Genomic DNA, 138,970 nt, shown 5'->3' with positions numbered 1-138,970 from the left:
GGTTATCTATACTGTCATAGACACCAGGTGTGTGTTGGTTATCTATACTGTCATAGACACCATGTGTGGGTTGGTTATCTATACTGTCATAGACACCATGTGTGGGCTGGTTATCTACACTGTCATAGACACCACCATGTGTGGGCTGGTTATCTATACTGTCATAGACACCACCATGTGTGGGCTGGTTATCTACACTGTCATATACACCATGTGTGGGTTGGTTATCTATACTGTCATAGACACCATGTGTGGGTTGGTTATCTGTACTGTCATAGACACCACCACCATGTGTGGGTTGGTTATCTACACTGTCATATACACCATGTGTGGGTTGGTTATCTGTTCTGTCATAGACACCATGTGTGGGTTGGTTCTCTGTACTGTCATAGACACCACCATGTGTGGGCTGGTTATCTACACTGTCATATACACCATGTGTGGTTTGGTTATCTATACTGTCACAGACACCATTTGTGGGTTGGTTATCTGTACTGTCATAGACACCACCACCATGTGTGGGTTGGTTATCTATACTGTCATAGACACCATATGTGGGTTGGTTATCTATACTGTCATAGACACCATGTGTGGGTTGGTTCTCTGTACTGTCATAGACACCACCATGTGTGGGCTGGTTATCTACACTGTCATATACACCATGTGTGGTTTGGTTATCTATACTGTCACAGACACCATTTGTGGGTTGGTTATCTGTACTGTCATAGACACCATATGTGGGTTGGTTATCTATACTGTCATAGACACCATGTGTGGGTTGGTTATCTATACTGTCATAGACACCATGTATGGGTTGGTTATCTGTACTGTCATAGACACCACCACCATGTGTGGGTTGGTTATCTATACTGTCATATACACCGTGTGTGGGTTGGTTATCTGTACTCTCATAGACACCATGTGTGGGTTGGTTATCTGTACTGTCATAGACACCACCATGTGTGGGTTGGTTATCTTTACTGTCATAGACACCACCATGTGTGGGCTGGTTATCTACACTGTCATATACACCATGTTGTGGGCTGGTTATCTATACTGTCATAGACACCACCACCATGTGTGGGTTGGTTATCTATACTGTCATATACACCATGTGTGGGTTGGTTATCTATACTGTCATAGACACCATGTGTGGGTTAGTTATCTGTACTGTCATAGACACCACCATGTGTGGGTTGGTTATCTATACTGTCATAGACACCACCATGTGTGGGTTGGTTATCTATACTGTCATAGACACCACCATGTGTGGGCTGGTTATCTACACTGTCATATACACCATGTTGTGGGCTGGTTATCTATACTGTCATAGACACCACCACCATGTGTGGGCTGGTTATCTATACTGTCATATACACCATGTGTGGGTTGGTTATCTATACTGTCATAGACACCACCATGTGTGGGCTGGTTATCTATACTGTCATAGACACCACCATGTGTGGGTTGGTTATCTATACTGTCATAGACACCATGTGTGGGTTGGTTATCTATACTGTCATAGACACCATGTGTGGGTTGGTTATCTGTACTGTCATAGACACCATGTGTGGGTTGGTTATCTGTACTGTCATAGACACCACCATGTGTGGGTTGGTTATCTTTACTGTCATAGACACCATGTGTGGGTTGGTTATCTTTACTGTCATAGACACCATGTGTGGGTTGGTTATCTATACTGTCATAGACACCATGTGTGGGTTGGTTAACTATACTGTCATAGACACCATGTGTGTGTTGGTTATCTATACTGTCATAGACACCACCATGTGTGGGCTGGTTATCTATACTGTCATAGACACCACCATTTGTGGGTTGGTTATCTATACTGTCATATACACCATGTGTGGGTTGGTTATCTATACTGTCATAGACACCATGTGTGGGTTGGTTATCTGTACTGTCATAGACACCATGTGTGGGTTGGTTATCTGTACTGTCATAGACACCACCATGTGTGGGTTGGTTATCTATACTGTCATAGACACCATGTGTGGGTTGGTTATCTATACTGTCATAGACACCACCATGTGTGGGCTGGTTATCTACACTGTCATATACACCATGTGTGGGTTGGTTATCTATACTGTCATAGACACCACCATGTGTGGGTTGGTTATCTATACTGTCATAGACACCACCACCATGTGTGGGCTGGTTATCTATACTGTTATAGACAGCATGTGTGGGCTGGTTATCTACACTGTCATAGACACCACCATGTGTGGGCTGGTTATCTATACTGTCATAGACACCACCATGTGTGGGCTGGTTATCTACACTGTCATATACACCATGTGTGGGTTGGTTATCTATACTGTCATAGACACCATGTGTGGGTTGGTTATCTGTACTGTCATAGACACCACCACCATGTGTGGGTTGGTTATCTACACTGTCATATACACCATGTGTGGGTTGGTTATCTGTACTGTCATAGACACCATGTGTGGGTTGGTTATCTATACTGTCATAGACACCACCACCATGTGTGGGCTGGTTATCTATACTGTCATATACACCATGTGTGGGTTGGTTATCTATACTGTCATAGACACCACCATGTGTGGGCTGGTTATCTATACTGTCATAGACACCACCATGTGTGGGTTGGTTATCTATACTGTCATAGACACCATGTGTGGGTTGGTTATCTATACTGTCATAGACACCATGTGTGGGTTGGTTATCTGTACTGTCATAGACACCATGTGTGGGTTGGTTATCTGTACTGTCATAGACACCACCATGTGTGGGTTGGTTATCTTTACTGTCATAGACACCATGTGTGGGTTGGTTATCTATACTGTCATAGACACCATGTGTGGGTTGGTTAACTATACTGTCATAGACACCATGTGTGTGTTGGTTATCTATACTGTCATAGACACCACCATGTGTGGGCTGGTTATCTATACTGTCATAGACACCACCATGTGTGGGTTGGTTATCTATACTGTCATATACACCATGTGTGGGTTGGTTATCTATACTGTCATAGACACCATGTGTGGGTTGGTTATCTGTACTGTCATAGACACCATGTGTGGGTTGGTTATCTGTACTGTCATAGACACCACCATGTGTGGGTTGGTTATCTATACTGTCATAGACACCATGTGTGGGTTGGTTATCTATACTGTCATAGACACCACCATGTGTGGGCTGGTTATCTACACTGTCATATACACCATGTGTGGGTTGGTTATCTATACTGTCATAGACACCACCATGTGTGGGTTGGTTATCTATACTGTCATAGACACCACCATGTGTGGGATGGTTATCTATACTGTCATAGACACCATGTGTGGGCTGGTTATCTACACTGTCATAGACACCACCATGTGTGGGCTGGTTATCTATACTGTCATAGACACAACCATGTGTGGGCTGGTTATCTACACTGTCATATACACCATGTGTGGGTTGGTTATCTATACTGTCATAGACACCATGTGTGGGTTGGTTATCTGTACTGTCATAGACACCACCACCATGTGTGGGTTGGTTATCTACACTGTCATATACACCATGTGTGGGTTGGTTATCTGTACTGTCATAGACACCATGTGTGGGTTGGTTATCTGTACTGTCATAGACACCACCATGTGTGGGCTGGTTATCTACACTGTCATATACACCATGTGTGGGTTGGTTATCTATACTGTCATAGACACCATGCGTGGGTTGGTTATCTATACTGTCATATACAGCGTGTGTGGGTTGGTTATCTGTACTGTCATAGACACCATGTGTGGGTTGGTTATCTATACTGTCATATACAGCGTGTGTGGGTTGGTTATCTGTACTGTCATAGACACCATGTGTGGGTTGGTTATCTGTACTGTCATAGACACCACCATATGTGGGTTGGTTATCTATACTGTCATAGACACCATGTGTGGGTTGGTTATCTATACTGTCATAGACACCATGTGTGGGTTGGTTATCTACACTGTCATATACACCATGTGTGGGTTGGTTATCTATACTGTCATAGACACCACCATGTGTGGGTTGGTTATCTATACTGTCATATACACCATGTGTGGGTTGGTTATCTATACTGTCATAGACACCACCATGTGTGGGCTGGTTATCTACACTGTCATATACACCATGTTGTGGGCTGGTTATCTATACTGTCATAGACACCACCACCATGTGTGGGCTGGTTATCTATACTGTCATATACACCATGTGTGGGTTGGTTATCTATACTGTCATAGACACCACCATGTGTGGGCTGGTTATCTATACTGTCATAGACACCACCATGTGTGGGTTGGTTATCTATACTGTCATAGACACCATGTGTGGGTTGGTTATCTATACTGTCATAGACACCATGTGTGGGTTGGTTATCTGTACTGTCATAGACACCATGTGTGGGTTGGTTATCTGTACTGTCATAGACACCACCATGTGTGGGTTGTTTATCTTTACTGTCATAGACACCATGTGTGGGTTGGTTATCTATACTGTCATAGACACCATGTGTGGGTTGGTTAACTATACTGTCATAGACACCATGTGTGTGTTGGTTATCTATACTGTCATAGACACCACCATGTGTGGGCTGGTTATCTATACTGTCATAGACACCACCATGTGTGGGTTGGTTATCTATACTGTCATATACACCATGTGTGGGTTGGTTATCTATACTGTCATAGACACCATGTGTGGGTTGGTTATCTATACTGTCATAGACACCATGTGTGGGTTGGTTATCTGTACTGTCATAGACACCACCATGTGTGGGCTGGTTATCTACACTGTCATATACACCATGTGTGGGTTGGTTATCTATTCTGTCATAGACACCACCATGTGTGGGTTGGTTATCTATACTGTCATAGACACCACCACCATGTGTGGGCTGGTTATCTATACTGTCATAGACACCATGTGTGGGCTGGTTATCTACACTGTCATAGACACCACCATGTGTGGGCTGGTTATCTATACTGTCATAGACACCACCATGTGTGGGCTGGTTATCTACACTGTCATATACACCATGTGTGGGTTGGTTATCTATACTGTCATAGACACCATGTGTGGGTTGGTTATCTGTACTGTCATAGACACCACCACCATGTGTGGGTTGGTTATCTACACTGTCATATACACCATGTGTGGGTTGGTTATCTGTACTGTCATAGACACCATGTGTGGGTTGGTTATCTGTACTGTCATAGACACCACCATGTGTGGGCTGGTTATCTACACTGTCATATACACCATGTGTGGGTTGGTTATCTATACTGTCATAGACACCATGTGTGGGTTGGTTATCTATACTGTCATATACAGCGTGTGTGGGTTGGTTATCTGTACTGTCATAGACACCATGTGTGGGTTGGTTATCTATACTGTCATATACAGCGTGTGTGGGTTGGTTATCTGTACTGTCATAGACACCATGTGTGGGTTGGTTATCTGTACTGTCATAGACACCACCATATGTGGGTTGGTTATCTATACTGTCATAGACACCATGTGTGGGTTGGTTATCTATACTGTCATAGACAGCGTGTGTGGGTTGGTTATCTGTACTGTCATAGACACCATGTGTGGGTTGGTTATCTGTACTGTCATAGACACCACCATATGTGGGTTGGTTATCTATACTGTCATAGACACCATGTGTGGGTTGGTTATCTATACTGTCATAGACACCATGTGTGGGTTGGTTATCTATACTGTCATATACACCATGTGTGGGTTGGTTATCTATACTGTCATAGACACTACCATGTGTGGGCTGGTTATCTATACTGTCATAGACACCACCACCATGTGTGGGCTCGTTATCCACCCTGGTATTGTGGTCTCATGGCCTCGTACTGCTCTGATTGTGCCAACCTGTGCCCACATTATGACATCATAGGCTGAACCAACTCTGGTCATTCATTAATGGTTTGTAGTTCAAGATGGCGCCCTATTCTTGGGTTGCATCCCAAGAGTCCCATTGAGTAAGTCATTATAGTGTAGTTTATCAATGTTCCTCAAACTATGTCGGAATCAACAGCAGTGGATGACATTGAACTCAATAGAACTCAATAGATTCAATTGCTCCGTTGTACAAAGATATTGATGACATGAAATTTGATTTATTTTTTTAAACAAAGAAAACAATATTTATCTGACTATTGTGTTTAACACTTTGAATCATGTCTTTACAAGATGTGTTTAAATGAATGTAGTGTATGTGGACACTTGCTCATCGAACATCTCATTCCAAAATCGTATGGAGTAGGTCCCCTTTGCTGCTATAACAGCCTCCACTCTTCTGGGAAGGCTTTCCACTAGATGTAGGAACATTGCTGCTATAACAGCCTCCACTCTTCTGGGAAGGCTTTCCACTAGATGTTGGAACATTGCTGCTATAACAGCCTCCACTCTTCTGGGAAGGCTTTCCACTAGATGTTGGAACATTGCTGCTATAACAGCCTCCACTCTTCTGGGAAGGCTTTCCACTAGATGTTGGAACATTTCTGCTATAACAGCCTCCACTCTTCTGGGAAGGCTTTCCACTAGATGTTGGAACATTGCTGCTATAACAGCCCCCACTCTTCTCGGAAGGCTTTCCACTAGATGTTGGAACATTGCTGCTATAACAGCCCCCACTCTTCTGGGAAGGCTTTCCACTAGATGTTGGAACATTGCTGCTATAACATCCTCCACTCCTCTGGGAAGGCTTTCCACTAGATGTTGGAACATTGCTGCTATAACAGCCTCCACTCCTCTGGGAAGGCTTTCCACTCGATGTTGGAACATTGCTATGGGGATTTGCTTCCATTCAGCCACAAGACTATTGGTGAGGTTGGTCACTGATATTGGGAGTGATGAGGCCTGGCTCGCAGTCGGCGTTCCAATTCATGCCAAAGCTGTTTGGTGGGGTTGAGGTCAAGGCTCTGCAGGCCAGTCAAGTTCTTCCACACCGATCTTGACTAACCTTTTCTGTATGGACATCCCTTGGTGCACGGGGGCATTGTCGTGCTGAAACAGGAAATGGCCTTCCTCAAACTGTTGCCACAAAGTTGGGGGCACAAAACCGTCTAGAATGTCATTGTGTGCTGTAGCGTTAAGATTTCTTTTCACTGGAACTAAGGTGCCCGAAACATGAAAAACAGCCCCAGACCATTATTCCTCCTCCACCAAACTTTACAGTTGGCACTATACATAGGGGCAGGTAGTGTTCTCCTGGCCGAAAACAGATTTGTCCGTCGGACTGCCAGATGGTGAAGCATGATTCATCACTCCAGAGAACTCATTTCCACAGCTCCAGAGTCCAATGACGGGGAGCTTTACACCACTCCAGCCAACGCTTGGCATTGCGCATGGTGATCTTAGGCTTGTATGCGGCTGCTCGGCCATGGAAACCCATTTAATGAAGGTCCCGACTAACAGTTCCTGTGCTGACGTTGCTTCCAGAGGCAGTTTGGAACTCGGTAGTGAGTGTTGCGACCGAGGACAGACGACTGCTCCGAGCTACGAACTTCAGCACTCGACGGTCCCGTTCTGTGAGCTTTTGTGGCCTACCACTTTGCGGCTAAGCCGTTGTTTCCCCTAGACTTTTTCACTTCACAATAGCAGCACTTACAGTTGACCGGGGAAGCTCTATCAGGGCAGAAATTTGACGCATCCTATGACAGTGCCACATTGAATGTCACTGAGCTCTAAAGTAGGGGCCATTCTACTGCCAATGTTTGTCTATGGAGCTGTGTGCTCAATTTTATACAACTGCTAGCAACGGTGTGTCTGAAATAGCTGGAGTGTTGACATACCTTTGGCCATTTAGTGTATCTCCCATTGGTTGTTGGTGATGATTCTGCTATCAAAGATGATCTCCCATTGGTTGTTGGTGATCTAGCTGCTACCAGATATGATCTCCCATTGGTTGTTGGTGATTGAGCTGCTATCAGAGATGATCTCCCATTGGTTGTTGGCGATCGAGCTGCTGTCAGAGATGATCTCCCATTGGTTGTTGGTGACCTAGCTGCTATCAGAGATGATCTCCCATTGGTTGTTGGTGATTGAGCTGCTATCAGAGATGATCTCCCATTGGTTGTTGGCGATCGAGCTGCTGTCAGAGATGATCTCCCATTGGTTGTTGGTGACCTCTAGCTGCTATCAGAGATGATTTGCCATTGGTTGTTGGTGATCTAGCTGCTGTCAGAGATGATCTCCCATTGGTTGTTGGTGATCTAGCTGCTGTCAGAGATGATCTCCCATTGGTTGTTGGTGACCTAGCTGCTATCAGAGATGATCTCCCATTGGTTGTTGGTGACCTAGCTGCTATCAGAGATGATCTCCCATTGGTTGTTGGTGACCTAGCTGCTATCAGATATGATCTCCCATTGGTTGTTGGTGACCTAGCTGCTATCAGAGATGATCTCTCATTGGTTGTTGGTGACCTAGCTGCTATCAGAGATGATCTCCCATTGGTTGTTGGTGACCTAGCTGCTGTCAGAGATTATCTCCCATGGGTTGTTGGTGACCTAGCTGCTATCAGAGATTATCTCCCATTGGTTGTTGGTGACCTAGCTGCTATCAGAGATGATCTCCCATTGGTTGTTGGTGACCTAGCTGCTATCAGATATGATCTCCCATTGGTTGTTGGTGACCTAGCTGCTATCAGAGATGATCTCCCATTGGTTGTTGGTGATCTAGCTGCTGTCAGAGATGATCTCCCATTGGTTGTTGGCGATCGAGCTGCTATCAGAGATGATCTCCCATTGGTTGTTGGTGACCTCTAGCTGCTATCAGATATGATCTCCCATTGGTTGTTGGTGACCTAGCTGCTATCAGAGATGATCTCCCATTGGTTGTTGGTGACCTAGCTGCTGTCAGAGATGATCTCCCATTGGTTGTTGGTGACCTAGCTGCTATCAGAGATGATCTCCCATTGGTTGTTGGTGACCTAGCTGCTATCAGAGATGATCTCCCATTGGTTGTTGGTGACCTAGCTGCTGTCAGAGCTGATCTCCCATTGGTTGTTGGTGACCTAGCTGCTGTCAGAGGTGATCTCCCATTGGTTGTTTTTGACCTAGCTGCTGTCAGAGCTGATCTCCCATTGGTTGTTGGTGACCTAGCTGCTGTCAGAGATGATCTCCCATTGGTTGTTGGTGACCTAGCTGCTGTCAGATCTGATCTCCCATTGGTTGTTGGTGACCTAGCTGCTATCAGAGATGATCTCCCATTGGTTGTTGGTGACCTAGCTGCTGTCAGAGCTGATCTCCCATTGGTTGTTGGTGACCTAGCTGCTGTCAGAGCTGATCTCCCATTGGTTGTTGGTGACCTAGCTGCTGTCAGAGATGATCTCCCATTGGTTGTTGGTGACCTCTAGCTGCTATCAGAGATGATCTCCCATTGGTTGTTGGTGACCTAGCTGCTGTCAGAGCTGATCTCCCATTGGTTGTTGGTGACCTAGCTGCTGTCAGAGCTGATCTCCCATTGGTTGTTGGTGACCTAGCTGCTGTCAGAGATGATCTCCCATTGGTTGTTGGTGACCTCTAGCTGCTATCAGAGATGATCTCCCATTGGTTGTTGGTGACCTAGCTGCTGTCAGAGCTGATCACCCATTGGTTGTTGGTGACCTAGCTGCTGTCAGATTTGATCTCCCATTGGTTGTTGGTGAGCTAGCTGCTATCAGAGATGATCTCCCATTGGTTGTTGGTGACCTAGCTGCTATCAGAGATGATCTCCCATTGGTTGTTGGTGACCTAGCTGCTATCAGAGATGATCTCCCATTGGTTGTTGGTGACCTAGCTGCTATCAGAGATGATCTCCCATTGGTTGTTGGTGACCTAGCTGCTATCAGAGATGATCTCCCATTGGTTGTTGGTGACCTAGCTGCTATCAGAGATGATCTCCCATTGGTTGTTGGTGACCTAGCTGCTGTCAGAGCTGATCTCCCATTGGTTGCTGGTGACCTAGCTGCTGTCAGAGCTGATATCTTCCCCCATGGTGGTCTGTGGCCATGTTCTCAACATTTCAGGCATCTCAAATGGCACCCTATTCCCGATGTTATAGTGCACTACTTTTGACCAGGGCCCATTGGGTAGGACACTATATGGGGGTGCCATTTGGGATGTTGCCCATGGCTGCCTCATACTGTTGTTTCGATCACTCACCTCCTGCTGATTCAGGATTGTATTCATTAGGTATCAAACAGAAGACAACTGGAACAGACGACTTGGACTTGTCCAATAATAACCGACTGGTTTTGTTTTCAGTTGAAAAATGTCCTCAATCATCGCCTGATCTCAATGTTTGTACATAAAATAAGTGATTGTAGGGCCTTTTAAACACATCTACAATGATGACCTGTCTCTCTCTGAGGATGGGTGAGGATTTCAACCATAATGATGACCCTTCTCTCTGGGGATGGGTGATGATTTCAACCATAATGATGACCTGTCTCTCTCTGAGGATGGGTGAGGATTTCAACCATAATGATGACCCTTCTCTCTGGGGATGGGTGAGGATTTCAACCATAATGATGACCCTTCTCTCTGAGGATGGGTGAGGATTTCAACCATAATGATGACCCTTCTCTCTGGGGATGGGTGAGGATTTCAACCATAATGATGACCCTTCTCTCTGAGGATGGGTGAGGATTTCAACCATAATGATGACCCTTCTCTCTGGGGATGGGTGAGGATTTCAACCATAATGATGACCCTTCTCTCTCTGAGGATGGGTGAGGATTTCAACCATAATGATGACCCTTCTCTCTGGGGATGGGTGAGGATTTCAACCATAATGATGACCCTTCTCTCTGAGGATGGGTGAGGATATCAACCATAATGATGACCCTTCTCTCTGAGGATGGGTGAGGATTTCAACCATAATGATGACCCTTCTCTCTGAGGATGGGTGAGGATTTCAACCATAATGATGACCCTTCTCTCTGAGGATTGGTGAGGATTTCAACCATAATGATGACCCTTCTCTCTGAGGATGGGTGAGGATTTCAACCATAATGATGACCCTTCTCTCTGAGGATGGGTGAGGATTTCAACCATAATGATGACCCTTCTCTCTGAGGATTGGTGAGGATTTCAACCATAATGATGACCCTACTCTCTGGGGATGGGTGAGGATTTCAACCATAATGATGACCCTTCTCTCTGAGGATGGGTGAGGATTTCAACCATAATGATGACCCTTCTCTCTCTGAGGATGGGTGAGGATTACAACCATAATGATGACCCTTCTCTCTGAGGATTGGTGAGGATTTCAACCATAATGATGACCCTTCTCTCTGAGGATTGGTGAGGATTTCAACCATAATGATGACCCTACTCTCTGAGGATTGGTGAGGTTTTCAACCATAATGATGACCTGTCTCTCTCTGAGGATGGGTGAGGATTTCAACCATAATGATGACCTGTCTCTCTCTGAGGATGGGTGAGGATTACAACCATAATGATGACCCTACTCTCTGGGGATGGGTGAGGATTACAACCATAATGATGACCCTTCTCTCTGGGGATGGGTGAGGATTTCAACCATAATGATGACCCTACTCTCTGAGGATGGATGAGGATTTCAACCATAATGATGACCTGTCTCTCTCTGAGGATGGGTGAGGATTTCAACCATAATGATGACCCTTCTCTCTGGGGATGGGTGAGGATTTCAACCATAATGATGACCCTTCTCTCTGAGGATGGGTGAGGATTTCAACCATAATGATGACCCGTCTCTCTGAGGATTGGTGAGGATTTCAACCATAATGATGACCCTTCTCTCTGAGGATGGGTGAGGATATCAACCATAATGATGACCCTACTCTCTGATGATGGGTGAGGATTTCAACCATAATGATGACCTGTCTCTCTCTGAGGATGGGTGAGGATTTCAACCATAATGATGACCCTTCTCTCTAAGGATGGGTGAGGATTTCAACCATAATGATGACCCTTCTCTCTGAGGATGGGTGAGGATATCAACCATAATGATGACCCTTCTCTCTGAGGATTGGTGAGGATTTCAACCATAATGATGACCTGTCTCTCTCTGAGGATGGGTGAGGATTTCAACCATAATGATGACCATTCTCTCTGAGGATGGGTGAGGATTTCAACCATAATGATGACCCTTCTCTCTGAGGATGGGTGAGGATATCAACCATAATGATGACCCTTCTCTCTGAGGATTGGTGAGGATTTCAACCATAATGATGACCTGTCTCTCTCTGAGGATGGGTGAGGATTACAACCATAATGATGACCTGTCTCTCTCTGAGGATGGGTGAGGATTTCAACCATAATGATGACCCTTCTCTCTGAGGATTGGTGAGGATTTCAACCATGATGATGACCCTTCTCTCTGAGGATGGGTGAGGATTTCAACCATAATGATGACCCTTCTCTCTGGGGATGGGTGAGGATTTCAACCATAATGATGACCCTTCTCTCTGAGGATGGGTGAGGATTTCAACCATAATGATGACCATTCTCTCTGGGGATGGGTGAGGATTTCAACCATAATGATGACCCTTCTCTCTGGGGATGGGTGATGATTTCAACCATAATGATGACCTGTCTCTCTCTGAGGATGGGTGAGGATTTCAACCATAATGATGACCTATGTCTCTCTGAGGATGGGTGAGGATTTCAACCATGATGATGACCCTTCTCTCTGAGGATGGGTGAGGATTTCAACCATAATGATGACCCGTCTCTCTGGGGATGGGTGAGGATTTCAACCATAATGATGACCCTTCTCTCTGAGGATGGGTGAGGATTACAACCATAATGATGACCCTTCTCTCTGAGGATGGGTGAGGATTTCAACCATAATGATGACCCTTCTCTCTGAGGATGGGTGAGGATTTCAACCATAATGATGACCCTTCTCTCTGAGGATGGGTGAGGATTTCAACCATAATGATGACCCTTCTCTCTGAGGATGGGTGAGGATTACAACCATAATGATGACCCTTCTCTCTGAGGATGGGTGAGGATTTCAACCATAATGATGACCCTTCTCTCTGAGGATGGGTGAGGATTTCAACCATAATGATGACCCTTCTCTCTGAGGATGGGTGAGGATTTCAACCATAATGATGACCCTTCTCTCTGGGGATGGGTGAGGATTTCAACCATAATGATGACCCTTCTCTCTGAGGATGGGTGAGGATTTCAACCATAATGATGACCCTTCTCTCTGGGGATGGGTGAGGATTTCAACCATAATGATGACCCTTCTCTCTGAGGATGGGTGAGGATTTCAACCATAATGATGACACTTCTCTCTGAGGATGGGTGAGGATTTCAACCATAATGATGACCCTTCTCTCTGGGGATGGGTGAGGATTTCAACCATAATGATGACCCTTCTCTCTGAGGATGGGTGAGGATTTCAACCATAATGATGACCCTTCTCTCTGAGGATGGGTGAGGATTTCAACCATAATGAGGACCCTTCTCTCTGAGGATGGGTGAAGATTTCAACCATAATGATGACCTGTCTCTCTCTGAGGATGGGTGAGGATTTCAACCATAATGATGACCCTTCTCTCTGAGGATGGGTGAGGATTTCAACCATAATGATGACCCTTCTCTCTGAGGATGGGTGAGGATTTCAACCATAATGATGACCCTTCTCTCTGAGGATGGGTGAGGATTTCAACCATAATGATGACCCTTCTCTCTGAGGATGGGTGAGGATTTCAACCATAATGATGACCCTTCTCTCTGAGGATGGGTGAGGATTACAACCATAATGATGACCCTTCTCTCTGAGGATGGGTGAGGATTACAACCATAATGATGACCCTTCTCTCTGAGGATGGGTGAGGATTTCAACCATAATGATGACCCTTCTCTCTGAGGATGGGTGAGGATTACAACCATAATGATGACCCTTCTCTCTGAGGATGGGTGAGGATTTCAACCATAATGATGACCCTTCTCTCTGAGGATTGGTGAGGATTTCAACCATAATGATGACCCTACTCTCTGATGATGGGTGAGGATTACAACCATAATGATGACCCTTCTCTCTGAGGATGGGTGAGGATTTCAACCATAATGATGACCCTTCTCTCTGAGGATTGGTGAGGATTTCAACCATAATGATGACCCTACTCTCTGATGATGGGTGAGGATTTCAACCATAATGATGACCTGTCTCTCTCTGAGGATGGGTGAGGATTTCAACCATAATGATGACCTGTCTCTCTCTAAGGATGGGTGAGGATTTCAACCATAATGATGACCTGTCTCTCTCTGAGGATGGGTGAGGATTTCAACCATAATGATGACCTGTCTCTCTCTGAGGATGGGTGAGGATTTCAACCATAATGATGACCTGTCTCTCTCTGAGGATGGGTGAGGATTACAACCATAATGATGACCTGTCTCTCTCTGAGGATGGGTGAGGATTTCAACCATAATGATGACCCGTCTCTCTGGGGATGGGTGAGGATTTCAACCATAATGATGACCCTTCTCTCTGAGGATTGGTGAGGATTTCAACCATAATGATGACCCTTCTCTCTGAGGATGGGTGAGGATTTCAACCATAATGATGACCCTTCTCTCTGAGGATGGGTGAGGATATCAACCATAATGATGACCCGTCTCTCTCTGAGGATGGGTGAGGATTACAACCATAATGATGACCTGTCTCTCTCTGAGGATGGGTGAGGATTTCAACCATAATGATGACCTGTCTCTGAGGATTGGTGAGGATTTCAACCATAATGATGACCCTTCTCTCTGAGGATGGGTGAGGATATCAACCATAATGATGACCCTTCTCTCTGAGGATGGGTGAGGATTTCAACCATAATGATGACCCTACTCTCTGAGGATGGGTGTGGATTTCAACCATAATGATGACCCTTCTCTCTGAGGATGGGTGAGGATTTCAACCATAATGATGACCTGTCTCTCTGAGGATGGGTGAGGATTTCAACCATAATGATGACCCTTCTCTCTGGGGATGGGTGAGGATTTCAACCATAATGATGACCCTTCTCTCTGAGGATGGGTGAGGATTTCAACCATAATGATGACCTGTCTCTCTCTGAGGATGGGTGAGGATTTCAACCATAATGATGACCTGTCTCTATCTAAGGATGGGTGAGGATTTCAACCATAATGATGACCTGTCTCTCTGAGGATTGGTGAGGATTTCAACCATAATGATGACCCGTCTCTCTGAGGATGGGTGAGGATTTCAACCATAATGATGACCCGTCTCTCTGAGGATGGGTGAGGATTTCAACCATAATGATGACCCTTCTCTCTGAGGATGGGTGAGGATTTCAACCATAATGATGACCCTTCTCTCTGAGGATGGGTGAGGATTTCAACCATAATGATGACCCTTCTCTCTGAGGATGGGTGAGGATTTCAACCATAATGATGACCCTTCTCTCTGAGGATGGGTGAGGATATCAACCATAATGATGACCCTTCTCTCTGAGGATTGGTGAGGATTTCAACCATAATGATGACCTGTCTCTCTCTGAAGATGGGTGAGGATTTCAACCATAATGATGACCTGTCTCTCTCTAAGGATGGGTGAGGATTTCAACCATAATGATGACCTGTCTCTCTGAGGATTGGTGAGGATTTCAACCATAATGATGACCCGTCTCTCTGAAGATGGGTGAGGATTTCAACCATAATGATGACCCTTCTCTCTGAGGATGGGTGAGGATTTCAACCATAATGATGACCCTTCTCTCTGAGGATGGGTGAGGATATCAACCATAATGATGACCCTTCTCTCTGAGGATGGGTGAGGATATCAACCATAATGATGACCCTTCTCTCTGAGGATGGGTGAGGATATCAACCATAATGATGACCCGTCTCTCTGAGGATGGGTGAGGATATCAACCATAATGATGACCCTTCTCTCTGAGGATGGGTGAGGATTTCAACCATAATGATGACCCGTCTCTCTGAGGATGGGTGAGGATTTCAACCATAATGATGACCCTTCTCTCTGAGGATGGGTGAGGATTTCAACCATAATGATGACCCTTCTCTCTGAGGATGGGTGAGGATTTCAACCATAATGATGACCCTTCTCTCTGAGGATGGGTGAGGATTTCAACCATGGTAAAAAAAATGCACAATACTCTTGACCTCCTGAGGTCTGCTGTCACTCCGTATCGGATTCTGCAGTCCTGAACTTAGAGTAGTTCCCTTTCTGATCACAAAACAATCGCTAGTTGATGTGATGTTATGAAGGAAGTGGTGCTTCGATGTTTAAAGGGTTTCCGTCATATGTTCTATTTTTTTGTTTTTGTTTTTCTTCCCGAAAATCTTGAAACTGAAATGTTGTATCCAGGTTATATTCAACTAGAAGACATCCGAAATGTGTGGAATGTAGAAGTTTACTACCATTAATGTCGGCCTAAGCCAAGTTGGCTTCTTTTCTGTCATCTATATTTTTTATTATTATTCACTTTTGATACTGTGAAAACCTTTTCATTCAGAAAGATCAAAACATCGCAGTTTTGACAAAATAAAGTGTGGTGTTTTGCTTTCTGAGTGGTTTTTGCCCAAAGACTAAGGTCTCATGATATGATGTGAAACGGCTAGCTTAGTTAGCGGTGGTTCACGCTAAATTGTGTTTCAATCGGTGACGTCACTTGCTCTGAGACCTTGAAGTAGTAGTTCCCCTTGCTCTGCAAGGGCCACGGCTATTGTGGAGCGATGGGTAACGACGCTTCGTGGGTGACTGTTGTTGATGTGTGCAGAGGGTCCCTAGTTCGCGCCCGGGTATGGGCGAGGGGACGGTCTAAAGTTATACTGTTACAGATGTATCATGTAAAAAATAAATTCCTTTCAGAATTGCCTAATATCAATAAAGGTTATTTCCAACCAAAGTAATCATGTTAAAGCCCAGACGAGCAGAGGATGGCAGACAGGGATGGGCCAAACTTGGTCTGGCTGACACGAGCGCTCCAAGTCTTCCCGACAGTGTGTAGTCACGAAGGTTGCTCCCCAGACTTCTTACTCCAGCCATATAGAATGATTGAGGCCTCTGGAGAACATAAGGCTGTTTTTTGAGGGCTTCTACCATTTTAAAGTAGTCCACTGAGTGTGGACTTCCAACTTTTTTGGTTGATCCCATGACCTTTATTAAATGAGTTACCTCAGCAGTCAGTTAACATGACCTTTATGAAATAATGATGCCTTTGTGTTTTTTTATTATTACATCAATTCTTATTTTCAGTGTTTATCCAAAAACCCTACAAAAACGCCATTCATTTTCCTCATAGCCTTTGTCCAACGAAACATGGCGGAGTTAATACCTACCCTAATAGGAACTACGGTCTATAGGGACGCCACAGATAGAACAATGAGCCAGATGGATAAATCTGAAGCATCCGGATGGCGTCTCCACTCATCCCCAAATATGGTAATGAGAGGAAGCCCAGTGGCCAGCAGTGGGAGAAGATGGATTTTGGCCGAAATTCTGCTCATTTTTGAAACATTTGATCTCGATGCAGTTTTCTGTTCCCCAAACTAGAATATGTTACGAACACAGTGGACTAAGTTTTGTATACTTTACCCTTTGCCAAAGTTTCAACAAATGTGCGTTGTTTAGGCGTGGCAGGGAGAATATAGTTATTGCACACGCGCACTTCAATCTCATGGACATTAACATAGAGCAGCCGGAAGAATTCAGTTTTGAGTTGTCAGGCAAGGCCAGACCAAAGACAGTACAGTATGAATGTAGGTTAAAACTTGTTCTCCAATAGAAATCCCCAATCACACTTGTAGGTGATGTCATGGCGACCTTCATAGTTAAAGGTTAAATAAATTGTTTAAATAAAAATCAGGGTCCAAAGATTATAGATATACTGACAAGATACATGTCTCTTCGCCCTAACAATGGGAGTCGTTGTCCACGAAGCGGCACGGCGGGCAGTCTAGTGGTGGATACGTATCATTCTTGTAAACTTATTTTGAATATTCGATCACGGTTGTGATGTCCACCGCCTGTATTCAATGTAGAGAAGCTACGTTTACTATCCTCGTGACATGCATAGTCTGGAGATATAACGCTTTTTATTATACCAAAGTTGCCAGAATGTCATCATACTTTTTTATAAGTATACTCGTAACAACTTAAGCATTACGAAACGTCTATTCGACCAAATAAACCTCACGTAGCAAATAAGCCATTACATTTTTTGTTGTTGACCAAATTCGACACTCATTGACCTCCAGACAAAAACGACATGCTGGATGGAGGGAAACAGATTGTCCGCGAGTTTTCTTCCTCTGTCGGACGTGCAGTCCCGTCATAACGAAGGTACTCCTTCAATATAAAGTTGTTGAAAATGTGCCAGTTTCACGACGTTGGAGTAATACCATTGTTCACCTATTTAAGACATTTGCTCAAATCTAGGTTGTGTCTTTTATGTTTTGAGAAAATGAGCAACTAAGGAATTATTTATTTTCACTCCTCTCATTGACTTCTCAAACCCCCTGGGGTTTGGTCTGTTCCCGGAAGTCTCGCGATATTGCGCCTCTGGATTTAGATTTTCCAAAACGTCTTTCACGCTGGTTCGAAATGTAATTTCCTGCTCGCCGTACAGAAACAATCGAACTACGTCTTTAGTGTTTTCTTACAGCGCCAAACGTGGGGTATATTTTTCATGTATTTTGGGGAAATAAAGTTGTCCAAAAACAGCATTTAATAGGCTACAGTAGTAACCCATAACATAACACAATACAATGGAGACAGAACACCGGACTAAAAAGGTACGTGGTGTTCAATTCTATGGAAAACAAACCTAGCTAGCATTGTTAGCACACGAGCAGGCTAGCAAAGATCCCGTTGTAACTGACCCATTCATAGACGCGAGGCTTCTTTAAAACACATTTTATTTGTCACTTACACATGGTTAGCAGGCAGATGTTAATTCGACTGTAGCGAAATGTTTTAGTAGCCAAATATACCAATAATTAACCCACCCTATTCATCTGTGATGTAGCTTTGTATTTTGTTTGCAAAGTGGAAAATCGTTTTGTTAGGCAGGCGAATAAACCACTTCACTTTTCCTTGTTGTAAAACATTTTGGGGGGTTTGTTTCCACAGAGATCCTATGGGGAGGAGGAGAAGTCCGGATCAGATCATCCATCTGAAGAGGATGACTATGTCCCATACGTACCTGTCAAAATCAGAAAGCATCAAATGGTAAACACACAGTTTTTTAATTTTAATTTGACCTTTATTTAACCAGGCAAGTCAGTTAAGAACACATTCTGGATGTCAGAAGGTGAATTCACCAATTTGTAAGTTGCTCTGGATAAGAGCGTCTGCTAAATGACTTAAATGTAAATGTAATTCTTATTTTCAATGACGGCCTGGGAACAACTGCTTGTTCAGGGGCAGAACGACACAACGACTTACCTTGTCAGCTCGGGGGTTTGAACTCACAACCTTCTGGTTACTAGTCCAACGCTCTAACCACTAGGCTACCCTGCCGCCCCACAGTCTCCCTCTCCCTTTCTTATTCATCCCCTGGAAGTGTCAGATTGTGTGTGTGTGTGTGTGTGTGTGTGTGTGTGTGTATGTATATGTATATGTGAGCCTGCAGCTGACAGACATGGATTAGCTTTGCCTGGGCAGCGTCAGAATGATTTGTACTGAAGATCCACCAAACACAATGACCCATAACTTTCCTCCCTCCATCACTCCTTCCCAATCAACCCTGTCACTCTGTGCCCCCCCTCCCCCCCCCCCAGCAACTGAAGATGCTGCGCCTGCGAGGGAAGGTGGTAGAGGAGGAGCAGAAGGATAGTGGAGGAGAGCAGAGAGATGAGGACGAGGGTCTGGGACCACGCTCTAATGTCTCCCTGCTGGATCAACACCAGGTTCTCAAGGAAAAGGCCGAAGGTAAGTGGTACAGTGGCCGTTTTGAAATTGTAATAATTTCACAGTTAGAATTGGAATGATCATTGTTCAGTGTGGTGAATGATGTTGTTTTTTTGTCCATATGGGTAGTAGAAAACAGAAGGTCAAACCAGTTATGGATTCTAAAATGTATAATGATCTTGAGTTGTCTTTTTGCTTAAATGCTCAAATGTGTCTGTTTCTGTCCACAGCTCGTAAAGAGTCAGCCAAGGAGAAGCAGCTGAAAGAAGAACAGAAGATTCTGCAGAGTGTGGCAGAGGGAAGAGGTATGAGATGTTACTGTACACACTGACCCTGTAGAGGGAAGAGATGTTACTGTACACACTGACCCTGTAGAGGGAAGAGATGCTACTGTATACACTGACCCTGTAGAGGGAAGAGATGTTACTATACACACTGACCCTGTAGAGGGAAGAGATGTTACTATACACACTGACCCTGTAGAGGGAAGAGATGTTACTGTACACACTGACCCTGTAGAGGGAAGAGATGTTACTGTATACACTGACCCTGTAGAGGGAAGATATGTTACTATACACACTGACCCTGTAGAGGGAAGAGATGTTACTGTATACACTGACCCTGTAGAGGGAAGAGATGTTACTGTATACACTGACCCTGTAGAGGTAAGAGATGTTACTATACACACTGACCCTGTAGAGGTAAGAGATGTTACTATACACACTGACCCTGTAGAGGGAAGAGATGTTACTATACACACTGACCCTGTAGAGGTAAGAGATGTTACTATACACACTGACCCTGTAGAGGGAAGAGATGTTACTATACACACTGACCCTGTAGAGGTAAGAGATGTTACTGTATACACTGACCCTGTAGAGGTATGAGATGTTACTGTATACACTGACCCTGTAGAGGTATGAGATGTTACTGTACACACTGACCCTGTAGAGGGAAGAGATGCTACTGTATACACTGACCCTGTAGAGGGAAGAGATGCTACTGTATACACTGACCCTGTAGAGGGAAGAGATGCTACTATACACACTGACCCTATAGAGGGAAGAGATGCTACTGTATACACTGACCCTGTAGAGGGAAGAGATGCTACTGTATACACTGACCCTGTAGAGGGAAGAGATGCTACTATACACACTGACCCTGTAGAGGGAAGAGATGTTACTGTACACACTGACCCTATCACTGTCAATGGGCCACTGGTGTTCTAGTTCAGATTCACTTCAAGAGTGGACAACACGGGCCGTGTTGCAGGCTTTTATTCCAGTCCAGCTCTAATCGGTCGTTTCTCTTTCAGCTCTCATGTCGGTGAAGGAAATGGCCAAAGGCATCATCTATGACGATCCCATCAAAACAAGGTGTGAGTCCAGGTTCTAGAGGGTGACTGATAAGGGGTTACTGTGTGGTAAATGACACCATTTTGACAGTTCCCGACCACACACCAGAATAAGCTAAATCTGATGTGTTTCTGTGCTTGTTATTTGATGTGTTTCATGTCATGCTGAGTTAATATAGCATAACCTAACATGTGTAAGTTCAGTTGGTTTGGCTCTGCGGTACATCCAGTAGCAATACATTCTATACCGAACTAAAATAGAAACGCAACATGGATTAATTTCTAAGATTTTTAGTGAGTTACAGTTCATATGAGGAAATCAGTCAATTGAATTACGTTAATTAGGCCCTAATCTATGGATTTCACATGACTGGAGAGGGGCACAGACATGGGTGGACCTGTGAGGGCATAGGTCCACCCACTGGGGAGCCAGGCCCAGCCAATCAGAATTCGTTTTTCTACACAAAAGGAGTTTTTTTACTAACAGAAATAGTCTTTAGCACCTCTCCCTCGCCCCTCTGACGATCCCATATGTGAAGAACCCGGATGTGGAGGTCCTGGACTGGGGTGGATACATGTGGTCTGTGGTTATGAGGCCGGTTGGACGTACTGCCAAATTCTCTAAACGATGTTGGAGGCGGCTTATGGTAGAGAAATAAACATTCAATTATCTGGAAGCAGCTCTGTTGGACATTCCTGCAGTCATCATGCCAATTGCACAATCTGTCAAAACTTGAGCCATCAGCAGCATTCTGTTGTGTGACACAACTGCACATTTTAAATTGGCCTTTTATTGTCCCCAGCACAAGGTGCACCTGTGTGATGATCATGATGTTCAATCAGCTTCTATGATATGCCACACCTGTCAGGTGGATGTTAACAAATTTGTGCAGAAAATTTGAGAGAAATGAGCTTTATCTGCATGTGGAACATTTCTAGAATCTTTTATTTCAGTTCATGGAACATGGGATCAACACTTTACAAGTTGTGTTTATATTTCTGTTCAGTGTAAAATCTGCAGTAAAGATAACGTTAATGCTGTTGTTTTATATAGTTGGTTGGCTCCGCGGTACATCCTGAACATGCCCCCTGCGAGACACGACCGCGTCAGGAAGAAGTACCACATCCTGGTCGACGGTGACGGTATCCCTCCGCCGATCAAGAGTTTCAGGGAGATGAAGTTCCCACAGGGTGAGAGACACCAGACACACACACACACACTAAGTTCCCACAGGGTGAGAGACACCAGACACACACACACACTAAGTTCCCACAGGATGAGAGACACCAGACACACACACACACTAAGTTCCCACAGGGTGAGAGACACCAGACACACACACACACTAAGTTCCCACAGGGTGAGAGACACCAGACACACACACACGCACTAAGTTCCCACAGGGTGAGAGACACCAGACACACACACACACTAAGTTCCCACAGGGTGAGAGACACCAGACACACACACACACTAAGTTCCCACAGGGTGAGAGACACCAGACACACACACACGCACTAAGTTCCCACAGGGTGAGAGACACCAGACACACACACACAGACACTAAGTTCCCACAGGGTGAGAGACACAAGACACACACACACAGACACTAAGTTCCCACAGGGTGAGAGACACTAGACACACACACACAGACACTAAGTTCCCACAGGGTGAGAGACACTAGACACACACAGACACACACACACTAAGTTCCCACAGGGTGAGAGACACCAGACACACACACACTAAGTTCCCACAGGGTGAGAGACACCAGACACACACACACTAAGTTCCCACAGAGTGAGAGACACTAGACACACACAGACACACACACACTAAGTTCCCACAGGGTGAGAGACACCAGACACACACACACTAAGTTCCCACAGGGTGAGAGACACCAGACACACACACACTAAGTTCCCACAGGGTGAGAGACACTAGACACACACAGACACACACACACTAAGTTCCCACAGGGTGAGAGACACTAGACACACACAGACACACACACACTAAGTTCCCACAGGGTGAGAGACACTAGACACACACAGACACACACACACTAAGTTCCCACAGGGTGAGAGACACTAGACACACACAGACACACACACACTAAGTTCCCACAGAGGGAGAGACACCAGACACACACACACACTAAGTTCCCACAGGGTGAGAGACACCAGACACACACACACACTAAGTTCCCACATGATGAGAGACACCAGACACACACACTAAGTTCCCACATGATGAGAGACACCAGACACACACACTAAGTTCCCACAGGGTGAGAGACACCAGACACACACACACACTAAGTTCCCACAGGGTGAGAGACACCAGACACACACACACACTAAGTTCCCACAGGGTGAGAGACACCAGACACACACACTAAGTTCCCACAGGGTGAGAGACACCAGACACACACACACACACACTAAGTTCCCACAGGGTGAGAGACACCAGACACACACACTAAGTTCCCACAGGGTGAGAGACACCAGACACACACACACTAAGTTCCCACAGGGTGAGACACCAGACACACACACTAAGTTCCCACAGGGTGAGAGACACCAGACACACACACACACTAAGTTCCCACAGGGTGAGAGACACCAGACACACACACTAAGTTCCCACAGGGTGAGAGACACCAGACACACACACTAAGTTCCCACAGGGTGAGAGACACCAGACACACACACTAAGTTCCCACAGGGTGAGAGACACCAGACACACACACACACTAAGTTCCCACAGGGTGAGAGACACCAGACACACACACACACTAAGTTCCCACAGGGTGAGAGACACCAGACACACACACACACTAAGTTCCCACAGGGTGAGAGACACCAGACACACACACACACTAAGTTCCCACAGGGTGAGAGACACCAGACACACACACACACTAAGTTCCCACAGGGTGAGAGACACCAGACACACACACACACTAAGTTCCCACAGGGTGAGAGACACCAGACACACACACACACTAAGTTCCCACAGGGTGAGAGACACCAGACACACACGGACACGTTCAAACTTTCATTAAAAGCATTATTATTTTCCATTTTGTTTTGCACCCTTTTTGTTAATAAAGTGGTGATATGTTTTTGTAGTGGTTAAAAATGGTTGACTCGTCACTCAGTCCCCAACCCTCTTTCACCATGTGTTTGCAGCCATCTTGAAAGGTCTGAAAAAGAAGGGAATTGTTCACCCTACACCCATTCAAATCCAGGGAATTCCAACCATGTAAGTACAGCAGTTAACCACTGATGAAGTTCCTTAAGATGGCAACATGATTTCTGGCCATACGATGATATACGATGTTTAACTGGTTCTCATTGGTTGTCTTCGCTTCTCTCTCCGTTACTGTAAAGCTCTAAAACAATTCTAGTTAAACGGGCTATATCAATACGATGTGATTGGTTGGTTGATTATATCAATATGATGTGGTTGGTTGGTTGGTTATATCAATATGATGTGATTGGTTGGTTGGTTATATCAATATGATGTGATTGGTTGGTTGGTTATATCAATACGATGTGGTTGGTTGGTTGGTTATATCAATACGATGTGGTTGGTTGGTTGGTTATATCAATATGATGTGATTGGTTGGTTGGTTATATCAATATGATGTGGTTGGTTGGTTATATCAATACGATGTGACTGGTTGGTTGATTATATCAATATGATGTGGTTGGTTGGTTGGTTATATCAATATGATGTGATTGGTTGGTTGGTTATATCAATATGATGTGATTGGTTGGTTGGTTATATCAATATGATGTGATTGGTTGGTTGGTTATATCAATACGATGTGGTTGGTTGGTTGGTTATATCAATACGATGTGGTTGGTTGGTTGGTTATATCAATATGATGTGATTGGTTGGTTGGTTATATCAATATGATGTGGTTGGTTGGTTATATCAATATGATGTGATTGGTTGGTTGGTTATATCAATATCATGTGATTGGTTGGTTGGTTATATCAATATGATGTGATTGGTTGGTTGGTTGTATCAATATGATGTGATTGGTTGGTTGGTTGGTTGTATCAATATGATGTGATTGGTTGGTTGGTTGTATCAATATGATGTGATTGGTTGGTTGGTTGTATCAATATGATGTGATTGGTTGGTTGGTTGTATCAATATGATGTGATTGGTTGGTTGGTTGTATCAATATGATATGATTGGTTGGTTGGTTATATCAAAATTATGTGGTTGGTTGGTTATATCAAAATGATGTGATTGGTTGGTTATATCAATATGATGTGATTGGTTGGTTGGTTATATCAATATGATGTGATTGGTTGGTTGGTTATATCAATATGATGTGGTTGGTTGGTTGGTTATATCAATATGATGTGATTGGTTGGTTGGTTATATCAATACGATGTGATTGGTTGGTTGGTTATATCAATACGATGTGACTGGTTGGTTGGTTATATCAATACGATGTGATTGGTTGGTTGGTTATATCAATACGATGTGATTGGTTGGTTGGTTATATCAATGCGATGTGATTGGTTGGTTATATCAATGCGATGTGATTGGTTGGTTGGTTGGTTATATCAATACGATGTGATTGGTTGGTTGGTTATATCAATACGATGTGATTGGTTGGTTGGTTATATCAATACGATGTGATTGGTTGGTTGGTTATATCAATGCGATGTGATTGGTTGGTTATATCAATGCGATGTGATTGGTTGGTTGGTTATATCAATACGATGTGATTGGTTGGTTGGTTGGTTATATCAATACGATGTGATTGGTTGGTTGGTTATATCAATACGATGTGATTGGTTGGTTGGTTATATCAATACGATATGATTGGTTGGTTTCCTCTATCTCTGTGTGTTCAGTCTCTCAGGCCGGGATATGATCGGTATCGCCTTCACAGGTTCAGGGAAGACTCTGGTGTTCACCCTCCCCATCATCATGTTCTCTCTGGAGCAAGAGAAGAAACTGCCCTTCTGTAAGAGTGAAGGGCCCTACGGTCTCATCATCTGTCCCTCGGTAAGTCCTTCACACTGTAATGTCATGATAGAGGTTAGAGACGAACCTTCTGTAAGAGTGAAGGGCCCTACGGTCTCATCATCTGTCCCTCGGTAAGTCCTTCACACTGTAATGTCATGATAGAGGTTAGAGACGAACCTTCTGTAAGAGTGAAGGGGCCCTACGGTCTCATCATCTGTCCCTCAGTAAAAGAAGAAGAGAAGAAACTTGTTGGCTAAACAGACCCACACCATCATAGAATACTACTGTAATGTTTCTGATGTCCCTCTCCCTACAGAGAGAGTTGGCTAAACAGACCCACACCATCATAGAATACTACTGTAATGTTTCTGATGTCCCTCTCCCTACAGAGAGAGTTGGCTAAACAGACCCACACCATCATAGAATACTACTGTAAGCTGCTGGAGGAAGAAGGGGCTCCACATATGAGATCAGTCCTCTGTATAGGAGGCATGTCTGTCAAAGACCAGATGGAGGTGGTCAAACAGTAAGTACTCTGAACCAGTCAGTCAGCCAGTCAACTAGTCAGCCAGTCAACTAGCCAGTCAGCCAGCCAGTCAGCTAGTCAGCCAGCCAGCCAGCCAGTCAGCCAGTCAACTAGTCAGTCAGCTAGTCAGTCAGCCAGCCAGTCAACTAGTCAGCCAGCCAGTCAACTAGTCAGCCAGCCAGTCAACTAGTCAGTCAGCCAGTCAACTAGTCAGCCAGTCAACTAGTCAGTAAGCTAGCCAGTCAGTCAACTAGTCAGTCAGCCAGTCAACTAGTCAGTCAGCTAGTCAGTCAGCCAGCCAGTCAACTAGTCAGCCAGCCAGTCAACTAGTCAGTCTGTATAGGAGGCATGTCTGTCAAAGACCAGATGGAGGTGGTCAAACAGTAAGTACTCTGAACCAGTCAGCTAGTCAGTCAGCTAGTCAACTAGTCAGCCAGCCAGTCAACTAGCCAGCCAGTCAACTAGCCAGTCAGCCAGCCAGTCAGCCAGCCAGTCAGCCAGCCAGCCAGTCAACTAGCCAGTCAGCTGCTAGTCAGCTGCTAGTCAGCCAGTCAACTAGTCAGTCAGCTAGTCAGTCAGCCAGCCAGTCAACTAGTCAGCCAGCCAGTCAACTAGTCAGCCAGTCAACTAGTCAGTAAGCTAGCCAGTCAGTCAACTAGTCAGTCAGCCAGTCAACTAGTCAGTCAGCTAGTCAGTCAGCTAGTCAGCTAGTCAGTCAGCTAGTCAGTCAGCCAGCCAGTCAACTAGTCAGCCAGCCAGTCAACTAGTCAGCCAGCCAGTCAACTAGTCAGCCAGCCAGTCAACTAGTCCGCCAGCCAAGTAGTCAGCCAGCCAGTCAAGTAGTCAGCCAGCCAGTCAACTAGTCCGCCAGTCAAGTAGTCAGCCAGCCAGTCAAGTAGTCAGCCAGCCAGTCAAGTAGTCAGCCGGCCAGTCAAGTAGTCAGCCGGCCAGTCAAGTAGTCAGCCGGCCAGTCAAGTAGTCAGCCGGCCAGTCAAGTAGTCAGCCGGCCAGTCAAGTAGTCAGCCGGCCAGTCAAGTAGTCAGCCAGCCAGTCAAGTAGTCAGCCAGCCAGTCAAGTAGTCAGCCGGCCAGTCAAGTAGTCAGCCGGCCAGTCAAGTAGTCAGCCGGCCAGTCAAGTAGTCAGCCAGCCAGTCAAGTAGTCAGCCAGCCAGTCAACTAGTCAGCCAGTCAAGTAGTCAGCCAGCCAGTCAACTAGTCAGCCTGCCAGTCAACTAGTCAGTCAGCCAGTCAACTAGTCAGCCAGTCAACTAGTCAGCCAGTCAACTAGTCAGTCAGTCAGCCAGTCAAGTAGTCAGCCAGTCAACTAGTCAGCCAGTCAACTAGTCAGCCAGTCAACTAGTCAGTCAGCCAGTCAACTAGCCAGTTTTCATTTCACCTTTATTTAACCAGGTAGGCTATTTGAGAACAAGTTCTCTTTTGCAACTGCGACCTGGCCAAGATAAAGCATAGCAGTGTGAACAGACAACACAGAGTTACACATGGAGTAAACAATTAACAAGTCAATAACACAGTAGGAAAAAAAGGGGAGTCTATATACAATGTGTGCGAAAGGCATGAGGAGGTAGGCGAATAATTACAATATTGCAGGTAACACTGGATTGATAAATAATCATGTACAGGTAGAGATATTGGTGTGCAAAAGAGCAGAAAAGTAAATAAATAAAAACTGTGGGGATGAGGTAGGTGAAAATGGGTGGGCTATTTACCAATAGATTATGTACAGCTGCAGCAATCGGTTAGCTGCTCAGATAGCTGATGTTTGAAGTTGGTGAGGGAGATAAAGGTCTCCAACTTCAGCGATTTTGCAATTCGTTCCAGTCACAGGCAGCAGAGTACTGGAACGAAAGGCGGCCGAATGAGGTGTTGGCTTTAGGGATGATCAGTGAGATACACCTGCTGGAGCGCGTGCTACGGATGGGTGTTGCCATCGTGTCCAGTGAACTGAGATAAGGCGGAGCTTTACCTAGCATGGCCTTGTAGACGACCTGGAGCCAGTGGGTCTTGCGACGAATATGTAGCGAGGGCCAGCCGACTAGAGCATACAAGTCGCAGTGGTGGGTAGTATAAGGTGCTTTAGTGACAAAACGGATGGCACTGTGATAAACTGCATCCAGTTTGCTGAGAAGAGTGTTGGAAGCAATTTTGTAGATGACATCGCCGAAGTCGAGGATCGGTAGGATAGTCAGTTTTACTAGGGTAAGCTTGGCAGCGTGAGTGAAGGAGGCTTTGTTACGGAATAGAAAGCCTACTCTTGATTTGATTTTCGATTGTAGATGTTTGATATGAGTCTGGAAGGAGAGTTTACAGTCTAGCCAGACACCATCCAGGGTGGTGATGCTAGTCGGGCGTGCGGGTGCAGGCAGCGATCGGTTGAAAAGCATGCATTTGGTTTTACTCGCGTTTAAGAGCAGTTGGAGGCCACGGAAGGAGTGTTGTATGGCATTGAAGCTCGTTTGGAGGTTAGATAGCACAGTGTCCAATGACGGGCCGGAAGTATATAGAATGGTGTCGTCTGCGTAGAGGTGGATCAGAGAATCGCCCGCAGCAAGAGCAACATCATTGATATATACAGAGAAAAGAGTCGGCCCGAGAATTGAACCCTGTGGCACCCCCATAGACTGCCAGAGGACCGGACAGCATGCCCTCCGATTTGACACACTGAACTCTGTCTGCAAAGTAATTGGTGAACCAGGCAAGGCAGTCATCCGAAAAACCGAGGCTACTGAGTCTGCCGATAAGAATATGGTGATTGACAGAGTCGAAAGCCTTGGCAAGGTCGTTGAAGACGGCTGCACAGTACTGTCTTTTATCGATGGCGGTTATGATGTCGTTTAGTACCTTGAGTGTGGCTGAGGTGCACCCGTGACCGGCTCGGAAACCAGATTGCATAGCGGAGAAGGTACGGTGGGATTCGAGATGGTCAGTGACCTGTTTGTTGACTTGGCTTTCGAAGACCTTAGATAGGCAAGGCAGAATGGATATAGGTCTGTAACAGTTTGGGTCCAGGGTGTCTCCCCCTTTGAAGAGGGGGATGACTGCGGCAGCTTTCCAATCCTTGGGGATCTCAGACGATATGAAAGAGAGGTTGAACAGGCTGGTAATAGGGGTTGCGACAATGGCGGCGGATAGTTTCAGAAATAGAGGGTCCAGAATGTCAAGCCCAGCTGATTTATAAGGGTCCAGGTTTTGCATATAGCCTCCACATTGACTCTGTACCAGTTGCTAGTCAGCCAGTCAGCTGTGTGATGGCCAGTTTGACCCCTGACCCTGTTGAACTCTGTGTTTTGTAGTGGTGTCCACATGATGGTGGCGACCCCCGGCCGTCTGATGGACCTGTTGCAGAAGAAGATGATCAGTCTGGATATCTGTCGTTATCTGGCTCTCGACGAGGCTGACCGAATGATAGACATGGGCTTCGAAGAAGACATCAGAACTATCTTCTCCTACTTTAAGGTATGGATATAAACTGGTTTGAACCAGTTCTGGACACGAGGGGGCATTTTAACCCCAGATCGCTCCTGAACACATTGCGACATATATCACTGTTTCTGTGTAGTGACAACAAGCGGTATGTTTTCTAACGGAACCAAACAGCAATGCTTTTAACATCACCCTTTATACCTCAATTAACCGGTACCCCCTGTATACAGCCTCCACACTGACTCAGTACCAGTACCCCCTGTATATAGCCTCCACATTGACTCTGTACCGGTACCCCCTGTATATAGCCTCCACATTGACTCTGTACCGGTACCCCCTGTATATAGCCTCCACATTGACTCTGTACCGGTACCCCCTGTATATAGCCTCCACATTGACTCTGTACCGGTACCCCCTGTATATAGCCTCCACATTGACTCTGTACCGGTACCCCCTGTATATAGCCTCCACATTGACTCTGTACCGGTACCCCTGTATATATCCTCCACATTGACTCTGTACCGGTACCCCCTGTATATAGCCTCCACATTGACTCTGTACCGGTACCCCCTGTATATAGCCTCCACATTGACTCTGTACCGGTACCCCCTGTATATAGCCTCCACATTGACTCTGTACCGGTACCCCCTGTATATATCCTCCACATTGACTCTGTACCGGTACCCCTGTATATAGCCTCCACATTGACTCTGTACTGGTACCCCCTGTATATAGCCTCCACATTGACTCTGTACCGGTACCCCCTGTATAAAGCCTCCACATTGACTCTGTACTGGTACCCCCTGTATATAGCCTCCACATTGACTCTGTACCGGTACCCCTGTATATAGCCTCCACATTGACTCTGTACCGGTACCCCCTGTATATAGCCTCCACATTGACTCTGTACCGGTACCCCCTGTATAAAGCCTCCACATTGACTCCGTACCGGTACCCCTGTATATAGTCTCCACATTGACTCTGTACCGGTACCCCCTGTATATAGCCTCCACATTGACTCTGTACCGGTACCCCCTGTATATAGTCTCCACATTGACTCTGTACCGGTACCCCCTGTATATAGTCTCCACATTGACTCTGTACCGTAACACCCTGTATATAGTCTCCACATTGACTCTGTACCGGTACCCCCTATATATAGCCTCCACATTGACTCTGTACCGGTACCCCCTGTATATAGCCTCCACATTGACTCTGTACTGGTACCCCCTGTATACAGCCTCCACATTGACTCTGTACCGGTACCCCCTGTATATAGTCTCCACATTGACTCTGTACTGGTACCCCCTGTAAATAGCCTCCACATTGACTCTGTACCGTAATACCCTGTATATAGCCTCCACATTGACTCTGTACCGGTACCCCCTGTATATAGCCTCCACATTAACTCTGTACCGGTACCCCCTGTATATAGCCTCCACATTGACTCTGTACTGGTACCCCCTGTATACAGCCTCCACATTGACTCTGTACCGGTACCCCTGTATATAGCCTCCACATTGACTCTGTACCGGTACCCCCTGTATATAGCCTCCACATTGACTCTGTACCGGTACCCCCTGTATAAAGCCTCCACATTGACTCCGTACCGGTACCCCTGTATATAGTCTCCACATTGACTCTGTACCGGTACCCCCTGTATATAGCCTCCACATTGACTCTGTACCGGTACCCCCTGTATATAGTCTCCACATTGACTCTGTACCGGTACCCCCTGTATATAGTCTCCACATTGACTCTGTACCGTAACACCCTGTATATAGTCTCCACATTGACTCTGTACCGGTACCCCCTGTATATAGCCTCCACATTGACTCTGTACCGGTACCCCCTGTATATAGCCTCCACATTGACTCTGTACTGGTACCCCCTGTATACAGCCTCCACATTGACTCTGTACCGGTACCCCCTGTATATAGTCTCCACATTGACTCTGTACTGGTACCCCCTGTAAATAGCCTCCACATTGACTCTGTACCGTAATACCCTGTATATAGCCTCCACATTGACTCTGTACCGGTACCCCCTGTATATAGCCTCCACATTAACTCTGTACCGGTACCCCCTGTATATAGCCTCCACATTGACTCTGTACTGGTACCCCCTGTATACAGCCTCCACATTGACTCTGTACCGGTACCCCCTGTATATAGCCTCCACATTGACTGTACCGGTACCCCCTGTATATAGCCTCCACATTGACTCTGTACCGGTACCCCCTGTATATAGTCTCCACATTGACTCTGTACTGGTACCCCCTGTAAATAGCCTCCACATTGACTCTGTACCGTAATACCCTGTATATAGCCTCCACATTGACTCTGTACCGGTACCCCCTGTATATAGCCTCCACATTAACTCTGTACCGGTACCCCCTGTATATAGCCTCCACATTGACTCTGTACTGGTACCCCCTGTATACAGCCTCCACATTGACTCTGTACCGGTACCCCCTGTATATAGCCTCCACATTGACTCTGTACCGGTACCCCCTGTATATAGCCTCCACATTGACTCTGTACCGGTACCCCCTGTATATAGTCTCCACATTGACTCTGTACTGGTACCCCCTGTAAATAGCCTCCACATTGACTCTGTACCGTAATACCCTGTATATAGCCTCCACATTGACTCTGTACCGGTACCCCCTGTATATAGCCTCCACATTAACTCTGTACCGGTACCCCCCCTATATATAGCCTCCACATTGACTCTGTACCGGTACCCCCCTGTATATAGCTTCGCTATTGTTATTTTACTGCTGCTCTTAAAAATATTTGTTACTTTTTATTTTCTATTTACTTAAATATTTTTTACACTGTATAGTCTATCTATACCTGTTGTATTCAGCGCGTGTGAATTTGATTTGCAGGGCCAGAGACAGACTCTTCTCTTTAGTGCCACCATGCCCAAGAAGATCCAGAACTTTGCCAAGAGTGCCCTGGTCAAACCCATCACCATCAACGTGGGTCGGGCCGGCGCTGCCAGCCTGGACGTCATTCAGGTACAACACACCAGCAGGAAAATAACCGTCCCAAATACTGTAGCACCCTCTTCCCTATACAGTGCACTACCTGGTCTATAAAGTAGTCCCCTGCCTGGTCTAAAGTAGTGCCCTGCCTGGTCTAAAGTAGTGCCCTGCCTGGTCTAAAGTAGTGCCCTGCCTGGTCTAAAGTAGTGCACTACCTGGTCTATAAAGTAGTGCCCTGCCTGGTCTAAAGTAGTGCACTACCTGGTCTAAAGTAGTGCACTACCTGGTCTATAAAGTAGTGCCCTGCCTGGTCTAAAGTAGTGCACTACCTGGTCTAAAGTAGTGCCCTGCCTGTTCTAAAGTAGTGCACTACCTGGTCTATAAAGTAGTGCCCTGCCTGGTCTATAAAGTAGTGCCCTGCCTGGTCTAAAGTAGTGCACTACCTGGTCTATAAAGTAGTGCCCTGCCTGGTCTAAAGTAGTGCCCTGCCTGGTCTAAAGTAGTGCCCTGCCTGGTCTAAAGTAGTGCCCTGCCTGGTCTAAAGTAGTGCCCTGCCTGGTCTAAAGTAGTGCACTACCTGGTCTAAAGTAGTGCCCTGCCTGGTCTAAAGTAGTGCACTACCTGGTCTATAAAGTAGTGCCCTGCCTGGTCTAAAGTAGTGCCCCGCCTGGTCTAAAGTAGTGCCCCGCCTGGTCTAAAGTAGTGCCCCGCCTGGTCTAAAGTAGTGCCCCGCCTGGTCTAAAGTAGTGCCCCGCCTGGTCTAAAGTAGTGCCCCGCCTGGTCTAAAGTAGTGCCCCGCCTGGTCTAAAGTAGTGCCCCGCCTGGTCTAAAGTAGTGCCCCGCCTGGTCTAAAGTAGTGCCCCGCCTGGTCTAAAGTAGTGCCCCGCCTGGTCTAAAGTGGTGCCCCGCCTGGTCTAAAGTGGTGCCCCGCCTGGTCTAAAGTGGTGCCCCGCCTGGTCTAAAGTGGTGCCCCGCCTGGTCTAAAGTGGTGCCCCGCCTGGTCTAAAGTGGTGCCCCGCCTGGTCTAAAGTGGTGCCCCGCCTGGTCTAAAGTGGTGCCCCGCCTGGTCTAAAGTGGTGCCCCGCCTGGTCTAAAGTAGTGCCCCGCCTGGTCTATAAAGTAGTGCCCCGCCTGGTCTATAAAGTAGTGCCCCGCCTGGTCTAAAGTGGTGCCCCGCCTGGTCTAAAGTGGTGCCCCGCCTGGTCTAAAGTGGTGCCCCGCCTGGTCTAAAGTGGTGCCCCGCCTGGTCTAAAGTGGTGCCCCGCCTGGTCTAAAGTAGTGCCCCGCCTGGTCTAAAGTAGTGCAGGAATATCGTAAATGAAATAGGTTTTGTGTGCTTTTGCCACTGACTGCAAATTGACTTTTTGATAAATATATAAATATATGACTTAAAATGATTACATTGATAGATATATATATATCTATCAATCTGACTATATATTGTTTTTACATTGTATTGAATTTCAGGAAGTGGAGTATGTGAAGGAAGAGGCGAAGATGGTTTACCTGCTGGAGTGTCTACAGAAGACCCCCCCTCCGGTTAGTAACAGCCCCTCTAGTTAGTAACAACCCCTCTAGTTAGTAACAACCCCTCCTCTGGTTAGTAACAACCCCTCCTCTAGTTAGTAACAACCCCTCTAGTTAGTAACAACCCCTCCTCTAGTTAGTAACAACCCCTCTAGTTAGTAACAACCCCTCCTCTGGTTAGTAACAACCCCTCCTCTAGTTAGTAACAGCCCCTCTAGTTAGTAACAACCCCTCTAGTTAGTAACAACCCCTCCTCTGGTTAGTAACAACCCCTCCTCTAGTTAGTAACAACCCCTCTAGTTAGTAACAACCCCTCCTCTAGTTAGTAACAACCCCTCTAGTTAGTAACAACCCCTCCTCTGGTTAGTAACAACCCCTCCTCTGGTTAGTAACAACCCCTCCTCTGGTTAGTAACAACCCCTCCTCTGGTTAGTAACAGCCCCTCCTCTGGTTAGTAACAACCCCTCTGGTTAGTAACAACCCCTCCTCTGGTTAGTAACAACCCCTCCTCTGGTTAGTAACAACCCCTCCTCTGGTTAGTAACAACCCCTCCTCTAGTTAGTAACAACCCCTCTAGTTAGTAACAACCCCCCCTCTGGTTAGTAACAGCCCCTCTGGTTAGTAACAACCCCTCTAGTTAGTAACAACCTCTCCTCTGGTTAGTAACAACCCCTCTAGTTAGTAACAACCCCTCTGGTTAGTAACAACCCCTCTAGTTAGTAACAGCCCCTCTGGTTAGTAACAGCCCCTCTGGTTAGTAACAGCCCCTCTAGTTAGTAACAACCCCTCTGGTTAGTAACAACCCCTCTGGTTAGTAACAACCCCTCTGGTTAGTAACAACCCCTCCTCTGGTTAGTAACAACCTCTCCTCTGGTTAGTAACAACCTCTCCTCTGGTTAGTAACAACCCCTCCTCTGGTTAGTAACAACCCCTCTAGTTAGTAACAACCCCTCCTCTAGTTAGTAACAACCCCTCCTCTGGTTAGTAACAACCCCTCTAGTTAGTAACAACCCCTCCTCTAGTTAGTAACAACCCCTCCTCTAGTTAGTAACAACCCCTCCTCTGGTTAGTAACAACCCCTCCTCTGGTTAGTAACAACCCCTCCTCTGGTTAGTAACAACCCCTCCTCTGGTTAGTAACAACCCCTCCTCTGGTTAGTAACAACCCCTCCTCTGGTTAGTAACAACCCCTCTGGTTAGTAACAACCCCTCCTCTGGTTAGTAACAACCCCTCCTCTGGTTAGTAACAACCCCTCCTCTGGTTAGTAACAACCCCTCCTCTGGTTAGTAACCACCCCTCCTCTGGTTAGTAACAACCCCTCCTCTGGTTAGTAACAACCCCTCCTCTGGTTAGTAACATCCCCTCCTCTGGTTAGTAACATCCCCTCCTCTGGTTAGTAACAACCCCTCCTCTGGTTAGTAACAACCCCTCCTCTGGTTAGTAACAACCCCTCCTCTGGTTAGTAACAACCCCTCCTCTGGTTAGTAACAACCCCTCCTCTGGTTAGTAACAACCCCTCCTCTGGTTAGTAACAACCCCTCCTCTGGTTAGTAACAACCCCTCCTCTGGTTAGTAACAACCCCTCCTCTGGTTAGTAACAACCCCTCCTCTGGTTAGTAACAACCCCTCCTCTGGTTAGTAACATCCCCTCCTCTGGTTAGTAACAACCCCTCCTCTGGTTAGTAACAACCCCTCCTCTGGTTAGTAACAACCCCTCCTCTGGTTAGTAACAACCCCCCCTCTGGTTAGTAACAACCCCCCCTCTAGTTAGTAACAACCCCTCCTCTAGTTAGTAACAACCCCTCTAGTTAGTAACAACCCCTCTAGTTAGTAACAACCCCTCCTCTGGTTAGTAACAACCCCTCCTCTGGTTAGTAACAACCCCTCCTCTGGTTAGTAACAACCCCTCCTCTGGTTAGTAACAACCCCTCCTCTGGTTAGTAACAACCCTTCCTCTGGTTAGTAACAACCCCTCTAGTTAGTAACAACCCCTCCTCTGGTTAGTAACAACCCCTCTAGTTAGTAACAACCCCTCCTCTGGTTAGTAACAACCCCTCTTCTGGTTAGTAACAACCCCTCCTCTGGTTAGTAACAACCCCTCCTCTAGTTAGTAACAACCCCTCCTCTAGTTAGTAACAACCCCTCCTCTGGTTAGTAACAACCCCTCTAGTTAGTAACAACCCCTCCTCTGGTTAGTAACCCCTCCTCTGGTTAGTAACAACCCCTCCTCTGGTTAGTAACAACCCCTCCTCTAGTTAGTAACAACCCCTCCTCTAGTTAGTAACAACCCCTCCTCTGGTTAGTAACAACCCCTCTAGTTAGTAACAACCCCTCCTCTGGTTAGTAACCCCTCCTCTGGTTAGTAACAACCCCTCCTCTGGTTAGTAACAACCCCTCCTCTGGTTAGTAACAACCCATCTAGTTAGTAACAACCCCTCCTCTGGTTAGTAACAACCCCTCCTCTGGTTAGTAACAACCCCGCCTCCGGTTAGTAACAACCCCTCCTCTGGTTAGTAACAACCCCTCCTCTGGTTAGTAACAACCCCTCTAGTTAGTAACAACCCCTCCTCTGGTTAGTAACAACCCCTCCTCTGGTTAGTAACAACCCCTCCTCTGGTTAGTAACAACCCCTCTAGTTAGTAACAACCCCTCCTCTAGTCAGTAACAACCCCTCCTCTGGTTAGTAACAACCCCTCCTCTGGTTAGTAACAACCCCTCTAGTTAGTAACAACCCCTCCTCTGGTTAGTAACAACCCCTCCTCCGGTTAGTAACAACCCCTCCTCTGGTTAGTAACAACCCCTCCTCTGGTTAGTAACAACCCCTCCTCTGGTTAGTAACAACCCCTCCTCTGGTTAGTAACAACCCCTCCTCTGGTTAGTAACAACCCCTCCTCTGGTTAGTAACAACCCCTCCTCCGGTTAGTAACAACCCCTCCTCTGGTTAGTAACAACCCCTCTGGTTAGTAACAACCCCTCTAGTTAGTAACAACCCCTCTAGTTAGTAACAACCCCTCTAGTTAGTAACAACCCCTCCTCTGGTTAGTAACAACCCCTCCTCCGGTTAGTAACAACCCCTCCTCTGGTTAGTAACAACCCCTCCTCCGGTTAGTAACAACCCCTCCTCTGGTTAGTAACAACCCCTCCTCTGGTTAGTAACAGCCCCTCTGGTTAGTAACAGCCCCTCTGGTTAGTAACAGCCCCTCCTCTGGTTAGTAACAGCCCCTCCTCTGGTTAGTAACAGCCCCTCCTCTGGTTAGTAACAACCCCTCCTCTGGTTAGTAACAACCCCTCCTCTGGTTAGTAACAACCCCTCCTCTGGTTAGTAACAACCCCTCCTCTGGTTAGTAACAACCCCTCCTCCGGTTAGTAACAACCCCTCCTCTGGTTAGTAACAACCCCTCTGGTTAGTAACAACCCCTCTAGTTAGTAACAACCCCTCTAGTTAGTAACAACCCCTCTAGTTAGTAACAACCCCTCCTCTGGTTAGTAACAACCCCTCCTCCGGTTAGTAACAACCCCTCCTCTGGTTAGTAACAACCCCTCCTCCGGTTAGTAACAACCCCTCCTCTGGTTAGTAACAACCCCTCCTCTGGTTAGTAACAGCCCCTCTGGTTAGTAACAGCCCCTCTGGTTAGTAACAGCCCCTCCTCTGGTTAGTAACAGCCCCTCCTCTGGTTAGTAACAGCCCCTCCTCTGGTTAGTAACAACCCCTCCTCTGGTTAGTAACAACCCCTCCTCTGGTTAGTAACAACCCCTCCTCTGGTTAGTAACAACCCCTCCTCTGGTTAGTAACAACCCCTCCTCTGGTTAGTAACAACCCCTCCTCTGGTTAGTAACAACCCCTCTAGTTAGTAACAACCCCTCCTCTGGTTAGTAACAACCCCTCTAGTTAGTAACAACCCCTCCTCTAGTTAGTAACAACCCCTCCTCTGGTTAGTAACAACCCCTCTGGTTAGTAACAACCCCTCTGGTTAGTAACAACCCCTCTGGTTAGTAACAACCCCTCCTCCTGTTAGTAACAACCCCTCTAGTTAGTAACAACCCCTCTAGTTAGTAACAACCCCTCTAGTTAGTAACAACCCCTCCTCCTGTTAGTAACAACCCCTCCTCCTGTTAGTAACAACCCCTCCTCTGGTTAGTAACAGCCCCTCCTCTGGTTAGTAACAGCCCCTCCTCTGGTTAGTAACAGCCCCTCCTCTGGTTAGTAACAGCCCCTCCTCTGGTTACTAACAAACTGGCTCATAACAACCTGACCTCCAGTTACATCTTCGTGTTTTGTAGGGTGTCCCTCTCCGAGTGGGTGAAAACGCTCTTTGGTGATGAATTTTCTCATCCTTATGTAATAAAATAACTTTGACCAAGACACATATGATTCTTCATGTTCTGAATAGTTCAGTGTTGTCCTTCCCTAACATATCATCTAACATTATATACAGAAAGTCTGATTTCGTAACCTAATACATCCGATGATAATTAGCACTGAGATCTGTTGACAGAATGGTGCAGCTTTCTCACACAAGCTTTTGTCTTTGTTGTGGCGGTATCTTTTTTGTGGAGGTTGTCTTTGTTGTGGCTGTTGTCTTTGTTGTGGCTGTTGTCTTTGTTGTGGCTGTTGTCTTTGTTGTGGCGGTTGTGTCGGTTGACTTTATTGTGACGGTTGTCTTTGTTGTGACGGTTGTCTTTGTTGTGGCGGTGGTCTTTGTTGTGGCGGTGGTCTTTGTTGTGGCGGTGGTCTTTGTTGTGGCGGTGGTCTTTGTTGTGGCTGTTGTCTTTGTTGTGGCGGTTGTCTTTGTTGTGGCGGTTGTCTTTGTTGTAATGGTTGTGGAGGTTGTCTTTGTTGTGGCGGTTGTCTTTTTTGTGACGCTTGTGACGGTTGTCTTTGTTGTGACGGTTGTCTATGTTGTGATGGTTGTCTATGTTGTAATGGTTGTGGAGGTTGTCTTTGTTGTGACTGTTTTCTTTGTTGTATCGGTTGTCTTTGTGGCATTTGTCTTTGTTGTGACGGTTGTCTTTGTTGTGGCGGTTGTCTTTGTTGTGGCGGTCGTCTTTGTTGTGACGGTTGTCTTTGTTGTGGTCGTTGTCTTTGTTGTGGCGGTGGTCTTTGTTGTGGCGGTGGTCTTTGTTGTGGCGGTGGTCTTTGTTGTGGCGGTGGTCTTTGTTGTGGCGGTGGTCTTTGTTGTGGTGGTGGTCTTTGTTGTGGCGGTGGTCTTTGTGGCGGTTGCCTTTGTTGTGGCGGTTGTCTTTGTTGTAATGGTTGTGGAGGTTGTCTTTGTTGTGGCGGTTGTCTTTTTTGTGACGCTTGTGTAGGTTGTCTTTGTTGTGACGGTTGTCTTTGTTGGGATGGTTATCTTTGTTGTAATGGTTGTGGTGGTTGTCTTTGTTGTAGTGGTTGTCTTTGTTGTGGCATTTGTCTTTGTTGTGGCGGTTGTCTTTGTTGTGGCGGTTGTCTTTGTTGTAATGGTTGTGGCGGTTGTCTTTGTTGTAATGGTTGTGGCGGTGGTCTTTGTTGTGGCGGTGGTCTTTGTTGTGGCGGTGGTCTTTGTTGTGGCGGTGGTCTTTGTTGTGGCGGTGGTCTTTGTGGCGGTGGTCTTTGTGGCTGTTGTCTTTGTTGTGGCGGTTGTCTTTGTTGTGGCGGTTGTCTTTGTTGTGACGGTTGTCTTTGTTGTGACGGTTGTCTTTGTTGTGGCGGTTGTCTTTGTTGTAATGGTTGTGGCGGTGGTCTTTGTTGTGGCGGTGGTCTTTGTTGTGGCGGTGGTCTTTGTTGTGGCGGTGGTCTTTGTGGCTGTTGTCTTTGTTGTGGCGGTTGTCTTTGTTGTGGCGGTTGTCTTTGTTGTGACGGTTGTCTTTGTTGTGACGGTTGTCTTTGTTGTGGCGGTTGTCTTTGTTGTGGCGGTTGTCTTTTTTGGAACGCTTGTGTAGGTTGTCTTTGTTGTGACGGTTGTCTTTGTTGTAATGGTTGTGGCGGTTGTCTTTGTTGTGGCGGTGGTCTTTGTTGTGGCGGTGGTCTTTGTTGTGGCGGTGGTCTTTGTTGTGGCGGTGGTCTTTGTTGTGGCGGTGGTCTTTGTGGCTGTTGTCTTTGTTGTGGCGGTTGCCTTTGTTGTGGCGGTTGTCTTTGTTGTGGCGGTTGTCTTTGTTGTGGCGGTTGTCTTTGTTGTGACGGTTGTCTTTGTTGTGACGGTTGTCTTTGTTGTGGCGGTTGTCTTTGTTGTAATGGTTGTGGAGGTTGTCTTTGTTGTGGCGGTTGTCTTTTTTGGAACGCTTGTGTAGGTTGTCTTTGTTGTGACGGTTGTCTTTGTTGTAATGGTTGTGGCGGTTGTCTTTGTTGTGGCGGTTGTCTTTGTTGTGACCGTTGTCTTTGTTGTGACGGTTGTCTATGTTGTGGCGGTTGTCTTTGATGTAATGGTTGTGGAGGTTGTCTTTGTTGTGACTGTTGTCTTTGTTGTGGCGGTGGTCTTTGTTGTGGAGGTGGTCTTTGTTGTGGCTGTTGTCTTTGTTGTGGCCGTTGCCTTTGTTGTGGCGGTTGTCTTTGTTGTGGCTGTTGTCTTTGTTGTGGCTGTTGTCTTTGTTGTGGCGGTTGTCTTTGTTGTGGCGGTTGTCTTTGTTGTAATGGTTGTGGAGGTTGTCTTTGTTGTGACTGTTTTCTTTGTTGTAGCGGCTGTCTTTGTTGTGGCATTTGTCTTTGTTGTGGCATTTGTCTTTGTTGTGGCATTTGTCTTTGTTGTGGCGGTTGTCTTTGTTGTGTCGGTTGTCTTTGTTGTTGGGGTTGTGTTTGTTGTGGCTGTTGTCTTTGTTGTGGCAGTTGTCTTTGTTGTAATGGTTGTGGAGGTTGTCTTTGTTGTGACTGTTGTCTTTGTTGTAACTGTTGTCTTTGTTGTGACTGTTGTCTTTGTTGTGGCTGTTGTCTTTGTTGTGGCGGTGGTCTTTGTTGTGGCGGTCTTTGTTGTGGCGGTGGTCTTTGTTGTGGCGGTGGTCTTTGTTGTGGCGGTTGTCTTTGTTGTAATGGTTGTGGAGGTTGTCTTTGTTGTGACTGTTGTCTTTGTTGTGACTGTTTTCTTTGTTGTAGCGGCTGTCTTTGTTGTGGCATTTGTCTTTGTTGTGGCATTTGTCTTTGTTGTTGCATTTGTCTTTGTTGTGGCGGTTGTCTTTGTTGTGGCGGTTGTCTTTGTTGTGTCGGTTGTCTTTGTTGTTGGGGTTGTCTTTGTTGTGGCAGTTGTCTTTGTTGTAATGGTTGTGGAGGTTGTCTTTGTTGTGACTGTTGTCTTTGTTGTAACTGTTGTCTTTGTTGTGACTGTTGTCTTTGTTGTGGCTGTTGTCTTTGTTGTGGCGGTTGTCTTAGTTGTAATGGTTGTGGAGGTTGTCTTTGTTGTGACTGTTGTCTTTGTTGTGACTGTTGTCTTTGTTGTAATGGTTGTGGAGGTTGTCTTTGTTGTGACTGTTGTCTTTGTTGTGGCGGTTGTCTTTGTTGTGGCAGTTGTCTTTGTTGTGGCGGTGGTCTTTGTTGTGGCCGTTGTCTTTGTTGTGGCGGTGGTCTTTGTTGTGGCGGTGGTCTTTGTTGTGGCGGTGGTCTTTGTTGTGGCCGTTGTCTTTGTTGTGGCGGTTGTCTTTGTTGTGGCGGTTGTCTTTGTTGTGGCGGTTGTCTTTGTTGTGGCGGTTGGCTTTGTTGTAATTGTTGTGAAGAGGTTGTCTTTGTTGTGACTGTTGTCTTTGTTGTAATGGTTGTGGAGGTTGTCTTTGTTGTGGCATTTGTCTTTGTTGTGACGGTTGTCTTTGTTGTGACAGTTGTCTTTGTTGTGGTGGTTGTCTTTGTTGTGGCTGTTTTCTTTGTTGTAGCGGCTGTCTTTGTTGTGGCATTTGTCTTTGTTGTGGCTGTTGTCTTTGTTGTGGCTGTTGTCTTTGTTGTAATGGTTGTGGAGGTTGTCTTTGTTGTGACTGTTGTCTTTGTTGTAATGGTTGTGGAGGTTGTCTTTGTTGTGACTTTTTTCTTTGTTGTAGCGGTTGGCGTTTGTCTTTGTTGTGGCATTTGTCTTTGTTGTGGCTGTTGTCTTTGTTGTGGTTGTTGTCTTTGTTGTGTCGGTGGTCTTTGTTGTGGCGGTGGTCTTTGTTGTTGCGGTGGTCTTTGTTGTGGCGGTTGTCTTTGTTGTAATGGTTGTGGAGGTTGTCTTTGTTGTGACTGTTGTCTTTGTTGTGGCGGTGGTCTTTGTTGTGGCTGTTGTCTTTGTTGTGGCCGTTGTCTTTGTTGTGGCGGTTGTCTTTGTTGTGGCGGTTGTCTTTGTTGTGGCGGTTGTCTTTGTTGTGGCGGTTGTCTTTGTTGTAATTGTTGTGGAGGTTGTCTTTGTTGTGGCTGTTGTAATGGTTGTGGAGGTTGTCTTTGTTGTGACTGTTTTCTTTGTTGTAGCGGCTGTCTTTGTTGTGGCATTTGTCTTTGTTGTGGCGGTTGTCTTTGTTGTGGCGGTTGTCTTTGTTGCGGCGGTTGTCTTTGTTGCGGCGGTTGTCTTTGTTGTGGCTGTTGTCTTTGTTGTGGCGGTTGTCTTTGTTGTAATGGTTGTGGAGGTTGTCTTTGTTGTGACTGTTGTCTTTGTTGTGACTGTTGTCTTTGTTGTGACTGTTGTCTTTGTTGTGACTGTTGTCTTTGTTGTAATGGTTGTGGAGGTTGTCTTTGTTGTGACTGTTTTCTTTGTTGTGACTGTTTTCTTTGTTGTAGCGGTTGTCTTTGTTGTGACGGTTGTCTTTGTTGTGACGGTTGTCTTTGTTGTGGCGGTTGTCTTTGTTGTGGCAGTTGTCTTTGTTGTGGCTGTTGTCTTTGTTGTGGCTGTTGTCTTTGTTGTAATGGTTGTGGAGGTTGTCTTTGTTGTGACTGTTGTCTTTGTTGTGGCGGTTGTCATTGTTGTGGCGGTTGTCTTTGTTGTGGCGGTTGTCTTTGTTGTGGCCGTTGTCTTTGTTGTGGCCGTTGTCTTTGTTGTGACGGTTGTCTTTGTTGTGGCAGTTGTCTTTGTTGTGATGGTTGTGGCCGTTGTCTTTGTTGTGGCCGTTGTCTTTGTTGTGGCGGTTGTCATTGTTGTGGCGGTTGTCTTTGTTGTGGCGGTTGTCTTTGTTGTGGCCGTTGTCTTTGTTGTGGCCGTTGTCTTTGTTGTGACGGTTGTCTTTGTTGTGGCGGTGGTCTTTGTTGTGGCCGTTGTCTTTGTTGTGGCGGTTGTCTTTGTTGTGGCGGTTGTCTTTGTTGTGGCGGTTGTCTTTGTTGTGGCCGTTGTCTTTGTTGTGGCCGTTGTCTTTGTTGTAATTGTTGTGGAGGTTGTCTTTGTTGTGGCTGTTGTAATGGTTGTGGAGGTTGTCTTTGTTGTGGCTGTTGTCTTTGTTGTGACGGTTGTGACGGTTGTCTTTGTTGTGGCATTTGTCTTTGTTGTGGCATTTGTCTTTGTTGTGGCATTTGTCTTTGTTGTGGCGGTTGTCTTTGTTGTGACTGTTGTCTTTGTTGTGGCGGTTGTCTTTGTTGTGACTGTTGTCTTTGTTGTGACTGTTGTCTTTGTTGTGGCGGTTGTCTTTGTTGTGGCGGTTGTCTTAGTTGTAATGGTTGTGGCGGTTGTCTTTGTTGTGACTGTTGTCTTTGTTGTGACTGTTTTCTTTGTTGTAGCGGTTGTCTTTGTTGTGACGGTTGTCTTTGTTGTGGCGGTTGTCTTTGTTGTGGCTGTTGTCTTTGTTGTAATGGTTGTGGAGGTTGTCTTTGTTGTGACTGTTGTCTTTGTTGTGGCGGTTGTCTTTGTTGTGGCGGTTGTCTTTGTTGTGGCCGTTGTCTTTGTTGTGGCCGTTGTCTTTGTTGTGGCCGTTGTCTTTGTTGTGACGGTTGTCTTTGTTGTGGCAGTTGTCTTTGTTGTGATGGTTGTGGCCGTTGTCTTTGTTGTGACTGTTGTCTTTGTTGTAATGGTTGTGGCGGTTGTCTTTGTTGTGGAAGTTGTCTTTGTTTTGATGGTTGTGGCCGTTGTCTTTGTTGTAATGGTTGTGGAGGTTGTCTTTGTTGTGACTGTTGTCTTTGTTGTATTGGTTGTGGAGGTTGTCTTTGTTGTGGCCGTTGTCTTTGTTGTGACGGTTGTCTTTGTTGTGATGGTTGTGGCTGTTGTGACTGTTGTCTTTGTTGTAATGGTTGTGGAGGTTGTCTTTGTTGTGACTGTTGTCTTTGTTGTGGCTGTTGTCTTTGTTGTGGCGCTTGTCTTTGTTGTGACGGTTGTGACGGTTGTCTTTGTTGTGGCCGTTGTCTTTGTTGTGACGGTTGTCTTTGTTGTGATGGTTGTGGCTGTTGTGGCTGTTGTCTTTGTTGTGACTGTTGTCTTTGTTGTAATGGTTGTGGAGGTTGTCTTTGTTGTGGCCGTTTTCTTTGTTGTGACGGTTGTCTTTGTTGTGATGGTTGTGGCTGTTGTCTTTGTTGTGACTGTTGTCTTTGTTGTAATGGTTGTTGAGGTTGTCTTTGTTGTGGCGGTTGTCTTTGTTGTGGCAGTTGTCTTTGTTGTGACGGTTGTGACGGTTGTTTTTGTTGTGACAGTTGTCTTTGTTGTGGCAGTTGTCTTTGTTTTGGCAGTTGTCTTTGTTTTGGCAGTTTTCTTTGTTGTGGAAGTTGTCTTTGTTTTGATGGTTGTGGCCGTTGTCTTTGTTGTAATGGTTGTGGAGGTTGTCTTTGTCATGACTGTTGTCTTTGTCATGACTGTTGTCTTTGTCATGACTGTTGTCTTTGTCATGACTGTTGTCTTTGTCATGACTGTTGTCTTTGTCGTGGCAGTCGTATTTGTAGTGGCGGTCGTCTTTGTCGTGGCGGTCGTCTTTGTTGTGACGGTTGTCTTTGTTGGGACGGTTGTCTTTGTTGTAATGGTTGTGGCTTTTGTCTTTGTTGTGGCGTTTGTCTTTGTTGTGGCTAGTTGTCTTTGTTGTGGCTAGTTGTCTTTGTTGTGACGGTTGTCTTTGTTGTGACGGTTGTCTTTGTTGTGGCGTTTGTCTTTGTTCTGACATTGTGGCGGTTATCTTTGTTGTGACGGTTGTCTGTGTAGTGGCGGTTGTCTATGTTGTGACGGTTGTCTTTGTTTTGACGGTTGTCTTTGCTTTGACGGTTGTCTTTGCTGTGACGGTTGTCTATGTTGTGGTGGTTGTCTTCAAAGTTGTTTCCGCGGATCAAAAAAGCTAAGTGACCATAACACTGAATGTGTGATGCTGTGCCTTTCAGGTAGCCTTCATTCTCACATAGCATCCAGCCTAGCTGAGGTGATGCTGTGCCTGTCAGAGCCTTCATTCTCACATAGCATCCAGCCTAGCTGAGGTGATGCTGTGCCTGTCAGAGCCTTCATTCTCACACAGCATCCAGCCTAGCTGAGGTGATGCTGTGCCTGTCAGGTAGCCTTCATTCTCACATAGCCTTCATTCTCACATAGCATCCAGCCTAGCTGAGGTGATGCTGTGCCTGTCAGGTAGCCTTCATTCTCACACAGCATCCAGCCTAGCTGAGGTGATGCTGTGCCTGTTAGATAGCCTTCATTCTCACATAGCATCCAGCCTAGCTGAGGTGATGCTGTGCCTGTCAGGTAGCCTTCATTCTCACACAGCATCCAGCCTAGCTGAGGTGATGCTGTGCCTGTTAGATAGCCTTCATTCTCACATAGCATCCAGCCTAGCTGAGGTGATGCTGTGCCTGTCAGGTAGCCTTCATTCTCACACAGCATCCAGCCTGTGTGTCTAGTTACAGAATTGACCTTTAATCGTTTACTTCTGGTTAGTACTGTGTTTTCACGACATAGTAATGACATAGTAATGACCTATACTAGTTAACTTTCCGTTTCCACGCTGGTTAGTCAGTAGATAGGTCAACCCCAGTACTCTGTAAAGGTAGAGGTCAACCCCAGTACTCTGTAAAGGTAGAGGTCAACCCCAGTACTCTGTAAAGGTAGAGGTCAACCCCAGTACTCTGTAAAGGTAGAGGTCAACCCCAGTACTCTGTAAAGGTAGAGGTCAACCCCAGTACTCTCTAAAGGTAGAGGTCAACCCCAGTACTCTGTAAAGGTAGAGGTCAACCCCAGTACTCTCTAAAGGTAGAGGTCAACCACAGTACTCTCTAAAGGTAGAGGTCAACCACAGTACTCTCTAAAGGTAGAGGTCAACCACAGTACTCTGTAAAGGTAGAGGTCAACCACAGTACTCTGTAAAGGTAGAGGTCAACCCCAGTACTCTGTAAAGGTAGAGGTCAACCCCAGTACTCTGTAAAGGTAGAGGTCAACCCCAGTACTCTGTAAAGGTAGAGGTCAACCACAGTACTCTGTAAAGGTAGAGGTCAACCACAGTACTCTGTAAAGGTAGAGGTCAACCACAGTACTCTGTAAAGGTAGAGGTCAACCACAGTACTCTGTAAAGGTAGAGGTCAACCCCAGTACTCTGTAAAGGTAGAGGTCAACCCCAGTACTCTGTAAAGGTAGAGGTCAACCCCAGTACTCTCTAAAGGTAGAGGTCAACCCCAGTACTCTGTAAAGGTAGAGGTCAACCCCAGTACTCTCTAAAGGTAGAGGTCAACCACAGTACTCTCTAAAGGTAGAGGTCAACCCCAGTACTCTCTAAAGGTAGAGGTCAACCCCAGTACTCTGTAAAGGTAGAGGTCAACCCCAGTACTCTGTAAAGGTAGAGGTCAACCCCAGTACTCTCTAAAGGTAGAGGTCAACCCCAGTACTCTGTAAAGGTAGAGGTCAACCCCAGTACTCTGTAAAGGTAGAGGTCAACCCCAGTACTCTGTAAAGGTAGAGGTCAACCCCAGTACTCTGTAAAGGTAGAGGTCAACCCCAGTACTCTGTAAAGGTAGAGGTCAACCCCAGTACTCTGTAAAGGTAGAGGTCAACCCCAGTACTCTGTAAAGGTAGAGGTCAACCCCAGTACTCTGTAAAGGTAGAGGTCAACCCCAGTACTCTGTAAAGGTAGAGGTCAACCCCAGTACTCTCTAAAGGTAGAGGTCAACCCCAGTACTCTCTAAAGGTAGAGGTCAACCCCAGTACTCTGTAAAGGTAGAGGTCAACCACAGTACTCTGTAAAGGTAGAGGTCAACCCCAGTACTCTGTAAAGGTAGAGGTCAACCCCAGTACTCTGTAAAGGTAGAGGTCAACCACAGTACTCTGTAAAGGTAGAGGTCAACCCCAGTACTCTGTAAAGGTAGAGGTCAACCCCAGTACTCTGTAAAGGTAGAGGTCAACCCCAGTACTCTGTAAAGGTAGAGGTCAACCCCAGTACTCTGTAAAGGTAGAGGTCAACCCCAGTACTCTGTAAAGGTAGAGGTCAACCCCAGTACTCTGTAAAGGTAGAGGTCAACCCCAGTACTCTGTAAAGGTAGAGGTCAACCCCAGTACTCTGTAAAGGTAGAGGTCAACCCCAGTACTCTCTAAAGGTAGAGGTCAACCCCAGTACTCTGTAAAGGTAGAGGTCAACCCCAGTACTCTGTAAAGGTAGAGGTCAACCCCAGTACTCTGTAAAGGTAGAGGTCAACCCCAGTACTCTGTAAAGGTAGAGGTCAACCCCAGTACTCTGTAAAGGTAGAGGTCAACCCCAGTACTCTGTAAAGGTAGAGGTCAACCCCAGTACTCTGTAAAGGTAGAGGTCAACCCCAGTACTCTGTAAAGGTAGAGGTCAACCCCAGTACTCTGTAAAGGTAGAGGTCAACCCCAGTACTCTGTAAAGGTAGAGGTCAACCCCAGTACTCTGTAAAGGTAGAGGTCAACCCCAGTACTCTGTAAAGGTAGAGGTCAACCCCAGTACTCTGTAAAGGTAGAGGTCAACCCCAGTACTCTCTAAAGGTAGAGGTCAACCCCAGTACTCTGTAAAGGTAGAGGTCAACCACAGTACTCTGTAAAGGTAGAGGTCAACCCCAGTACTCTGTAAAGGTAGAGGTCAACCCCAGTACTCTGTAAAGGTAGAGGTCAACCCCAGTACTCTGTAAAGGTAGAGGTCAACCCCAGTACTCTGTAAAGGTAGAGGTCAACCCCAGTACTCTCTAAAGGTAGAGGTCAACCCCAGTACTCTGTAAAGGTAGAGGTCAACCCCAGTACTCTGTAAAGGTAGAGGTCAACCCCAGTACTCTGTAAAGGTAGAGGTCAACCCCAGTACTCTGTAAAGGTAGAGGTCAACCACAGTACTCTGTAAAGGTAGAGGTCAACCCCAGTACTCTGTAAAGGTAGAGGTCAACCCCAGTACTCTGTAAAGGTAGAGGTCAACCCCAGTACTCTGTAAAGGTAGAGGTCAACCCCAGTACTCTGTAAAGGTAGAGGTCAACCCCAGTACTCTGTAAAGGTAGAGGTCAACCCCAGTACTCTGTAAAGGTAGAGGTCAACCCCAGTACTCTCTAAAGGTAGAGGTCAACCCCAGTACTCTGTAAAGGTAGAGGTCAACCCCAGTACTCTGTAAAGGTAGAGGTCAACCCCAGTACTCTGTAAAGGTAAAGAGGTCTGTACTGCCTGTTTGACCTTTAGTTAGTACGGTCTGTTTGACCTTTAGTTAGTACGGTCTGTTTGACCTTTAGTTCTGTTTCCTCTCTGCCCAGGACAAGGCCATGTTAATATACTAAATGTGTGTGTTGTTTATTCAGAAGGTAAGATGGTAGTGTTGTTGTGTGTTTAATCAGATGGTAAGATGGTAGTGTTGTTGTATGTTTAATCAGATGGTAGTGTTGTTGTGTGTTTAATCAGATGGTAAGATGGTAGTGTTGTTGTGTGTTTAATCAGATGGTTCGATGGTAGTGTTGTTGTGTGTTTAATCAGATGGTAAGATGGTAGTGTTGTTGTGTGTTTAATCAGATGGTTCGATGGTAGTGTTGTTGTATGTTTAATCAGATGGTAAGATGGAAGTGTTGTTCTCTGTCACCCAGGTGTTGATGTTTGCTGAGAAGAAAGCAGACGTGGACGCCATTCATGAATATCTCCTGCTGAAAGGAGTGGAGGCTGTGGCTATCCACGGAGGAAAAGGTAAGATCACTAACCCCCCCCCACTTAGTTTTCCGACCTCAACCACCCTGCCCTTAACATGTGCCCTAGTGCTGAAAGGAGTGGAGGAAATGGTGAGAGTAAAACCCCTTCTCTTCCTGCTGGGACTACCTAAATAGGGGTGCTATTTCATTCCCACTGTGCTGTGTGTTTCCAGACCAGGAGGAGCGTACCAAGGCCATTGAAGCCTTTAAGGAAGGGAAGAAGGATGTGTTGGTGGCTACTGATGTCGCGTCTAAAGGTCTGGACTTCCCTGCTATACAGCACGTGGTCAACTATGACATGCCAGAGGAGATAGAGAACTATGGTAAGACTTTACATCTCAATTAATCATCTGGGTTTGTTTTTTTTTACATGACATTTTGGTCATTTAGCAGAACAATCTTATCCGGAACAATTTCATTGGCAGTTACCACAATGTGCTTCAGAGTAACCTGGCCTAGAGGGAGAGAGTAACCTGGCCTAGCCTAGCCTAGAGGGAGAGAGTAACCTGGCCTAGCCTAGCCTAGAGGGAGAGAGTAACCTGGCCTAGCCTAGAGGGAGAGAGTAACCTGGCCTAGCCTAGAGGGAGAGAGTAACCTGGCCTAGCCTAGCCTAGAGGGAGAGAGTAACCTGGCCTAGCCTAGCCTAGAGGGAGAGAGTAACCTGGCCTAGCCTAGAGGGAGAGAGTAACCTGGCCTAGCCTAGAGGGGGAGAGTAACCTGGCCTGGCCTAGAGGGGGAGAGTAACCTGGCCTGGCCTAGAGGGGGAGAGTAACCTGGCCTGGCCTAGAGGGGGAGAGTAACCTGGCCTGGCCTAGAGGGGGAGAGTAACCTGGCCTGGCCTAGAGGGAGAGAGTAACCTGGCCTAGAGTGAGAGTAACCTGGCCTAGAGGGAGAGTAACCTGGCCTAGAGGGAGAGTAACCTGGCCTAGAGGGAGAGAGTAACCTGGCCTAGCCTAGAGGGAGAGTAACCTGGCCTGGCCTAGAGGGAGAGTAACCTGGCCTGGCCTAGAGGGAGAGTAACCTGGCCTAGCCTAGAGGGAGAGTAACCTGGCCTTGCCTAGAGGGAGAGTAACCTGGCCTTGCCTAGAGGGAGAGTAACCTGGCCTAGCCTAGAGGGAGAGAGTAACCTGGCCTAGCCTAGAGGGAGAGAGTAACCTGGCCTAGAGGGAGAGAGTAACCTGGCCTAGAGAGAGAGAGTAACCTGGCCTGGCCTAGAGGGAGAGAGTAACCTGGCCTGGCCTAGAGGGAGAGAGCAACCTGGCATGGCCTAGAGGGAGAGAGTAACCTGGCCTGGCCTAGAGGGAGAGAGTAACCTGGCCTGGCCTAGAGGGAGAGTAACCTGGCCTGGCCTAGAGGGAGAGTGGCCTGGCCTAGAGGGAGAGAGTAACCTGGCCTAGAGGGAGAGTAACCTGGCCTAGAGGGAGAGGGTATAACCTGGTCTAGAGGGAGAGAGTAACCTGGCCTGGCCTAGAGAGATTGTGCATGTTACCCCGTTTCTTCTCATGTTAATCTGCTCATTTCTCCCCTCAAGTGCATGTTATTGGTACCCCTACATCTCATGTATTCCCTCTCTATAATCAGACTCATCCAACGACTGACTGTGTTGTTGTGTGTTCCAGTCCATAGGATTGGTCGAACCGGTCGTTCAGGGAAGACTGGGATCGCCACCACTTTCATCAACAAAGGCTGTGGTAAGAAACAAGCCCCCACTTGATTCAACATTTAGCCGTCATGTTGGTTTCCGTTGCATGTTTTGGTTTCTGTATCCATGTACCATGTTCTGGGGTCTGTACCCATGTACCACGTTCTGGGGTCTGTACCCATGTACCACGTTCTGGGGTCTGTACCCATGTACCATGTTCTGGGGTCTGTATCCAGGGTAGCCTAGTGGTTAGAGCGTTGGACTAGTAAGTTCAAACCCCCGAGCTGACAAGGTACAAATCTGTCGTTCTGCCCCTGAACAGGCAGTTTACCCACTGTTCCTAGGCCGTCATTGAAAATAAGAATTTGTTCTTAACCGACTTGCCTAGTAAAATAAAGGTAAAATAAAATAAAATCATTTTCTGGGGTCTGTATTCTGTTGTATCAGATGCCCCTTAAAACAGATTTGTAGAGAACACCTGTCTAATGCTCTGGGTTGTAATTCCATTAAGATACTTAATTAGCATTTTTTTTTTTTTTTTTTTACAATAATTTGCAACAGAAAATAAAAATGATGCTTGGATAAGTCCAGGTAGTTCCTCGCTATTGCAGTCCTTTTCTTTTGGTTCTTATTGTTCACAACCCTGAAATCTTCCCTCCTGTAGATGAGTCGGTGCTGATGGATCTGAAGGCCCTGCTCATAGAAGCCAAGCAGAAGGTTCCCCCGGTTCTGCAGGTCCTACAGACAGGAGACGAGACCATGCTGGATATCGGAGGTAACGCGCACTATCCTGGTCTCTTTCTGCTACTTACTCTCCCTCCTTCCTTTCTCTCGCTCTCTTTCTCTCTCTCTCTCTCTCTCTCGAGATATATATATACACACACATATACACACACACATATATATATATATACAGTTGAAGTCAGAAGTTTACAAACCCCTTAGCCAAATACCTTTAAACTCAGTTTTTCACAATTGCTGACATTTAATCCTAGTAAAAATTCCCTGTCTTAGGTCAGTTAGGATCACCACTTTATTTTAAGAATGTGAAATGTCAGAATAACAGTAGAGAAAATGATTTATTTCAGCTTTTATTTCTTTCATCACATTCCCAGTGTGTCAGAAGTTTACATACACTCAATTAGTATTTGGTAGCATTGCCTTTAAATTGTTTAACTTGGGTCAAATGTTTTGGGTAGCCTTCCACAAGCTTCCCACAATAAGTTGGGTGAATTTTGGCCCATTCCTCCTGACAGAGCTGGTGTAACTGAGTCAGGTTTGTAGGCCTCCTTGATCACACACGCTTTTTCAGTTCTGCCCACACATTTTCTATAGTGTTGAGGTCAGGGCTTTGTGATGACCACTCCAATACCTTGACTTTGTTGTCCTTAAGCCATTTTGCCACAACTTTGGAAGTATGCTTGGGGTCATTGTCCATTTGGAAGACCCATTTGCTACTAAGCTTTAACTTCCTGACTCATGTCTTGAGATGTTGCTTCAATATATCCACATAATTTTCCATCCTCATTGATGCCATCTATTTTGTGAAGTGCACCAGTCCCTCCTGCAGCAAAGCTCCCCCACAACATGATGCTGCCACCCCCGTGCTTCACGGTTGGGATGGTGTTCTTCGGCTTGCAAGCCTCCCCCTTTTTCCTCCAAACATAACGATGGTCATTATGGCCGTACAGTTATATTTTTGTTTTTTCTATTTTTGTTTCATCAGACCAGAGGACATTTCTCCAAAAAGTACAATTTTCGTCCACATGTGCAGTTGCAAACCGTAGTCTGGCTTTTTTATGGCGGTTTTGGAGCAGTGGCTTCTTCCTTGCTGAGTGGCCTTTCAGGTTATGTTGATATAGGACTCGTTTTACTGTGGATATAGATACTTTTGTACCTGTTTCCTCCAGCATCTTCATAAGGTACTTGTTGTTCTGGGATTGACTTCCACTTTTCGCACCAAAGTACGTTCACCTCTAGAAGACAGAACGCGTCTCCTTCCTGAGCGGTATGACGGCTGCGTGGTCCCATGGTGTTTATACTTGCGTACTATTGTTTGTACAGGTGAACATGGTGCCTTCAGGCATTTGAAAGTTTCTCCAAGGTCTACAATTTTTTTTCGGAGGTCTTGGCTGATTTCTTTTGATTCTCCCATGATGTCAAGCAAAGAGGCACTGAGTTTGAAATACATCCTCCAATTGACTCAAATGATGAAGCTTCTAAAGCCATGGCATAATTTTCTGAAATTTCAAGCTGTTTAAAGGGAACAGTCAACTTAGTGTATGTAAACTTTTGACCCACTGGAATTGTGATACAGTGAAATAATCTCTGTAAACAATTGTTGGAAAAATTACTTGTCATGCACAAAGTAGATGCCCTAACCAACTTACCAAAACAATAGTTTGTTTACAAGAAATTTGTGGAGTGGTTGAAAAACAAGTTTTAATGACTAAGTGGATGTGAACTTCCCGACTTCAACGGTTTGTGTTTCTCTTTCCGTTGATATATTTCTATCGCTTCTGCTGCTTCTCTGTCACTAATTTCTCCTTTTCTATTCACAGAAGTCTCTATTTAAAATGAAAAGCGTATTGCTGTAACTATGATTTTAGTAGGCCAGATGTCTGCCATCTCTTGGTTCCTCCCCCATTCTAACCTAAGGGCTGTTTTTCTTGCTTCCCCAGGAGAGAGAGGCTGTACATTCTGCGGTGGTCTTGGCCATCGTATCACAGACTGTCCCAAACTGGAGGCCATGCAGACCAAACAGGTCACCAATATCGGACGCAAAGACTACCTGGCACACAGCTCCATGGACTTCTGAATGTACATCGCGGAATACTGTCACCTGCTTAATGCTGTGCCTGGTTTGTTTTGCCAGGTACAATGGGGACCGATTGGGATTGTCCCAAGTGCAGGTCAAATACTATTTTCCATATGATTTTGACCCAGCAGGTTGCTATACATGGCTGTGTGAGACTGACATGGCTGTGTGAGACTGACATGGCTGTGTGAGACTGACATGGCTGTGTGAGACTGACATGGCTGTGACGGCCTTGTTTCTCAGAGAATTGAGGAAGTAACATGTATTTGTCTTGTCTCCGGGACCGATAAGATAAAGACAGAATCGCTCTGTATGTATAAAAGGTTGAACTATTTTTGTGCAACTCTCTTATTTCTCTTTATCTGTTTTGTATTATAAATGTAATTACATTTCTCTGCAACGTTAATAAATCAATTTTACGATCCCCATCAGACTTTCCACTGGTGCTCATTTTTATGGTGGAACGATTTAGTAACTTCTGACTGTAGAAATATGTGTTGAAATACCACGGTCTTCGACAGAATCACTTTCAGAAAGGGAAGTGTGAGTGTCTTCCGTAACCATGGTGAACACGATAAGAATTTTTAGATAATTACCAAGAACGAGTTTAATCATCTCGGTAAGATCTGTTTTTTAATTTATCAAATATATTTACTTGTTTATTTTTCGCATGTCTTTCTGGTGATGCATGTGTATAAAAAAAATAATTAAAAAAAGTCAGATGGAGAGAAAAATAGTATCTTTCTCTGGTAAATGACGTGTTGTAGAGGGGGAAGGAAGGGAAGCTTAGACAACTTGCTACTGCTGATCTGCAGGTTCACTATCACCTCAGACTGTTGACTCCTGGAACACAGCTGCAGCGGAGAGACGAGGGACTTGACTGTCAGTTGGTAGTGGTGGATGTAACCCTATTAACACGGACTTGGGGAGGGTGCTGAACTCTGAGGTGCTGGTGGTTAACCTAACTAACAGAAATTAGAACAAAGACTACAGCGTTTTACTAGAGGATAACCTAACTAACAGAAATTAGAACAAAGACTACAGCGTTTTACTAGAGGATAACCTAACTAACAGAAATTAGAACAAAGACTACAGCGTTTTACTAGAGGATAACCTAACTAACAGAAATTAGAACAAAGACTACAGCGTTTTACTAGAGGATAACCTAACTAACAGAAATTAGAACAAAGACTACAGCGTTTTACTAGAGGATAACCTAACTAACAGAAATTAGAACAAAGACTACAGCGTTTTACTAGAGGATAACCTAACAGAAATTAGAACAAAGACTACAGCGTTTTACTAGAGGATAACCTAACTAACAGAAATTAGAACAAAGACTACAGCGTTTTACTAGAGGATAACCTAACAGAAATTAGAACAAAGACTACAGCGTTTTACTAGAGGATAACCTAACAGAAATTAGAACAAAGACTACAGCGTTTTACTAGAGGATAACCTAACTAACAGAAATTAGAACAAAGACTACAGCGTTTTACTAGAGGATAACCTAACAGAAATTAGAACAAAGACTACAGCGTTTTACTAGAGGATAACCTAACAGAAATTAGAACAAAGACTACAGCGTTTTACTAGAGGATAACCTAACAGAAATTAGAACAAAGACTACAGCGTTTTACTAGAGGATAACCTAACTAACAGAAATTAGAACAAAGACTACAGCGTTTTACTAGAGGATAACCTAACAGAAATTAGAACAAAGACTACAGCGTTTTACTAGAGGATAACCTAACTAACAGAAATTAGAACAAAGACTACAGCGTTTTACTAGGGGATAACCTAACTAACAGAAATTAGAACAAAGACTACAGCGTTTTACTAGAGGATAACCTAACAGTAATTAGAACAAGACTACAGCGTTTTACTAGAGGATAACCTAACTAACAGAAATTAGAACAAAGACTACAGCGTTTTACTAGAGGATAACCTAACTAACAGAAATTAGAACAAAGACTACAGCGTTTTACTAGAGGATAACCTAACTAACAGAAATTAGAACAAAGACTACAGCGTTTTACTAGAGGATAACCTAACAGAAATTAGAACAAAGACTACAGCGTTTTACTAGAGGATAACCTAACAGTAATTAGAACAAGACTACAGCGTTTTACTAGAGGATAACCTAACAGTAATTAGAACAAGACTACAGCGTTTTACTAGAGGATAACCTAACAGAAATTAGATCAAAGACTACAGCGTTTTACTAGAGGATAACCTAACAGAAATTAGAACAAAGACTACAGCGTTTTACTAGAGGATAACCTAACAGACTTGAGAGAGGACGTAGGCTACACTCGGGTGAAGGTCAAGAACTGTTTGATTGCCTCACACGGAAGGAGAGGATGGAGGTTGTTTTCAAGGAGGGGATGCTCTACGTGAAGGGAAACAAGTTTGGAAAGGTGAGTGTTTACAAAGATGATGTATAATTTGCAGGACTTTACTCTACTGAGCTAATAGACGATAGTCTTTGCTAATCTTGGAAGACATGTTGAAGGCTATTCTCATCTGATTACAAATTCAAGTGATGTTATGAAAGTTCTTTCCACGCTTAAAAGAACAATTCCGCTGTATCCGTCCACCACAGAAAACGTGGAGGAAGACGTGGATCGTTCTCTACCCCACTAGCATATTCGGCATCGGTCGAGTCGAATTCCACGACATCCTTGACGGAGGCCACACAACCACCAAGTCCAAATCCACCCAGTGTAGGAGGATTGTTCAGCTGTGTGACTGCCTCAGTGTTACCCTGGCCCCAGACGAGAGCTTCCCTCCAGCGCTACCTAACGATGGTATAGTGTTTTTAGTCCAGTACTAGGCTTAATCTGTCCATGAAACCAGTCCTTAATCTGTCTATGAAACCAGTCCTTAATCTATGAAACCAGTCCTTAATCTGTCTATGAAACCAGTCCTTAATCTGTCCATGAAACCAGTCCTTAATCTGTCTATGAAACCGGTCCTTAATCTGTCCATGAAACGAGTCCTTAATCTGTCTATGAAACCGGTCCTTAATCTGTCCATGAAACCGGTCCTTAATCTGTCCATGAAACCGGTCCTTAATCTGTCCATGAAACCGGTCCTTAATCTGTCCATGAAACCAGTCCTTAATCTGTCTATGAAACCGGTCCTTAATCTATGAAACCTGTCCTTAATCTGTCTATGAAACTGGTCCTTAATCTGTCTTTGAAACCAGTCCTTAATCTGTCTATGAAACCAGTCCTTAATCTGTCCATGAAACCAGCCCTTAATCTGTCCATGAAACCAGTCCTTAATCTGTCCATGAAACCAGCCCTTAATCTGTCCATGAAACCAGCCCTTAATCTGTCCATGAAACCAGTCCTTAATCTGTCTTTGAAACCAGTCCTTAATCTGTCTATGAAACCAGTCCTTAATCTGTCTATGAAACCAGCCCTTAATCTGTCTTTGAAACCAGTCCTTAATCTGTCTATGAAACCAGTCCTTAATCTGTCCATGAAACCAGCCCTTAATCTGTCCATGAAACCAGCCCTTAATCTGTCCATGAAACCAGTCCTTAATCTGTCTATGAAACCAGCCCTTAATCTGTCCATGAAACCAGCCCTTAATCTGTCCATGAAACCAGTCCTTAATCTGTCTATGAAACCAGCCCTTAATCTGTCCATGAAACCAGTCCTTAATCTGTCCATGAAACCAGCCCTTAATCTGTCTATGAAACCAGTCCTTAATCTATGAAACCAGTCCTTAATCTGTCTATGAAACCAGTCCTTAATCTGTCTATGAAACCAGTCCTTAATCTGTCTATGAAACCAGTCCTTAATCTGTCTATGAAACCAGTCCTTAATCTGTCCATGAAACCAGTCCTTAATCTGTCTATGAAACCAGTCCTTAATCTGTCTATGAAACCGGTCCTTAATCTGTTAATATCAGTGTTTCAGAACTCTCTGCAATCTGAGAAACAGTTGAACCCCTGATTTATTAAGGCAGTTTATCTGTTTAAATGTTGGATTATTACATTTATTTGCCCGCTTTAGTTCTCTTTCTATCCTAAAATAAACTTGTTGACCTTTGACCTCCAGACTGTAGAGCGTTCGACCTGAACACCACACAAAGAAGATACATCCTGGCCTCAGAGAACTACCATGACTGGGTGGGGGCTCTCTGCCAACTAGCCTTCCAGGTAGGGGCCATATGTGTGTTTTTCTCTTCCCGGTACACATGGAGGGGACTATATAAATAGTGTTTATCTCAATCGGTCCTACCTTCCAGGTACACAGGGAGGAGGGGACTATAAGGGGCTAGTATTCATAGGACAACATTAGAAGGGGCTAGTAGCAAATGCGCCCTATTCCATATAGGGCACCTTGTTCCTTGTACTTCACTCATTTTGAGCAGGAGCCAATAGGGAGCCATTTTCAAGCAAACTCACTGGCAACAATGAGGAAGTAGTCGTGGTGGTAACAGTTGGTCACCTCTTTACTTCTCCTTCTCTTTACTGCTGCTTACACAAACCCTGTCTCTTCTCCCCCGAGCCTGTCTCTTCTCCCCCTAGCCTGTCTCTCCTCCCCCTAGCCTGTTTCTCCTCCCCCTAGCCTGTCTCTCCTCCCCCTAGCCTGTTTCTCCTCCCCCTAGCCTGTTTCTCCTCCCCCTAGCCTGTCTCTCCTCCCCCTAGCCTGTCTCTCCTCCCCCTAGCCTGTTTCTCCTCCCCCTAGCCTGTTTCTCCTCCCCCGTTTCTCCCCCCTCTATCCTGTCTCTTCAACCCCGTCTCTCCCCCTCTAGCCTGTCTCTTCAACCCCGTTTCTCCCCCTCGAGCCTGTCTCTCCCCCCTCTAGCCTCCTCTCAAACCCCGTCTCTCCTCCCCCTAACCTCTTCACAAACCCCTGTCGCTCCTCCCCCCTAGCCTGTCTCTCAAACTCCGTCTCTCCTCCCCCTAACCTCTTCTCAAACCCCCGTCTCTCCTCCCCCTAGCCTGTCTCTCCTCCCCCTAGCCTCCTCTCAAACCCCTGTCTCTCCTCCCCCCTAACCTGTCTCCCTCCCCCTAGCCTGTCCCCCCCCCCCCTAGCCTGTCTCCCCTCCCCCAAGCCTGTCTCCCCTCCCCCAATCCTGTCTCCCTCCCCCTAGCCTGTCTCCCCTCCCCCTAGCCTGTCTTCCTCCCCTAGCCACCTCTCAAACCCTGTCTCCCTTCCCCCTAGCCTGTCTCCCTTCCCCCTAGCCTGTCTCACCTCCCCCTAGCCTGTCTCCCTCCCCTAGCCACCTCTCAAACCCTGTCTCCCTCCCCCTAGCCACCTCTCAAACCCTGTCTCCCCTCCCCCTAGCTTCCTCTCAAAGCCTGTCCCCCCCTTAGCTTCCGCTCAAACCCTGTCTCTCCTCCCCCCTAGCCTGTCGCCCCTCCCCCTAGCTTCCACTCAAACCCTGTCTCCCCTCCCCCTAGCTTCCACTCAAACCCTGTCTCCCCTCCCCCTAGCTTCCTCTCAAACCCTGTCTCCCCCCAAGCTTCCGCTCAAACCCTGTCTCTCCTCTCCCCTAGCCACATCTCTCCTCCCCCTAGCCTGTCTCTTCTCCCCCAAGCCTGTCTCTCCTCCCCCTAGCCTGTCTCCCCTCCCCTGAGCCTGTTTCTCCTCCCCTTAGCCTGTCTATCCAACCCCTTTTCTCCCCCCTAGCCTCCTCTCGAACCCCATCATCTCTGATCCAGGGTCATCTCTGATCCAGGGTCATCTCTGATCTAGGGTCATCTCTGATCCAGGGTCATCTCTGATCTAGGGTCATCTCCTTTCCATGTAATCATATTCATTATGAGTATAAAGAAAAACTGGTTGTAGATCAGAACGGTTACTAATTATCATTTAATCTCACGTTTACAATGCTCTGCCACTTGACAAAGACTTCTGTAAAATCAGAACAATACTCTGTGTGTCTGGGCCTCTCATTCATATATATGAGCATTATGTTTTAGCATCAATAGTGGTATTCTCTAGTATCATATCACCCTCCTTTTCTTCTGCTGCAGAAAGAGCCTGGACACACAGAGACCAGAGAGAAGGAGAGAGGAGGTGGGATGGGGATACCCATGGAGGAGAATGAGCTGTATGCTACCTGGAAGACAGGTACATAGAATACACACCCACACAAACACACACCAACACAAACACACACCAACACACCCACCCAACAACACACCAACACACCCACACAAACACACACCCACCCAACCACACACCAACACACCCACCCAACAACACACCAACACACCCACACAAACACACACCAACACACCCACACACCAACACACCCACCCAAAAACACACCCACCCAACCACACACCAACACACCCACCCAACAACACACCCACCTAACCACACACCAACACACCCACCCAACCACACACCAACACACCCACCCAACAACACACCCACCCAACCACACACCCACCCAACCACACACCAACACACCCACCAAAAAACACACCCACCCAACCACACACCAACACACCCACCCAACCACACACCAACACACCCACCCAACAACACACACACCCACCCAACCACACACCAACACACCCACCCAACAACACACATCCACCCACACACCAACCCACCCATACACACCCACCCAACAGCACACCCACCCAACCACACACAAACCCACCCACCCAACCACACACGAACCCACACCCACCCATAAACCCACACTGACACACCAACACACCCACAAACCCACACCAACACACGCACCCAACCACACACACACCAACACACCCACAACAACCACACACACACACAAACCCACACCCACCCAACCAACCAAACTGACACACCCACTAACACCAACACACCGACCCAACCACACACCAACCCAACCACACACCAACACACCCACCCAACCACACACCCACCCAACCACACACCAACCCAACCACACACCAACACACCAACCCACCCACACACCAGCAAACCCACACACCAACAAACCAACACACCCACACACCAGCAAACCCACCAACCAGCACACAAACACATATACTGTATACACTTTATACAACCGTATGTGGATTTGGCTATTAGAGCCACACCTGTTGCTGACAGGTGTATACAAATGAGCACACAGCCATGCAATCTCCCTAGACAAACATTGGCAGTAGAATGGCCTTACTGAAGAGCTCAGTGACTGTCAATGTGGCACAGTCATAGGATGCAACCTTTCCAACAAGTCAGTTTGCCAAATTTCAAATTTCTGACCTGCTAGAGCTGCACCAGTCAACTATAAGGACTGTTATTGTGAAGTGGAAACATCTAGGAGCAACAACGGCTCAGCCATAAAGTGGTAGACCGCACAAGCTCACAGAACGGGACCACCGAGTGCTGAAGCGCGTAAACATCTCCTATCCTCAGTTGAAACACATACTAAGAGTTTAAAACTGCCTCTGGAAGCGACATCAGCAGGAGGACTCTTTCGTCAGGAGCTTCATGAAATTGGTTTCCAATGTCGAGCAGCCGCACACAAGCCTAAGATGCCCATGCTGGATTGGTGTAAAGCTCACTGTCATTGGACTCTGGAGCAGTGGAAACGCCTTCTCTGGAGTGATGAATCATGACAGATGAATCTGGGTTTGGCAGATGCCAGGAGAACGCTACCTGCCCCAATGCGTAGTGCCAACTGTGAAGTTAGGTGGAGGAGGAATAATGGTCTGGGGCTGTTTTTCATGGTTCGGGCTCTTTAGTTCCAGGGAAGGGAAGTCTTAACACTACAGCATGGTTTGTCGAGATCGGTGTGAAGGAACTTGACTGGGCTGCAAAAGAGTCCTGACCTCAACCTCATCGAACACCTTTGGGATGAATTAGAGCTAGGGCTGACCGTATTACCGCCACACCCCGGATCATTTAGTCTTCTCCAAGCTCTGATGTTGCTGCTGGTCATTAGTAGTCTACTAAACTTGCTAACTGCCTGGTTCTCTCCACTCTATTGTCCCTCCAATCACTCTGACATTAATGCAAATGTAATGGAAAATCTAATCAAACACTTCGTGAGAGCCCATGAGCTCATGTTGCACAACATTTCTATAGGCTATGCAATTGCGGTAGAAAACAGAGTGATGGCCTCTATTAAAAAGAGGAGGTTCCCATCAGCTTTCTATAGGCTAGACCTACTATATTGATTTCTAAACTTTCCTAATATTAAGCACATTGCTTCTCTTTACAACAGGAGGATAGCCTACCTGGCTGGCATGAAAATGAACCATGGGAAAAGCGTCCTCCATTCGCTATTTAAGGAGATAGATGACATGTATTTTTTCCCGCTGTCCCTGTTTTGATACAGGTGCATGACAATGGGTCCATTCTAAATCGAAACAAATGTCACACATATATTGTTTAGTACATGTAAAGACAAGATTAAATCAAGATTAGTCTGATGGGTGACAATATTAGCCTATGATGCCCAGCATAAGAAACAAAGCCTTTCTTTTGCCACTTGTTCGAACCATAGTTTCACACCTCAAGTAGCCTAGCCCATAGGCCTGTATGTTTTAATAAGGTTAGTTTCACACCTCAAGTAGCCGAGCCCATAGGCCTGTATGTTTTAATACGGTTTGTATCACACCTGAAGTAGCCTAGCCCATAGGCCTGTATGTTTTAATAAGGTTAGTTTCACACATCAAGTAGCCTAGCCCATAGGCCTGTATGTTTTGATAAGGTTTGTATCACACCTCAAGTAGCCTAGCCCATAGGCCTGTATGTTTTAATAAAGTTAGTTTCACACATCAAGTAGCCTAGCCCATAGGCCTGTATGTTTTAATAAGGTTAGTTTCACACCTCAAGTAGCCTAGGCCCATAGGCCTGTATGTTTTAATAAAGTTAGTTTCACACATCAAGTAGCCTAGTCCATAGGCCTGTATGTTTTAATAAGGTTAGTTTCACACCTCAAGTAGCCTAGCCCATAGGCCTGTATGTTTTGATAAGGTTTGTATCACACCTCAAGTAGCCTAGCCCATAGGCCTGTATGTTTTAATAAGGTTAGTTTCACACATCAAGTAGCCTAGTCCATAGCCCTGTATGTTTTAATAAGGTTAGTTTCACACCTCAAGTAGCCTAGCCCATAGGCCTGTATGTTTTGATAAGGTTTGTATCACAACTTAAAGTGCCCAAATAACCAATTAAAATGCAGCACATTAATCTGCTTTACAAGGAGTGCAGAAGCCGGACTGGCATATATAAGCACGCTGCACGTTTCGAGTTTTGGGAAGATAATTTTCACCATAAAAATGCACCTTTATAATAAAAGCATTACATGTATAATTGCATTTGTGGTCACTGTTGATAATGGTGTTTACATAACCCCTTTAGGGGTCGCTGCTGATAATGGCGTTCTCTCGCTAATGGAACATTGACGTTTATAGCCTACTGCTGTGTGCACATCGCTGCACTTATGTGAAGAAATAGCCTAATAGTTTATCAACATTTTAAGCTAAAAGTTCTGATCTGTTGCGTCAGCCTCATTGCATATAAAAGGAATAGAATAGGTTGACTTTTGTACTATAGGGGATAGTAGATTGACATAGGCTAGTGCTTTTGCTATTCATTAGGCCTACTCATCTTGTTGACTGACTAAAAGTAAACGTGGACAGTTCTAATATCTTAAATATGAGGAATTGGATAAGGGCACACGCGGTTGCATTCCCGGATGTGTCTGTGTTAACTTGTAGCCGTTGAGAAAGACCCGATCACGTGACGGAGAGCCATGCGAGTGAGAGACGCTTCGCAGCACACTCCGGGAAAAGGGCACAGTGCATCACTCCGTCCGCGAAAGGAAGGAAAGGAAGTGATTTTTTTTTAAGGGGGGGATGCCGCTGTGAAATTCGAGGCATTATCAAGTGCTTGTCAAATTGTGAATGAGAGACTATTGGAGTGTGTACACAAAGCAGAGGTCATGACTTAAGCTACTTTTTTCAAATCATCATTAGTCTCATCCTGCAGCCGTATGTATTAAAAAAAAAATATGTAGAACTAAAGTAACATTAATGACTCTAAAATCGAGCATATCTGAGAACCCGTTTCTGTTGACCGCTCAACACAGAATAGCCGCATGTGCGCACTACCTGGAATCGCGAAGAAAATATTTATTTTAAATTCAGCTTTGTTCAATTGTATTCTTCATACTATAAAATAATGCCACGGAATTCTAAGCAGATCTTGTCTGCTAAATGAACTATTGTAGCCCACAGCCATTTGGCATAGCCAGATCAGGGCCTAAAGGACAACTCAGTATGCTATTATGAAATAGACCACATTTTCTTCATATCATGCTTCTTTAGACCTGTCTAAAATAAATAATGGATTTATTGTGATGGTGTAGGTAGGCTATATTACATGGATTTATTGTGAAGGTGTAGACTATATTACATGGATTTATTAGACTTTTTAAAATGGCTTGTTGGCTGTGTGTGGAAGCCAGAAGATCACCGGTGACAACCACAGCCCTAATTGGAACGTTGACTGTGAGCCAGGCCTCATCACCCCCAACATCAGTGACCGACCTCACTAATGTTTGTGGCTGAATGGAACCAAGTCCCTGCAGCAATGTTCCAACATCTAGTGGAAAGCCTTCCCAGAAGAGTGGAGGATGTTATAGCAGCAATGTTCCAACATCTAGTAGAAAGACTTCCCAGAAGAGTGGAGGCTGTTATAGCAGCAATGTTCCAACATCTAGTGGAAAGCCTTCCCAGAAGAGTGGAGGCTGTTATGGCAGCAATGTTCCAACATCTAGTGGAAAGCCTTCCCAGAAGAGTGGAGGCTGTTATAGCAGCAATGTTCCAACATCTCGTGGAAAGCCTTCCCAGAAGAGTGGAGGCTGTTATAGCAGCAATGTTCCTACATCTAGTGGAAAGCCTTCCCAGAAGAGTGGAGGCTGTTATAGCAGCAATGCTCCAACATCTAGTGGAAAGCCTTCCCAGAAGAGTGAAGGATGTTATAGCAGCAATGTTCCAACATCTCGTGGAAAGCCTTCCCAGAAGAGTGGAGGATGTTATAGCAGCAATGTTCCTACATCTAGTGGAAAGCCTTCCCAGAAGAGTGGAGACTGTTATAGCAGCAATGTTCTGACATCTAGTGGAAAGCCTTCCCAGAAGAGTGGAGGCTGTTATAGCAGCAATGTTCCAACATCTAGTGGAAAGCCTTCCCAGAAGAGTGGAGGCTGTTATAGCAGCAATGTTCCTACATCTAGTGGAAAGCCTTCCCAGAAGAGTGTAGGCTGTTATAGCAGCAATGTTCCTACATCTCGTGGAAAGCCTTCCCAGAAGAGTGGAGGCTGTTATAGCAGCAATGTTCCAACATCTAGTGGAAAGCCTTCCCAGAAGAGTGGAGGCTGTTATAGCAGCAATGTTCCAACATCTAGTGGAAAACCTTCCCAGAAGAGTGGAGGCTGTTATAGCAGCAATGTTCCAACATCTAGTGGAAAGCCTTCCCAGAAGAGTGGAGGATGTTATAGCAGCAATGTTCTTACATCTAGTGGAAAGCCTTCCCAGAAGAGTGGAGGCTGTTATAGCAGCAATGTTCCTACATCTAGTGGAAAGCCTTCCCAGAAGAGTGGAGGCTGTTATAGCAGCAATGTTCCTACATCTAGTGGAACGCCTTCCCAGAAGAGTGGAGGCTGTTATAGCAGCAATGTTCCTACATCTAGTGGAAAGCCTTCCCAGAAGAGTGGAGGTTGTTATAGCAGCAATGTTCCAACATCTCGTGGAAAGCCTTCCCACAAGAGTGGAGGCTGTTATAGCAGCAATGTTCCAACATCTAGTGGAAAACCTTCCCAGAAGAGTGGAGGCTGTTATAGCAGCAATGTTCCAACATCTAGTGGAAAGCCTTCCCAGAAGAGTGAAGGATGTTATAGCAGCAATGTTCCTACATCTAGTGGAAAGCCTTCCCAGAAGAGTGGAGGCTGTTATAGCAGCAATGTTCCTACATCTAGTGGAAAGCCTTCCCAGAAGAGTGGAGGCTATTATAGCAGCAATGTTCCAACATCTAGTGGAAAGCCTTCCCAGAAGAGTGGAGGCTGTTATAGCAGCAATGTTCCTACATCTAGTGGAAAGCCTTCCCAGAAGAGTGGAGGCTGTTATAGCAGCAATGTTCCAACATCTAGTGGAAAGCCTTCCCAGAAGAGTGAAGGATGTTATAGCAGCAATGTTCCTACATCTAGTGGAAAGCCTTCCCAGAAGAGTGGAGGCTGTTATAGCAGCAATGTTCCTACATCTAGTGGAAAGCCTTCCCAGAAGAGTGGAGGCTATTATAGCAGCAATGTTCCAACATCTAGTGGAAAGCCTTCCCAGAAGAGTGGAGGCTGTTTTGGCAGCAATGTTCCTACATCTAGTGGAAAGCCTTCCCAGAAGAGTGGAGGCTGTTATAGCAGCAATGTTCCAACATCTAGTGGAAAGCCTTCCCGGAAGAGTGGAGATTGTTATAGCAGCAATGTTCCAACATCTAGTGGAAAGCCTTCCCAGAAGAGTGGAGGCTGTTATAGCAGCAATGTTCCTACATCTAGTGGAAAGCCTTCCCAGAAGAGTGGAGGCTGTTATAGCAGCAATGTTCCAACATCTAGTGGAAAGCCTTCCCAGAAGAGTGGAGGCTGTTATAGCAGCAATGTTCCAACATCTAGTGGAAAGCCTTCCCAGAAGAGTGGAGGCTGTTATAGCAGCAATGTTCCTACATCTAGTGGAAAGCCTTCCCAGAAGAGTGGAGGATGTTATAGCAGCAAAGGGGGGACCTACTCCATATTAATGCCCATGATTTTGGAATGAAATGTTGGACGTGCATGTGTCCACATCCTGTTGGTCTTGTGTGTAGATACGTTACATCTTGGCAATGCGTTCCGCCCCACTACGTGTTGTTATCACAGTAATCTGTCCTGTAAGCGCTGAGTGTTTCGAAACAGGACACAGTATGGCCCAATGGGGCAGAGAAGGATGACACTGCTGTTTTAGAATAAATAACGCAGAACGATATGGCCTTAAAAAAAAGAGTGGATGATGAATAAATTATAATTAATTAATGTTTTCTAAGGAGCTTTCAAATCAAATTTGATTTGTCACATACACATGGTTAGCAGATGTTAATGCGTGTGTAGCGAAATGCTTGTGCTTCAAGTTAACAATGCAGTAATATCTAACAATTCCCAAACAACTACCTTGTACACACAAGTGTACAGAGATAAAGAATAGGTACATAAAGATATATGAATGAGTGATGGTACAGAGCGGCATAGGCAAGATGCAGTAGATGGTATCGAGTACAGTATATACATATGAGATGAGTATGTAAACAAAGTGGCATAGTTAAAGTGGCTAGTGATACATGTATTACATAAGGATGCAGTAGATGATAGAGTACAGTATATACGTATACATAAGAGATGAATAATGTAGGGTATGTAAACATTGTATTAGGTAGCATTGTTTAAAGTGGCTAGTGATATATTTTACATAATTTCCCATCAATTCCCATTATTAAAGTGGCTGGAGTTGAGTCAGTGTGTTGGCAGCAGCCACTCAATGTTAGTGGTTGCTGTTTAACAGTCTGATGGCCTTGAGATAGAAGCTGTTTTTCAGTCTCTCGGTCCCAGCTTTGATGCACCTGTACTGACCGTCAAGTTTCAAGTCCTAGACTTTGAATTTCGAGTCCTAAACAAGTCATATTGTGCTCTTCACCAAATGTAATACAATTTCATATTTTTTAACAAGAGTAATAGTTAGTATATTACATTTAAGCAAATCATGAACACTTAAAAAAAAAAATCTATATATTTAATTACTTTCCAAATAAACGTTATATTTCCATGGAAATACATGGGTAGCCTCTCTCTCTCTCTCTCTCTCTCTCTCTCTCTCTCTCTCAGCAATAGGCTGGGTCGGGTCGTGTGGGGGGGTGGCATAGAAATACATCACCTACAACAGCCTTTACCGTGTAGAATAGAGAATCGAGTGCAGATCTATATATTGCATTTCTATCTGGAAACCTGTATCTGAATGCGGTGCCTCAGATGAAATAAATAAATAAAAGTTCTTCATTCAACGGAGTAAAAGCTCAAAAGAGCAGAGGACAGCCGAGGGGGGGGGGGATGGTGGGATTTGTGTGAAGCATAAACTCAATCAGAGGTTCAAGCACTCACCGTAATCAGCATTTTAGGAAGAGTACACAACCATTCTCGGAGGCACTCTGCCACAAGTGTGCTCATTTGATCTTGTCCAGCTTCAAACAGTGTGGTGGCGAGGCAATCTGTAAACCTAATCTAGGCAAGCAGTGAGGAGGGCACATAACAATACAGGCTCCAGACATCACAAGCAGTGAGGAGAGCACATAACAGTACAGGCTCCAGACATCACAGCAAAAAGAAACTCGTGAAACAAGACAACAAACAACACACACTCATAAACACTCGGGTGATGGAGATGATGGTGATGGAGATGATGGTGATGGAGATGATGGAGATGATGGTGATGGAGATGATGGTGATGGAGATGATGGTGATGGAGATGATGGTGATGGAGATGATGGTGATGGAGATGATGGTGATGGAGATGATGGTGATGGAGATGATGGTGATGGAGATGATGGTGATGGAGATGATGGTGATGGAGAGCTGTCGGCTCTATTAGCCACGATTTACAGTTCTTTGTGCAGCTTCAAATGCCGAACAAAGTTGGAAATGGTTGCGCCTCCGTTTGTAGTTTTCTTCCCGCATGTTTTGCAATCCGTCGTGTTTATATCCGAAAATAATAATTTTGGGTATCATCTGAATTCCCCCGCTAACGTTCCTCTGCAACTTGATTGGCCGCCGTCCGATTCAAACTGTAATCCGTTAAATGAAGAGTTGATGCTGCACACTTTTTTTTAAACATAATTTTTATTTGGGCTTGGGGAGGGTTGGAGAGGGTTGGAGAGGGTTGGAGAGGGTTGGGGAGGGTTGGAGAGGGTTGGAGAGGGTTGGGGAGGGTTGGAGAGGGTTGGAGAGGGTTGGGGAGGCTTGGGGAGGCTTGGGGAGGGTTGGGGAGGGTTGGAGAGGGTTGGGGATGGTTGGGGAGGCTTGGGGAGGCTTGGGGAGGGTATCAAGTCAGGTTGAGTCATAAGGCTCACGTCCAAGTCAAGTCACGAGTCATTGATGTCAAAGTCGAGTTGCAAGTCATCATATTTGTGACTTGAGTCCACACCTCTATTTTGTGTGTGTCCATTACATGAAATCCAACAACAATCTATTTAAATTACAGGTTGTAGTGCAACAAAATAGGAAAAATGCTGTGGGGGATGAATACTTCTACAAGGTGCTGTATGTACATGTAAGTATGTGGATGGGCGACCCATAAAATACAGTACATACATAGTGATCCATTTATTAAAGTGGCCACTGATTGGGTCTCAACGTAGGCAGCAGCCTCTCTGAGTTAGTGATTTAACAGTCTGTTTAACAGTCTGATGGCCTTCAGATAGAAGCTGTTTTTCAGTCTCTTGGTCCCAGCTTTGATGCACCTGTACTGACCTCGCCTTCTGGATGATAGCGGGGTGAACAGGCAGTGGCTCGGGTGGTTGATGTCCTTGATGATCTTTTTGGCCTTCCTGTGACATTGGGTGCTGCAGGTGTCATGGAGGGCAGGTATTTTATCCCCGGTGATGCGTTGTGCAGACCTCATTACCCTCTGGAGAGCCTTGCGGGTGAGGGCGGTGCAGTTGCCATTGAGAATAAGTGAAGTGGAGATGTTGTTTCCTACCTTCAACACCTGGGGGCGGCCCGTCAGGAAGTCCAGGACCCAGTACCCAGTTGTACAGGGCGGGGTTCAGACCCAGGGCCTCCAGCTTAAAGATGAGCTTGGAGGGTACTATGGTGTTTAAATGTTGAGCTGAAGTCAATGAACAGCATTCTTAAATATGTATTCCTTTTGTCCAGATGGGATAGTGCAGTGTGATGGTGATTGCGACGTCTGTGGACCTGTTATGGCAGTATGCAAACTGAAGTGGGACTAGGGTGGCTGGTAAGGTGGAGGTGATATGGTCCTTGACTAGTTTCTCAAAGCACTTCATGATGACAGAAGTGAGTGCTACGATGTGGTAATCATTAAGTTCAGTTATCTTTGCCTTCTTGGTGGCCATCTTGAAGCATGTGGGGACAGCAGACTGGGATATGGAGTGATTGAATATGTCCGTAAACACACCAGCCAGCTGGTCTGTGCATACTCTGAGGACGTGGCTAGGGACGCCGTCTGTATTATCCTCAACGCGGAAAAAGAAGGTGTTTAGTTTGTCTGGAAGCGTGATATCGGTTTCTGTAACGTGGCTGGATTTCTTCTTCTGTAATTTAGATTTCCTGACACATACGTCTCGTGTCTGAGCCGTTGAATTGCGACTCCACCATGTCCCTGTAGCGGCATTTCACTTGTTTGAATGCCTTGCGGAGGGAATAACTACACTACACCCAGACCTCTTTCCATGATTAATGGTCAGGTATTCTGCCACTGTGTACTCTCTGTTTAGGGCCCAATAGCATTCTAGTTTGCTCTGTTTTTTTGTTAATTAAGAATTCTCTTTTTTGTTTTCTCATGATTTGGTTGGGTCTAATTGTGCTGCTGTCCTGGGGCTCTGTGGGGTGTGTTTGTGTTTGTGATGTCCGTGATTTCCTGTAGACCCTGACACATACGTCTCGTGTCTGAGCCGTTGAATTGCGACTTCACCATGTCCCTGTACCGGCATTTTGCTTGTTTGATTGCCTTGCAGAGGGAATAACTACTGTTTATATTGAGAAATATTTCCAGACCTCTTTCCATGGTGAAATGAGGTGGTTCGCGCTTTCAGTTTTGCGCGATTGCCGCCATGGTTTCCTGGTAAGGGTTTCAATCATCACTGTAGTATTAAACAGCAAAAAAGACTGCTCTTGTATCCCAAATAACACCCTATTCCCGACATAGTGCACAACAATGGCACCCTATTCCCTACATAGTGCACAACAATGGCACCCTATTCCCTACATAGTGCACTACAATGGCACCCTATTCCCTACATAGTGCACTACTATGGCACCCTATTCCCTACATTGTGCACAACAATGGCACCCTATTCCCTACACAGTGCTCTACTTTTGACTAGAGCTCTGTGGCCCGAATAGGGTGCGATTTGGGACGTCCCCATTCTCTGACAGCAGTCCTATACAGGCAGGAGGGAACCACTGCCTTATCCAAATGTCTTTCATTTCAAAGTGTCATTCTGTTGACTTCCCCTCTGACAAGCTGGATACTGCAGAGAATAAGAGTGGTTGTGCAAATCATTTGAATATCCTTGTGACTTCTGTGTTTAATCTATTTGTATGCTTTTTATTCAAAGAAAAAAAAAGTTTTTTTGACTAGTCAGCATGTCAGAGTTTTGTGGAACTAATCCTTACTTGACATACAGTAATAAATATAAACATAAATCTCCATGTATGAATGATGAACCTTAACGAATCATTGTGAGCGTTATGTTAAAATATCTTTCCCCCTCCACTCTGCCTTCTGCTGCTCCTCCCAGCCCAATACCCGGTGACAGTTAAGACAAATGAGGCGTCGAGGAGATGTCAGCTGACAGGAAGTTACCTCCTCTTGCCAGAACGAGATGCCATATTGCTCCAGGACCTCCAGACTGGTGTTACCGTCCACTGCTGGCCCTACCACCTGCTACGACGCTTCGGACAGGTCAAGGTAAAGAGTTAGAGGTCAGGGTGAAAGGTCAGAGGTCAGATCCTCCACTGCTGGCCCTACCACCTGCTACGACGCTTCGGACAGGTCAAGGTAAAGAGTTAGAGGTCAGGGTGAAAGGTCAGAGGTCAGATCCTCTACTGCTGGCCCTACCACCTGCTACGACGCTTCGGACAGGTCAAGGTAAAGAGTTAGAGGTCAGGGTGAAAGGCCAGAGGTCAGATCCTCCACTGCTGGCCCTACCACCTGCTACGACGCTTCGGACAGGTCAAGGTAAAGAGTTAGAGGTCAGGGTGAAAGGTCAGAGGTCAGATCCTCTACTGCTGGCCCTACGACGCTTCGGACAGGTCAATGTAAAGGGTTAGAGGTCAGGGTGTAAGGTCCGAGGTCAGATCCTCTATTGCTGGCCCTACCACCTCCTACGATGTTTTAGACAGGTCACGTAAAAGGTCAGGATTCGTAATTAGTCTGATTATTCAGTGGTAAGGTCTAGTAGATTTCAGCTAGAGTTATGTTGTATCTGTCCTAATCATCAGATTTGTGTTGTATCTATTATAATCATCAGATTTGTGTTGTATCTATTATAACCATCAGAGTTGTGTTGTATCTATTATAATCATCAGAGTTGTGTTGTGTCAATTATAATCATCAGAGTTGTGTTGTATCTATTATAACCATCAGAGTTGTGTTGTATCTATTATAATCATCAGAGTTGTGTTGTGTCAATTATAATCATCAGAGTTGTGTTGTATCTATTATAACCATCAGAGTTGTGTTGTGTTGTATCTATTATAACCATCAGAGTTGTGTTGTATCTATTATAACCATCAGAGTTGTGTTGTATCTATTATAACCATCAGCGTTGTGTTGTGTCAATTATAATCATCAGAGTTGTGTTGTATCTATTATAACCATCAGAGTTGTTTTGTATCTATCATAACCATCAGTGTTGTGTTGTATCTATTATAACCATCAGCGTTGTGTTGTGTTGTATCTATTATAACCATCAGAGTTGTGTTGTATCTATTATAACCATCAGAGTTGTGTTGTGTTGTATCTATTATAATCATCAGTGTTGTGTTGTATCTATTATAATCATCAGAGTTGTGTTGTATCTATCATAACCATCAGAGTTGTGTTGTATCTATTATAACCATCAGAGTTGTGTTGTGTTGTATCTATTATAACCATCAGAGTTGTGTTGTATCTATTATAACCATCAGAGTTGTGTTGTGTTGTATCTATTATAACCATCAGAGTTGTGTTGTGTTGTATCTATTATAACCATCAGAGTTGTGTTGTATCTATTATAATCATCAGAGTTGTGTTGTATCTATTATAATCATCAGAGTTGTGTTGTATCTATTATAATCATCAGAGTTGTGTTGTGTCAATTATAATCATCAGAGTTGTGTTGTATCTATTATAATCATCAGAGTTGTGTTGTGTCAATTATAATCATCAGAGTTGTGTTGTGTCAATTATAATCATCAGAGTTGTGTTGTATCTATTATAATCATCAGAGTTGTGTTGTGTCAATTATAATCATCAGAGTTGTGTTGTATCTATTATAATCATCAGAGTTGTGTTGTGTTGTGTCTATTATAACCATCAGTGTTGTGTTGTATCTATTATAACCATCAGAGTTGTGTTGTATCTATCATAACCATCAGAGATGTGTTGTATCTATTATAACCATCAGAGTTGTGTTGTATCTATCATAACAATCAGTGTTGTGTTGTATCTATTATAACCATCAGCGTTGTGTTGTGTTGTATCTATTATAACCATCAGAGTTGTGTTGTATCTATTATAACCATCAGAGTTGTGTTGTGTTGTATCTATTATAACCATCAGAGTTGTGTTGTATCTATTATAACCATCAGAGTTGTGTTGTGTTGTATCTATCATAACCATCAGAGTTGTGTTGTATCTATTATAACCATCAGAGTTGTGTTCTGTTGTATCTATTATAACCATCATAGTTGTGTTGTGTTGTATCTATTATAACCATCAGAGTTGTGTTGTATCTATTATAACCATCAGAGTTGTGTTGTGTTGTATCTATTATAATCATCAGTGTTGTGTTGTATCTATTATAATCATCAGTGTTGTGTTGTATCTATTATAACCATCAGAGTTGTGTTGTGTTGTATCTATTATAATCATCTGTGTTGTGTTGAATCTATTATAACCATCAGAGTTGACTTGTGTTGTATCTATCATAACCATCAGAGTTGTGTTGTGTTGTATCTATCATAATCATCAGAGTTGTGTTGTATCTATTATAACCATCAGAGTTGTGTTGTATCTATTATAATCATCAGAGTTGTGTTGTATCTATTATAATCATCAGAGTTGTGTTGTATCTATCATAACCACCTGTGTTGTGTTGTATCTATTATAACCATCAGAGTTGTGTTGTATCTATTATAATCATCAGTGTTGTGTTGTATCTATCATAACCATCAGAGTTGTGTTGTATCTATTATAATCATCAGTGTTGTGTTGTATCTATTATAATCATCAGAGTTGTGTTGTATCTATCATAATCATCAGAGTTGTGTTGTGTTGTATCTATCATAATCATCAGTGTTGTGTTGTATCTATCATAATCATCTGTGTTGTGTTGTATCTATTATAACCATCAGATTTGTGTTGTATCTATCATAATCATCTGTGTTGTGTTGTATCTATTATAACCATCAGAGTTGTGTTGTGTTGTATCTATCATAACCATCAGAGTTGTGTTGTGTTATATCTATTATAACCATCAGAGTTGTGTTGTATCTATCATAACCATCAGAGTTGTGTTGTGTTGTATCTATCATAACCATCAGCGTTGTGTTGTGTTGTATCTATCATAACCATCAGCATTGTGTTGTGTTGTATCTATTATAACCATCAGAGATGTGTTGTATCTATTATAACCATCAGAGTTGTGTTGTATCTATCATAACCATCAGAGATGTGTTGTATCTATTATAACCATCAGAGTTGTGTTGTATCTATCATAACCATCAGTGTTGTGTTGTATCTATTATAACCATCAGAGTTGTGTTGTATCTATTATAACCATCAGAGTTGTGTTGTGTTGTATCTATTATAACCATCAGAGTTGTGTTGTGTTGTATCTATCATAACCATCAGAGTTGTGTTGTATCTATTATAACCATCAGAGTTGTGTTGTGTTATATCTATTATAACCATCAGAGTTGTGTTGTGTTGTATCTATTATAACCATCAGAGTTGTGTTGTAATAATAATAATAATAATAATAATAATTGTTGTATCTATCATAACCATCAGAGTTGTGTTGTATCTATCATAACCATCAGAGATGTGTTGTATCTATTATAACCATCAGAGTTGTGTTGTATCTATCATAACAATCAGTGTTGTGTTGTATCTATTATAACCATCAGCGTTGTGTTGTGTTGTATCTATTATAACCATCAGAGTTGTGTTGTATCTATTATAACCATCAGAGTTGTGTTGTGTTGTATCTATTATAACCATCAGAGTTGTGTTGTATCTATTATAACCATCAGAGTTGTGTTGTGTTGTATCTATCATAACCATCAGAGTTGTGTTGTATCTATTATAACCATCAGAGTTGTGTTCTGTTGTATCTATTATAACCATCATAGTTGTGTTGTGTTGTATCTATTATAACCATCAGAGTTGTGTTGTATCTATTATAACCATCAGAGTTGTGTTGTGTTGTATCTATTATAATCATCAGTGTTGTGTTGTATCTATTATAATCATCAGTGTTGTGTTGTATCTATTATAACCATCAGAGTTGTGTTGTGTTGTATCTATTATAATCATCTGTGTTGTGTTGAATCTATTATAACCATCAGAGTTGACTTGTGTTGTATCTATCATAACCATCAGAGTTGTGTTGTGTTGTATCTATCATAATCATCAGAGTTGTGTTGTATCTATTATAACCATCAGAGTTGTGTTGTATCTATTATAATCATCAGAGTTGTGTTGTATCTATTATAATCATCAGAGTTGTGTTGTATCTATCATAACCACCTGTGTTGTGTTGTATCTATTATAACCATCAGAGTTGTGTTGTATCTATTATAATCATCAGTGTTGTGTTGTATCTATCATAACCATCAGAGTTGTGTTGTATCTATTATAATCATCAGTGTTGTGTTGTATCTATTATAATCATCAGAGTTGTGTTGTATCTATCATAATCATCAGAGTTGTGTTGTATCTATCATAATCATCAGTGTTGTGTTGTATCTATCATAATCATCTGTGTTGTGTTGTATCTATTATAACCATCAGATTTGTGTTGTATCTATCATAATCATCTGTGTTGTGTTGTATCTATTATAACCATCAGAGTTGTGTTGTATCTATTATAATCATCAGTGTTGTGTTGTATCTATCATAACCATCAGAGTTGTGTTGTATCTATTATAATCATCAGTGTTGTGTTGTATCTATTATAATCATCAGAGTTGTGTTGTATCTATCATAATCATCAGAGTTGTGTTGTGTTGTATCTATCATAATCATCAGTGTTGTGTTGTATCTATCATAATCATCTGTGTTGTGTTGTATCTATTATAACCATCAGATTTGTGTTGTATCTATCATAATCATCTGTGTTGTGTTGTATCTATTATAACCATCAGAGTTGTGTTGTGTTGTATCTATCATAACCATCAGAGTTGTGTTGTGTTATATCTATTATAACCATCAGAGTTGTGTTGTATCTATCATAACCATCAGAGTTGTGTTGTGTTGTATCTATCATAACCATCAGCGTTGTGTTGTGTTGTATCTATCATAACCATCAGCATTGTGTTGTGTTGTATCTATTATAACCATCAGAGATGTGTTGTATCTATTATAACCATCAGAGTTGTGTTGTATCTATCATAACCATCAGAGATGTGTTGTATCTATTATAACCATCAGAGTTGTGTTGTATCTATCATAACCATCAGTGTTGTGTTGTATCTATTATAACCATCAGAGTTGTGTTGTATCTATTATAACCATCAGAGTTGTGTTGTGTTGTATCTATTATAACCATCAGAGTTGTGTTGTGTTGTATCTATCATAACCATCAGAGTTGTGTTGTATCTATTATAACCATCAGAGTTGTGTTGTGTTATATCTATTATAACCATCAGAGTTGTGTTGTGTTGTATCTATTATAACCATCAGAGTTGTGTTGTAATAATAATAATAATAATAATAATAATTGTTGTATCTATCATAACCATCAGAGTTGTGTTGTATCTATCATAACCATCAGAGATGTGTTGTATCTATTATAACCATCAGAGTTGTGTTGTATCTATCATAACAATCAGTGTTGTGTTGTATCTATTATAACCATCAGCGTTGTGTTGTGTTGTATCTATTATAACCATCAGAGTTGTGTTGTATCTATTATAACCATCAGAGTTGTGTTGTGTTGTATCTATTATAACCATCAGAGTTGTGTTGTATCTATTATAACCATCAGAGTTGTGTTGTGTTGTATCTATCATAACCATCAGAGTTGTGTTGTATCTATTATAACCATCAGAGTTGTGTTCTGTTGTATCTATTATAACCATCATAGTTGTGTTGTGTTGTATCTATTATAACCATCAGAGTTGTGTTGTATCTATTATAACCATCAGAGTTGTGTTGTGTTGTATCTATTATAATCATCAGTGTTGTGTTGTATCTATTATAATCATCAGTGTTGTGTTGTATCTATTATAACCATCAGAGTTGTGTTGTGTTGTATCTATTATAATCATCTGTGTTGTGTTGAATCTATTATAACCATCAGAGTTGACTTGTGTTGTATCTATCATAACCATCAGAGTTGTGTTGTGTTGTATCTATCATAATCATCAGAGTTGTGTTGTATCTATTATAACCATCAGAGTTGTGTTGTATCTATTATAATCATCAGAGTTGTGTTGTATCTATTATAATCATCAGAGTTGTGTTGTATCTATCATAACCACCTGTGTTGTGTTGTATCTATTATAACCATCAGAGTTGTGTTGTATCTATTATAATCATCAGTGTTGTGTTGTATCTATCATAACCATCAGAGTTGTGTTGTATCTATTATAATCATCAGTGTTGTGTTGTATCTATTATAATCATCAGAGTTGTGTTGTATCTATCATAATCATCAGAGTTGTGTTGTATCTATCATAATCATCAGTGTTGTGTTGTATCTATCATAATCATCTGTGTTGTGTTGTATCTATTATAACCATCAGATTTGTGTTGTATCTATCATAATCATCTGTGTTGTGTTGTATCTATTATAACCATCAGAGTTGTGTTGTGTTGTATCTATCATAACCATCAGAGTTGTGTTGTGTTATATCTATTATAACCATCAGAGTTGTGTTGTATCTATCATAACCATCAGAGTTGTGTTGTGTTGTATCTATCATAACCATCAGCGTTGTGTTGTGTTGTATCTATCATAACCATCAGCATTGTGTTGTGTTGTATCTATTATAACCATCAGAGATGTGTTGTATCTATTATAACCATCAGAGTTGTGTTGTATCTATCATAACCATCAGAGATGTGTTGTATCTATTATAACCATCAGAGTTGTGTTGTATCTATCATAACCATCAGTGTTGTGTTGTATCTATTATAACCATCAGAGTTGTGTTGTATCTATTATAACCATCAGAGTTGTGTTGTGTTGTATCTATTATAACCATCAGAGTTGTGTTGTGTTGTATCTATCATAACCATCAGAGTTGTGTTGTATCTATTATAACCATCAGAGTTGTGTTGTGTTATATCTATTATAACCATCAGAGTTGTGTTGTGTTGTATCTATTATAACCATCAGAGTTGTGTTGTAATAATAATAATAATAATAATAATAATTGTTGTATCTATCATAACCATCAGAGTTGTGTTGTATCTATCATAACCATCAGCGTTGTGTTGTATCTATTATAACCATCAGAGTTGTGTTGTGTTGTATCTATTATAATCATCAGTGTTGTGTTGTATCTATTATAATCATCAGAGTTGTGTTGTATCTATCATAACCATCAGAGTTGTGCTGTATCTATTATAACCATCAGAGTTGTGTTGTGTTGTATCTATTATAACCATCAGAGTTGTGTTGTATCTATTATAACCATCAGAGTTGTGTTGTATCTATTATAACCATCAGAGTTGTGTTGTGTTGTATCTATTATAACCATCAGAGTTGTGTTGTATCTATTATAACCATCAGCGTTGTGTTGTGTCAATTATAATCATCAGAGTTGTGTTGTATCTATTATAATCATCAGAGTTGTGTTGTGTCAATTATAATCATCAGAGTTGTGTTGTGTCAATTATAATCATCAGAGTTGTGTTGTGTCTATTATAATCATCAGAGTTGTGTTGTATCTATTATAATCATCAGAGTTGTGTTGTATCTATTATAATCATCAGAGTTGTGTTGTGTCAATTATAATCATCAGAGTTGTGTTGTATCTATTATAACCATCAGAGTTGTGTTGTGTTGTATCTATCATAACCATCAGTGTTGTGTTGTATCTATTATAACCATCAGCGTTGTGTTGTGTTGTATCTATTATAACCATCAGAGTTGTGTTGTATCTATTATAATCATCAGAGTTGTGTTGTATCTATCATAACCATCAGTGTTGTGTTGTATCTATTATAACCATCAGAGTTGTGTTGTATCTATTATAACCATCAGAGTTGTGTTGTGTTGTATCTATCATAACCATCAGCGTTGTGTTGTGTTGTATCTATCATAACCATCAGCATTGTGTTGTGTTGTATCTATTATAACCATCAGAGATGTGTTGTATCTATTATAACCATCAGAGTTGTGTTGTATCTATCATAACCATCAGAGATGTGTTGTATCTATTATAACCATCAGAGTTGTGTTGTATCTATCATAACCATCAGTGTTGTGTTGTATCTATTATAACCATCAGTGTTGTGTTGTATCTATTATAACCATCAGAGTTGTGTTGTATCTATTATAACCATCAGAGTTGTGTTGTGTTGTATCTATTATAACCATCAGAGTTGTGTTGTGTTGTATCTATCATAACCATCAGAGTTGTGTTGTATCTATTATAACCATCAGAGTTGTGTTGTGTTATATCTATTATAACCATCAGAGTTGTGTTGTGTTGTATCTATTATAACCATCAGAGTTGTGTTGTATCTATCATAACCATCAGAGTTGTGTTGTATCTATCATAACCATCAGCGTTGTGTTGTATCTATTATAACCATCAGCGTTGTGTTGTGTTGTATCTATTATAACCATCAGAGTTGTGTTGTATCTATTATAACCATCAGAGTTGTGTTGTGTTGTATCTATTATAACCATCAGAGTTGTGTTGTATCTATCATAACCATCAGAGATGTGTTGTATCTATTATAACCATCAGAGTTGTGTTGTATCTATCATAACCATCAGTGTTGTGTTGTATCTATTATAACCATCAGCGTTGTGTTGTGTTGTATCTATTATAACCATCAGAGTTGTGTTGTATCTATTATAACCATCAGAGTTGTGTTGTGTTGTATCTATTATAACCATCAGAGTTGTGTTGTATCTATTATAACCATCAGAGTTGTGTTGTGTTGTATCTATTATAACCATCAGAGTTGTGTTGTGTTGTATCTATTATAACCATCAGAGTTGTGTTGTATTTATTATAACCATCAGAGTTGTGTTGTGTTGTATCTATTATAACCTTCAGAGTTGTCTTGTGTTGTATCTATCATAACCATCAGAGTTGTGTTGTATCTATTATAACCATCAGAGTTGTGTTGTGTTGTATCTATTATAACCATCAGAGTTGTGTTGTGTTGTATCTATTATAATCATCAGTGTTGTGTTGTATCTATTATAATCATCTGTGTTGTGTTGAATCTATTATAACCATCAGAGTTGAGTTGTGTTGTATCTATCATAACCATCAGAGTTGTGTTGTGTTGTATCTATCATAATCATCAGAGTTGTGTTGTATCTATTATAACCATCAGAGTTGTGTTGTGTCTATCATAACCATCTGTGTTGTGTTGTATCTATTGTAACCATCAGAGTTGTGTTGTATCTATCACAATCATCTGTGTTGTGTTGTATCTATTATAACCATCAGAGTTGTGTTGTATCTATCATAATCATCAGAGTTGTGTTGTGTTGTATCTATCATAATCATCAGTGTTGTGTTGTATCTATCATAATCATCTGTGTTGTGTTGTATCTATTATAACCATCAGATTTGTGTTGTATCTATCATAATCATCTGTGTTGTGTTGTATCTATTATAACCATCAGAGTTGAGTTGTGTTGTATCTATCATAACCATCAGAGTTGTGTTGTATCTATCATAATCATCAGTGTTGTGTTGTATCTATCATAATCATCTGTGTTGTGTTGTATCTATTATAACCATCAGATTTGTGTTGTATCTATCATAATCATCTGTGTTGTGTTGTATCTATTATAACCATCAGAGTTGAGTTGTGTTGTATCTATCATAACCATCAGAGTTGTGTTGTGTTGTATCTATCATAATCATCAGAGTTGTGTTGTATCTATTATAATCATCAGTGTTGTGTTGTATCTATTATAATCATCAGAGTTGTGTTGTATATATCATAATCATCAGAGTTGTGTTGTGTTGTATCTATCATAATCATCAGTGTTGTGTTGTATCTATCATAATCATCTGTGTTGTGTTGTATCTATTATAATCATCAGAGTTGTGTTGTGTTGTATCTATCATAACCATCAGATTTGTGTTGTATCTATCATAATCATCTGTGTTGTGTTGTATCTATTATAACCATCAGAGTTGTGTTGTATTTATTATAACCATCAGAGTTGTGTTGTGTTGTATCTATTATAACCATCAGAGTTGTGTTGTATTTATTATAACCATCAGAGTTGTGTTGTGTTGTATCTATTATAACCATCAGAGTTGTCTTGTGTTGTATCTATCATAACCATCAGAGTTGTGTTGTATCTATTATAATCATCAGTGTTGTGTTGTATCTATTATAACCATCAGAGTTGTGTTGTGTTGTATCTATTATAATCATCTGTGTTGTGTTGAATCTATTATAACCATCAGAGTTGAGTTGTGTTGTATCTATCATAACCATCAGAGTTGTGTTGTGTTGTATCTATCATAATCATCAGAGTTGTGTTGTATCTATCATAATCATCAGAGTTGTGTTGTATCTATTATAATCATCAGAGTTGTGTTGTATCTATCATAATCATCAGAGTTGTGTTGTATCTATTATAATCATCAGAGTTGTGTTGTATCTATTATAATCATCAGTGTTGTGTTGTATCTATTATAACCATCAGAGTTGTGTTGTGTTGTATCTATTATAATCATCAGAGTTGTGTTGTGTCAATTATAATCATCAGAGTTGTGTTGTATCTATCATAATCATCAGTGTTGTGTTGTATCTATTATAACCATCAGAGTTGTGTTGTATCTATCATAATCATCAGAGTTGTGTTGTATCTATTATAACCATCAGAGTTGTGTTGTATCTATTATAATCATCAGAGTTGTGTTGTATCTATTATAATCATCAGTGTTGTGTTGTATCTATTATAATCATCAGAGTTGTGTTGTATCTATCATAATCATCTGTGTTGTGTTGTATCTATCATAATCATCAGAGTTGTGTTGTGTTGTATCTATCATAATCATCAGTGTTGTGTTGTATCTATCATAATCATCTGTGTTGTGTTGTATCTATTATAACCATCAGATTTGTGTTGTATCTATCATAATCATCTGTGTTGTGTTGTATCTATTATAACCATCAGATTTGTGTTGTTTCTATCATAATCATCTGTGTTGTGTTGTATCTATTATAATCATCAGAGTTGTGTTGTATCTATTATAATCATCAGAGTTGTGTTGTATCTATCATAACCATCAGAGTTGTGTTGTATCTATTATAACCATCAGAGTTGTGTTGTATCTATTATAACCATCAGAGTTGTGTTGTATCTATTATAACCATCAGAGTTGTGTTGTGTTGTATCTATTATAACCATCAGAGTTTTGTTGTATCTATTATAACCATCAGCGTTGTGTTGTGTTGTATCTATTATAACCATCAGAGTTGTGTTGTGTTGTATCTATCATAACCATCAGAGTTGTGTTGTATCTATTATAACCATCAGAGTTGTGTTGTGTTGTATCTATTATAACCATCAGAGTTGTGTTGTATCTATTATAACCATCAGTGTAGTGTTGTATCTATCATAACCATCAGAGTTGTGTTGTATCTATTATAATCATCAGTGTTGTGTTGTATCTATTATAATCATCAGTGTTGTGTTGTATCTATCATAACCATCAGAGTTGTGTTGTGTTGTATCTATTATAATCATCAGTGTTGTGTTGTATCTATTATAATCATCAGTGTTGTGTTGTATCTATTATAACCATCAGAGTTGTGTTGTGTTGTATCTATTATAACCATCAGAGTTGTGTTGTATCTATCATAACCATCAGAGTTGTGTTGTATCCATCATAACCATCAGAGTTGTGTTGTGTTGTATCTATCATAATCATCAGAGTTGTGTTGTATCTATTATAACCATCAGAGTTGTGTTGTATCTATTATAATCATCAGAGTTGTGTTGTATCTATTATAACCATCAGAGTTGTGTTGTATCTATTATAACCATCAGTGTTGTGTTGTATCTATCATAACCATCAGAGTTGTGTTGTGTTGTATCTATTATAATCATCAGTGTTGTGTTGTATCTATTATAATCATCAGTGTTGTGTTGTATCTATTATAACCATCTGAGGTGTGTTGTGTTGTATCTATTATAATCATCTGTGTTGTGTTGAATCTATTATAACCATCAGAGTTGAGTTGTGTTGTATCTATCATAACCATCAGAGTTGTGTTGTGTTGTATCTATCATAATCATCAGAGTTGTGTTGTATCTATTATAACCATCAGAGTTGTGTTGTATCTATTATAATCATCAGAGTTGTGTTGTATCTATTATAATCATCAGAGTTGTGTTGTATCCATCATAACCATCTGTGTTGTGTTGTATCTATTATAACCATCAGAGTTGTGTTGTATCTATCATAACCATCAGAGTTGTGTTGTATCTATTATAATCATCAGTGTTGTGTTGTATCTATTATAATCATCAGAGTTGTGTTGTATCTATCATAATCATCAGAGTTGTGTTGTGTTGTATCTATCATAATCATCAGTGTTGTGTTGTATCTATCATAATCATCTGTGTTGTGTTGTATCTATTATAACCATCAGATTTGTGTTGTATCTATTATAATCATCAGAGTTGTGTTGTATCTATCATAATCATCTGTGTTGTGTTGTATCTATTATAACCATCAGAGTTGTGTTGTATCTATCATAACCATCAGAGTTGTGTTGTGTTGTATCTATTATAATCATCAGTGTTGTGTTGTATCTATTATAATCATCAGAGTTGTGTTGTATCTATTATAATCATCAGAGTTGTGTTGTATCTATTATAATCATCAGAGTTGTGTTGTATCTATCATAATCATCAGAGTTGTGTTGTATCTATCATAATCATCAGAGTTGTGTTGTATCTATTATAATCATCAGAGTTGTGTTGTATCTATCATAATCATCTGTGTTGTGTTGTATCTATTATAACCATCAGAGTTGTGTTGTATCTATCATAACCATCAGAGTTGTGTTGTGTTGTATCTATTATAATCATCAGTGTTGTGTTGTATCTATTATAATCATCAGAGTTGTGTTGTATCTATTATAATCATCAGAGTTGTGTTGTATCTATTATAATCATCAGAGTTGTGTTGTATCTATTATAATCATCAGAGTTGTGTTGTATCTATCATAATCATCAGAGTTGTGTTGTATCTATCATAACCATCAGAGTTGTGTTGTATCTATCATAATCATCAGAGTTGTGTTGTATCTATCATAATCATCAGAGTTGTGTTGTATCTATTATAATCATCAGTGTTGTGTTGTATCTATTATAATCATCAGAGTTGTGTTGTATCTATCATAATCATCAGAGTTGTGTTGTGTTGTATCTATTATAATCATCAGAGTTGTGTTGTATCTATTATGATCATCAGAGTTGTGTTGTATCTATCATAATCATCAGAGTTGTGTTGTATCTATTATAACCATCAGAGTTGTGTTGTATCTATTATAATCATCAGAGTTGTGTTGTATCTATTATAATCATCAGTGTTGTGTTGTATCTATTATAATCATCAGAGTTGTGTTGTATCTATCATAATCATCTGTGTTGTGTTGTATCTATCATAATCATCAGAGTTGTGTTGTGTTGTATCTATCATAATCATCAGTGTTGTGTTGTATCTATCATAATCATCTGTGTTGTGTTGTATCTATTATAACCATCAGATTTGTGTTGTATCTATCATAATCATCTGTGTTGTGTTGTATCTATCATAATCATCAGTGTTGTGTTGTATCTATCATAATCATCTGTGTTGTGTTGTATCTATTATAACCATCAGAGTTGTGTTGTATCTATCATAACCATCAGAGTTGTGTTGTGTTGTATCTATTATAATCATCAGTGTTGTGTTGTATCTATTATAATCATCAGAGTTGTGTTGTATCTATTATAATCATCAGAGTTGTGTTGTATCTATTATAATCATCAGAGTTGTGTTGTATCCATCATAACCATCTGTGTTGTGTTGTATCTATTATAACCATCAGAGTTGTGTTGTGTTGTATCTATTATAATCATCAGAGTTGTGTTGTGTCAATTATAATCATCAGAGTTGTGTTGTATCTATCATAATCATCAGTGTTGTGTTGTATCTATTATAACCATCAGAGTTGTGTTGTATCTATCATAATCATCAGAGTTGTGTTGTATCTATTATAACCATCAGAGTTGTGTTGTATCTATTATAATCATCAGAGTTGTGTTGTATCTATTATAATCATCAGTGTTGTGTTGTATCTATTATAATCATCAGAGTTGTGTTGTATCTATCATAATCATCTGTGTTGTGTTGTATCTATCATAATCATCAGAGTTGTGTTGTGTTGTATCTATCATAATCATCAGTGTTGTGTTGTATCTATCATAATCATCTGTGTTGTGTTGTATCTATTATAACCATCAGATTTGTGTTGTATCTATCATAATCATCTGTGTTGTGTTGTATCTATTATAACCATCAGATTTGTGTTGTTTCTATCATAATCATCTGTGTTGTGTTGTATCTATTATAATCATCAGAGTTGTGTTGTATCTATTATAATCATCAGAGTTGTGTTGTATCTATCATAACCATCAGAGTTGTGTTGTATCTATTATAACCATCAGAGTTGTGTTGTATCTATTATAACCATCAGAGTTGTGTTGTATCTATTATAACCATCAGAGTTGTGTTGTGTTGTATCTATTATAACCATCAGAGTTTTGTTGTATCTATTATAACCATCAGCGTTGTGTTGTGTTGTATCTATTATAACCATCAGAGTTGTGTTGTGTTGTATCTATCATAACCATCAGAGTTGTGTTGTATCTATTATAACCATCAGAGTTGTGTTGTGTTGTATCTATTATAACCATCAGAGTTGTGTTGTATCTATTATAACCATCAGTGTAGTGTTGTATCTATCATAACCATCAGAGTTGTGTTGTATCTATTATAATCATCAGTGTTGTGTTGTATCTATTATAATCATCAGTGTTGTGTTGTATCTATCATAACCATCAGAGTTGTGTTGTGTTGTATCTATTATAATCATCAGTGTTGTGTTGTATCTATTATAATCATCAGTGTTGTGTTGTATCTATTATAACCATCAGAGTTGTGTTGTGTTGTATCTATTATAACCATCAGAGTTGTGTTGTATCTATCATAACCATCAGAGTTGTGTTGTATCCATCATAACCATCAGAGTTGTGTTGTGTTGTATCTATCATAATCATCAGAGTTGTGTTGTATCTATTATAACCATCAGAGTTGTGTTGTATCTATTATAATCATCAGAGTTGTGTTGTATCTATTATAACCATCAGAGTTGTGTTGTATCTATTATAACCATCAGTGTTGTGTTGTATCTATCATAACCATCAGAGTTGTGTTGTGTTGTATCTATTATAATCATCAGTGTTGTGTTGTATCTATTATAATCATCAGTGTTGTGTTGTATCTATTATAACCATCTGAGGTGTGTTGTGTTGTATCTATTATAATCATCTGTGTTGTGTTGAATCTATTATAACCATCAGAGTTGAGTTGTGTTGTATCTATCATAACCATCAGAGTTGTGTTGTGTTGTATCTATCATAATCATCAGAGTTGTGTTGTATCTATTATAACCATCAGAGTTGTGTTGTATCTATTATAATCATCAGAGTTGTGTTGTATCTATTATAATCATCAGAGTTGTGTTGTATCCATCATAACCATCTGTGTTGTGTTGTATCTATTATAACCATCAGAGTTGTGTTGTATCTATCATAACCATCAGAGTTGTGTTGTATCTATTATAATCATCAGTGTTGTGTTGTATCTATTATAATCATCAGAGTTGTGTTGTATCTATCATAATCATCAGAGTTGTGTTGTGTTGTATCTATCATAATCATCAGTGTTGTGTTGTATCTATCATAATCATCTGTGTTGTGTTGTATCTATTATAACCATCAGATTTGTGTTGTATCTATTATAATCATCAGAGTTGTGTTGTATCTATCATAATCATCTGTGTTGTGTTGTATCTATTATAACCATCAGAGTTGTGTTGTATCTATCATAACCATCAGAGTTGTGTTGTGTTGTATCTATTATAATCATCAGTGTTGTGTTGTATCTATTATAATCATCAGAGTTGTGTTGTATCTATTATAATCATCAGAGTTGTGTTGTATCTATTATAATCATCAGAGTTGTGTTGTATCTATCATAATCATCAGAGTTGTGTTGTATCTATCATAATCATCAGAGTTGTGTTGTATCTATTATAATCATCAGAGTTGTGTTGTATCTATCATAATCATCTGTGTTGTGTTGTATCTATTATAACCATCAGAGTTGTGTTGTATCTATCATAACCATCAGAGTTGTGTTGTGTTGTATCTATTATAATCATCAGTGTTGTGTTGTATCTATTATAATCATCAGAGTTGTGTTGTATCTATTATAATCATCAGAGTTGTGTTGTATCTATTATAATCATCAGAGTTGTGTTGTATCTATTATAATCATCAGAGTTGTGTTGTATCTATCATAATCATCAGAGTTGTGTTGTATCTATCATAACCATCAGAGTTGTGTTGTATCTATCATAATCATCAGAGTTGTGTTGTATCTATCATAATCATCAGAGTTGTGTTGTATCTATTATAATCATCAGTGTTGTGTTGTATCTATTATAATCATCAGAGTTGTGTTGTATCTATCATAATCATCAGAGTTGTGTTGTGTTGTATCTATTATAATCATCAGAGTTGTGTTGTATCTATTATGATCATCAGAGTTGTGTTGTATCTATCATAATCATCAGAGTTGTGTTGTATCTATTATAACCATCAGAGTTGTGTTGTATCTATTATAATCATCAGAGTTGTGTTGTATCTATTATAATCATCAGTGTTGTGTTGTATCTATTATAATCATCAGAGTTGTGTTGTATCTATCATAATCATCTGTGTTGTGTTGTATCTATCATAATCATCAGAGTTGTGTTGTGTTGTATCTATCATAATCATCAGTGTTGTGTTGTATCTATCATAATCATCTGTGTTGTGTTGTATCTATTATAACCATCAGATTTGTGTTGTATCTATCATAATCATCTGTGTTGTGTTGTATCTATCATAATCATCAGTGTTGTGTTGTATCTATCATAATCATCTGTGTTGTGTTGTATCTATTATAACCATCAGAGTTGTGTTGTATCTATCATAACCATCAGAGTTGTGTTGTGTTGTATCTATTATAATCATCAGTGTTGTGTTGTATCTATTATAATCATCAGAGTTGTGTTGTATCTATTATAATCATCAGAGTTGTGTTGTATCTATTATAATCATCAGAGTTGTGTTGTATCCATCATAACCATCTGTGTTGTGTTGTATCTATTATAACCATCAGAGTTGTGTTGTGTTGTATCTATTATAATCATCAGTGTTGTGTTGTATCTATTATAATCATCAGTGTTGTGTTGTATCTATTATAATCATCAGAGTTGTGTTGTATCTATCATAATCATCAGAGTTGTGTTGTGTTGTATCTATTATAATCATCAGAGTTGTGTTGTATCTATTATGATCATCAGAGTTGTGTTGTATCTATCATAATCATCAGAGTTGTGTTGTATCTATTATAACCATCAGAGTTGTGTTGTATCTATTATAATCATCAGAGTTGTGTTGTATCTATTATAATCATCAGTGTTGTGTTGTATCTATTATAATCATCAGTGTTGTGTTGTATCTATTATAATCATCAGTGTTGTGTTGTATCTATTATAACCATCTGAGGTGTGTTGTGTTGTATCTATTATAATCATCTGTGTTGTGTTGAATCTATTATAACCATCAGAGTTGAGTTGTGTTGTATCTATCATAACCATCAGAGTTGTGTTTTGTTGTATCTATCATAATCATCAGAGTTGTGTTGTATCTATTATAACCATCAGAGTTGTGTTGTATCTATTATAATCATCAGAGTTGTGTTGTATCTATTATAATCATCAGAGTTGTGTTGTATCCATCATAACCATCTGTGTTGTGTTGTATCTATTATAACCATCAGAGTTGTGTTGTATCTATCATAACCATCAGAGTTGTGTTGTATCTATTATAATCATCAGTGTTGTGTTGTATCTATTATAATCATCAGAGTTGTGTTGTATCTATCATAATCATCAGAGTTGTGTTGTGTTGTATCTATCATAATCATCAGTGTTGTGTTGTATCTATCATAATCATCTGTGTTGTGTTGTATCTATTATAACCATCAGATTTGTGTTGTATCTATTATAATCATCAGAGTTGTGTTGTATCTATCATAATCATCTGTGTTGTGTTGTATCTATTATAACCATCAGAGTTGTGTTGTATCTATCATAACCATCAGAGTTGTGTTGTGTTGTATCTATTATAATCATCAGTGTTGTGTTGTATCTATTATAATCATCAGAGTTGTGTTGTATCTATTATAATCATCAGAGTTGTGTTGTATCTATTATAATCATCAGAGTTGTGTTGTATCCATCATAACCATCAGAGTTGTGTTGTATCCATCATAACCATTTGTGTTGTGTTGTATCTATTATAACCATCAGAGTTGTGTTGTATCTATTATAATCATCAGAGTTGTGTTGTATCTATCATAATCATCAGAGTTGTGTTGTGTTGTATCTATCATAATCATCAGTGTTGTGTTGTATCTATCATAATCATCTGTGTTGTGTTGTATCTATTATAACCATCAGATTTGTGTTGTATCTATTATAATCATCAGAGTTGTGTTGTATCTATCATAATCATCTGTGTTGTGTTGTATCTATTATAACCATCAGAGTTGTGTTGTGTTGTATCTATTATAACCATCAGAGTTGTGTTGTATCTATTATAACCATAAGAGTTGTGTTGTATCTATTATAACCATAAGAGTTGTGTTGTATCTATTATAATCATCAGTGTTGTGTTGTATCTATTATAACCATAAGAGTTGTGTTGTATCTATCATAACCATCAGAGTTGTGTTGTGTTGTATCTATTATAATCATCAGTGTTGTGTTGTATCTATCATAATCATCAGAGTTGTGTTGTATCTATTATGATCATCAGAGTTGTGTTGTATCTATTATAATCATCAGAGTTGTGTTGTATCTATTATAATCATCAGAGTTGTGTTGTATCTATTATAATCATCAGTGTTGTGTTGTATCTATTATAACCATAAGAGTTGTGTTGTATCTATCATAACCATCAGAGTTGTGTTGTGTTGTATCTATCATAATCATCAGTGTTGTGTTGTATCTATCATAATCATCTGTGTTGTGTTGTGTCTATTATAATCATCAGAGTTGTGTTGTATCTATTATAACCATCAGAGTTGTGTTGTATCTATTATAATCATCAGTGTTGTGTTGTATCTATTATAACAATCAGTTGTGTTGTGTTGTATCTATTATAACCATCAGAGTTGTGTTGTATCTATTATAATCATCAGTGTTGTGTTGTATCTATCATAACCATCAGAGTTGTGTTGTGTTGTGTCTATTATAATTATCAGAGTTGTGTTGTATCTGTCATAACCATCAGAGTTGTGTTGTATCTATTACAACCATCAGAGTTGTGTTGTATCTATCATAACCATCAGAGTTGTGTTGTATCTATTATAACCATCAGAGTTGTGTTGTATCTATTATAACCATCAGCGTTGTGTTGTATCTATCATAACCATCAGAGTTGTGTTGTATCTATTATAACCATCAGAGTTGTGTTGTATCTATTATAACCATCAGAGTTGTTTTGTGTTGTATCTATTATAATCATCAGAGTTGTGTTGTATCTATTATAATCATCATAGTTGTGTTGTATCTATTATAATCATCAGAGTTGTGTTGTGTTGTATCTATCATCACTATCAGAGTTGTGTTGTATCTATCATAATCAGTGATTTTGTCCAATTCGTCTCAAAAATGTTCTGCCAAAGGAACAGAGCTTGTTGCCTTTTGGCTTATCTGATCCATATTATGTGGTAAATGTGTGGTGACTGGTTGAAATTGTTGTCCCTCTTTTTTTAGTGCAGTGATCGGTCAATTTTCTCCAATAATATTGTGATGATTTGACTGTGATTGGTCCATCCTGGAGAGACTGAGTAACCATGTGTTGTGTGTGTGATTGACAGGGGGGCTTCAGCATCGAGGCGGGCCGTCGCTGTAGCTCGGGAGAGGGTCAATTCACCTTCATGTCTAAGCACGCTCCTCAGATCTACAAGGCCATGGAAGATGCTCTTACTCTGCACAGCGAGATGGAGAATGAAGACACCAAGACCTCTATCCAACATCCTAGCAACTCATCGTCTCCTCAACTTCCTCATTCTTCCACCTCTACTCACCTTCCACATAACTCATCGTCTCCTCAACTTCCTCATTCTTCCACCTCTACTCACCTTCCACGTAACTCATCGTCTCCTCAACTTCCTCATTCTTCCACCTCTACTCACCTTCCACATAACTCATCGTCTCCTCAACTTCCTCATTCTTCCACCTCTACTCACCTTCCACGTAACTCATCGTCTCCTCAACTTCCTCCTTCTTCCACCTCTACTCCCCCTCCTGTCAAACAAAGAGTCCACACCCGCACCGACCTATCAGACAGACCCACTGCCCCTTCTCTACCAATGAGAAACAACCTCTTACACAGCCCTCCAATCATATCTCCTGTTACTGAACAGGTTCCGGGGTCTGAGCCAATGGCTGACTCTGATTGTGATCTGTATGCCACTATAGAGGACCACCTCCTCCCCAGAATGAAGCACCCGCCAGCCCCACTCAGGATGCAGCACAGCCTTCATCTCTATGAGGAGGAAGAGGAGGAGGAGAGGTGTCACTCTCTGGATACAGTCGACCTGAACAAACTGAGGCTGGGGGTGGGGCTGGGGGAGGGGTCTCCTTATTACAACCTGAGAAGGGGTATTACTGGGAGGGCAGAGGAGGAGGAGGAGGAGGAGAGGGAGAGTATGGTGGGTAGCTCACAGTGTATCTATGCTTTAGTGAACAAGCCCTCTGAGACCCAACCACTGTCTCTGGCCTGGTCCCTGCCTCAACCCCAAACCCAGTCCCGGTCTATGCCAAACCTCTCCCGCCTGCAGGCCCAGGCCCAGCTACAGGGGGAAGAAGAGATGGGCTCGGGGGGCTCCATCACCCCCAACCAGGACCCTATCAGCTTTAAACAGAAGCTCTCTGACATCCTGGGTAAGGATCTGGCTAAGTTCCAGCAGCCCCTACCCCCCCTGGCCACAGTGACACCAAGAGGCAGCGAATACTAATGTCTACCGTTACTAAAAGACTTGTGACTGTTACACCAGCTCTATCAGGTCCATCAGAACTAGAAGACGTGGGGAGGTGACTGTTATACCAGCTCTATCAGAACTAGAAGACATGGGGAGGGGACTGTTATACCAGCTCTATCAGAACTAGAAGACATGGGGAGGGGACAGTTATACCAGCTCTATCAGAACTAGAAGACATGGGGAGGGGACAGTTATACCAGCTCTATCAGAACTAGAAGACAAGGGGAGGGGACTGTTATACCAGCTCTATCAGAACTAGAAGACATGGGGAGGGGACTGTTATATCAGCTCTATCAGAACTAGAAGACATGGGGAGGGGACAGTTATACCAGCTCTATCAGAACTAGAAGACATGGGGAGGGGACTGTTATACCAGCTCTATCAGAACTAGAAGACATGGGGAGGTGACTGTTATACCAGCTCTATCAGAACTAGAAGACATGGGGAGGGGACTGTTATACCAGCTCTATCAGAACTAGAAGACATGGGGAGGGGACTGTTATACCAGCTCTATCAGAACTAGAAGACATGGGGAGGGGACTGTTATACCAGCTCTATCAGAACTAGAAGACATGGGGAGGGGACTGTTATACCAGCTCTATCAGAACTAGAAGACATGGGGAGGGGACTGTTATACCAGCTCTATCAGAACTAGAAGACATGGGGAGGTGACTGTTATACCAGCTCTATCAGAACTAGAAGACATGGGGAGGGGACTGTTATACCAGCTCTATCAGAACTAGAAGACATGGGGAGGGGACTGTTATACCAGCTCTATCTGGTCCATCAGAACTAGAAGACATGGGGAGGTGACTGTTATACCAGCTCTATCAGAACTAGAAGACATGGGGAGGGGACTGTTATACCAGCTCTATCAGAACTAGAAGACATGGGGAGGGGACTGTTATACCAGCTCTATCAGAACTAGAAGACATGGGGAGGGGACTGTTATACCAGCTCTATCAGAACTAGAAGACATGGGGAGGGGACTGTTATACCAGCTCTATTAGAACTAAAAGACATGGGGAGGGGACTGTTATACCAGCTCTATCAGAACTAGAAGACATGGGGAGGGGACTGTTATACCAGCTCTATCAGAACTAGAAGACATGGGGAGGGGATTGTTATACCAGCTCTATCAGAACTAGAAGACATGGGGAGGGGACTGTTATACCAGCTCTATCAGAACTAGAAGATATGGGGAGGGGACTGTTATACCAGCTCTATCAGAACTAGAAGACATGGGGAGGGGACTGTTATACCAGCTCTATCAGAACTAGAAGACATGGGGAGGGGACTGTTATACCAGCTCTATCAGAACTAGAAGACATGGGGAGGGGACTGTTATACCAGCTCTATCAGAACTAGAAGACATGGGGAGGGGACTGTTATACCAGCTCTATCAGAACTAGAAGACATGTGGAGGTGACTTGGGACTGTTATACCAGCTCTATCTGGTCTATCAGAACTAGAAGACATGGGGAGGGGACTGTTATACCAGCTCTATCAGAACTAGAAGACATGGGGAGGGGACTGTTATACCAGCTCTATCAGAACTAGAAGACATGGGGAGGGGACTGTTATACCAGCTCTATCAGAACTAGAAGACATGGGGAGGTGACTGTTATACCAGCTCTATCAGCTCTATCAGAACTAGAAGACATGGGGAGGGGACTGTTATACCAGCTCTATCAGAACTAGAAGACATGGGGAGGGGACTGTTATACCAGCTCTATCAGAACTAGAAGACATGGGGAGGGGACTGTTATACCAGCTCTATCAGAACTAGAAGACATGGGGAGGGGACTGTTATACCAGCTCTATTAGAACTAAAAGACATGGGGAGGGGACTGTTATACCAGCTCTATCAGAACTAGAAGACATGGGGAGGGGACTGTTATACCAGCTCTATCAGAACTAGAAGACATGGGGAGGGGATTGTTATACCAGCTCTATCAGAACTAGAAGACATGGGGAGGGGATTGTTATACCAGCTCTATCAGAACTAGAAGACATGGGGAGGGGACTGTTATACCAGCTCTATCAGAACTAGAAGACATGGGGAGGGGACTGTTATACCAGCTCTATCAGAACTAGAAGACATGGGGAGGGGACTGTTATACCAGCTCTATCAGAACTAGAAGACATGGGGAGGGGACTGTTATACCAGCTCTATCAGAACTAGAAGACATGGGGAGGGGACTGTTATACCAGCTCTATCAGAACTAGAAGACATGGGGAGGGGACTGTTATACCAGCTCTATCAGAACTAGAAGACTTGTGGAGGTGACTTGGGACTGTTATACCAGCTCTATCAGGTCTATCAGAACTAGAAGACATGGGGAGGGGACTGTTATACCAGCTCTATCAGAACTAGAAGACATGGGGAGGGGACTGTTATACCAGCTCTATCAGAACTAGAAGACATGGGGAGGGGACTGTTATACCAGCTCTATCAGAACTAGAAGACATGGGGAGGTGACTGTTATACCAGCTCTATCAGCTCTATCAGAACTAGAAGACATGGGGAGGGGACTGTTATACCAGCTCTATCAGAACTAGAAGACGTGGGGAGGTGACTGTTATACCAGCTCCATCAGAACTAGAAGACATGGGGAGGTGACTGTTATACCAGCTCTATCAGAACTAGAAGACATGGGGAGGGGACTGTTATACCAGCTCTATCAGAACTAGAAGACATGGGGAGGGGACTGTTATACCAGCTCTATCAGAACTAGAAGACATGGGGAGGGGACTGTTATACCAGCTCTATCAGAACTAGAAGACATGGGGAGGGGACAGTTATACCAGCTCTATCAGAACTAGAAGACATGGGGAGGGGACTGTTATACCAGCTCTATCAGAACTAGAAGACATGGGGAGGTGACTGTTATATCAGCTCTATCAGAACTAGAAGACATGGGGAGGGGACTGTTATACCAGCTCTATCAGAACTAGAAGACATGGGGAGGTGACTGTTATACCAGCTCTATCAGAACTAGAAGACATGGGGAGGGGACTGTTATACCAGCTCTATCAGAACTAGAAGACATGGGGAGGTGACTGTTATACCAGCTCTATCAGAACTAGAAGACATGGGGAGGGGACTGTTATACCAGCTCTATCAGAACTAGAAGACATGGGGAGGGGACTGTTATACCAGCTCTATCAGAACTAGAAGACATGGGGAGGGGACTGTTATACCAGCTCTATCAGCTCTATCAGAACTAGAAGACATGGGGAGGGGACTGTTATACCAGCTCTATCTGGTCCATCAGAACTAGAAGACATGGGGAGGTGACTGTTATACCAGCTCTATCAGAACTAGAAGACATGGGGAGGGGACTGTTATACCAGTGGCTGTAATTATCACTATTAGGACTCTATCCCGACCTAATCTCATCTACCCAGAACAATATCATGTAAGTTATGTAGTCTGTTCACAAGACATGCTATGAGAGAAGGAAACCAACCAGCATTATTCAAAATATAGGATTCCATCAAAAGTGTTGTGTGTGCATTTGTAAATTGCATTTTTATTTCAACATTTACATATTATGGATGTATCTCTTGCATTAAATTAAAATATATTGAAACAACATATTGAGTTGACTAAATGAAGGTGATACATTTATTTCCCATGCCAATAATGTCCTTGGAATATACATGGAATTCATGGAAGAAAACAAATAACAATAGATTATTATCAAAGTATTTTTGTTTATATATATATTTTTTAAATTATTATTAGATATGCATGCCATCAAACCGTGAAACCAAGTGTTCCAGATGTATTTAGTCAATAAAGTGCGAGAAGAGAAGGAAGTGAAGTCCCAATGAGAAGTCAAATTATCAGGCCTGAAGTCTTCAATATCACACAGTAGGCTAGCTCTTTGTATTTTACAGTGTTGATATCTAATAAATACATATGGTATGATGAAACATCCCTCCCTATGAGTAAAACATGTTGAAAATACAACATTTTCAGCGTCTTGTGCTCACGGGGAAATTCGTGGTCTTGACTAAATGTCGGCTAGACTACCGTTTTAATCTAACCCAGAACGTTATTAAACTTTTCAAGATGAGCTCCAAACAGCGATTGGGGAACATTCCGTTTCAATTACAGTAAATTCGGGAAGGAAAGTAAACCAAATTTTGATGCCAATGTTTCCCAATGTTGCCCTGCTGCTTGCCGAATTGGAATTACTTCCTGAATTTAAAATTAAATTGACCCCATCCCTGGTGTCCATTTATAATAAATAAATATGGCATGATGAGACAAGTGTTCTTGTCTAAATGTAACTGAGAGTAGGCCTAGACTACCGTCACAATCTGAACCAGAATATCATTCAACATTTCAAGGTGGGCTACGTGGCTCTATTTTGGTGTCCGCTATTGTCTTCTAAAACACAGACAGTTTATATAAAGTATTAAAGGATCCGTATGAAAACCTCTCCTAAAAGAGTTCCTATTGTCACTCTAAATCACCGTCTACCGGCCTGTCCGTCCTCAAAGTCACTGTAATGCGACGACTCTCCTCCCGTTAGAAGTGTTAGACACCCTCTTATTCCCCGATCCTAGATCGGATTTAGGCGCAGACAGAATGATGAGGTGACCGACGGGGCCATTGTTCTCCTGTTCTCCGACCGGTCTCTTGTTCTTAGGCTGCGGGGAGGGGGAGTCCTGCAGGGTGTTGCTGATCCCAGTCATCCCGCCGCCACCCCGGAAGGGGGTGAGAGAGCCCCCAGAAGGTTCCTCCTGCCTATGTCTGGTGAGGCGCATCCACTCCGCGACCCTCCCCGGACCTCTGGCTTCACCACCCCGGGGAGCAGGCCCGAAAGCTCCTGGATGTAGATCTGAGCCATCTGGAGAGTGTCATACTTGGACAATTTATTATTATCGGACGGAATCACACTCCGCAACGTGTCAAACGCGTTGTTCAGTCCGTGCATCCTCCGTCTCTCCCCGGGCGTTAGCCGCGACTCGCCGGTGTTTCTGCGGGTGGCCCTGCTGCTCACCGTTTCCTCCCTCTCCCTGGTCCCCAGGTACTGTATCCAGGTCCATCTCTATCGTGACACCACTGTCCGTTAGTTTACTCACCGACATGAGTTTCTCCAGTGAGATATCCATGTAGCCGCTGTGCGCGTAATGGCCCGTATCTCTGGTTGAGTATAGAGACTGCCCTCGAGGAGATGGTACCCTGGTTCTGGATGTGAGAGGCTCCAGTTTAGACTGTTGCATCAGGGGGAAGTCCTCGCCTATGTCGTCTGTTTTCGCTGTCATAACGGCTACAGACATCCACGACTTGGTTGGAGAGGTATGGTGAGTTATTTTGGAACGTGTCTTGAATATTCAGCGGTAAGAGTCGGTTGAAGAGTTAGGATGAGTTTCAGAGGTGGGGAATAAAGTGAACTTTAAAAAGAAATAAAAATCCACCAAAACCAGGTTTGGACAGCGCTGCAATTGGTGTCTATCTTCAATGACCAAGGACGGCACAAACAGTTGACTCACTTGTGACGCAATCTCCTGTCTGTCACCTCTGGATCCTGGCCTTCACTACTTTAGCCCCGCCCACCCAACCCCGCCCAAGGAGGCACACAGGTTTGGATGGCTCAGCCAATGGCGTGGGATGCCTCTTCCCAACAAAAGAAAACAATTGAGGTCAATCTTAACTTTTTTTTCCTGCAAATGTTGTGCATTGTAACTCAACCCTGATGTTGTTGATATTTGTCTTCACTTGGCATCCGAGGTAATTTATTATGCTGAAGACGTTTCGTTTATGTCTTGGGAGAAAATAGTTTTATTTTTCATTTTAAAATAGTTTGTTTTCAACGAATTAACTCGCACGACTAGTGTATTTGTGTTTTATTCGATTCGAGAAAATATTTGGGGACTTTTAGGTGTCGTGAAAAATAAACAAATGATTTATTTTGATCGAATGCACATTTTCCTAAGCGCTACTTTTTGGAGTCTTGTCAGTTTCACCTATAAACATATGAATTATTCACACGAACAGTACAACCAGTACCCTCCGTAACTCGTCTTGTCATCTCCTCATACTTCATCTGAATATTGATCTTCCTCTAGTTTGTGTTGCTGCCAACATCAGTTAAAAACTTCCTTATCCCTTAACAATATAATTTAGCGCAGATAGGCAACGGAATTGGCTCGGGAGATGCAGACTCATAGAGGGACAACTGGCATACATAGCAGAGTAATACATGTTGTAGTTTGTTCTCAAATAAACAGTAAAAATTGACAATCTCTGTGGATTATTTGCGTAATAAAAGTGTCCAGGTGGTAGGCTGAGAGATGGACACACCTGTCTACGTCACTGGACCGGATCACTGATAACAGTTATGTCTGACGACAGGGCTGGTAGGTATAACCACAGCCATGAATCATTTAGTAGTTATAGGAGTCAATACAGGGCTGGTAGGTATAACCACAGCTATGAATCATTTAGTAGTTATAGGAGTCAATACAGGGCTGGTAGGTATAACCACAGCTATGAATCATTTAGTAGTTATAGGAGTCAATACAGGGCTGGTAGGTATAACCACAGCTATGAATCATTTAGTAGTTATAGGAGTCAATACAGGGCTGGTAGGTATAACCACAGCTATGAATCATTTAGTAGTTATAGGAGTCAATACAGGGCTGGTTGGTATAACCACAGCTATGAATCATTTAGTAGTTATAGGAGTCAATGCGGGGCTGGTAGGTATAACCACAGCTATGAATCATTTAGTAGTTATAGGAGTCAATACAGGGCTGGTAGGTATAACTACAGCTATGAATCATTTAGTAGTTATAGGAGTCAATACAGGGCTGGTAGGTATAACCACAGCTATGAATCATTTAGTAGTTATAGGAGTCAATACAGGGCTGGTAGGTATAACCACAGCTATGAATCATTTAGTAGTTATAGGAGTCAATACAGGGCTGGTAGGTATAACCACAGCTATGAATCATTTAGTAGTTATAGGAGTCAATACAGGGCTGGTTGGTATAACCACAGCTATGAATCATTTAGTAGTTATAGGAGTCAATACAGGGCTGGTAGGTATAACCACAGCTATGAATCATTTAGTAGTTATAGGAGTCAATACAGGGCTGGTAGGTATAACCACAGCTATGAATCATTTAGTAGTTATAGGAGTCAATACAGGGCTGGTAGGTATAACCACAGCTATGAATCATTTAGTAGTTATAGGAGTCAATACAGGGCTGGTAGGTATAACCACAGCTATGAATCATTTAGTAGTTATAGGAGTCAATACAGGGCTGGTAGGTATAACCACAGCTATGAATCATTTAGTAGTTATAGGAGTCAATACAGGGCTGGTAGGTATAACCACAGCTATGAATCATTTAGTAGTTATAGGAGTCAATACAGGGCTGGTAGGTATAACCACAGCTATGAATCATTTAGTAGTTATAGGAGTCAATACAGGGCTGGTAGGTATAACCACAGCTATGAATCATTTAGTAGTTATAGGAGTCAATACAGGGCTGGTTGGTATAACCACAGCTATGAATCATTTAGTAGTTATAGGAGTCAATGCGGGGCTGGTAGGTATAACCACAGCTATGAATCATTTAGTAGTTATAGGAGTCAATACAGGGCTGGTAGGTATAACTACAGCTATGAATCATTTAGTAGTTATAGGAGTCAATACAGGGCTGGTAGGTATAACCACAGCCATGAATCATTTAGTAGTTATAGGAGTCAATACAGGGCTGGTAGGTATAACCACAGCCATGAATCATTTAGTAGTTATAGGAGTCAATACAGGGCTGGTAGGTATAACCACAGCCATGAATCATTTAGTAGTTATAGGAGTCAATGCGGGGCTGGTAGGTATAACCACAGCTATGAATCATTTAGTAGTTATAGGAGTCAATACAGGGCTGGTAGGTATAACTACAGCTATGAATCATTTAGTAGTTATAGGAGTCAATACAGGGCTGGTAGGTATAACCACAGCCATGAATCATTTAGTAGTTATAGGAGTCAATACAGGGCTGGTAGGTATAACCACAGCTATGAATCATTTAGTAGTTATAGGAGTCAATACAGGGCTGGTAGGTATAACCACAGCCATGAATCATTTAGTAGTTATAGGAGTCAATACAGGGCTGGTAGGTATAACCACAGCTATGAATCATTTAGTAGTTATAGGAGTCAATACAGGGCTGGTAGGTATAACCACAGCTATGAATCATTTAGTAGTTATAGGAGTCAATGCAGGGCTGGTAGGTATAACCACAGCCATGAATCATTTAGTAGTTATAGGAGTCAATACAGGGCTGGTAGGTATAACCACAGCTATGAATCATTTAGTAGTTATAGGAGTCAATGCAGGGCTGGTAGGTATAAGCACAGCTATGAATCATTTAGTAGTTATAGGAGTCAATGCAGGGCTGGTAGGTATAACCACAGCTATGAATCATTTAGTAGTTATAGGAGTCAATACAGGGCTGGTAGGTATAACCACAGCTATGAATCATTTAGTAGTTATAGGAGTCAATACAGGGCTGGTTGGTATAACCACAGCTATGAATCATTTAGTAGTTATAGGAGTCAATGCGGGGCTGGTAGGTATAACCACAGCTATGAATCATTTAGTAGTTATAGGAGTCAATACAGGGCTGGTAGGTATAACTACAGCTATGAATCATTTAGTAGTTATAGGAGTCAATACAGGGCTGGTAGGTATAACCACAGCCATGAATCATTTAGTAGTTATAGGAGTCAATACAGGGCTGGTAGGTATAACCACAGCCATGAATCATTTAGTAGTTATAGGAGTCAATACAGGGCTGGTAGGTATAACCACAGCCATGAATCATTTAGTAGTTATAGGAGTCAATGCGGGGCTGGTAGGTATAACCACAGCTATGAATCATTTAGTAGTTATAGGAGTCAATACAGGGCTGGTAGGTATAACTACAGCTATGAATCATTTAGTAGTTATAGGAGTCAATACAGGGCTGGTAGGTATAACCACAGCCATGAATCATTTAGTAGTTATAGGAGTCAATACAGGGCTGGTAGGTATAACCACAGCTATGAATCATTTAGTAGTTATAGGAGTCAATACAGGGCTGGTAGGTATAACCACAGCCATGAATCATTTAGTAGTTATAGGAGTCAATACAGGGCTGGTAGGTATAACCACAGCTATGAATCATTTAGTAGTTATAGGAGTCAATACAGGGCTGGTAGGTATAACCACAGCTATGAATCATTTAGTAGTTATAGGAGTCAATGCAGGGCTGGTAGGTATAACCACAGCCATGAATCATTTAGTAGTTATAGGAGTCAATACAGGGCTGGTAGGTATAACCACAGCTATGAATCATTTAGTAGTTATAGGAGTCAATGCAGGGCTGGTAGGTATAAGCACAGCTATGAATCATTTAGTAGTTATAGGAGTCAATGCAGGGCTGGTAGGTATAACCACAGCTATGAATCATTTAGTAGTTATAGGAGTCAATACAGGGCTGGTAGGTATAAGCACAGCTATGAATCATTTAGTAGTTATAGGAGTCAATACAGGGCTGGTAGGTATAAGCACAGCTATGAATCATTTAGTAGTTATAGGAGTCAATACAGGGCTGGTAGGTATAACCACAGCCATGAATCATTTAGTAGTTATAGGAGTCAATACAGGGCTGGTAGGTATAAGCACAGCTATGAATCATTTAGTAGTTATAGGAGTCAATACAGGGTTGGTAGGTATAAGCACAGCTATGAATCATTTAGTAGTTATAGGAGTCAATACAGGGCTGGTAGGTATAAGCACAGCTATGAATCATTTAGTAGTTATAGGAGTCAATACAGGGCTGGTAGGTATAAGCACAGCTATGAATCATTTAGTAGTTATAGGAGTCAATACAGGGCTGGTAGGTATAACCACAGCTATGAATCATTTAGTAGTTATAGGAGTCAATACAGGGCTGGTAGGTATAACCACAGCTATGAATCATTTAGTAGTTATATGAGTCAATACAGGGCTGGTAGGTATAACCACAGCTATGAATCATTTAGTAGTTATAGGAGTCAATACAGGGCTGGTAGGTATAAGCACAGCTATGAATCATTTAGTAGTTATAGGAGTCAATACAGGGCTGGTAGGTATAAGCACAGCTATGAATCATTTAGTAGTTATAGGAGTCAATACAGGGCTGGTAGGTATAAGCACAGCTATTAATCATTTAGTAGTTATAGGAGTCAATACAGGGCTGGTAGGTATAAGCACAGCTATGAATCATTTAGTAGTTATAGGAGTCAATACAGGGCTGGTAGGTATAACCACAGCTATGAATCATTTAGTAGTTATAGGAGTCAATACAGGGCTGGTTGGTATAACCACAGCTATGAATCATTTAGTAGTTATAGGAGTCAATACAGGGCTGGTAGGTATAAGCACAGCCATGAATCATTTAGTAGTTATAGGAGTCAATACAGGGCTGGTAGGTATAACCACAGCTATGAATCATTTAGTAGTTATAGGAGTCAATACAGGGCTGGTAGGTATAACCACAGCTATGAATCATTTAGTAGTTATAGGAGTCAATACAGGGCTGGTAGGTATAACCACAGCTATGAATCATTTAGTAGTTATAGGAGTCAATACAGGGCTGGTAGGTATAACCACAGCTATGAATCATTTAGTAGTTATAGGAGTCAATACAGGGCTGGTAGGTATAACCACAGCCATGAATCATTTAGTAGTTATAGGAGTCAATACAGGGCTGGTAGGTATAACCACAGCTATGAATCATTTAGTAGTTATAGGAGTCAATACAGGGCTGGTAGGTATAACCACAGCCATGAATCATTTAGTAGTTATAGGAGTCAATACAGGGCTGGTAGGTATAACCACAGCCATGAATCATTTAGTAGTTATAGGAGTCAATACAGGGCTGGTTGGTATAACCACAGCTATGAATCATTTAGTAGTTATAGGAGTCAATACAGGGCTGGTAGGTATAACCACAGCCATGAATCATTTAGTAGTATTGGAGACAACAGGGTAAGTTATTAAAATGTACTCATTACTGACTGTTAGTCACTTTCTGATAAACGACACAATCGCCATCTTCATCGTCCTCCTTATAGGCTATGGCCATCCACCAATGACCAATCAGGACCATCCTACTCTACCATCGCTGTGTGATCCATCTATTCTACTATATCTCATTCATTACATTTCAACAGTGGCACATAGAACAGTCAGTGTGGTTCGTGGCTCCTTAGTCAAACTCATAACATCTAATAGCGGCGCTTTGAGTAAAGTTCAACGTCCTCACTATGTCTACCTATCAGCTGGTGTCCCTTGGCGCTCTCTTTCACACCCTCTCTGTCTGTCTGTCTGTCTGTCTGTCTGTCTGTCTGTCTGTCTGTCTGTCTGTCTGTCTGTCTGTCTGTCTGTCTCTCTGTCTCTCTGTCTCTCTGTCTCTCTCTCTCTCTCTGTGTCTGTCTCTGTCTCTGTCTCTGTCTCTGTCTCTCTCTCTCTCTCTCTCTCTCTCTCTCTCTCTCTCTCTCTCTCTCTCTGTCTGTCTCTCATAGCCAGATGTATTGTCACCCCCTGTCTCCCATCTGTTGCCTTAAAAGGAAACTGTTTATAGCCATGTGACCGTGACCCTGAGTCATTAGAAAAGCAGCACCCGTTTCATCAGCGGCCCCCATCGGACGAAGACTCCTTTGGAAAGATGCGAGGCATTGAGAGTTGCTGACCGGGTGATTGATGATGGCTCTGCCTATTTGTCCTCCATAAAACGCGAAGTGATAAGGTGGGATAGGCTACTGTGGAGCCCGTCCTCCCCAATTAAGGTTCCACCAACCTCCTCTGGTGGATAATGCATCGAACAAACACAAACAAAAAAACAAAACAAGTCTCTAGAATACAGTCTAATAGGTTATAAAACATATAGCCTCTAGAATACAGTCTAATAGGTTATAAAACATATAGCCTCTAGAATACAGTCTAATAGGTTATAAAACATATAGCCTCTAGAATACAGTCTAATAGGTTATAAAACATATAGCCTCTAGAATACAGTCTAATAGGTTATAAAACATATAGCCTCTAGAATACAGTCTAATAGGTTATAAAACATATAGCCTCTAGAATACAGCCTCTAGAATACAGTCTAATAGGTTATAAAACATATAGCCTCTAGAATACAGTCTAATAGGTTATAAAACATAATGCCTCTAGAATACAGTCTAATAGGTTATAAAACATATAGCCTCTAGAATACAGTCTAGCAGGTTATAAAACATATAGCCTCTAGAATACAGTCTAATAGGTTATAAAACATATAGCCTCTAGAATACAGTCTAATAGGTTATAAAACATATAGCCTCTAGAATACAGTCTAGCAGGTTATAAAACATATAGCCTCTAGAATACAGTCTAATAGGTTATAAAACATATAGCCTCTAGAATACAGTCTAGCAGGTTATAAAACATATAGCCTCTAGAATACAGTCTAGCAGGTTATAAAACATATAGCCTCTAGAATACAGCCTCTAGAATACAGTCTAATAGGTTATAAAACATATAGCCTCTAGAATACAGTCTAATAGGTTATAAAACATATATCCTCTAGAATACAGCCTCTAGAATACAGTCTAATAGGTTATAAAACATATAGCCTCTAGAATACAGCCTCTAGAATACAGTCTAATAGGTTATAAAACATATTGCCTCTAGAATACAGTCTAATAGGTTATAAAACATATAGCCTCTAGAATACAGTCTAATAGGTTATAAAACATATTGCCTCTAGAATACAGTCTAATAGGTTATAAAACATATTGCCTCTAGAATACAGTCTAATAGGTTATAAAACATATAGCCTCTAGAATACAGTCTAATAGGTTATAAAACATATAGCCTCTAGAATACAGCCTCTAGAATACAGTCTAATAGGTTATAAAACATATAGCCTCTAGAATACAGTCTAACAGGTTATAAAACATATAGCCTCTAGAATACAGTCTAATAGGTTATAAAACATATAGCCTCTAGAATACAGTCTAACAGGTTATAAAACATATAGCCTCTAGAATACAGTCTAATAGGTTATAAAACATATAGCCTCTAGAATACAGTCTAATAGGTTATAAAACATATAGCCTCTAGAATACAGTCTAACAGGTTATAAAACATATAGCCTCTAGAATACAGTCTAATAGGTTATAAAACATATAGCCTCTAGAATACAGCCTCTAGAATACAGTCTAATAGGTTATAAAACATATAGCCTCTAGAATACAGCCTCTAGAATACAGTCTAACAGGTTATAAAACATATAGCCTCTAGAATACAGTCTAATAGGTTATAAAACATATAGCCTCTAGAATACAGTCTAATAGGTTATAAAACATATAGCCTCTAGAATATAGCCTCTAGAATACAGTCTAATAGGTTATAAAACATATTGCCTCTAGAATACAGTCTAATAGGTTATAAAACATATAGCCTCTAGAATACAGTCTAATAGGTTATAAAACATATTGCCTCTAGAATACAGTCTAATAGGTTATACAACATATTGCCTCTAGAATACAGTCTAATAGGTTATAAAACATATAGCCTCTAGAATACAGTCTAATAGGTTATAAAACATATAGCCTCTAGAATACAGCCTCTAGAATACAGTCTAATAGGTTATAAAACATATAGCCTCTAGAATACAGTCTAATAGGTTATAAAACATATAGCCTCTAGAATACAGTCTAATAGGTTATAAAACATATAGCCTCTAGAATATAGCCTCTAGAATACAGTCTAATAGGTTATAAAACATATTGCCTCTAGAATACAGTCTAATAGGTTATAAAACATATAGCCTCTAGAATACAGTCTAATAGGTTATAAAACATATTGCCTCTAGAATACAGTCTAATAGGTTATACAACATATTGCCTCTAGAATACAGTCTAATAGGTTATAAAACATATAGCCTCTAGAATACAGTCTAATAGGTTATAAAACATATAGCCTCTAGAATACAGCCTCTAGAATAAAGTCTAATAGGTTATAAAACATATAGCCTCTAGAATACAGTCTAATAGGTTATAAAACATATAGCCTCTAGAATACAGTCTAATAGGTTATAAAACATATAGCCTCTAGAATACAGTCTAACAGGTTATAAAACATATAGCCTCTAGAATACAGTCTAATAGGTTATAAAACATATAGACTCTAGAATACAGTCTAACAGGTTATAAAACATATAGCCTCTAGAATACAGTCTAATAGGTTATAAAACATATAGCCTCTAGAATACAGTCTAATAGGTTATAAAACATATAGCCTCTAGAATACAGTCTAACAGGTTATAAAACATATAGCCTCTAGAATACAGTCTAATAGGTTATAAAACATATAGCCTCTAGAATACAGTCTAGCAGGTTATAAAACATATAGCCTCTAGAATACAGTCTAGCAGGTTATAAAACATATAGGCTCTAGAATACAGCCTCTAGAATACAGTCTAATAGGTTATAAAACATATAGCCTCTAGAATACAGTCTAATAGGTTATAAAACATATATCCTCTAGAATACAGCCTCTAGAATACAGTCTAATAGGTTATAAAACATATAGCCTCTAGAATACAGCCTCTAGAATACAGTCTAATAGGTTATAAAACATATTGCCTCTAGAATACAGTCTAATAGGTTATAAAACATATAGCCTCTAGAATACAGTCTAATAGGTTATAAAACATATTGCCTCTAGAATACAGTCTAATAGGTTATAAAACATATTGCCTCTAGAATACAGTCTAATAGGTTATAAAACATATAGCCTCTAGAATACAGTCTAATAGGTTATAAAACATATAGCCTCTAGAATACAGCCTCTAGAATACAGTCTAATAGGTTATAAAACATATAGCCTCTAGAATACAGTCTAATAGGTTATAAAACATATAGCCTCTAGAATACAGTCTAATAGGTTATAAAACATATAGCCTCTAGAATACAGTCTAACAGGTTATAAAACATATAGCCTCTAGAATACAGTCTAATAGGTTATAAAACATAATGCCTCTAGAATACAGTCTAACAGGTTATAAAACATATAGCCTCTAGAATACAGTCTAATAGGTTATAAAACATATAGCCTCTAGAATACAGTCTAATAGGTTATAAAACATATAGCCTCTAGAATACAGTCTAACAGGTTATAAAACATATAGCCTCTAGAATACAGTCTAATAGGTTATAAAACATATAGCCTCTAGAATACAGCCTCTAGAATACAGTCTAATAGGTTATAAAACATATAGCCTCTAGAATACAGCCTCTAGAATACAGTCTAACAGGTTATAAAACATATAGCCTCTAGAATACAGTCTAATAGGTTATAAAACATATAGCCTCTAGAATACAGTCTAATAGGTTATAAAACATATAGCCTCTAGAATACAGTCTAATAGGTTATAAAACATATAGCCTCTAGAATACAGCCTCTAGAATACAGTCTAATAGGTTATAAAACATATAGCCTCTAGAATACAGTCTAATAGGTTATAAAACATATAGCCTCTAGAATACAGTCTAATAGGTTATAAAACATATAGCCTCTAGAATATAGCCTCTAGAATACAGTCTAATAGGTTATAAAACATATTGCCTCTAGAATACAGTCTAATAGGTTATAAAACATATAGCCTCTAGAATACAGTCTAATAGGTTATAAAACATATTGCCTCTAGAATACAGTCTAATAGGTTATACAACATATTGCCTCTAGAATACAGTCTAATAGGTTATAAAACATATAGCCTCTAGAATACAGTCTAATAGGTTATAAAACATATAGCCTCTAGAATATAAAACATATAGCCTCTAGAATACAGCCTCTAGAATACAGTCTAATAGGTTATAAAACATATAGCCTCTAGAATACAGTCTAATAGGTTATAAAACATATAGCCTCTAGAATACAGTCTAATAGGTTATAAAACATATAGTCTCTAGAATACAGTCTAACAGGTTATAAAACATATAGCCTCTAGAATACAGTCTAATAGGTTATAAAACATATAGCCTCTAGAATACAGTCTAATAGGTTATAAAACATATAGCCTCTAGAATACAGTCTAATAGGTTATAAAACATATAGCCTCTAGAATATAGCCTCTAGAATACAGTCTAATAGGTTATAAAACATATAGCCTCTAGAATACAGTCTAATACGTTATAAAACATATTCAGTTGAAGTCAAAAGTTTATGTTCCACGTAGGTTGGAGTCATTAAAACCCGTTTCTCAACCACTCCACAAATGTATTGTTAACAAACTATAGTTTTTGGTAAGTCGGTTAGGACATCTACTTTGTGCACAAGTAGATGACACAAGTCATTTTTCCAACAATTGTTTACAGAAACCACAGCTATGAATCACCAGCCCTGTATCACCAACTCTGTATTGACTCCTATAACTACTAAATGATTCATAGCTGGGCTTATACCAACCAGCCCTGTATTGACTCCTATAACTACTAAATGATTCATAGCTGTGCTTATACCTACCAGCCCTGTATTGACTCCAATAACTACTAAATGATTCATAGCTGTGCTTATACCTAGCAGCCCTGTATTGACTCCTATAACTACTAAATGATTCATAGCTGTGCTTATACCTACCAGCCCAGTATTGACTTTAACTTATAATTCACTGTATCACAATTCCTGTGGGTCAAAAGTTTAACTAATTTGCCTGTGCCTTTATTAAACAGCTATGAAAATTCCAGAAAATGATGTCATGGCTTTGGAAGTTTCTGATAGGCTAATTGACATGATTTGAGTTAATTGGAGGTGTACCTGTGGATGTATTTGAAGGCCTACCTTCAAACTCAGTGCCTCTTTGCTTGACATCATGGGAAAATCTAAATAAATCAGCCAAGATCTCAGAAAATAAATTGTAGACTTCCAAAAGTCTGGTTCATCCTTGGGAGAAATTTCCAGATGCCTGAAGGCACCACGTTCAACTGTACAAACAATAGTAGGCAAGTATAAACACCATGGGACCACGCAGCCGTCATACCGCTCAGGAAGGAGACGGGTTCTGTCTCCTAGAGATGAACGTACTTTGGTGCGAAAAGTGCAAATCAATCCCAGAACAACAGCAAAGGAACTTGTGAAGATGCTGGAGGAAACAGGTACAAAAGTATCTATATCCACAGTAAAACGAGTCCTATATCGACATAACCTGAAAGGACGCTCAGCAAGGAAGAAGCCACTGCTCCAAAACCGCCATTAAAAAAACAGACTACGGTTTGCAACTGCACATGGGGACAAAGATTGCCATGAAGTGCTTTGAAAGGTTGGCCATGGCTCACATCAACACCATTATCCCAGAAACCATAGACCCACTCCAATTTGCATACCGCCCCAACAGATCCACAGACGATGCCATCTCTATAGCACTCCACACTGCCCTTTCCCACCTGGACAAAAGGTACACCTATGTGAGAATGCTGTTCATTGACTACAGCTCAGCGTTCAACACCATAGTGCCCTCAAAGCCCATCACTAAGCTAAGGCTCCTGGGACTAAACACCTCCCTCTGCAACTGGATCCTGGACTTCCTGACGGGCCGCCCCCATGTGGTGACGGTAGGTAAGCAAACACATCTGCCACGCTGATTCTCAACACTGGGGCCCCTCAGGGGTGCGTGCTTAGTCCCCTCCTGTACTCCCTGCTCACTCATGACTACATGTCCAGGCACGACTCCAACACCATCATTAAGTTTGCAGATGACACAACCCCTGTAGGCCTGATCACAGACAACAACGAGACAGCCTATAGGGAGGAGGTCAGAGACCTGGCCGTGTGGTGCCAGAACAACAGCCTATCCCTCAAAGTATCCAAGACTAGGGAGATGATTGTGGACTACAGGAAAAGGAGCACCGAGCACACCCCCATTCTCATCGACGGGGCTGTAGTGGAGCAGGTTGAGAGCTTCAAGTTCCTTGGTGTCCACATCACCAACAAACTAACATGGTCCAAAAACACCAAGACAGTCGTGAAGAGGGCACGACAAAGCCAATTCCCCCTCAGGAATCTAAAAAGATTTGGCATGGGTCCTGAGATCCTCAGAAGGTTCTACAGCTGAACCAGCGAGACCAGCTTGACACGATGCATCACCGCTTGGTATGGGAATTGTTCGGCCGCTGACCGCAAGGCACTACAGAGGGTAGTGCGTACGGCCTGACTAACCGTTGTCTGTATGTAGCCTCGCTACTTTTATAGTCTCGCTATTGTATATAGCCTCTCTACTGTATGTAGCCTCTCTACTGTATGTAGCCTCTCTACTGTATGTAGCCTCTCTACTGTATGTAGCCTCGCTACTTTTATAGTCTCGCTATTGTATATAGCCTCTCTACTGTATGTAGCCTCTCTACTGTATATAGCCTCTCTACTGTATATAGCCTCTCTACTGTATGTAGCCTCTCTACTGTATGTAGCCTCTCTACTGTATGTAGCCTCGCTACTTTTATAGTCTCGCTATTGTATGTAGCCTCTCTACTGTATGTAGCCTCGCTACTTTTATAGTCTCGCTATTGTATGTAGCCTCTCTACTGTATATAGCCTCACTACTTTTATAGTCTCGCTATTGTATGTAGCCTCTCTACTGTATGTAGCCTCGCTACTTTTATAGTCTCGCTATTGTATATAGCCTTTCTACTGTATGTAGCCTCTCTACTGTATGTAGCCTCGCTACTTTTATAGTCTCGCTATTGTATGTAGCCTCTCTACTGTATGTAACCTCGCTACTTTTATAGTCTCGCTATTGTATGTAGCCTCTCTACTGTATGTAGCCTCGCTACTTTTATAGTCTCGCTATTGTATGTAGCCTCTCTACTGTATGTAGCCTCGCTACTTTTATAGTCTCGCTATTGTATATAGCCTCTCTACTGTATGTAGCCTCTCTACTGTATGTAGCCTCGCTACTTTTATAGTCTCGCTATTGTATGTAGCCTCTCTACTGTATGTAGCCTCGCTACTTTTATAGTCTCACTATTGTATGTAGCCTCTCTACTGTATATAGCCTCACTACTTTTATAGTCTCGCTATTGTATGTAGCCTCTCTACTGTATATAGCCTCGCTACTTTTATAGTCTCGCTATTGTATGTAGCCTCTTTACTGTATGTAGCCTCGCTACTTTTATAGTCTCGCTATTGTATGTAGCCTCTCTACTGTATATAGCCTCTCTACTGTATATAACCTCTACTGTATATAGCCTCTCTACTGTATATAGTCTCTCTACTGTTAGTCTCTCTACTGTTATAGCCTCTCTACTGTATATAGCCTCTACTGTATATAAAACTCTCTACTGTATATAGCCTCTACTGTATATAGCCTCTACTTTATATAGCCTCTCTACTGTATATAGCCTCTACTGTATATAGCCCCTCTACTGTATATAGCCCCTCTACTGTATATAGCCCCTCTACTGTATATAGGCGCTCTACTGTATGTGGCCTCGCTACTGTATATAACCTCTCTACTGTATATAGCCTCTCTACTGTATATAGCCTCTCTACTGTATGTAGCCTCTCTACTGTATATAGCCTCTCTACTGTATATAACCTCTACTGTATATAACCTCTCTACTGTATGTAGCCTCTCTACTGTATATAGCCTCTCTACTGTATATAGCCTCTCTACTGTATATAGCCTCTCTACTGTATATAACCTCTACTGTATATAACCTCTCTACTGTATGTAGCCTCTCTACTGTATATAGCCTCTCTACTGTATATAACCTCTACTGTATATAACCTCTCTACTGTATATAGCCCCTCTACTGTATATAGCCTCTCTACTGTATATAGCCTGTCTTTTTACTGTTGTTTTATTTCTTTACTTACCTATTGTTCACCTAAAACCTTTTTTGCGCTATTGGTTAGAGCCTGTAAGTAAGCATTTTCACTGTGAGGTCTACTACACCTGTTGTATTCAGCATTTCACTGTGAGGTCTACTACACCTGTTGTATTCAGCATTTCACTGTAAGGTCTACTACACCTGTTGTATTCAGCATTTCACTGTCAGGTCTACTACACCTGTAGTATTCAGCATTTCACTGTAAGGTCTACTACACCTGTAGTATTCAAAATTTCACTGTCAGGTCTACTACACCTGTAGTATTCAGCATTTCACTGTAAGGTCTACTACACCTGTTGTATTCAGCATTTCACTGTAAGGTCTACTACACCTGTAGTATTCGGCATTTCACTGTGAGGTCTACACCTGTTGTATTCAGCATTTCACTGTGAGGTCTACACCTGTTGTGTTCAGCATTTCACTGTGAGGTCTACACCTGTTGTATTCAGCATTTCACTGTGAGGTCTACACCTGTTGTATTCAGCATTTCACTGTGAGGTCTACACCTGTTGTATTCGGCATTTCACGTGACAAATAAACTTTGATTTGATTTGAAGATCGTACTTTTTAGAGAAATGTCCTCTGGTCTGTTGAAACAAAATTAGATCTGTTTGGCCATAATGACCATCGTTATGTTTGGAGGAAAAAGGGGGAGGCTTGCAAACCTAAGAACACCATCCCAACCGCAAAGCACGGGGGTGGCAGCATCATGTTGTGGGGGTGCTTTGCTGCAGGAGGGACTGGTGCACTTCAAAAAATAATGGCATCAATGAGGATGGAAAATTATGTGGATATATTGAAGCAACATCTCAAGTCATCAGTCAGGAAGTTAAAGTTAAAGTTTGGTCACAAATGGTTCTTCCAAATGGACAATGACCCCAAGCATTCTTCCAAAGTTGTGGCAAAATGGCTTAAGGACAATAAAGTCAAGGTATTGGAGTGGCCATCACAAAGCCCTGACCTCAACCCTATAGAAAATTTGTGGGCAGAACTGAAAAAGCATGATTGAGCAAGGAAGCCTACAAATCTGACTCAGTTACACCAGCTCTGTCAGGAGGAATGGACCAAAATTCACCCAACGTATTGTGGGAAGCTTGTGAAGAATACCCGAAACGTTTGACCCAAGTTAAACAATTTAAAGGCAATGCTACCAAATACTAATTGAGTGTATGTAAACTTCTGACCCACTGGGAATGTGATGAAATTAATAAAAGCTGAAATAAATCATTCTCTCTACTATTATTCTGACATTTCACATTCTTAAAATAAAGTGGTGATCCTAACTGACCTAAAACAGGGAATTTTTACTAGGATTAAAAGTCAGAAAATGTGAAAAAATTGAGTTTAAATGTATTTGGCTAAGGTGTATGTAGAGTTCTGACTTCAACTGTAGGGTGTAGGGGTTAGTTAGGGTGTAGGGGTTAGTTAGGGTGTAGGTGGTAGTTAGGGTGTAGGGGTTAGTTAGGGTGTAGGGGTTAGTTAGGGTGTAGGGGTTCGTTAGGGTGTAGGGGTTAGTTAGGGTGTAGGTGGTAGTTAGGGTGTAGGGGTTAGTTAGGGTGTAGGGGTTAGTTAGGGTGTAGGTGGTAGTTAGGGTGTAGGGGTTAGTTAGGGTGTAGGGGTTAGTTAGGGTGTAGGGGTTAGTTAGGGTGTAGAGGTTAGTTAGGGTGTAGAGGTTAGTTAGGGTGTAGGGGTTAGTTAGGGTGTAGGGGTTAGTTAGGGTGTAGGGGTTAGTTAGGGTGTAGAGGTTAGTTAGGGTGTAGAGGTTAGTTAGGGTGTAGGGGTTAGTTAGGGTGTAGGGGTTCGTTAGGGTGTAGAGGTTAGTTAGGGTGTAGGGGTTAGTTAGGGTGTAGGTGGTAGTTAGGGTGTAGGGGTTAGTTAGGGTGTAGGGGTTAGTTAGGGTGTAGGGGTTAGTTAGGGTGTAGGGAGCAGTTAGGGTGTAGGGGCAGTTAGGGGGCAGTTAGGGTGTAGGGGGCAGTTAGGGTTTAGGGGGCAGTTAGGGGGCAGTTAGGGTGTAGGGGGCAGTTAGGGTGTAGGGGCAGTTAGGGTGTAGGGGCAGTTAGGGTGTAGGGGGCAGTTAGGGTGTAGGGGGCAGTTAGGGGTCAGTTAGGGTGTAGGGGTTAGTTAGGGTGTAGGGGGCAGTTAGGGTGTAGGGGGTAGATAGGGGTCAGTTAGGGTGTAGGGGGCAGTTAGGGGGCAGTTAGGGTGTAGGGGGCAGTTAGGGGTCAGTTAGGGTGTAGGGGGAAGTTAGGGTTTAGGGGTTAGTTAGGGTGTAGGGGGCAGTTAGGGTGTAGGGGGCAGTTAGGGGGCAGTTAGGGTGTAGGGGTCAGTTAGGGTGTAGGGGGCAGTTAGCGGGCAGTTAGGGTGTAGGGGGCAGTTAGGGGGCAGTTAGGGTGTAGGGGGCAGTTAGGGTATAGGGGGCAGTTGGAGGGCAGTTAGGGTGAAGGGGGCGGTTAGGGTGTAGGGGGCAGTTAGGGGGCAGTTAGGGTTTTAGGTGTATGTAGTTGGGTGGCAGTTAGGGGGCAGTTAGGATCTAAGGTGTATGTAGTTAGGGGGCAGTTAGGGGGCAGTTAGGGTCTAAGGTGTATGTAGTTAGGGGGCAGTTAGTGGGAAGTTAGGGTCTAAGGTGTATGTAGTTAAGGGGCAGTTAGGGGGCAGTTAGGGTTTAAGGTGTATGTAGTTAGGGGGTAGTTAGGGGGCAGTTAGGGTTAAATGTGTATGTAGTTAGGAAGGTCGTTAGGGGGCAGTTAGGGGGCAATTAGGGTTTAAGGTGTATGTAGTTAGGGGGCAGTTAGGGTTTAAGGTGTATGTAGTTAGGGTGTAGGGGGCAGTTAGGGGGCAGTTAGGGGGCAGTTAGGGTTTAAGGTGTATGTAGTTAGGAGGTAGTTAGGGGGCAGTTAGGGTCTAAGGTGTATGTAGTTAGGGGGCAGTTAGGGTCTAAGGTGTATGTAGTTAGGGGGCAGTTAGGGGGCAGTTTGGGTTTAAGGTGTATGTAGTTAGGGGGCAGTTAGGGGGCAGTTAGGGGGCAGTTCGGGTCTAAGGTGTATGTAGTTAGGGGGCAGTTAGGGGGCAGTTCGGGTCTAAGGTGTATGTAAGCTTCCCACTTCAACTGGAGCCTCTATAATGCATTCTAATAGGTTATAATTTACAAACAAGGGAAAGAGCCAGAGACATTTTTCCTTGCCAATGTTTTTTTTTGTGTGTGTGTGTGTTCTGTTTGTGTGTGTGTGTGTGCGTGTGTTGTGTTTGTGTGTGTGTGTGTGTGTGTGTGTGTTGTGTGTGTGTGTGTGTGTTGTGTTTGTGTGTGCGTGCGTGCGTGCGTGTGTGTGTTGTGTGTGTGTGTGTGCGTGTGTTGTGTGTGTGTGTTGTGTTTGTGTGTGTGTGTGTGCGTGCGTGTGTGTGTTCACATGCGCTCTGTGTGTGTGTGTTTCCTTGCGTTGTGTGCACGGGCACGGATCATTACGTGCGTGTGCTTGACAGGCGGTAGGCCTGGATTTGAGAGAAACTCCCCCGTCAGCAGGCTAATGAGAGCAGTAGTCCGGCCTGAACTACAACCAGGCACGCTCCTTCCACCCGGGGAGCCCATTCACTCTGCCTCACATGAATATTTCATCTCTCCGGCTAGGCCCTCCCAACCGCCAGGCCACAACAGCCTGCAGACCTGCCGAAAGTGGGCTGAGGCGCCCGGCTACACTCCCCATCTGCCGCGGGGAGGCCGGGGGAGGCGGAGGACGAGACCACGGGAGGTGTGAGGAGAACATTACAGAGGTCAATTTTGGAAGACGGTGTGAAATATGATCGCGAGTCAAAACACAGCGCGAGGGGGGTACCTCTAGTCCCCATACCCTAACAGCAAGCCCCACCCCTTCCTATACCCTAACAGCAAGCCCCACCCCTACCTATACCCTAACAGCAAGCCCCACCCCTACCTATACCCTAACAGCAAGCCCCACCCCTACCTATACCCTAACAGCAAGCCCCACCCCTACCTATACCCTAACAGCAAGCCCCACCCCTACCTATACCCTAACAGCAAGCCCCACCCCTACCTATACCCTAACAGCAAGCCCCACCCCTACCTATACCCTAACAGCAAGCCCCACCCCTACCTATACCCTAACAGCAAGCCCCACCCCTACCTATACCCTAACAGCAAGCCCCACCCCTACCTATACCCTAACAGCAAGCCCCACCCCTACCTATACCCTAACAGCAAGCCCCACCCCTACCTATACCCTAACAGCAAGCCCCACCCCTACCTATACCCTAACAATAACCCCGATTCCAGTAAGATGCCAAACCCGCTTCAATAACTTTTCTAAGAGTTTATCTTGTATGATGGCCCATGATAATGCAAATCCAACTTCTATCCCCTGGCCATAAGACTGTTAGCTGGCTAGCTTCTATCCCCTGGCCATAAGACTGTTAGCTGGCTAGCTTCTATCCCCTGGCCATAAGACTGTTGGCTGGCTAGCTTCTATCCCCTGGCCATAAGACTGTTAGATGGCTAACAAACTACTGCTGCTCTCTCTCTCTCCCCCACATATTTTCTATACTGACTCTATGCCCACCCAGAGGTCTCTAACCACTAAGACACAACATATTTTCTATACTGACTCTATGCCCACCCAGAGGTCTCTAACCACTAAGACACAACATATTTTCTATACTGACTCTATGCCCACCCAGAGGTCTCTAACCACTAAGACACAACATATTTTCTATACTGACTCTATGCCCACCCAGAGGTCTCTAACCACTAAGACACAACATATTTTCTATACTGACTCTATGCCCACCCAGAGGTCTCTAACCACTAAGACACAACCTGCTGCTGTAATAACTGTTGATTGGATTTATTACTCAATTAGCTGATGTTCAATGATTATTGATTTCCATTAGTGTCTATCTATTTATCCTACTAATGGTCACTATTACTCCTGTTTACATGTATATATTACCATTCGTATGTATATATTACCATTCGTATGTATATATTCATACTATAAGTTACTTTATATGTATAAAACCACCTCAACCACTCCAGGACCCTGGACATTGAATAAGGTTCTGGTTCTGACCTGTCTATACTTGAACGCTCGTGTTTCTTTTACTCTCATCGTAGTTGTCGTTGTGGTTTTTATTATATCCTATATTATTATCGCCACTGCATTGTGGGAAAGAGGTCTCAAGGTAAGATAAGTCCTGTTTGAGACCTGTGTACCCGGTTGGGGCTGACGCCCTCCCTACGCACGTCTTTCCTTCTCAGTCCTATTCAGACTCAACGTATACAGGTGCCTGACAGGTTGATGCAGTCGTGGTTGATGCAGGCGCTGAATACATCCATTTCAACCACTAAAAACCCTCCACACTTGCCGGCCAACAGATTTTCTGGTGGGAGTTTTCATTCACTAGAGGTTTCAGTAGATGTATCTAAAAACCAATCGGCATCTAATTAAAAAAATATAAAAATAAAAATTTAACTGGAAATTACTGATCAAACTCACTAGATTATATGGAGAGTTCGGAATTTTGGGGGATCAATTAAATTATATATATTCATATTTGTCTCTGTTTACCAAACCAATTGGTAGATTTAAAAAAAATTACTCTGCTCTTGTATATTATTTAAGGTTAGATTAAGTTTAGGTATTAAATGCAAATTCTGAAGGTTAGACATGCAGATGCTTACGCCCGTCCACAACGCCCTGACCGACGCTTAGGTGAAGGTAAGAGCACTTACTGTTGCCTCTAGACATAATATAGTAGTGTGAGCGATGCAGTAGAGCATAATAATGGAGAATTTATCACTGTATACTGTTCTGTTCCTGCCTAATAGTTGATCAATTAGCCCGCTACCACAGATAACGTTGGTCTAATGAGCCTTCAGGCTACTTTAAACTACAAAATTACTTCCCTTTCCTAAAGTTTAATGAGACTGCTAATTCTGGCGAACGTGGTCGAAACGTGGTGTTAGATGTCACCCACAACATGTCTCCCACCTCTCTACCCCATGTCACCTCCGTAGCTGGGGGTGGACGGGGTTAATGATAGGCTCGAGAAATAGAACAGGGGGTGGATTTGTATAGTCAGCCCACTGTTCCCTGTACCTCAGACAGGCAGACCCTGCTGGTCCCTGTACCTCAGACAGGCAGACCCTGTTGTTCCCTGTACCTCAGACAAGCAGACCCTGTTGTTCCCTGTACCTCAGACAGGCAGACCCTGTTGGTCCCTGTACCTCAGACAGGCAGACCCTGTTGTTCCCTGTACCTCAGACAGGCAGACCCTGTTGTTCCCTGTACCTCAGACAGGCAGACCCTGTTGGTCCCTGTACCCCAGACAGGCAGACCCTGTTGTTCCCTGTACCTCAGACAGGTAGACCCTGTTGTTCCCTGTACCTCAGACAGGCAGACCCTGTTGTTCCCTGTACCTCAGACAGGCAGACCCTGTTGTTCCCTGTACCTCAGACAGGCAGACCCTGTTGTTCCCTGTACCTCAGACAAGCAGACCCTGTTGTTCCCTGTACCTCAGACAGGCAGACCCTGTTGTTCCCTGTACTTCAGACAGGCAGACCCTGTTGTTCCCTGTACCTCAGACAAGCAGACCCTGTTGTTCCCTGTACCTCAGACAGGCAGACCCTGTTGTTCCCTGTACCTCAGACAGGCAGACCCTGTTGTTCCCTGTACCTCAGACAGGCAGACCCTGTTGTTCCCTGTACCTCAGACAAGCAGACCCTGTTGTTCCCTGTACCCCAGACAAGCAGACCCTGTTGTTCCCTGTACCTCAGACAGGCAGACCCTGTTGTTCCCTGTACCTCAGACAGGTAGACCCTGTTGTTCCCTGTACCTCAGACAGGCAGACCCTGTTGTTCCCTGTACCTCAGACAAGCAGACCCTGTTGTTCCCTGTACCCCAGACAAGCAGACCCTGTTGTTCCCTGTACCTCAGACAGGCAGACCCTGTTGTTCCCTGTACCCCAGACAGGCAGACCCTGTTGTTCCCTGTACCTCAGACAGGCAGACCCTGTTGTTCCCTGAACCCCAGACAGGCAGACCCTGTTGTTCCCTGAACCTCAGACAGGCAGACCCTGTTGTTCCCTGTACCTCAGACAGGCAGACCCTGTTGTTCCCTGTACCTCAGACAGGCAGACCCTGTTGTTCCCTGTACCTCAGACAGGCAGACCCTGTTGATCCCTGTACCTCAGACAGGCAGACCCTGTTGTTCCCTGTACCTCAGACAGGCAGACCCTGTTGTTCCCTGTACCTCAGACAGGCAGACCCTGTTGATCCCTGTACCTCTGCGATATTGTCTATTGTGTGAAAAGTGGAATCATTTGATTGTTTAACGAGTCTTTAATTAAAAGAGAGTTGAGAAGGAGATAGAAACATTGCAGGTGTGTGCGCCTGGGCGGCTGGCCGGTGTCGTGTGGTTGGCAAGGTCCTCTGTAGCTCGGCTCCATCCCTGGGCGGCTGGCCGGTGTCGTGTGGTTGGCAAGGTCCTCTGTAGCTCGGCTCCATCCCTGGGCGGCTGGCCGGTGTCGTGTGGTTGGCAAGGTCCTCTGTAGCTCGGCTCCATCCCTGGGCGGCTGGCCGGTGTCGTGTGGTTGGCAAGGTCCTCTGTAGCTCGGCTCCATCCCTGGGCGGCTGGCCGGTGTCGTGTGGTTGGCAAGGTCCTCTGTAGCTCGGCTCCATCCCTGGGCGGCTGGCCGGTGTCGTGTGGTTGGCAAGGTCCTCTGTAGCTCGGCTCCATCCCTGGGCGGCTGGCCGGTGTCGTGTGGTTGGCAAGGTCCTCTGTAGCTCGGCTCCATCCCTGGGCGGCTGGCCGGTGTCGTGTGGTTGGCAAGGTCCTCTGTAGCTCGGCTCCATCCCTGGGCGGCTGGCCGGTGTCGTGTGGTTGGCAAGGTCCTCTGTAGCTTGGCTCCATTCCGCCGGGAGAAAGGAGCCGTCTCAGATCTCCAGTGAAGGAATGTGTGCCGTTTATCTCAATGATTTGTTGTTGGAGATCATTCTCAGCAGGTAGGTCTGTTCACGGTCCAATTAACCAATTAGGCTCCTCAGTTGGGTAATTAGACCTGGCACACCTGCAGTCAATCTTTGATGCAAAGCAGCTAAACCAATATTTAAAAAAAACAAATTAACACCTTAAATATTCAAATCATAAAACAACATTAATTGAAAAAACTTAAATGGAAATGAATGTAATCCAGTTGAAGGAAAATATAGATATTTTTAAATTTCTCTTTTATTTAACCAGGTAGACCAGATCACCTTTATTTAACCAGGTAGACCAGATCACCTTTATTTTACCAGGTAGACCAGATCACCTTTATTTAACCAGGTAGACCAGATCACCTTTATTTAACCAGGTAGACCAGATCGCCTTTATTTAACCAGGTAGACCAGATCTCCTTTATTTAACCAGGTAGACCAGATCACCTTTATTTAACCAGGTCGGCCAGATCACCTTTATTTAACCAGGTAGACCAGATCACCTTTATTTTACCAGGTAGACCAGATCACCTTTATTTAACCAGGTAGACCAGATCACCTTTATTTTACCAGGTAGACCAGATCACCTTTATTTAACCAGGTAGACCAGATCACCTTTATTTAACCAGGTAGACCAGATCGCCTTTATTTAACCAGGTAGACCAGATCTCCTTTATTTAACCAGGTAGACCAGATCACCTTTATTTAACCAGGTCGGCCAGATCACCTTTATTTAACCAGGTAGACCAGATCACCTTTATTTAACCAGGTAGACCAGATCACCTTTATTTTACCAGGTAGACCAGATCACCTTTATTTAACCAGGTAGACCAGATCACCTTTATTTTACCAGGTAGACCAGATCACCTTTATTTAACCAGGTAGACCAGATCACCTTTATTTAACCAGGTAGACCAGATCGCCTTTATTTAACCAGGTAGACCAGATCTCCTTTATTTAACCAGGTAGACCAGATCACCTTTATTTAACCAGGTCGGCCAGATCACCTTTATTTAACCAGGTAGACCAGATCACCTTTATTTAACCAGGTAGACCAGATCACCTTTATTTAACCAGGTAGACCAGATCACCTTTATTTTACCAGGTAGACCAGATCACCTTTATTTAACCAGGTAGACCAGATCACCTATATTTAACCAGGTAGACCAGATCACCTTTATTTAACCAGGTAGACCAGATCACCTTTATTTAACCAGGTAGACCAGATCACCTTTATTTTACCAGGTAGACCAGATCACCTTTATTTAACCAGGTAGACCAGATCACCTTTATTTAACCAGGTAGACCAGATCACCTTTATTTTACCAGGTAGACCAGTTGAGAACAACTGTGACCTGGCCAAGATAAAGCAAAGCAGTTCAACACAAACAACAACACAGAGTTACACATGGCGTTAACAAACATACAGTCAACACAATAGAGTGAAGTCTATATGTGTGAAAATGGCGTGAGGAGGTGAGGCAATAAATAGGCCATAGTAGTGAAGTAATTACAATGTATCTGATTAGTACTGGAGTGACAGATGAGCAGATGATGATGTGCAAGTAGAAATACTGGTGTGCAAAAGAGCAGAAAGTAAATAAAAACAATATGGGGATGAGGTAGATAGATTGGATGGGCTATTTACAGATGGACTATGTACAGCTGCAGTGATCGGATAGCTGCTCTGTCTCTCTCTCTCTCTCTCTGTCTCTCTCACTCTCTGTCTCTCTCACTCTCTGTCTCTCTCTCTGTCTCTCTCTCTGTCACTCTCTGTCTCTCCCTGTCTCTCTCACTCTCTGTCTCTCTCTGTCTCTCTCTGTCACTCTCTGTCTCTGTCACTCTCTGTCTCTCTCTCTGTCTCTCCCTGTCTCTCTCTCTGTCACTCTCTGTCTCTCTCTCTGTCTCTCTCTCTGTCTCTCTCTCTCTCACTCTCTGTCTCTCTCTCTGTCTCTCTCTCTGTCACTCTCTGTCTCTCTCTCTGTCACTTTCTGTCTCTGTCACTCTCTGTCTCTCTCTCTGTCTCTCCCTGTCTCTCTCTCTGTCACTCTCTGTCTCTCTCTCTGTCTCTCTCTCTCTCTCTCTCTCTCTCTGTCTCTCTCACTCTCTGTCTCTCTCTCTGTCTCTCTCTCTGTCACTCTCTGTCTCTGTCTCTGTCACTCTCTGTCTCTCTCTCTGTCTCTCCCTGTCTCTCTCACTCTCTGTCTCTCTCTGTCTCTCTCTCTGTCTCTCTCTCTGTCACTCTCTGTCTCTGTCTCTGTCACTCTCTGTCTCTCTCTGTCTCTCTGTCTCTCCCTGTCTCTGTCTCTGTCACTCTCTGTCTCCCTCTCTGTCTCTCCCTGTCTCTCTCACCCTCTGTCTCTCTCTGTCACTCTCTGTCTCTCTCTCTGTCTCTCCCTGTCTCTCTCTCTGTCACTCTCTGTCTCTGTCACTCTCTGTCTCTCTCTGTCTCTGTCACTCTCTTTCTCTGTCACTCTCTGTCTCTCTCTGTCTCTCTCTGTCTCTGTCTCTGTCCCTCTCTGTCTCTGTCACTCTCTGTCTCTGTCACTCTCTGTCTTCCTCTCTGTCTCTGTCTCTCCCTGTCTCTGTCTCTCCCTGTCTCTCTCACCCTCTGTCTCTCTCTGTCTCTCTCTCTGTCACTCTGTCTCTCTCTCTGTCTCTCCCTGTCTCTCTCTGTCACTCTCTGTCACTCTCTGTCACTCTCTGTCTCTTTCTGTCTCTCCCTGTCTCTGTCTCTGTCCCTCTCTGTCTCTGTCACTCTCTGTCTCTGTCTCTCTCTGTCACTCTCTGTCTCTCTCTGTCTCTGTCACTCTCTTTCTCTGTCACTCTCTGTCTCTCTCTGTCTCTCTCTGTCACTCTCTGTCTCTCTCTCTCTGTCTCTGTCTCTCTCTGTCTCTGTCTCTCTCTCTGTCACTCTGTCTCTCTCTCTGTCTCTCTCTCTTTCTCTCTCTGTCTCTCTGTCTCTGTCTCATGTGAGGAGTGGGGTCATAATGAAGTCGGCCTATTTGAATCATACAAGCAAGATTAGTTGAATCAACTAACGAATTTCAAGAGGAATGTGCTGATGATTTAAAGTTTTTAAGCAAATAAGTACATTGAAGTACATTTCATTTGATTCTCCTTTTTAAATGCACTTTCCTCTCTGATCTTGAATTGAAGCATGAGAATATTCACTCGCTATTCGTTTGTGGTGACATGATGATCAAATGTTTTTACAAATCAAAAATATTCTCACTCATCCATAATAATCTCATCATGTAGACGAGCCTCTCCTTGTATCTGCCAGCTGTCAATATGTGCATTTGTTCCCCACCAGATCATGTTGCAGATCTAAAGGAATGATGATGTGGTGCACAAATTGACCTTTTTTTTGCTTCAAGCAAAACTAAACAAAACACAGAAATCTGGTCTGTTTGATGCATTTTACATCATGTGATTGATGCAAGATTTCTGTATTTTTCGGAAAGTTACATATCTCGAGAACTCGATCGCTGACATGCAAAACTTTTGCGGACTATGTCAACAATGGACGAATAAAATACCAAACGATATTTTTCAGGTGGAGTTTTCCTTTAAGGTTTCCTTATCCGAATGAATATCGTTAGCCTAATTTAAACTGCATGGTTTTCCATAGTCGTAGTGGGAGGACCACACACCATGTCAAGTTTACTTCCATGTCAAGTTTACTTCCATATGATGGTTATTATATCAATATTTGCACACAAAGCCATTTCTCAAATAATTAATTTTACCAACACAAAAAGATCCCATCTTGTTGAATGAGTAAATTATCTGTCAGCGTTTATAAAAATGTACTGAAACTTTCCAACTTTCCATTATTTAATATTTTTGTTTTATGTGATATGACTTTACGAGCATTAAAACTGTGGATGGAAACCTTTGTTATTGTGCTATATTCCGTTCCATTGTTGGCCTTTCTTTCCTCTGTCTCGTTCCTGTGGTTGTTCCTGAGGATCTCTATCCATAGTGGGTCATATCGGGCTAACGGATTACACGTTGGGTAACAATCTGGGACATGAAGCCTATTGGAATCATTACGGAACACACAGAGCAAGTCTCAACCTGAAACCTGGAACACGGTTCACAATGATTGGACCACAGTGCCATGATTAGTGAGGACTAGGACTACTGTTTAACCCCTATTACAGTGCCATGATTAGTGAGGACCAGGACTACTGGTTAACCCCTATTACAGTGCCATAATTAGTGAGGACCAGGGTAGATTTATAGGACTACTGGTTAACCCCTATTACAGTGCCATGATTAGTGAGGATCAGGGTAGATTTATAGGACTACTGGTTAACCCCTATTACAGTGCCATGATTAGTGAGGACCAGGACTACTGGTTAACCCCTATTACAGTGCCATGATTAGTGAGGACCAGGGTAGATTTATAGGACTACTGGTTAACCCCTATTACAGTGCCATGATTAGTGAGGACTAGGACTACTGGTTAACCCCTATTACAGTGCCATGATTAGTGAGGACCAGGACTACTGGTTAACCCCTATTACAGTGCCATGATTAGTGAGGACTAGGACTACTGGTTAACCCCTATTACAGTGCCATGATTAGTGAGGACCAGGGTAGATTTATAGGACTACTGGTTAACCCCTATTACAGTGCCATGATTAGTGAGGACTAGGACTACTGGTTAACCCCTATTACAGTGCCATGATTAGTGAGGACTAGGACTACTGGTTAACCTCTATTACAGTGCCATGATTAGTGAGGATCAGGGTAGATTTACAGGACTACTGGTTAACCCCTATTACAGTGCCATGATTAGTGAGGACCAGGACTACTGGTTAACCTCTATTACAGTGCCATGATTAGTGAGGACTAGGACTACTGTTTAACCCCTATTACAGTGCCATGATTAGTGAGGATCAGGGTAGATTTATAGGACTACTGGTTAACCCCTATTACAGTGCCATGATTAGTGAGGATCAGGGTAGATTTATAGGACTACTGGTTAACCCCTATTACAGTGCCATGATTAGTGAGGATCAGGGTAGATTTATAGGACTACTGGTTAACCCCTATCACAGGTCCATGATTAGTGAGGATCAGGGTAGATTTATAGGACTACTGGTTAACCCCTATTACAGTGCCATGATTAGTGAGGACCAGGACTACTGGTTAACCTCTATTACAGATCCATGATTAGTGAGGATCAGGGTAGATTTATAGGACTACTGGTTAACCTCTATTACAGTGCCATGATTAGTGAGGACCAGGGTAGATTTATAGGACTACTGGTTAACCCCTATTACAGTGCCATGATTAGTGAGGACCAGGGTAGATTTATAGGACTACTGGTTAACCCCTATTACAGTGCCATGATTAGTGAGGACCAGCACTGCTGTTTAACCCCTATCACAGTGCCATGATTAGTGAGGACCAGGACTACTGGTCAACCTCTATTACAGTGCCATGATTAGTGAGGACCAGGGTAGATTTATAGGACTAATGGTTAACCCCTATTACAGTGCCATGATTAGTGAGGATCAGGGTAGATTTATAGGACTACTGGTCAACCCCTATTACAGTGCCATGATTAGTGAGGATCAGGGTAGATTTATAGGACTACTGGTTAACCCCTATTACAGTGCCATGATTAGTGAGGACTAGGACTACTGGTTAACCCCTATTACAGTGCCATGATTAGTGAGGATCAGGACTACTGGTTAACCCCTATTACAGTGCCATGATTAGTGAGGATCAGGAATACTGGTTAACCCCTATTACAGTGCCATGATTAGTGAGGACCAGCACTGCTGTTTAACCTCTATTACTGTGCCATGATTAGTGAGGACCAGGGTAGATTTATAGGACTACTGGTTAACCCCTATTACAGTGCCATGATTAGTGAGGATCAGGGTAGATTTATAGGACTACTGGTCAACCCCTATTACAGTGCCATGATTAGTGAGGATCAGGGTAGATTTATAGGACTACTGGTTAACCCCTATTACAGTGCCATGATTAGTGAGGACTAGGACTACTGGTTAACCCCTATTACAGTGCCATGATTAGTGAGGATCAGGGTAGATTTATAGGACTACTGGTTAACCCCTATTATAGTGCCATGATTAGTGAGGATCAGGGTAGATTTATAGGACTACTGGTTAACCCCTATTACAGTGCCATGATTAGTGAGGACTAGGACTACTGGTTAACCCCTATTACAGTGCCATGATTAGTGAGGACCAGGACTACTGGTTAACCCCTATTACAGTGTCATGATTAGTGAGGATCAGGGTAGATTTATAGGACTACTGGTTAACCCCTATTACAGTGCCATGATTAGTGAGGATCAGGGTAGATTTATAGGACTACTGGTTAACCCCTATTACAGTGCCATGATTAGTGAGGACCAGCACTGCTGTTTAACCCCTATTACAGTTTTCTCACCTTCCAATATTTAATGGATTGAACAATTTGATATGTCAACTTTTAGGATGAATCAAACTAGTGTATTTTTGATTCACCAATATATTTCACGTGTAAAGGCTCTCCGAACTTAAAAAAAGAAGACAATTCTTCTCCTTAAATATTTTCCTATCCCTAAACAGAGTCAATGCCTAAAATTGAAAAACTTCCAAATTTGAGGTTTGAGAAACATGGATGAATATCTAGTTCTGACGTGAGACAGATAGAAGCAAACCACGTTTTGATTAGAGAAATAATCTATGTCTCAATTTAAAGAAGGCAAAGACATAATGAATGAATTAAACCCGCGTTTTGATTAGATAAATAATCTATGTCTCAATTTAAAGAAGGCAAAGACATAATGAATGAATTAAACCCGCGTTTTGATTAGATAAATAATCTATGTCTCAATTTAAAGAAGGCAAAGACATAATGAATGAATTAAACACGCGTTTTGATTAGATAAATAATCTATGTCTCAATTTAAAGTAGGTAGAGACATAATGAATTAATTAAACCAGATATTTAGGAAGCTACATTATTAAGCGTAATAGTACATTCAAAGCTTTCCTCTAATAGACTAAAGCTATTCATTTAAGGCCTTTAATTTAAGATCAACCCCAATGTTCAAATCTTCACGGTGAGGTGGTCTGTCTGTGGTCTGTCCGTGGTCTGGCCGTGGGCTGGCCGTGGTCTGGACGTGGGCTGGTTGTGGGCTGGTTGTGGGCAGGTCGTGGTCTGGCCGTGGTCTGGCCGTGGTCTGGCCGTGGTCTGGAAGTGGGCTGGTTGTGGGCTGGTTGTGGGCTGGTTGTGGGCTGGTTGTGGGCAGGTCGTGGGCTGGCCGTGGTCTGGCCGTGGTCTGGCCGTGGTCTGGACGTGGGCTGGCCGTGGTCTGGCCGTGGGCTGGCCGTGGTCTGGCCGTGGTCTGGACGTGGGCTGGTTGTGGGCAGGTCGTGGGCAGGTCGTGGGCTGGCCGTGGGCTAGCCGTGGTCTGGCCGTGGTCTGGCCGTGGTCTGGCTGTGGTATGGACGTGGGCTGGTTGTGGGCTAGCCGTGGGCTAGCCGTGGGCTAACCGTGGTCTGGTCGTGGGCTGGCCGTCGGCTGGCCGTGGTCTGGCCGTGGTCTGGACGTGGGCTGGTTGTGGGCAGGTCGTGGGCTGGCCGTGGTCTGGACGTGGGCTGGCCGTGGTCTGGCCGTGTTCTGGCCGTGGTCTGGACGTGGGCTGGTTGTGGGCAGGTCGTGGGCTGGCCGTGGTCTGGCCGTGGTCTGGACGTGGGCTGGTTGTGGGCAGGTCGTGGGCTGGCCGTGGTCTGGCCGTGGTCTCGCCGTGGTCTGGCCGTGGGCTGGCCGTGGTCTGGCCGTGGTCTGGACGTGGGCTGGTCGTGGGCTGGTCGTGGGCTGGTCGTGGGCTGGTCGTGGGCTGGCCGTGGGCTGGCCGTGGGCTGGTTGTGGGCTGGTCGTGGGCTGGTCGTGGGCAGGTCGTGGCCAGGCCGTGGGCTAGCCGTGGTCTGGCCGTGGTCTGGACGTGGGCTGGACGTGGGCTGGCCGTGGTCTGGACGTGGGCTGGTTGTGGGCAGGTCGTGGTCTGGCCGTGGTCTGGCCGTGGGCTGGCAGTGGTCTGGACGTGGGCTGGTTGTGGGCAGGTCGTGGGCTGGTCGTGGGCTGGTTGTGGGCTGGCCGTGGTCTGGCCGTGGTCTGGTCGTGGGCTAGCCGTGGTCTGGACGTGGTCTGGACGTGGGCTGGTTGTGGGCAGGTCGTGGGCTGGTCGTGGGCTGGTTGTGGGCTGGCCGTGGTCTGGCTGTGGGCTAGCTGTGGGCTGGCCGTGGTCTGGCCGTGGTCTCGCCGTGGTCTGGCCGTGGGCTGGCCGTGGTCTGGCCGTGGTCTGGCCGTGGTCTGGACGTGGGCTGGACGTGGGCTAGCCGTGGTCTGGCCGTGGGCTGGTCGTGGGCTGGTCGTGGGCTGGTCGTGGGCTGGTCGTGGGCTGGCCGTGGCCTGGCCGTGGGCTGGTCGTGGGCTAGCCGTGGTCTGGCCGTGGTCTGGACGTGGTCTGGACGTGGGCTGGTTGTGGGCAGGTCGTGGGCTGGTCATGGGCTGGTTGTGGGCTGGCCGTGGTCTGGCCGTGGGCTGGTTGTGGGCAGGTCGTGGGCTGGTCATGGGCTGGTTGTGGGCTGGCCGTGGGCTGGTCGTGGGCTGGCCGTGGTCTGGTCGTGGGCTGGCCGTGGTCTGGTCGTGGGCTAGCCGTGGGCTAGCCGTGGGCTGGTCGTGGGCTGGTCGTGGGCTGGTCGTGGGCTGGTCGTGGGCTGGTCATGGGCTGGTTGTGGGCTGGCCGTGGGCTGGCCGTGGGCTGGTCGTGGGCTGGTCGTGGGCTAGCCGTGGGCTGGTCGTGGGCTGGTCGTGGGCTAGCCGTGGGCTAGCCGTGGGCTGGTCGTGGGCTAGCCGTGGGCTGGTCGTGGGCTGGCAAGGTAATGGAGAGAGTTATGACGTGTCATAGCTAGACTAGAGTGATGACTTCAAGTTAGCCGGAGATATTCTGTAACAAGGGCCGGTGGGGAGTCTGATCTGTTGCGATCTGCAAGGGGTTGTGGGTGGCGTTGGTGTTGGTGGTGTGACCTCTGCGTCTGTGTCTCTGTGTGTGTGTGTGTGTGTGTGTGTGTGTGTGTGTGTGTGTGTGTGTGTGTGCGCAGGGCAACTCAGCTTGCACAGCAGGCAGAGGTAAACATGTTTACTGAAACAACTTTGAGACAACCCCCCCTATTGATCTCCAGCAGAAACACATTCTAAAGGTGTTGTGTTTTTCTGGACATCTATTTGACTTATTATCTCAGCACAACGATTCTGCTTCTGTCCAGGAAATAATCAGAAACTGAAAGCGCCTCTTAACATACACTTCTGTTCTGTAAAACACATTAAACACATTATACGTGCCTGTTTATATACCGCTCTGTAGAACTCTAAACACGTATCTAATATACGACAAGAGAGTTGGAGAGACACGCGGTTAGAAGTCTGTATAACTCTAAAGAGTCAGGCTTCTATTGTCCCACACCAGCATATGGCAGATAGAAGACCGCAGATAGAACTAGCCCACCCTCAAACACGCCACAATGCCAGAGACGCTGTAGCTGTCAGGGAACACAACACACATAGGAGAATACAAAAGAATATATATACTTTAATTAACATTTCATGGCCTGTATGGCTACTTCCAGGATAAATAATGTTAAATACTGGACATATGATTATGTAGCATGACTTTGTGGATCAGTGCGAGTCTGAAACATTTAAACACAATTGGTTATATCTCTAAATATGTTTCTATGTATGAATGTAGTATTATATGTCTCTTATAGGCCTGCAGGAGATTTAAGAGAGCTATTGACTCAGTTGAAGCGAAATGATTTTCGCCTGTCATTTCACTACAGTCCACTAGATGGAGCCAACGCAGCATCAGCTCCTCTGATTACTGAGAAGGAAAAAAACAGCCCCGAATATTCAACTCCATGAGGTTTATGTTTTCAATCAACTCCTTATCAAAACTGTTATTCAAAACAAATCATGTCATGCTTCAAACCATTTTACATGATTGTGTGAGAGATTGGTGATTCTGTCCCGGAGACAAAGAATGAGCACGTTCCAAGTGGGCCCTTATTCCCTTTAGGCTGTAGTCAAAAGTAGTGCACTCTTTAGGGAATAGGGTGACATTTGGTACTCAACCTGGGTCTGAAAGGCATTCATCTGGAGACGATAACAAACAGATACAGCCATTTGTTGACAAACAGATACAGCCATTTGTTGTGAGGAGGATACAGAAGTGTGTGTTTTTGTGACTATACAGATCTCTGTGTGTGTGTGTGTGTTAGATAGATAAAGATGTATCTTCATCAAGTCCTCTTCAGTTCATGGGATTATTCTCTACGTGCCGAGCTGCTTGTCAGACACCATCCTATCTCTGAGTCCCAAATGACACCCTATTCCATATATGTTGCTTTTTGACCAGGGACCTTAGGGATTTGTACAATCTCTGACAAACAGGGAGGATGAGGTAATCTCTAACAGCATGTGGAGCTGACAGGTCCTCTGAAGGAGAGGATGGGGTAATCTCTAACAGCATGTGGAGCTGACAGGTCCTCTGTAGGAGAGGACAGGGTAATCTCTAACAGCATGTGGAGCTGACAGGTCCTCTGTACTAGAGGATGGGGTAATCTCTAACAGCATGTGGAGCTGACAGGTCCTCTGAAGGAGAGGATGGGGTAATCTCTAACAGCGTGTGGAGCTGACAGGTCCTCTGTAGGAGAGGATGGGGTAATCTCTAACAGCATGTGGAGCTGACAGGTCCTCTGAAGGAGAGGATGGGGTAATCTCTAACAGCGTGTGGAGCTGACAGGTCCTCTGTAGGAGAGGATGGGGTAATCTCTAACAGCGTGTGGAGCTGACAGGTCCTCTGTAGGAGAGGATGGGGTAATCTCTAACAGCATGTGGAGCTGACAGGTCCTCTGAAGGAGAGGATGGGGTAATCTCTAACAGCATGTGGAGCTGACAGGTCCTCTGAAGGAGAGGATGGGGTAATCTCTAACAGCATGTGGAGCTGACAGGTCCTCTGAAGGAGAGGATGGGGTAATCTCTAACAGCATGTGGAGCTGACAGGTCCTCTGAAGGAGAGGATGGGGTAATCTCTAACAGCATGTGGAGCTGACAGGTCCTCTGATGGAGAGGACAGGGTAATCTCTAACAGCATGTGGAGCTGACAGGTCCTCTGAAGGAGAGGACAGGGTAATCTCTAACAGCATGTGGAGCTGACAGGTCCTCTGTAGGAGAGGATGGGGTAATCTCTAACAGCACACTTACCGAGGCTGAATCAAAAGTTCTGTAAAAAATATACTACAATCGTTTTAAAGCATATGTTACCTCCAGGTACAAATTCCATGAGAAATTATTGTATTTGTTATACACTCACAGTGAGTGAGAGAGAAACTTTTAAAATGTTGGGTCTGAGCTAGAGATGGACAAAGCTATCGACAGAGCCAGGTTTCACCAGCACAGGCTCAGATTAAAACAATTTCGGGGAGCATCAGGACTCGCATCATATTAACACACAGTCAGGCAGACATCAAAGCACATCTCTGAGGCCCAGAGAGCGAGCTTCAGAACAGAGCGGCACAAAGTGCATGGCGAACAAGAACATTGCAGTGTACAGTGGCTTGCGAAAGTATTCACCCCCCTTGGCATTTTTCTTATTTTGTTGCCTTACAACCTGGAATTAAAATAGATTTTTGGGGGGTTTGTATCATTTGATTTAGACAACATGCCTACCACTTTGAAGTTGAAAATATTTTTTATTGTGAAACAAACGAGAAATAAGACAAAAAAAACAGAAAACTTGAGTGTGCATAACTATTCACCCCCTCAAAGTCAATACTTTGTAGAGACACCTTTTGCAGCAATTATAGCTGCAAGTCTCTTGGGGTATGTCTCTATAAGCTTGGCACATCTAGCCACTGGGATTTTTGCCCATTCTTCAAGGCTAAACTGCTCCAGCTCCTTCAAGTAGGATGGGTTCCGCTGATGTACAGCAATCTTTAAGTCATACCACAGATTCTCAATTGGATTGAGGTCTGGACATTGACTAGGCCATTCCAAGACATTTAAATGTTTCCCCTTAAACCACTCAAGTGTTACTTTAACAGTATCCTTAGGGTCATTGTCCTGCTGGAAGGTGAACCTCTGTCCCTGTCTCAAATCTCTGGAAGGCTGAAACAGTTTTCCCTCAAGAATTTCCCTGTATTTAGCGCCATCCATCATTCCTTCAATTCAGAGCAGCTTCCCAGTCCCTGACGATGAAAAACATCCCCACAGCATGATGCTACCATCACCATGCTTCACTGTGGGGATGGAGTTCTTGGGGTGATGTGAGGTGTTTGGTTTGCGCCAGAAATTGTGTTTTCCTTGATGGTCAAAAATCTCAAATTTAGTCTCATCTGACCAGAGTTCCCTCTTCCATATGTTTGTGGCGTCTCCGACATGCCTTTTGGCGAACACCAAACATGTTTGCTTATTTTTTTCTGACCACTCTTCCGTAAAGCCCAGCTCTGTGGAGTCTACGGCTTAAAGTGGTCCTATGGACAGATACTCCAATCTCCGCTGTGGAGCTTTGCAGCACCTTCAGGTTTATCTTTGGTCTCTTTGTTGCCTCTCTGATTAATACCCACCTTGCCTGGTCTGTGAGTTTTGGTGGGCGGCCCTCTCTTGGCAGGTTTGTTGTGGTTCCATATTCTTTTCATTTTTTAATAATGGATTTATTGGTGCTCAGTGGGATGTTCAAAGTTTCTGATATTTTTTATAACCCAACCCTGATCTGTATTTCTCCACAACTTTGTCCCTGACCTGTTTGGAGAGCTCCTTGGTCTTCATGGTGCCGCTTGCTTGGTGGTGTTGCAGACTCTGGGGCCTTTCAGAACAGGTGTATATATATATACTGAGATGACTGTGTGACACTTAGATTGCACACAGGTGGACTTTATTTAACTAATTATGTGTCTTCTGGAGGTAATTGGTTGCACCAGATCTTATTTAGGGACTTTATAGCAAAGGGGGTGAATACATATGCATGCACCACTTTTCCAGTTTTTTTAATTTACATTTTTTGCAATAAGATATGTTTTTCATTTCACTTCACCAGTTTGTACTATTTTGTGTATGTCCATTACATGAAATCCAAATAAAAATCAATTTAATGTACAGGTTGTAATGAAACAAAATAGGAAAAACGCCAAGGGGGTGAATACTTTTGCAAGGCATTGTATTAAAATGAAATAAATTTTTCATTTTTATATTATTTGGAAAGAATTTAACGTAATCTTCAGTCAGTGGGAAAGGATGAGATGGTAGAGAGAACATCTGCCTGAAATAATTTACTTCCTCTTAAAATATAATTCAGAGAATCATAGATGACTCCCTATTCAGTTCATAGATGACTCCCTATTCAGTACATAGAGTCTTCCTATTCAGTACATAGATAACTCCCTATTCAGTTCATAGATGACTCCCTATTCAGTTCATAGATGACTCCCTATTCAGTACATAGATGACTCCCTATTCAGTACATAGATGACTCACTATTTAGTACATAGATGGCTCACTATTCAGTACATAGATGACTCACTATTCAGTACATAGATGACTCACTATTCAGTACATAGATGACTCCCTACTCAGTTCATAGATGACTCCCTATTCAGTACATAGATGACTCACTATTCGGTACATAGATGACTTACTATTTAGTACATAGATGACTCCCTATTCAGTACATAGATGACTCCCTATTCAGTACATAGATGAGTGAGTTTCCTGTAAACAACTTCATCTAAGGATGTAGAGTGAGTTTCATGTAAACAACTTCATCTAAGGATGTAGAGTGAGTTTCCTGGAAACAACTTCATCTAAGGACGTAGATTGAGTTTCCTGGAAACAACTTCATCTAAGGACGTAGAGTGAGTTTGCTGGAAACAACTTCATCTAAGGATGTAGAGTGAGTTTCCTGGAAACAACTTAATCTAAGGATGTAGAGTGAGTTTCCTGGAAACAACTTCATCTAAGGATGTAGAGTGAGTTTCCTGGAAACAACTTAATCTAAGGATGTAGAGTGAGTTTCCTGGAAACAACTTCATCTAAGCATGTAGAGTGAGTTTCCTGGAAACAACTTCATCTAAGGATGTAGAGTGAGTTTCCTGGAAACAACTTCATCTAAGGATGTAGAGTGAGTTTCCTGGAAACAACTTCATCTAAGGATGTAGAGTGAGTTTCCTGTAAACCATACATGTTATATTCCTTTTCTTTTCGCCATGTAAAGACTGAGCTTCTTTTATGATCTGCTAAACCGTTACAATTATAACTGGCTCTGCTTATTTCACCATAACTAGATACTATTTTCAGGCTAAACTGACCATAATTAGTGCTTATAAAGTTACTGCCATCAGAGGTATTCTGAAGAAACTAGAGCTTTCAAATGTCTGATATTTAGAATTCAAGAAATAGGTTCAATGTTTGTTTTATTCCCTTGCCTGTTTACCTGTGAGCCACAGATGTTAGAAAATTGAGACAAGATATTATGTGTGTAACAAATCTGAGTAGGTTGATGTGTATGATACTGGATGTGATGTAGTGAGTGTGTACGATGTCTGTATAAGAACAAATCTGAGTAGGTTGATGTGTATGATACTGGATGTGATGTAGTGAGTGCATACGATGACTGTATAAGAACAAATCTGAGTAGGTTGATGTGTATGATATTGGATGTGATGTAGTGAGTGTGTGTACGATGTCTGTATAAGAACAAATCTGAGTAGGTTGATGTGTATGATACTGGATGTGATATAGTGAGTGTGTACAATGTCTGTATAAGAGTAAGACTATAATGTGTTATGTTAAAATAAAAACTCTGCCAATTTGCATGTTTGAGTGTCTGTGTGTGTAACATGTTGTGAGTATAGCCTTAATATTCATGATGATAATTGTAATCCATATCGTATCACCATCATAGTTGCATCAAAGTTACCTTTAACATCATTGAAAAACACATCCCAGAATTTCCATAGCAACTGACGTTTCACATGATCATGAAAGAGACCTTGCATTACTCTAGAGACGGCTTCACTACAGTACAACTGTTTTCTGTACAATATGTTATTATCCCCAATGCCCCTATTCTGATATCTTCCCCTTGCTTGTTGTAAACATATATAAAACTGGAGACAAATACATAAAAAAAAGACAAACAATAAACACATGACATTATAAAACAGTTCTCGACAATAGAGAGGGAGAGAAGAGAAGAGAGAAAGAGAGAAGAGAGTGAGATCAGGTGTGTGTGTGTGTATAAGTCCGGATGTGTTAGCGAGCATGTAGTCGAGTATGTGTGTGTTCATATCCACTTCATAATGTTCGGATCCTTTTGCAGTTCCCAAACCTTCTTTTGTTTCGTAACCTGAAGTCCCTGTAGAATTTAGTACAGCCACTGTGTTATGGAGCTGTCTCGGAATAGCTGTCCATCTATAAAGAGTTTGTCCACAAAGATAAAGGCACACTTACCCTTCTCCCTTTGTTGTCTTTGTACCGGATACAGTCTCTAACGACGTTCGTTTATCTAGTTTGGTCCCTTTAAGCTCCCTTCCCCTGCTTTTGATCAGCTCCTTTTGTTGGTAGTGTTAAAATTTTGCGATGGTCGGTCGGGGACCCTTGGTCTTGTCGCTCCGAGCTCCAAGTCTGTGTACTCGAAGGTGGAAAGCCACCTTGTTTCTCTATAGGAAGTTTCAAGGCGGATTTCATGAATTCTCTGATCGCGCCCTCTGTATTATTGGATGTGTCCTCAGGAATCCCAGAAAAAAATATGACTTTCACGCTACGACTTTGTATGTCTAGTAGCGTCTCCTTCATCAACCTGTTTTCTCTTGAGTAGACAATTCATGTTGGAATCGTGTATTTTTACCTTGGCTGTGAGTGCCTTGTTTTCTCTTTGGAAAATTTCACTCTGGCTGAACAACAAACTCCCCCTCAGCCCTGCGACCTCCTCACACAACTTTTTCAGTGTTGCATGGACTCCAGCCAGAGCACTAGCCTCTACCTCAATGGTAAGTACATTGTCCGTGTCTGTAGCCCTATGATTGGTTAAGACCCCCCCCCCCAGTTCGTGAGGACATTGCAGTTGATCATGGCCGGAGACACATGAACATGACAGTTATAACTAGCTAATAAAGAGCTATGTTTTATAAAGATCCTGTCCTGCTGCATTTCATTATTTTATACAAAACAAAACAAGACACACATGGTTCTTAATGGACAGAAATGTGCACGTGAGAGCGATAAATAATACAGTATCAGTCAACAGTTACTGTATATATTCTGTTGGTCTAGACTCCAGGAGCTATTGTATACAGTACCAGCCAATAGTTACTGTATATATTCTGTTGGTCAAGACTCCAGGAGCTACTGTATACGGTACCAGCCAATAGTTACTGTATATATTCTGTTGATCTAGACTCCAGGAGCTACTGTATACGGTACCAGCCAATAGTTACTGTATATATTCTGTTGGTCTAGACTCCAGGAGCTACTGTATACGGTACCAGCCAATAGTTACTGTATATATTCTGTTGGTCTAGACTCCAGGAGCTACTGTATACGGTACCAGCCAATAGTTACTGTATATATTCTGTTGATCCAGACTCCAGGAGCTACTGTATACAATACCAGCCAATAGTTACTGTATATATTCTGTTGGTCTAGACTCCAGGAGCTACTGTATACGGTACCAGCCAATAGTTACTGTATATATTCTGTTGGTCTAGACTCCAGGAGCTACTGTATACAGTACCAGCCAATAGTTACTGTATATATTCTGTTGATCTAGACTCCAGGAGCTGCTGTATACGGTACCAGCCAATAGTTACTGTATATATTCTGTTGATCCAGACTCCAGGAGCTACTGTATACAGTACCAGCCAACAGGTTGGACACACCTACTCATTCATAGGGTTTTTCTTTTCTTTATTTGTTCTTATTTTCTACATTGTAGAATAATAGTGAAGACATCAAAACTATGAAATAACACACATGGAATCCTATATCAAATCAAATTTGATTTGACACATGCACCGAATACAACAGGTAGACCTTAGAGTGAAATGCTTACTTTCAAGCAGTTAAACAACAATGTTTTCAAAAGTTATGAAAAATAAGTGTTTGGGATAGGAGGCAGCATTTTCACGTTCGGATGAAAAACTTGCCCAGAGTAAACTGCCAGCTCCTCAGGCCCAGAAGCTAGTACATGCATATTATTAGTAGATTTGGATTTAAAGCACTCTGAAGTTTCTAAAACTGTTTGAATGATGTCTGTGAGTATAACAGAACTCATATGGCAGGTGAAAACCTGAGAAAAATCCAACCAGGAAGTGGGAAATCTGAGGTTTGTAGTTTTTCAATTCATTGCCTATTGAATATACAGTGTCTATGAGGTCATATTGCACTTCCTAAGGCTTCCACTAGATGTCAACAGTCTTTAGAATGTTGTTTGAGGCTTCTACTGTGAAGTGGGGGCGAATGAGAGCTGTTTCAACCAGAGTTCTGGCAGGTCATGAGCTGATCACGCGCTCACCGGTGAGAGCGAACTGCGTTCCATTGCATTTCTAAAGACAAAGGAATTCTCTGGTTGGAACATTATTGAAGATTTATGTTCAAAACATCCTAAAGATTGATTCTATACATCGTTTGACATGTTTCTACGAACTGTAATATAACTTTTTGAACTTTTCGTCTGAACTTTCACCTGGACTTGCCTGCGCCTTGTGAGTTTGGATTTGTTTACTAAACACGCTAAAAAAGGAGGTATTTGGATATAAATGAGGGACTTTATCGAACAAAACAAACATTTATTGTGGAACTTGGATTCCTGGGAGTGCATTCTGATGAAGATCATTAAAGGTAAGTGAATATTTATAATGCTATTTCTGACCTCTGTTGACTCCACAACATGGCAGATATCTCTATAGCTTGTTTTTGTGTCTGAGCGCCGTACTCAGATTATTGCATGGTTGGCTTTTTCCGTAAAGCTTTTTTGAAATCTGACA

At 42.9% G+C, this 138,970-nt stretch overlaps 4 protein-coding genes across 4 annotated transcripts; 2 read left to right on the top strand and 2 right to left on the bottom strand.

Moving 5' to 3' along the window:
* The first annotated feature begins 18,575 nt into the window (after nt 1-18,575).
* Nucleotides 18,576-54,599, top strand: LOC135526795 (probable ATP-dependent RNA helicase DDX41). Its single transcript, XM_064955459.1, has 17 exons — nt 18,576-18,785; nt 19,123-19,221; nt 19,773-19,923; nt 20,133-20,207; nt 21,218-21,278; nt 22,311-22,447; nt 24,452-24,524; nt 26,144-26,297; nt 26,648-26,784; nt 30,095-30,257; nt 33,118-33,249; nt 34,684-34,755; nt 49,613-49,709; nt 49,885-50,034; nt 51,331-51,402; nt 52,018-52,128; nt 54,035-54,599. The coding sequence occupies exons 1-17, from the start codon at nt 18,759-18,761 to the stop codon at nt 54,169-54,171; spliced, it is 1,848 nt and encodes a 615-aa protein (XP_064811531.1). The 5' UTR covers nt 18,576-18,758; the 3' UTR covers nt 54,172-54,599.
* LOC135526863 (homeobox protein 2-like) lies at nt 39,217-45,735 on the bottom strand. The gene is made up of 5 exons (XM_064955532.1): nt 44,337-45,735; nt 42,719-44,171; nt 41,226-42,200; nt 39,706-39,770; nt 39,217-39,656 (listed from the first exon to the last, which is right to left on the bottom strand). The coding sequence occupies exons 1-5, from the start codon at nt 45,733-45,735 to the stop codon at nt 39,217-39,219; spliced, it is 4,332 nt and encodes a 1,443-aa protein (XP_064811604.1).
* A 1,155-nt stretch (nt 54,600-55,754) lies between the features above and the next one.
* dok3 (docking protein 3) lies at nt 55,755-96,578 on the top strand. Its single transcript, XM_064955460.1, has 6 exons — nt 55,755-56,591; nt 56,777-56,981; nt 58,245-58,345; nt 60,173-60,269; nt 71,694-71,863; nt 91,813-96,578. The coding sequence occupies exons 1-6, from the start codon at nt 56,535-56,537 to the stop codon at nt 92,953-92,955; spliced, it is 1,773 nt and encodes a 590-aa protein (XP_064811532.1). The 5' UTR covers nt 55,755-56,534; the 3' UTR covers nt 92,956-96,578.
* A 31,398-nt stretch (nt 96,579-127,976) lies between these two features.
* Nucleotides 127,977-129,503, bottom strand: LOC135527293 (uncharacterized). The gene is made up of 3 exons (XM_064955881.1): nt 129,028-129,503; nt 128,423-128,978; nt 127,977-128,366 (listed from the first exon to the last, which is right to left on the bottom strand). Exons 1-3 carry the CDS (start codon nt 129,501-129,503, stop codon nt 127,977-127,979), a joined length of 1,422 nt encoding a protein of 473 aa, XP_064811953.1.
* Nucleotides 129,504-138,970: the final 9,467 nt, after the last annotated feature.

This window comes from Oncorhynchus masou, chromosome 32 (genome assembly GCF_036934945.1).
Source record: "Oncorhynchus masou masou isolate Uvic2021 chromosome 32, UVic_Omas_1.1, whole genome shotgun sequence".
NCBI classification, from domain to species: Eukaryota; Metazoa; Chordata; class Actinopteri; order Salmoniformes; family Salmonidae; genus Oncorhynchus; species Oncorhynchus masou.
This window is presented reverse-complemented; position numbering and strand designations above follow the sequence as displayed.

What these genes read in the sequence shown, in the direction of transcription:
- LOC135526795 (XM_064955459.1), top strand. Translation starts at nt 18,759, where the DNA reads ATGGAGACAGAACACCGGACTAAAAAG. An exon ending in TACAGAAGACCCCCCCTCCG is followed by an intron (nt 34,756 to 49,612) that starts GTTAGTAACAGC and finishes TCTGTCACCCAG; the next exon opens with GTGTTGATGTTTGCTGAGAA. An exon ending in AGAGGAGATAGAGAACTATG is followed by an intron (nt 50,035 to 51,330) that starts GTAAGACTTTAC and finishes TGTGTGTTCCAG; the next exon opens with TCCATAGGATTGGTCGAACC.
- LOC135526863 (XM_064955532.1), bottom strand. Translation starts at nt 45,735, where the DNA reads ATGTCAGAACAAAGACAAACGCCACAACAAAGACAACCGTCACAACAA. An exon ending in CGGCCACAACAAAGACAACA is followed by an intron (nt 39,771 to 41,225) that starts GCCACAACAAAG and finishes GCCACAACAAAG; the next exon opens with ACAACCGCCACAACAAAGAC. An exon ending in ACAAAGACAACCGATACAAC is followed by an intron (nt 39,657 to 39,705) that starts AAAGAAAACAGT and finishes ATTACAACATAG; the next exon opens with ACAACCATCACAACATAGAC.
- dok3 (XM_064955460.1), top strand. Translation starts at nt 56,535, where the DNA reads ATGGAGGTTGTTTTCAAGGAGGGGATGCTCTACGTGAAGGGAAACAAG. An exon ending in AGGGAAACAAGTTTGGAAAG is followed by an intron (nt 56,592 to 56,776) that starts GTGAGTGTTTAC and finishes CGTCCACCACAG; the next exon opens with AAAACGTGGAGGAAGACGTG. An exon ending in GTATGCTACCTGGAAGACAG is followed by an intron (nt 60,270 to 71,693) that starts GTACATAGAATA and finishes TGCTCCTCCCAG; the next exon opens with CCCAATACCCGGTGACAGTT.
- LOC135527293 (XM_064955881.1), bottom strand. Translation starts at nt 129,503, where the DNA reads ATGACCAGCCCACGACCTGCCCACAACCAGCCCACGGCCAGACCACGG. An exon ending in CAGACCACGGCCAGACCACG is followed by an intron (nt 128,979 to 129,027) that starts GCCAGCCCACAA and finishes GCCCACAACCAG; the next exon opens with CCCACGTCCAGACCACTGCC. An exon ending in CAGCCCACGACCAGACCACG is followed by an intron (nt 128,367 to 128,422) that starts GTTAGCCCACGG and finishes TCCATACCACAG; the next exon opens with CCAGACCACGGCCAGACCAC.